General features: G+C 41.5%; 3 protein-coding genes across 10 annotated transcripts in view; 1 reads left to right on the forward strand and 2 right to left on the reverse strand.

The window, feature by feature from the left end:
* The first annotated feature begins 10,576 nt into the window (after positions 1 to 10,576).
* On the forward strand, positions 10,577 to 72,567 carry LOC144692348 (fizzy-related protein homolog). 4 transcript variants are annotated; one of them, XM_078561083.1, is made up of 15 exons: positions 10,577 to 10,734; positions 18,348 to 18,536; positions 34,191 to 34,250; positions 34,742 to 34,864; positions 36,285 to 36,348; positions 45,388 to 45,515; positions 47,651 to 47,733; positions 48,306 to 48,489; positions 53,606 to 53,671; positions 56,654 to 56,756; positions 59,993 to 60,177; positions 60,554 to 60,787; positions 65,046 to 65,150; positions 68,334 to 68,426; positions 71,919 to 72,567. In XM_078561083.1, the coding sequence occupies exons 2-15, from the start codon at positions 18,462 to 18,464 to the stop codon at positions 71,958 to 71,960; spliced, it is 1,545 nt and encodes a 514-aa protein (XP_078417209.1). In that variant the 5' UTR covers positions 10,577 to 10,734; positions 18,348 to 18,461; the 3' UTR covers positions 71,961 to 72,567. The 4 variants fall into 4 exon arrangements, with proteins under 4 accessions (XP_078417209.1, XP_078417213.1, XP_078417211.1 ...); XM_078561085.1 differs by lacking the exon at positions 10,577 to 10,734 and adding an exon at positions 10,897 to 10,985; XM_078561086.1 differs by lacking the exon at positions 10,577 to 10,734 and adding an exon at positions 17,395 to 17,415.
* Positions 72,568 to 75,282: 2,715 nt separating this feature from the next.
* LOC144692349 (AP-1 complex subunit mu-1-like) lies at positions 75,283 to 134,221 on the reverse strand. Of its 3 annotated transcripts, none has more exons than XM_078561088.1 (12): positions 134,075 to 134,221; positions 132,952 to 133,108; positions 132,781 to 132,848; positions 110,371 to 110,501; positions 104,350 to 104,497; positions 95,678 to 95,804; positions 95,314 to 95,456; positions 88,904 to 88,975; positions 86,542 to 86,700; positions 79,807 to 79,932; positions 78,119 to 78,194; positions 75,283 to 76,722 (listed from the first exon to the last, which is right to left on the reverse strand). In XM_078561088.1, the coding sequence occupies exons 1-12, from the start codon at positions 134,114 to 134,116 to the stop codon at positions 76,703 to 76,705; spliced, it is 1,269 nt and encodes a 422-aa protein (XP_078417214.1). In that variant the 5' UTR covers positions 134,117 to 134,221; the 3' UTR covers positions 75,283 to 76,702. The 3 variants fall into 3 exon arrangements, with proteins under 3 accessions (XP_078417214.1, XP_078417216.1, XP_078417215.1); XM_078561090.1 differs by lacking the exon at positions 134,075 to 134,221 and adding an exon at positions 133,770 to 133,900; XM_078561089.1 differs by lacking the exon at positions 134,075 to 134,221 and adding an exon at positions 133,649 to 133,786.
* Positions 134,222 to 141,996: 7,775 nt separating this feature from the next.
* ipo13b (importin 13b) overlaps positions 141,997 to 144,179 on the reverse strand; it is a 151,503-nt gene continuing 149,320 nt past the window's right edge. For all 3 annotated transcript variants that reach the window (XM_078561077.1, XM_078561074.1, XM_078561076.1), the window contains one exon: positions 141,997 to 143,186. In XM_078561077.1, the coding sequence (XP_078417203.1) occupies positions 143,090 to 143,186 (97 nt within the window). In that variant the 3' untranslated portion in view covers positions 141,997 to 143,089. The remainder of the gene's footprint in view (positions 143,187 to 144,179) is intronic.

Raw genomic sequence — 144,179 nt, forward strand, 5'->3', positions numbered from 1 at the left:
GAGCGTTTTTTGAGGATAAAGTGGGCATAGAATTTCTTTAGTGATTTCTGCAGCTCACTATAACTTTTGGAGTTGGATTTACTTCAGACTCCTCAGTAAGCGTGAGACTACTGAGAGGTGTTGACCCTACCCTCCACACTCCAAACTATGCACAGTGAATGAGGGCTGTGCAGAAGTGGATATGGCACTTCCTTTGGGCACATACCGTTATCATGGAGGAGAATGAGGAGCAGCACAGGATGAATATTTAAGGAAGGTGGGCACCGCGAGATACTTCCCACCCTGCAAACAATAAATAGGCAACACAGATCATAAGAGGCCCTTAGTGAGATATGAGACAATTGGAGGGCTCTGTTATGACAATTTACATTTATATAGTATCTTTAACATAGTAAAATATTCCAAGGCACTTAACCTACCACATTAGGACCTACGGCTAAGGTCATCTGCCTGCAATGCTCTCTCTGTGGCAATGAAGGTGATGATTCCACTCGACTTTTAAGATAGTGTTATGTTCCTTCTATCGGGCCACTTTGCTCAGCGAACACGGTTGCACACCTATCTACTAGTGAGTGAGTTGGTAAACAAGACACTGCAGACACAGAGATCAATGTAAGATGAAGTACATGTTGTTTATTAACACAAGTAACAGAGCACTAACACAATGTGTGCTTCTCAAACCAGACCCTATTCTAAACTATTGATTAACATTATAACCCGCGCTACACAGCAATTGGGTAATGCAGTCACGTGGTCAATCTGCTCACATTCTCTTAAAGGTGTATTGCACCTCAGATTACCACATCCCTCCCTTTTACTCAAAAGTACAATTTACAATCTTTACAATATATCAAATATTTACATAAATAAACTATTTACAAATTCAGTCACTCTGGAGGCTTCTTCGAACGAGTCAAACGTCGTAGTTCACTGACTTCGGATGGTTTATTCGAGGCCTCCTTCTCAGGAGTCATCTGTCCACTCAGTAGGATGCCAGTATTTAGCCTTAGATGGAGTTTACCACCCGCTTTGGGCTGCATTCACAAGCAACCCGACTCCAAGAAGAGCCAATCCCGACGAGCCAGGAACAGTAGGAACCTGTAAGTTTGTTTCTTTGACTCTCTCAGGCTCAACTGATCCTACAGGCACTTCCAAACCAAGTGGAGTGCCTTCCACTTGTAGTGTAGACTCCAACTTGGCACATCCTTTCTTGTAAGTCTGTTTCCCTTTTCCTGAGGTGATCTGCGTGTCTCCTAATTATCTGACCTTTGACCGCTATGTGATAGGAAAGGGGTCCCGTCACTGCACTAACTACACCTGATGGCCATTTGAGCCCATCTCCAAAGTTCTTTGCAAAAATTGTGTCTCCAACAGTGAAGTTTCTTTCACAACTGTGGTAATTGTGTCTATTTTTCTGGGCCTCCTGACTTCTCTCTACCCTTCTCCCTAAATTTGGCGTTATAAGACTCAAACATGTCCTGAGACGCCTCTTCATCAATAACTCTGAGGGGCAATACCGGTGGTCGTGTGTGGCATAGTCCTATAGCTGAGTAGGAAATGTGTTAATCTAGTTCAATAGAGTCTCCATCCAGTGCTTTCATTCCGGACTTGAAGTTCTGGACTGCCCGCTCGGCCATAACATTTGATGCAAGGGTGATACGGTGAGGTCTTAACATGTGTTATGTCATTGAGATTTGCAAATCTTTGGAATTCCCCGCTGGTGAATGCCGTTCCATTATCAAACACTATTATCTCTGGTAACCCGTGTATCACAAGACTCTGACGCAATGTCTATATCTCACATCATATACATCCATCCACTTTGAGTGAGCAACTATAATCAAGAGGAACATTGTGCCCAAAAAATGCCCCACATATCCAACGTGGAGGCAGACCCATGGCCTTCCTGGCCATTCCCAAGGATGCAATGGAGCAGAAGGAGGCAATTTCTGTACCTGTTGGCACTGTATGCAGCTCTTGATTAAGTTTTCGATTTCTGTATCCATCCTTGACCACCATAAGTACCTTCGCGCCAACATTTTAATTCCAGAGATGCCGGGGTAAGCACTATGCAATTTGGTCAGTAATGGCTTTCTTCCTCTCGGAGGCACAATGACCCTTGCTCCCCACAGCAAGATAGCTTGTATTGCCTACTAAAATAGGGCTTCAATTCATCAGACTTTGGCTCATTAGACCATCCCTGTAAGACTTGTTCCTTTACGTGAGACAAAACTGGATTGCGGTCTGTCCACTCTCTTATTTGTTTAGCATGTTCTGGTGATGAATCCAGAAAGTTTAATAACAAGACAAGTTCTTGAGGAATTGAGACGTACACATTGCTGTCTTTTAGAGGTAATCGGCTCAGTGCGTCGGCATTTGCAATCTGGCTTCCCGGCTGGTGGATAAAAGTATATTCGTAAGCAGCTAGAATCAGTGCCCTCCTTTGGATGTGTGCAGAGGCAATTGGGGGTATTGCCTTATCTTCCCCGAACAAGCCTAGTAGTGGATTGTGATCAGATACAATGATGAAGTGGCGACCATGGATGTATTGATGGAACTCCTTAACACTAAATACAATGGATAAGCCTTCTTTCTCTGTTTGTGAGCATGTTCGTTCTGCAACACTGAATGTTCTTAAGACGTAACCAATGGGCTGTTGGGAGCCAGCCACCACCCAATGCGAGAGTACTGCCCCTACTCTGTAAGGAGATGCATCGTGGGCCAAAATTAATTCTTTCTTTGGGTCGAAATGTACCAACAGGGCCTATGAATGTAGCAACTGCTTTACTCTCGTAAAATCCTGTTGCTGTGAGGCTTGCCAAGTTCACCTATGATTTTCCTTGAGTAAACTGTGTAATGAAGCCAGTACTGTTGACAAATTTGGGTGAAAACGACCATAATAGTTAATTATTCCCAAGGAGCACTTTGAGTTCTATGGAGTTTTTCGGTCCTGGCGCCTCACAAGTAGTTCCCAACTTGTCTTCCACTGGGTGAAGGCCCTGCGAGTCGACCTTATTCTAAACTACTGATTAACATTGTAGCCCACGCTACACAGCAATTGGGTAATACAGTCACATGGGCAATACAGCTCACATTCTCACATGTATTGCACCTCAGATTACCACAGATAGGGGGCTGTTTCAGACAGCCAGGGGGGATTCATGAAATATTGCCCAGAGTGCAATGCAGCATGTGTTCATCAGGTAGAACTGATGACATTCACAAACAAGCTGGGGATTCCATCACAGCATGTTAGCGTCATTCAGTTTTATGGGGTTGCTGGCATTCCTAAGGTCTGGGTTGCAATAGCTGGGATCAAAGTTCCTCAACAGAAAAGAGCTTCCACTCGCTGAATGTACTGATTGTGTGTGACAACATGCATTGGGTCATACATGTCAGCACAAAATACACTGGAAGTTGTCAAAATGAATTTATGTTAAAAACTTGGCCCTTCCTCACCTCTTTGGGGAAGAAAATCAGGTTAATGGATGGAAAATCTTACTCCCTGTTCCCATGAAAAATGCCCCAACTAGTGTGTTCCAAACATTAGGAGAGGAATGTGACCAAAGGCTTATCTCTACAATAGTAGTTATATGGATCTTAAAGGAGCTGTTTCAGTGTCTAGACAAGTTGGGAAAGGTATGCTCTACTTTATATATCATGGCCAGTTATAGCCCCCCCAGGACTGCTCATTGACATTCGCAAAGGATATCAGAGTTCAGATCAGAGATTTAGACTTGAATGTAGGAAGGTTGATCAGTAAGTTCGTGAATGACACAAAAATTGGCGGGGTGGTAAATAGTGAGGAGGATAGCCTTAGATAACAGGAGGATATAGACGGGCTGGTCAGATGTGCTGATCAGTGGCACATGGAATTTAATCCGGATAAGTGTGAGGTGATGCACTTGGGCAGGACAAACAAGGCATAGGAATATATGGTGAATGGTGGGACCCTTGGAAGTACCGAGGATCAGAGGGACCTTGGCGTGCATGCCAACTGGTCCCTTAAGGTAGCAGGACAGGTAGATCAGATGGTTAAGAAGGCATATGGGATACTTGCCTTTATTAGCTGAGGCATAGAATATAAGAGCAGGGAGGTTATGCTGGAACTGTATAAAACGCTGGTTAGGCCACAGCTAAAGGAAAGTATTGCGTGCAGTCCTGGAATCCACATTATAAGAAGGATGTGATTGCACTAGAGCGAGTGCAGAGGGGATTTACCAGGATGTTGCCTGGGCTGGAGAGTTTTAGTTATGAGGAGAGATTGGATAGACTAGGGTTATTTTCACTGGAGCAGAGGAGATTGAGGGGGGGACATGATTGAGGTGCATAAAATTATGAGGAGCATAGATAGAGCAGACAGGAAGGAACTTTTCCCCTTGGTGGAAGGATAAATAACCAGGGGGCATATATTTAAGGTAAGGGGCAGGAGGTTTAGAGGGGATGTGAGGAAGAATTTTTTCACCCAGAGGGCAGTGGGAATCTGGAACTCACTGCCTGAAAGGGTCGTAGAGGCAGAAACCCTCATAACATTTAAGAAGTATTTGGATGTGCACGTGCGATGCCATGGCATACAAGGCCAGGGGCTGGAAAATGGGATTAGAATAGTTAGGTACTTGTTTGACCAGGGCAGACTCGATTGGCTGAAGGGCCTTCTTCTGTGCTGTAGGCCTCTATGACTCCATGACCAGCTAGTTCCAGCTTTGCAGTACCTCTGCATGATTCTTTACCATTCTATTCTTTTCTCTCTCATTACCCATCTTTCATGAATTGATTCTGCAGATTTGATCTTGATTTTACTCTTTGCCCTCCCCGTGATGCCAATGAATACTAAACAATGCTTTCTTAATATTGCCCCATTTGTCTCATTTGCTATGAGTGGACAAATTAGCTACTGTATTTGTACCACGTGACCGCAGGTCAATCTACTTTGTTTTGGAAACTTTGAGGGAATGAAAGGCATTTTATTAATACAATGTCTTTCTTCCTAAGTGAAGCACATGTTTGGGAATAAATACTGCCATTTTTATTTTTGCTTTCTTCGCCACTATCCTTTTTGCTTCTTGGACACCCTCAGTACCTGCACACTCTGCAATCTCTAAAAGTTACAGCTGGACAGTGAACCCTTTCAAATGCACTCTAGTAAAGGGGCCCCTAACTTGGATCCAAAATGGCTGCCCCATCTCCTGTAAGCACAATTACTTGCATGTACTCAGAAATGCCTTCCTGTATTCTAACAGGATGATACTACCACATTCCTTATATCAACTCTCCCATGCCACTTGACACACACTCCTCAATCTTGTCTTCACCCCAGTTACTAAGTCTTGGTGTACAATGCCAAGAGAGACAGGCCATCAGAGGGTGCAGTGCCAACCCTGAGTAGGGCATGGAGAGGTAATTTTCTCTTGCTATAAGAGATGGTGAGGTTGGAGGCATGGTGCCAGTTCAGGTCAGTAAATGAACACCAGCACAGTCACCCTGATATCCCTGTAGAGAACCACATAGCCACAAACCTCTACCCCTTTCACTATCTCCTTAGTCCCATGGGGGTAATGCTGATCCCCTCTTAGCTTGAATGCTCCTTTCTTGTGGATCCACAGTAGCATCAGGGGACAGAGGAGGTGGAAGAGAAATAAGACGATGAAGAGAACTGAAGACCCAACTACCTCTTTATTAACTGTAATGATGAGATGTATGGGGAGCACGAGATGGAGAAGGAGATGAAGTCTGATTCATGCCTTTCCATGAGTTCATGCTGAATCCTCCTGTCCCAAACATATGAAACTCACCCCCTGTGTTATCTACTTCTTCACTTCCAGTTCAAACATTTTCGTCTGGATGAATTAGATAGCAATAAAGCTGTACTGGATAACTCACAGAGCACAAGGGACCTGGAAGACTCAGTGAGGATGTTCCACTTTTCTGTGGGCAAAGTTGCTCATGATTCTGGAGTTGGACTCCAGAACCCAGAGACACTTGCCTGAATAGTTCAATGCCCATATGCAGATTCTGAGGTCAGGCTCTGAGGATGTGCAACAAACTGACAAACATGATTTTCAAGTTTACAGATCTCATATGTGGCAACTTCTAAAGCTTTTTGTTCATCACAGACATTAATGGAGTCTATGACAGTTTCATTTGAACCAGCACAGACTCCCACCTAAGAAGCAGTGAGGGAACAGTAATTGCCCTGACACAGATTGCAGCTCTGTTGGCAAGAGGGAAGAGAAACACTAAAATAGGGAATAGAAAAGCATGGGTAGCCACCCGGGTGAAGCATGGTGTTAAGTAAGTATAGATTGTCTAGTACAAAAACAAAAATATCTGGAAAAACTCAGCGGGTCTGGCAGCATCTGCGGAGAGGAACACAGTTAACGTTTCGAGTCCGTATGACTGTTCAACAGAACTGAGTAAAAATAGAAAAGAGGTGAAATATAAGCTGGTTTGGTTGGGGGGGGGGGGGGGGGGCGGGGGGGAGGGTAGAGCTAGATAGAGGGCCAGTCATAGGTGGAGATAGCTAAAAGATGTCATAGATTGTTTTGTGTTCACTTTGGACTTTGTTGTGTTAAAATAGAATGTACATTTATCTCATGCTCTGTTATTAGTGAAGCTTACTCATACTGGAAAAGGTGCAGTTATTCTCTGGTGAGTAATTCAATTCAGTGATTATTATTGGCATGGTTGCATAGATACAGAGGAGTTTTGATATATTGTAATATTCTAAGATCGGTACAGGATTATTTCTTTATTTGAAGACTGGTTGGAAAGAGGTATGACACTGGTATCAAAGACACAAAGAGAAGAAAAGTTTCCAGTGATAAGATATGCTTTCATAGAGTCATAGAGGCCTACAGCACAGAAAAAGGCCCTTCGGCCCATCGAGTCTGCCCCAGTCAAACAAGTATCTAACTATTCTAATCCCATTTTCCAGCACTAGGCCTTGTTTGCTATGGCATCGCACATGCACATCCAAATACTTCTTAAATGTTATGAGGGTTTCTGCCTCTACCACCCTTTCAGGCAATGAGTTCCAGATTCCCACCACCCTCTGGGTGAAAAAATTCTTCCTCCCATCCCCTCTAAACCTCCTGCCCCTTACCTTAAATATATGCCCCCTGGTTATTGATCCCTCCATCAAAGGGAAAAGTTCCTTCCTGTCTACCCTATCTATGCTCCTCATAATTTTACGCTACCTCAATAATGTCCCCCCTCAATCTCCTCTCCTCCCAGTCTATCCAATCTCTCCTCTTAACTAAAATTCTCCAGCCCAGGCAACATCCTGGTAAATCTCCTCTGCACTCTCTCTAGTGCAATCACATCCTTCCTATAATGCGGATTCCAGAACCGCACACAATACTTTAGCTGTGGCCTAACCAGCATTTTATACAGTTCCAGGATAACCTCCCTGCTCTTATATTCTATGCCTCAGCTAATAAAGGCAAGTATCCCACATGTCTTCTTAACCATATTATCTACCTGTCCTGCTACCTTAAGAGGCCAGTGGACATGCACACCAATGTCCCTCTGATCCTCGGTACTTCCCAGGGTCCTACCATTCATCGTGTATTCCCGTGCCTTGTTTGTTCTGCCCAAGTGCATCCTCTCACACTTATCCGGATTAAATTCCATTTGCCACTGATCAGCTCATCTGGCCAGCCCGTCTATATCCTCCTGTAATCTAAGGCTATCCTCCTCACTATTTACCACCCCGCCAATTTTCGTGTCATCCGCAAACTTACTAATCGACCCTCCTACATTCAAGTCTAAATCATTTATATATACCACAAACAGCAAGGGACCCAACACCGATCCCTGTGGAACCCCACTGGACACAGGCATCCAGTCACAAAAACATCCCTCAACCGTCACCCTCTGCTTCCTGCCACTCAACCAATTCTGGATCCAATTTGCCAAATTGCCTTGGATTCCATGGGTTCTTGCCTTCAGTCTCCCATGCAGGACCTGATCAAAAGCCTTGCTGAAGTCCAAGTAGACTTCGTCAAATGCATTGCCCTCGACTACACACCTGGTTACCTCTTCGAAAAATTCAATCAAATTGATCAGACATGACCTCCCCTTAACAAAACCATGCTGACTTTCCTGATTAATCCCTGCCTCTCCAAGTGTAGATTAATTCTGTCCCTCAGAATTGCTTCCAATAGTTTCCCCACCACTGAGGTTAGACTGACTGGCCTGTAGTTCCTTGGTTTATCCCTTCCTCCCTTCTTGAATAACAGTACCACACTGGCTGTCCTCCAGTCCTCTGGTACCTCTCCTGTGGCCAGAGGGGTATTGAAAATTATTGCCAGCGCCCCTGCTATCTCCTCCCTTGCCTCACTCAACAGCCTGGGATACATTTCATCTGGGCCTGGAGATGTATCTACTTTTAAGCCTGCCAGACCACTTAGAACCTCCTCCCTTTCTATGCTAATTTCTTTAATTATATCACAGTCCTTCTGCCTGATTTCCATACCCACGCCGTCCCTCTCACTTGTGAACACCAACACAAAGTATTCATTTAGAATCCTACCTACGTCTTCCAACTGCACACACAGATTACCACTTTGGTTCTTAATGGGCCCTACTTTTTCCCTAGTTATCCTCTTACTCTTAATGTACTTGTAAAATAACCTTGGATTTTCCTTTATTTTACCTGCCAATGTTTTTTCATGCCCCTTTTTTGCTCTCCTAATTTCCTTTTTAAGTTCCCCCTTACACATTCTATATTCCTTTAGGGCTTCCGCTGTTTTGAGCCCTCGGTATCTGCCATAAGCCTCCCTTTTTCTCTTTATCCAATCTTGCATATCCCTCGACATCCAGGGTTCCCTAGATTTGTTGGTCCCACCCGTTGTCTTTACTGGAATATGTTGGCCCTGTACTCTCCCTAATTCCTTTTTGAATGAGTCCCACTGCTCTGACACAGATTTACCTTAAGGTAGCTGCTCCCAGTCCACTCTGGCCAAATCATCTCTGATCTTATTAAAATCGGTCTTCCCCTAATTTAGAACTCTGATTTCTGGCCCATCCTTGTCCTTTTCCATAACAACCTTGAATCTAACGGAGTTATGATCACTATCTGCAAAATACTCCCCCACTGATACCTCTACCACTTGCTCGGATTCATTCCCTAAAATTATGTCCAGGATGGCCCCCTCTCTTGTAGGACCTTCTACGTACTGGCTTAAAAAGCTCTCCTGGATGCATTTTAAGAATTCCGCTCCCTCTAAACCTATCACACTATGACTAACCCAGTTAATGTTGGGGAAGTTGAAATCCCCACTATTACTACCCTATTATTTTTATACTTCTCTGAAATTTGCCTACATATCTGCTCTTCTATTTCTCTCTGACTGTTTGGGGGCCTATGGTACACTCCCAGCAATGTAATTGCTCCTTTTTTGTTTTTCAGTTCTACCCATATGGCTTCATTTGAGGGGTCTTCTAAGATGTCATCCCTCCTTACTGCTGTAATTGATTCCTTGATCAATATTGCAATACCCCCTCCTCTTTTACCTCCTTCCCTATCTCACCTGAAGACCCTATATCCTGGAATATTGAGCTGACAATGCTGCCCTTCTCTCAACCATGTCTCTGTGACAGCAATAACATCATACTTCCATGTGTTAATTTGTGCCCTCAACTCATCTGCCTTATTTGTCAGACTCCTTGCATTAAAATAAATGCCATCCAACCTTGCCAAACTCCCTTGTGACTTAACTGGCGTATAATTTCTATGCCTTCCAGACTCATTTGCTCTCTCTTCTAATTTTGGCTGTGTATTTCCCCCTGCTGAACCTCCTCTCAGGATCCCATGGCTATTCCAGTACCTGGACCTCCCCACCACCCTCCTCAAAGGCACCATTCCCTGTTACGTCATTGTCAGATATATATGAACACGCAACCCCACCCCAGGACTGTTGTAATAATGATAATATTGATGCCACTAAGTGACATGGCAATTACTTAGGTCATCACAATCATTAACGGAAATAATTCAGCTGGTGAATTACAATCACTTCTTTTCATTATAAATAACTTTACAAGGATTCATGAAGGGATATTATCTTCAAGAAAATGTTTTAGCAAATCCTTATTCATTTGTTTACATAATGTGTCAAAACACATCACAGTTTGTGTGTGACGATAGCTCTTCTAACTCCTCCCCTCTACGACACGGCTCGAACACAATTTCAGGACAATGGTAATAGCATGACCTGCTAGTGTAGAAACTTTGACTAAGTGCATTCATATTTTCCGACAATTCTATTTGTTGAAAATTCACAAATGCCGAGATTTGGCTGACGTGACAGCATCTCATTTGGATTCTGGAGCCTTTGGCTAGCTGCACTTCTGCTTCCCAATTCCCGAATAACCCCTGCTCGTCATTACCAGCAGGGACATTGAAAACACCCGTTGAAACAAGATGTACATTTAAGACGGTAATCCTTCCTTTAAACAAATACAGATGATTGCAAATACACACACCGTAAAATATTTCTCACTCACAGACTCAATTTATGATGAAATGCAACCCTCCCTTTTATGGCAACCATTCCCATAGTGCTGTGCACTTTCTTGCCACGGAGCCATATTGAGTAGGGATTCTTTATAAACAGGCTGAATGGGAATCAGAGGCTTTTTTCTTGTCATTTTAAATGAGGTTATCGGCGATTGATCAATTTAAGCATTCCGTGTCGAAGGAGCATATTATTTTACCAGGACGATGATAAGGTAACAGCATCTCAATATTAGGAAACTCTGTCATGACAAGTCTGCCGTAATAGTAGTCGGCATCATTGGCAACAAAAGTCGAAAGACGTGATCGAGAGGCATTTTGCTGCTGAATGTTGATATATTTCGTTACAATGTTTCCATTGTGTTCCCGGAGATCCCGCATTGGTCATTTTGAGGCGAAGCGTTCCATTTTCGAGTGTTTGGGATTTTGTTGTGGTGTGAAATTGACACAACTGCCTAGTAACCAGGTTTGTTACTATCAGCCTGGCCTTGCCCCACCATGTAGTCGACAATTACACTTTCTCGTGATTTTTTCTGGCAACTTTAATTAAAACCTCGCAACATGTTTGACTTGTAATCGTTTTATTCTCTGACAAGGTAGACTTGTCTTCCGGATCTGTTTTCGAATCCGTGTGTGCGTGTGTGTTTACAATTTTAAAGATCGTGTTGTATATATTTAATAGTCGTAGCATAACTCCTTTCTCGAGTGTGGAAACTTTTTCGAGGGGCTTGGAGAGGCAAGTCTGAGAGAAGCACAATGTGGGAGCGTCGCTTACCAGAGTTTGATTAGTGGACTTTTGTTCAAGAGTTTGGATTTTTATTTTTTACTCTCTCTCTAGCGTGGACATTAAGATGGTTACAGCTCGAATTTTGGACATTGGCTATTACTTCCTGACCTTTTCAATTCCATTTGTCGCCGGATTTCCAGTCCAGTCTGTCTGCATTGCCGCTGTCATGTTATATTGCGCCACTTTTTTTTATTCTGCGGATTTTTAATTGAATTTTGAAATATTGACAAAGCACATTGTTAAGACCTCCTGCCTAAGATAACTATACCATTCTACGGTATATTTGAATAAAGTAATAATTATTTATTGTTTATATTATATGTAAATTAGTAAATCAAGCTTCATTCGATCAGGATTTGTATATTTATGAGATACCTTAACTTTAAATGTTCTATAAGCTTAAAGAAAACCTCCCTATCGGCCTGTGGTGCCCCAGTTGATATCTTGTACACAGGGAGTCAGAAACAAGTGTAATTCTCATGTGAAGTGGAGCTAGAGGCCAAGGGATAATTTAGTGTGCATCTATCATTCAGTTCCCATTTTAAAGCTGTACAGCTTTAATTCCTTTAATATTCCTATGTTCGTATTTAGAATGGAAACTGCTTATGTAAACTTGTCATGTTGCAGTTACATCTCCCACCAGTAGTGGTGCTGAACTGCCACTACTAATAACAGCATGAAATGTTTAGAGTTTCCATTGTAAATGTAGGCATTAGAATTTTGAATGGAAAGGGTAGATTGGAGGTGCATGCAGATGTAAAATTTTTTATTTGATGTGAGGAAAACCTTAATTTTAACATTTTTCTGCTGTTAAAGTGTACTGTGTGGAGCAGAGATAGTTGATACATTTTGTTAGAGCTCCATTGTCACTACAGATGTTGTCTTTGATTATATTCAGGAAAATAAAATGGAGTGGAGTAGAATGAGAGTCAGGCAAACTAAACTGAGATGAGAACAGAAGAGGGGAAGATGAGAAAGAGAATTGTATACAGTGAAAGAGTAATTGAAATGAAAGTGAGTTACTGTTAGCTGCAACCGGTTGGAGCATACACAGCCATGACACACTTACCTTGTAAACTATTGCTGTAAGCCTATTTGTCTAACAACTAACAGGAATGATTAGAACTGATACTGACAATTCCTTAATGTTTCCTCACCCCCTGATGCTCAGTGTGTTTCTGCAGATTCGATTAATGGGCCCTGCTGTGTTAACTGAATTTGGCTGTGGTGGCAATAGGAGCATTCCATTAGGACTCCATACTCTTGGTTAAGAAGGGCAAAAGCATTGTGGGTTCTTGCTCCTGATTGTTACATTGCTGGCACTGCCTGTGTGAATGGATTGAGTGTTATGCTTCTCAGTTGTCTAGCTTGGCAATATGCATGGATGCTCAAATATTACATGAATAATTGCCACTCGGGTGAGGTATTGAAGGGCTGTAGACACCACGAAATCATAACCGTACTAAGGAGTCAACAGCTTCATGTGTGGAGGAGAGAGGTTTTCTCTGCAATTCTTTCAGCTCCCACTCCTTTTTTAAAAACAAAAAGGCTCTCTCTGAAGTGATTTGCTATTTCTCTGGCTGGGGGACTGCTCCCTGACCATTGCTAGTTCCACTTTAAAACAACCCTCGAAGAAATGCATGAGTGCCCTGGTATGACTGCCTTAGAGTTTCCCTTTTCTGCTTCTGTGAAAATGCCTGGTTGTCGTGCTGATGTGAAAGTGTAGAGTGGTGTCCCTCCATGCTATGCTGAAAGTCCAGTGCACTGGACAGTTGCACTTATCAACCAACCTCAACTCTTGGACTGAATGCAGAATAACTACTTGTGGAAATAAAGCTAAACCTCCAGTGAGACTAGAGATTTAAAAGATATTTTTTCCCCAGAATAATGATATAGAATATATGCCTAGTTACATATTGTTACATCTGTAAACTTTTTCAGAAAGAGCTAAATAAGTATCTGTTTAGAAAAGTGATTGAAGGTTATATGATGGTGAGATATTTTGCTGCACAAAGTGCTTCATGTTGCAGAAATTTGGAGTGTAGTTGATCAAAATTATACATGTGGATTTTAAAGTTAAAATAGCATCCTGGAGTTCCAGATTAACTTTAGGAAACAGAGAGAAATTTCTTGAAGGTTTGTTTGCGATTATTTTGAAATTGAATAGATTTTAGTGTTTTTGATAGGGTGAATTGAGACAATTAAATGGTAAGGGAGGGAACAGGTTATGGCCTGAATGGTCCTTTCTCATGTTCTTTTTTTGTATCTAAATGCTAACTGTGGAAAAAATATAATTTGACAATGGTACGTTATCTTTGTGGCCACACTGACTTGTATTATGAATCCTGTTGTATACAGTAGATCAGGACTGAGAAGCCAGTTGCATAGAAGAAGATAGCTGTACTGCTGCCCTTGTATAGTAAGTAACCAAATAAATTAGAATATTAGAAATTTGTACTTCAGCTCAGGTTTATGATTTTACTGTCTGCAAACTATTCAAAGATACTGGATGTTACATACTTTATTATGGTTATTTGAGGCTTTGCTATGTGACGACGATATCAAACGACACTTTCATTTCAAGTTAAATGCCTGTACTTCACAGAATTAATTCAAGTGATGCCACAAAGCCAAATGTTCAAGGTGAACCAGTGCAATTTGGGGATAAGCATGTTGAAGGGAATTCTTTTTATACAGATTAATACTAGTATTGGAGGTGAAGTTGAATTTTATATTTCTTTATTTCTTTAAATGGAACTAACTATGATTAGAAAGCATCCGCAATGAATGTGTCCACCCCCGTGCGTCCCCCCCCCCCCCCCCCCCCCCCCCCAGTCCCATTCAAATTGATTATTTTATCACAGCAGTCCAGGACATTGGTTCTTGGAATAGTGTGTGCTCTCTTCATTTGAATTAAATATGCTTTTTGTCTTTTTTTTCCGATTCAGCAATTTGAATTTTCTGCAAGATCATGTCCCAGTGAAAGGAATGATCCAGGACAGCCACCTTTACAATGTCAAATATATTCCATAATAAGACTTAATTCCCTTGATTCATTTAACCTTTTTTAATATGTATCTAGCCTCCTGATTTCAACTGCCATTTCCTCAATGCAGGAAAGATGATTAAGAGTGATGTCTCAGTGCCTAACACAAGTTATGTAGTGTTTTCTTTTTGACTTCCTATTCTGTAGTCAAAATAAAGGGCTAAATTCTACAAAATTTCTAGAATTCTTTAACTTAATAACCCACACTGCAGTAATATTGGTAAATCCTGCATAAAGTGAGTTAGAATTCTGTGTATAGAGTAAATTCATTCAAACAACAAGACCACTTAGAAGATTAAATTATTTTGTGATGCAGTAAGAAGTTATTTTATAATGCTAGTCAGCTTAAAATGTAGTAATGAAGAAAATTTTACATAAAATAGTCTGACTGGTGAACTATGCTTTATTATGAAGAGAGCTTTCATTGTATATTTCAGTAAAAAAAAACAGCTGTTAGAATACAGTCTTAAATAGTTCACAAGGCTAACCAGAGTTTGCACGCCCAACTTCAAATGGCATCTTTCATAAACAAATTTTAGTCGATTTTTCTTTTCCACAATTCTTGCTGGGTGTAAGGGAGAGGGAAGAGTTGTCAAGGAAGTTTAGTCTGAGTGATTCTGCTGAGCAATGGTGGGGCAGACAGTGGTAATTCTAGAATATGCTAGAACTATCTGCTCAAACTATCCTGGACTCTTGACTGACTGAGAGTAGTTTTTGCAAGAAGGATAATGATGAAAGGAAAGAGAAGGATGAGAATGAATTTGAAATTGGGCATTGAGCAGTAAATGTTGCTATTATAATTGCAAATTATTTGCAAGAGTGAATTAAAGTAGTACATTCTTGTATGGTACTGACCCAACCACTAGTAACCAGAGATTAAACTGACCAATGATTGTACTGCTGAGTTTTTATACTCAAGTGTGTATGAGGAGAATATAAATGGCAAACTGTAGGAAGTGTAATTTTGGGATGCAGACTTTAAGAAGGATTTTGAAGCAATAAAGTGGATAGAATGCAGATTCAATGTGTGGTGATCCCTTGTTTGAGGAGATACCAATGAAAAGAAAGACTTGAAAAATTGCCATTGTTTTAATTGGAACAAAGCAGAGTAAGTGGTAATTTGATAGAGCTGCTTAATTTTATGAAAGGGAGGGACAGAGTAGATAGAAACTGACTTTCTGGTAATTGAGGGGCCTAGAATGAAGGAAACATATATATATAGCATGAGATGCAAGAGATTTAGGACAGAGAGTAGAAGAAATCTTTTAAGCACGTTGAGGCTGTGCAATGCACTACTGAAGTTTGTGATTGAAGTAGAGATAAGTCTTGGTGCAGAACTCAATGCATAGTGAAAGTAGCTACCACTATTAGTCAACTCAAAATGTGCAATGGAAAACAGTAAGCTAATGCTTAGGTCCAAGATGCTGATTGAGGCCTATATTCTCAGCATCTTGTTGTATGATTGTGAAGCATAGGCAGCTCACAGCGAATCCAGAAAGGAAGCTCAATCATTTTCATCTTCGATGCCTGCTGCACATTCTTAGAATTTCATGAAAGAACAAAATAAATAATCAAACAGCCGATTGAAGGCAAGTCTCCCAGGTACGCTAGCATTTATCAAGCAGAGGTGACTTTTCTGGCTCGGACACTTTTGAAGGATGGAAGGTATGCGCATTCCCAAGGATATTCTGTATGGGGAAGTACCCAGAGCCAGAGACCAGTAGGATACCCAAAGCTCCACCTCAAGGATGCTTGTAAGCATGACATTAAAGCCCTAAACATCAATTTTTCACTTGTGGGAGACAATAGGCAACAATAGAGGGAATTAGCAGCAAGGCTGACATGTGTCATCACGACAATCAGTAGCTACAGCAGCTTGACAACAGGCACCAACATTAAAAACAGCAACCCACAACAACACCTGATAACCACCTTGTATGTGGTACTTGTGGCAGAACCTGCTTCTTACGAATTGGCCCCTTCAGTCATCAGCAAAAGCGCATTATGTGAAGCTATCCCATCGCCAATGGATTTGCTGACATGGGTGAAGGAAAGGGGAATACAGAGATATGGGAACTAGGTAGGCATATAACCTTATGACTGCTGCTTGTATGGAGGATAAACACCAACATAGATTGATTGTGCCAAGTGGCCTGTTTCTATCTTGTAATTTCTATATTGAGGTTGGAAATATACATACACCAAGAGGTGTCCCTTTATTGTAAACTTGGCCTGAGTATCACTTGTTTAGCTTCAGTGGCTTACTTCTGAAGCTAGTATTTCCTGCTGTCTAAAAATAAGTGAGGCATGTTTGTACCTCATTACAGCAAAACTTAAACCAGCAATTTCTTTGACAACTAAATGCCACAATGTCCATTTATGAAAAACTATTGGAATAAAATGCAAATATTGGTCATTACAAGTTATATGCATCTGCCATCGTGCCTTCCTTCACACTGAATCTACCTCTCTGCATAAAACACACCCCCTTTGACCAAGCATCTGTTCATCTGCCTAAGCATCCTGAAATGCTTTATTGCTTTAAAGGTACTATATAAATGCAAGCCATTGTTACTTAATCACTTCTGTGTTACAGCAATTCTATTACAGACGTTCACCAAGTACATTCGAAAGTTTCTCTTTTAACAATGTTGTTTACAGATTGTTGGAACTTTTCTTCTCGTCAGTAAAAGACTGGACCTTTTAGCTTGGAACACAAATTCAGAAGGAGGTGGCTAATGCTGCTCGAAAGTATGAGCTTGGCTCGGTGGTAGCAATCTTACTGCTGAATCAGAAAGATGTGGGCCCAAGTCCCAGTCTGGGATGTGAGCACCTAACCTGGGCTACTTTTGGAGATGCTGTCTTTCAGGCGAGATGTTAAATTGAAACCCACCCTGCTTGGTCAAGCTGATGTAAAAGATCCAATAGCATTATTCAAAGCATTTTTCCCAGTTTCCTGACAAACATTTATTCCTTAATGGCACCGAAGATGTGCCATGTGTAGGACATTGCTACAGGCAAACCAGCAAGTCATTCACTGGTGGTGTCCTGAGGATGTGGAAGGTGCTATATAAATGCATGTTTGTTCTTCCTTTGCATCTATATAGCAATCCCCAGGAAACAGGGGAGGGAAAGAGTGTTTTCTGTCAAAGATTCAGCTCTGTTGGGGACCTTGCTTAATAATGGCTGCCAGATCAGATCCATGATGATCCTGCCAAGATTTTAATTCTTGGACATCAGTCGCACCTATTTGCATTTATAACTGGAGCCAGAACCATAGCTTACCTGTGCTTACCAAGATTAGGACTAATATCTGCAGCAACTGTTTTCATGGTAAGGCCCCTTTAGAAACCCAAACAGCTGCCAGTAGCATCACAATCTCCTAGAATCAGCTACTAAGAATTATTGTACTCCAGCAGGCTGATTTATGAGTGGGCATGGTTTGAGAAGCAGCATGCTTTTACCATCATTGCTGTATTAAATGGCTCCCTTATAGCTGTGCAGCTCCCTATTGAAGCAAATGAGCCCAAGAAAGGCTGGTGAGCAAGAAAAGCATTTTCAGACATTTTAAGGCCAGTGATTGCTAAGCTCTACTGTGTACCACACCACAAGATTTTCCTAGGATGTCAGTCTATTTTGCAATACTGCAACAGTTTTTAATTTAAATCTCCTATTTTCACACACAACCTTGAGACTAGTACCATAGCATTCTGTATCAATCCAAAAAGTGTGTGCAGAGTATCAGTGGTGAATCTTTTATACACTGCTCCATAATCATTTCTTTTTCCCCATCTAGGAAGAGTGAATCAGAGGCTGCACTGTGCATGTCTTCTGCATTTTGGACCATGTTCATTTCAATCATGTTGTAAACTGGATAATGTCAGGATATGGAAAATCATTTAGAATCATGATTGTGTTTCAAAACCATTAAGTATTTATCCAAAAAATGAGTATCTTCATTAGTTTTAATGCATAAATGTGTTTTCTTTTTGCAGGAATGCAAATTAGGAAAGGCTGCAGAGTGACTGGGACTTCATATCCTCTAGTGACTGACAGTATTATTTGCTCTGGTGCTACTGATTCCTTACTCAATTCAGATTGTTACAAGTATGGACCAAGAATATGAGCGGAGGCTTCTTCGACAAACACATTTCCAAAATGTCTCTGAAAATATGCTTTCCCTGGTAAGCGAAAATGGAGAATCAACTTGTTTGGCAGTGAATTATGGCATGTTATAGCTAGCCTCATGAAAGGAAAATTCATATTTCACTGCTGGAGAGATGTGCTTGCAGCTTGAAAGTTAATTTATGCTTCCAACACATGATTAGTAATGTAGAGATTTATATTACTTTTTTCAGTACCCAGGATAATTTCAGCAGTAAGGTTGATATGTATTTGGAATTCTCAGAAATAGCCATACTTTTGATATTTTAATACTATGAGTTGTGCTTTTATAAAATTGCGTTTTGCACTATAAAGCCAGTTTTCTCATTCTTCACGTAAAAAAATGCAATATGCCATGACCTTAATGTAGAATGTACACTTATAGCTTTCCTTTCAATACAGAACTTCATAAAATGTTTTCTCTGATCAAACAATCCCCAAAGACTGAATGGGATTCTTATATGCACCTAAACCATGTAATTAACCAGAGGGTGTGGATGACCTAAATTGCATTCTCCATGGAATTTTAAAAAAATTATTGTAAACTGGTGATTTGGTTGAGGTTATTTAGGATTTTGAAAGAAAATTGATAGGGTAGATAGAAATATACTGTACTTTTTCCACTGGTGGGGGTGGTTTAGGACAGGGGATGTAATTTTAAAATCAGGGGAGAAGTTAGGAAACACTTCTTTCTACAAAAAGCAGTAGATGCTAGCTCAATTAATAATTTCAAACCTGGCACTGATAGATTTTTTAGCTAGCCAGAACTGTTAAGAGATAAATGGCTGGATGGAGTTAGGATACAGATCAGCCATGATCTCATTGAATGGTGGAACAGGTTTGAGGGGTTGAATGGCCTATTCCTGTTCCTACATTTGTAGATCTATACCAGGGTAACAGTAGCAGTGCTGCAGTCACATAAATGTGTCTGCTATAGGAAGCAGAATATCAGCTAGGGCTCCTGTTACTGATTGCTTTCCTACAACTCCTACTGGAGTTACACGTGTGACATTGATATATTGGTGGAGGAGAGAATTGGGTTCAGCTTGAGATCAAACGACTTGCTAATATCTGCTGTATAATCTCACACATGAATATTGGCTGCTTGGACAAGATACCTGAGAATTATTAGTGTCCATGGAACTGTACTCCAGCAGACAGCAAATGACTGCAGAAGAGGAGGAGAGAAAATTTTTGGGATTAGAAGATTAACCGCATTGCTGAAAGAGTAATGTTGGAGGCAGGGGTTTTGCTTCATGGGCTCCTGTCATCAGTTCTGGGGAAAGAAGGAGCTGTTCCATTGAGATAGGCTGCATCTAAACTGGGCTGGAACCAAATTGGGCTGGAACCGATGCCTGCACGAGTTGATTAAATGGGGCAGTAGTCAGGGTTTAAGTTAATGAAGGGCAGGGGTGTGGGAGGTTTCAGCAAAGGGTAAATTGAGAAACAGAGAAATGTCAAGGCTGTCGAGCAGAGTAGCAATACGAATAAAATAGAACAGAAAGGGTCAGGAAGGGACAGGGAGCTTATGGTAATGTTCCATTAGTCACTATGATGACATCAGGAAAAATGGAAAATGTTGAATCTATAAGCACTATATCTGAATGCGCAAGTGATTCCCAATAAAATAGATTAATGAATAGCACAGATAGGAATTAGTGCAATTGATCTAATATATGGTTGCAAAGCGACCTAGGTTGGGATCTAAATATTCCAGGTTACTTGACTTTTGGAAGACTTAGGCAAAAATGGAAAAGATGGGGGCTGAGGGTTAGCCCGATAATAAAGAATGGGATAATGAGAGAAGAGAGAAAAGATCTTGGCTCGGAAAATCAATACGTAGAATCAGTTTGAGTGGAGCCAAGAAACAACATGGGGCAGAAAACAGTGGAAAGAGTAGCTATAGACCCTCGAGCAGTAGTTGTTTAACAGGAGTTTAGGGCAGAGTATAAATAAGGAAATTAGAGGTGCATGTAATAGGAGTACTACAGAAATCATGAGTTTAATCTTTTATGTACTGTGCAAAGTAAGTTTGCGGTAATGCCATGGAGGACAAGTTCATATATACAATATATACAAGATAATTTTCTACATTGGTACATCAAGGAACCAACTCAGGAACAAGCTATTTTAGATCTCACAATGAGAAAAGGTTAATTAATAACAAAGTAAGGGGGTCTCAAGGGAGGAGTGATTTTAATATGAAAAAAATTATATTGAGTTTGAAAGTGATTTAGTTAAATCAGAAACAAACTCTTAATTTTGAATAAAACAAACTAGGTAGGTATGGAGGTGAATTGACCAAGGTAGATTGGGAAACTACATTACATTAAAATATATGATAGATAAGCAATGAAAAACATTTTAAAAATTAAATCATAATTTGCAACAAATATACGTTACCTTAGGAAATAAAAAACCCCAGAGGAAAAGTGTTCCAATCTTGGTTAACAACAGAAGCTAAAGATAACATTAGATTAAAGAAATGGGTTTATAACGTTGCCAAAAAGAGTCGCAAGTATGAGGATTGGGGGGATCTTAGAGTTCAACAAAGGATGATAAAGAAATTAATAAAGAGGAGTTGAGAATAAACTAACAAAAGGCTTGTTGGAGGTAGAGACAAGGAGAAATTATACTGGTGAATAAGGAAATAGCAGAAATAACAAACAAATACTTTTGCAACTTTCTTAATGGTAGAAGATACAAAAAACTTTCCAGTAATAGTCAGGCACCAAGAGTCTTGTGACAAGCAGGAACTTAGTAAACAAATAGTAATGAAGAAATTAATGGGACAAAAGTGGACAAATGCCCTGATTCTGCATCCTTGTTTTAAAAAGGAAGCTACAGAGATAGTGGATGTATTTGATCTTCCCGAATTACCTAGATTCTAGAACATGGATTGAAAGGTAGCAAATGTAACCCCACTATTCAAGGAAGGAAATAGAGACAAAACAGATACTACTACAGTTAGCCTGAAATCCATGGAGGGGAAAATGCTAGAATCTATTATTAGGGATGCTGTAGCCGGGCACTTTTTAAACAAAAATCATAATTTGTTTAGGCAGAGTCACCACCGAATTATCAAAGGGAAATCATGTTTGACAAATCTGTTGAGTTTTTTGAGGTTGTAACCAGCAGGGTAGTTAGAAGGAGGAACTAGCGGATATAGTGCATTTGAATTTTCAAATAGGATTCAGTAAGGTACCGCACAAAACGTTCTTTCACAAAATTAAAGCTCTTGGAATGAAGGTAATATATTAACATGTATTGAGGATTAGTTAACTGACATAAAACAGAGAATGCAAATAAAATATCATGTTTGGGTTGAAAGACTGTGGGGTACAGCAAGAATCAGAGCTTGGTCCTAAGCTATTTACAACCCATATCAATGACATGGATGAAGGGACAGAGTGTTATGCATCAACGTTTTCTGACAATACAAAATTGGGTGGAAAAGTAAGATGTGAGGAGGATGCAACGAGGCTATAAAAGGACAGGTTGAGTGAGTGGGCAAAAACATGGCTGATGGAATATAATGTGGGGAAGTGTGAAGGAAAAATAAAAAGCAGAATGTTTTTTAAAAGCTGCGAAACTGGGAAATGTGTGCATTCAGAAAGATCTGGGTTTTCTACACAAATCTCAGAAAATAAACATGTAGGTACAGCAAGCAATTTGTAGGTCAACTTGGAATGTTGTCCTTTATTACAAGGGGATTGGAGTAGAAGGGCAAAGATGTGTTACTATTTTATAGTGTGTCCAACAGGCCAATGCAATGAGTCTAGTTAGCATGTTGTCCACTTTTGTGTGCTAGTTTGCTTCTCATTATCAGCCTCAACTGCTGACTAACAGCAGTGCAAAAAGGACAGCCAAGTAGTAATCTCGTCCTGTTAGTACACATGCTCTCCAGTGGCAAGGCCTCAGCTGTGCCTCCTCATGACAATCCACGGAAACTAGGACCCTCACACCACAAGCTAAAGCTTCAGAGGAACTCGGAGGAGTTTGGCCCACTGATGTGTGAACACGCCCTGGCACTCATGAACGAAACTCCCCGTTACAGGCCAATAGCTCCACAGCCTTGTGGATACCTGGGGAGAGTTGAAGGCAAAAGGAGTAAACTCTGACAAAAAATCTGGAGTGGAGCCCAAGGGTGGACTGATGTCTAAATGTCATCTTTCCAGCAACCAAGCTGGTGTCAAACGTAGTGCCCTGCATTCCGTTGGACTCAACCGAGGAGGCTGACACGGGAATTCTGATGTTTGGGCAGCTCAGGATCTCCATAAATGTTGCCCAGGCTTACACATGGGAAATGACACTGCAGTTTCACTGCACAGTGTTAGCACATGTGGGAGGTAGCAGCTATACGTAATGCAACTTGAAAAGAATTGCAACTCGATTGGTTGTCTCAGACAGTGGGAGGGACTATCATGTCCCACTGGTCAGCCACCACCCACCTCAAGTTGAGCAGCCCCAACTATTAAGGTGCTGACCCACCACAGCCCATCTGCTTTAATGGGTGCTGGAGTTTGAGTGCCTGCCCAACAAGTGGACAGAATCTATTGCACCAGGCAAACAAATGAAAAGAAAGAAGATGCCAGCTCTTCGATTGGCAATGTCAGGACTTTGTGTGCACATCAGCTGTGGTCGACATGATACTTGATAGGCTGAACATTGACCCAGTTTCCCCACGAGATCAGGGCACTAGCACCAGCTGATCATCACAGGACATGACTCTGAATAACGTTCTCAACACACACAGCTACCACAGCACTGACTGAGGTACTGGTCACTGTCTGGCGTGCACCAGGATGACGATGCAGCCCTTGGAAGTTCTTTCATTCAAAGCAGAAATGCTGTCCTTGTATCAACGTCAGCCATACTGTCTTCTGTGATTTCAAAACCAAACGTTACACGACTTGAACAGGCAGCCTCTGCCATTCCCACACAGAGTGCAGAACAGAGCATACTTCGAGACAACATCTACAATACCGCACTCTCAACACATGGGAAGCAAAAATGGGAATATGCTGACTGGTTCGAGGCTAACATCATTGTGATGGAACCTGTCATTGAAGCCAAGCGGTCCACTCTCATTACTTAAAGAGAGATCCAAGTGAGAAGACTCTGAATGCACTAAGAACTGCTCAAACTGCTAGTGCATCAATGACTACTGGTTACAACTTTGCCAGAGTATCCTGATGTCCTTCAAAACAGAATGCTAGGAGTATTTATGAAAGGACCAAAAAGGCAACAGGTCCATCAGCAAAGAAAACAGCTCCATTGAAAACAAAGGCAGTGGAGGTTGACATTAACTGCAATAAACTGTTAGAGAGATGGGTGGATCACTACCTTGAGTTGTATTCTAGGGAGAAGACTGTCACCATGGAAGTTTGAGAGACCGTAGAAGGCCTGTCTGTCATAGGAGGGTGGGATATTGAATCCAGAGTGGAAGAGCTTAGCAAAGCTATTGACTTACTTGCCATGGGCAAAGCTCCAGGTGCTGGTCGATACCACCTGAACTCATCAAACACCGGAAACTGATGCTACTGAAGCATCTGCACAAACTTCTGTTTCTGCTGGAGTGAGGGGGCAGTGTCCCAAAATATGCATGATGTAAAGATTGTGGCCCTCTACAAGCATAAAGGTGACTGCAGTGATTGTAACAACTATCGAACCATCTTCCTGCTGAGCATTATGGGAAAAGTATTTGGCCGTGTTGCTCTGTCAAACTGCAGATGAACAAATCTCCCAAGAATCCCAGATTGGTTTCAGAACCAGAAGATCCACAATTGACATGATCTTCTGAACTCTCTGAGATCTGCTGAGGGGCCAAACAGGTTTGTGTCCTGGCACTGACACTCTTTGGCATATTCTTCTCTTTGTTACCGTCATATGCTTTCAAGTCATCTATAGAGGCTGTCTACTTGCATATCAGAACTGACAGCTGTTCAGCCTTGCCTGCCTGAGATCCAAGACAAAGATGCGCCAAGTCCTCATTAGAGGACTGACAATGTCACACTAACATTCCATACTGAGGGACATTCAGCAGCAAATGGATAAACTCTCTCATTCCTGTAAAGAGTCTGGTTTGATCATCAACATCAGGGAGACAAATGTCATGGCCCAGGATGTTGCCATACTGCCATCTATCATCATTGACAATGCGACACTGAAGGTGGGTGATATTTTCACATATCTAGACTCCACAATCATTAGCAATCGGTCGCTTGATGCTGAAATCGACACACACATTACAAAAGCTGTAGCTGTTATGGTCCAAGCTGAGAAAGAGAGTGTGGAACAACAGCAACCTGACTGAGAACAGCAAACTGTGAGTCTACCAAACCTGCATCCTCAATGTACACCACTACAGTGGCGAGACCTGGACAAACTATGAACTATGCTAGGCAGGAAAAAAGGCTGAACTGATTTCACCTTTTCTGTCTCGGACGTATCATCGGCATCTCTTGGCAGGACAAGCTCAACAACTTGGGCCCTGGAACATGCCTCTGTGCTGGCTTGGCCATGTTAATCAGATGGATGATGGCCAAATGACCACCTTCAGTCACTGCTTCCTGGTAGAGAGGCCAAGGACCTCTTCGCACATGCTACTTAGTTGACTTTAGGGTTAACCAGGCACTGTGGGCGCACTGCAGCCTTGGTGACTGGAGGTTGAGAGGTTGGCTGTGAGGCACTGACTGAGAAGGGCCTCATTGGAGGGATCTTTGAGGCCTTTAATGTAAATTTATTATCAGTACCTGTCAGGGCACGGGTGATATGGACATCTCTATGGTCCCTTACTCTAACAATGATGTAGTCAAGAAAGTGCCAGTGTTCGGACCGTGGGTGCTGCCATGAGGTCTTGCGCTCGCCTCACGAGCGGAACAGGCTTTTAGTTCTGATAAAGCCTAAACATTTTGTCATGAAGAAGACTCTGTGGAGTTTGCTTTCCCGACTCCATCCTTGCCAATCAGGATGTAAGTTACTCGCTGATTTTCATTGCTGCTAGGAACGATGGGATACCCCAGCCTTCATAGTGGGCTCCTACATTTTGCCGCTTACCAGCAAGAAAATGCAGCAGAAAGCATTTCTGAACCTCTAATTCAGATTAGCTATGATGCAAGAACGAGGGGAGAAAGTTGAGAGAGAGAGAGAGAGATAGCAAAATGCATTAATAACCTTGTCTTTATCAAAATTAAATACTTTAACTTGAAGCCTATGATGCAGTGTGTTTTTAATTTGGAAGCATAATGTTGCAATGTCAGTTCTTTTTTTAAAAAAGAAGCAATGCTTGAAATCATCAATGGCTTTTTTTTTTTGGAGAGTGTGTACAAGTTCGTTTCCAATCAGTACGTTTGAATTATAGATATTTGCTTCACATAAAAAGCTATTAGCTGGGATATAATTGTACTCAGCACTCTATTATTGAAATGATTGTTTTTGCCTTCACTGAATTACTTCCCGTAATGCTGCTTTCATTTCCTGTGCCCTGCCCCGCTTCGTCCCCCTACATCAACATTCACACTGTCAAACCACCTACACCCAATACTGGAACAGACCACATCTGTCGCATGTTTAGCACCACTTCTCCCTGTCTATTTTGATTCGGAGTGTGAAAACTTTTTTCATTTCCGGCATTGGCAGCCTTTAGCAAGTACCTAAAGTCACTGACCCCTTTAACCAATTATAACAACAATAAGAAATCGTGACGGGCAGAATTTCATAAGGGCGTTTAGAAACCATTGAACTGCACGGCATTCCAGTCTCTCTCTCTCACCTACGCGCAGGCCCATTTGCTTAGAATTTTGAGGGCATGTTTACTTTCGTCATAAAAAAAGGTGAAATTCCAGTTTTGTTCTGTAATAAAACTGCACAATATTGATCTGAATTGTAATATGTAGAACTATCTGTAATGCTATGCAAAGCCTATTTCCTTCGAAAGTGCCGGAAAAAGAACAGAAGCTGTATTTCATTTTGGGTGAACTGGCAGAGTGTTTGATAGCTCAGCATTCCTCGTGCTATTACCATAACAACAGTCTCTATGCCCATTAACCACAGAATCAAACTTGAATGCCACAGTAATATCGAGGCTGGTGCTGGAAGTACAAGTGTGTAAACTGAGTTTTCTTTTGTCTCTGTTTCCAAATGTGCAGTCCATTCTACAGTTTTTGTAAACTATCCAGTTTAAAATAAATACAAACTTTTGCTTTGAGCAGCAACATTAACCACCTGTAACCTGCCTCATATATTGATATCTAAATACCACGGGAATGTGAATATCCAACTTCAAATGAGCAATTTCTGTTAGCACTGTCCTTTAAATGAGTTGACGGAAAAGTCCCTGAGCAATAGGGAAGGGTCAAAGAGAGTTTATAAGCTTTACTAGTTACAGTTTTTATCTTTTGTTTTGATACTTGTTTTCTTTTCTGTCAGTCTCCCAAAACTTGGTGTCAATTTGGAGAGTTTTAATTTGCAGTTGGCATTTTACATGTTTTTGTTCACTATTCTCATTACGTTTGGACTTGTGACTTGCTCTGAAATCACATTTTCCCCCACCACTTGTGGGATTTTTGTGAGCATTGTTAACTGTTCCTGTTCTGGATGGAGCAGTGCTGGTGAACAGAACAGTGCTGGCGAGTAGAACGAGGCCGGTTTAGGCTTATACTAATTAGCATATGAATTCCCAATATCTGCTGTGATGTCAGGGGAAAGGACTGAGGAAAGACTGGTACACTGCATGGAGTTCCAACTAAAAGAGCAGAGAAAAAAATAACTTGTGCCCAGGTTAAATTTCAGTGATTCCATGTCTAAGCAGATGACAGTTTTCCATCTGGGATGATGCAGTTGTTATGTATTCTATGAAAACGAAGCAAAGCTTTCGCTGGGCTTGAGTCAAATGGATGCTTTTAACACGCATGGTGACGTTAACCATCCAGATCTTTTTCAAAGGTTGATTGTTCCTTGTTACATAGAGCGACCTGGACTTCCCACAGATCACACTTAAACTTGCTGATCGTAAATCGGTGAACAATCCCATCTACCAAAAACATGCGCTGCTGATCCTGAGGTGTATTCTGAGGTCTGTTCGTTTGAATAATGATTGGACTCCTGTCAAAGATCTAGCCATCATTGACCAGGAATGTATAGTGGGGTGGGAACATGGGCGGGTTTACAATGAAACACACTGTGCTGTGGTTGGGGTCCCCAAAATAATGAGTGAGTGCTGAACTGTTGGAAGTGCCCTCTTTCAGCTGGGATGTTAAACTGTCTGCTCGGCTGTATACAAAAAATCTCCTGGCAGCTCCCCCCTCCCCCCTCCTCAAAAAGGCAAAGATGAAAAGAGAAGATGTAAACAGGATTCACATTATCAGGTATAAATTTGACAAAGTCAGCTTAAAAGATGAAAATATAATTACTATATGTAAACACACAGGAAGATAGTTTCTGTGAAGGGATAGAGGATTTAACTTGTAACTATGTTTGCTGTTTTGGATAATCCCTTAGAACGAAATTAAAATTCAATCCAATTGAACACCAGGTGTAACAAAGGGCAGAAGCGATTCATGACAGCAACAATTCCAGCTTGAGGGAGCGAGCCTGTTGTTCCATAAAAAGTCAGACATTGCATTATCACAGAATCACACAGTGCAGAAGAGTCCCTTCGGCCCATCGAGTCTGCACCGACACTATTTTAGTTAATTCTTTTTTTTCACGTGTAATGTTTCAAGATAGTCTTTTCTCATAACACATTGTCCAAACTTCATTAGCCGCCGAGCAAATTTCTGTCCTGTCACTCACTTCAGTGATTGAATTCTGTTTGAGTCCCTAGCAAATCGAAATTCACTTGACGGCTTAAAAAGAAGCTTTGAACATTGTTTTGGATGCCAATGTTACTTAGTCAACTTAAATTCATGAAAAAATTAGTCAACTGGGAGTTTAAGGTGATCATTAGGGGGGGAAAGTGCAAGAAAGAAGACAAATGAATAAAAACATTGTCACCTGAGTGTGAGATTTATTCTGCGTTTGGAGCTCAGAAGTAAACAGCTTTACTTGGAATGTAAGTTTGCCAGATACTTAAATACAAGCAGCAGAGTTGGATTCCCTGTGGCAGATGTGACAGCTCGATGCCTTTATCATGTATGCAGATCACCAGGTGATAAAAGTCAAGAGGGGGAAGAGAGCCGGCAGGGCGACTACTATCTAACAACCAGCAACAGAGTGCCAACTGAGACAGGACAGGGAGCCTCACTGTAAGAACATCTACTACATCCTGGCTGCGTGCACACATCTCCCCAGATCTCTCATCTGCCCGCTGCTCTCACTGATAGCGATTGCAGGTGATGGAGCTCACATTCCAAAGGAGATACTGGTGGTGGAGTCGGCTTTGCTGAGACCCAAGGTTTTGCTAGCCATCATTGCCTGGAATGTGGTGCGTACACTGCCCTATTATCTGGGCTGCACCGAGAGGTTAAACTACTCCAAGGACAAGGCTGCTCTCTGGTGAGCAAGCGATTTATTTGAGTCAAGACGCCAAAACAAACCATAAAGTGATTTGCGAGCTTGATGCGGCTGGGGCGAAGGGGGTGGGAGAGTATGAGTTGGGGGGGGGAAGGAGGATTCGCGATAAGCAGCCTCAGCTTGCTCCAGGCAACGTGGATGGATGACAGATCTGAGAGATGGGAAACACTCTCCAGTGATGTCCCTGTAATAATGCCGCCTCTTGCAGCTTTTAGATTCACCCTTCTGTGCTTTCTCAGTTATAGTGTGTGGGCTGCTTTCACCAAAGCTCTGCAGTGTTCAGTTGTGCAGGGGGAGTACAATGAGTGCAACAGGGTTCCAGGGAGAAGAATAGTGACACAGTTCCAGCTTTCAGAAGCACCAGATTGCACTGCTGGGCTGTCACTTTTCAACGTAAGTTATGAAACGAGAGGGTGGGGGAGAGAGAGAGAGAGAGAGAGAGAAATGATCTGGACCCCCAGCACATTCATTTTACTGCATAATAACCCTTCTTTGTGATCAGTGTGGCGGCAGGAAAATAGAGCCTGAATATTGCCAAGTCCAATTGGGAGGACAGTAGGGGACAGAGCAAGAGGCAATGGGGATGCCGTTCCATTGCGGTGCTATTCATTCAGAGGAAACCAGGCAGGAAAGCGGTGGTTTTGATGTTTTCTTGAAGCTTTGGCCCTTTTTGTTGTGGACGAGGGTTTGGGCTGGCACTGTTTTCAAGAAGAGCAGAGGAATTTTCCCTGCAGTCCTGCTATCCATCAACCAGTGTCACAAAAAAGCAGGTTATCCGGTAAAGGTCACATGTTATTTGTGGGAGCTTCCTGTGTGCAGCAATGACTGCAACTCAATAGTACTTTATTGGCTGTATTGTCATTGTTCACGACCACTGGATGCCTCAAAGCGTTATTACATTTCCATCTTTCTTTTAAGAACTCCAGCGTAAAGACAGGGAGCGAGATCGAAGAGAGTCACAGGCTAAATTAATCTGGAGACCCCTAGCCGGGAAACTACATGATGACCCCCCTCCCGCCCACACCCCCTAACATACTTCAAGAATTCTATTGCCTACTTAATATGTTGATGCATTTTAAAGGGCAGTAAATAAGTTGAGGTGAGCCTCTGGTATAAATTAACTGTTTTATAAGATTGAGCTTAACCACAGACTTCAATCTCTATCCTGAACGTTTAACCCATTCATAACATCCTATATTACCGACTAACATGGTTTAGGTTACAGTAATCATCGCTGAAACTTTTCAATCTGAGAAATTGGCAACAAATTAAACAACATGAAACGAGCCAAAGAGTCGATACCGAGATGAAACACAGAGTGCAGGATCAGCAATATCAGAAGAATCATCGCCTTCATTTCTCTCTCCACAGGAGCTACTTCACCTGCTGCGTATTTGCAGCATTTATGTTTACTTGTGACATTTAACTGGGACAGATCCGTTCTCAATCTACAGAAATTGGCCCCTTCCAATTAAACGATTTGCTCGAGATGGCGCCATGTCCCATTCCACAACCAGTCGAAAGCTCATGTTTTTCACAACAGAAGTTCTTCGAGGTTTGGCTTGAACTCACAACCTCGGCATTGCACGCGCCTCAACCCTGCCATTAACGTATCATGTGCTAACCGATTGTGCCACAAAAACAAAGCAGTGCTCATTCGTATACATATTGTAAGTTGTATCATCTCGTTAGAGGCACTAAGTTTTTTTTGATTGAGTGGCAAGAACTGAGGTTATATGATAGTGTGCAGAAGTAGTTACATTTCTGTGGGAAAAGCCAGTGAAGGAAGCAATGCCCCGTGGTTTTGGGTTGTGTCTGGGGATGGTGGGGTGGGGGGGTGGCCAAAAATGAAGCTGAACACAGTGCCCCACTAACTATAAACCCACCACTGGGTGGGAACTTATGCTCCCTGGGAACTTATGCTTGGGAGAACTATTTAAGTGTTTGAAGTATGTTAAACCTATGGAATTCAATGATGTGGCCTCAGTTACAAATAATGTGCACTGTACATTATTTCAGGAAGGTCATGGAAAAGTTATAAGTTCGTAAGATAATGTCAAGGATGAGGAGGGTCTGAAGGTGTTGGAAGGGCTTTTTTGATTAGAACCTTGATTGTACTTAGTGGCTATAAGGGATATTGAATTTAATCTACACATCATTAGATCTTCAGCTCCTTGTGTCTATTTATACCACAAGTTTTGGAACTCAGACTAATACATTTCAGTGAACACTGGACCTAGAAGAAAAAGTTGCACAAAATAGAGACTATTTTGACCGCTCTTGTAAACATACTAAAATGGATTAAAAAATGCTAATTAAATATCCATGATAAACTTTATCCTGGAGAATTGCATGGATTACTTGCGTAATTCTCTACGTGGAAAATGTACCATTCTTTCATGGAATGTGGGCATCTCTGGCTAGGCCAGCATTTATTGCCCTTGAGAAGGTGATGGTGAGCTGTCTTCTTGAACCACTGTGGTGCATGTGACATAGTTCCAAAATTTTGACTAGTGACAGTGAAGGAAAGATGATATAGTTCCAAGTCAGGATGGTGTGTGGCTTGGAAGGGAACTTGCAAGTGAAGGCGTTCCTGTGCATCTGCTACCCTTGTCCTTTTAGGTGGTAAAGGTTGCCGGTTTGGCAGGTGCTGTTGAAGGAGCCTTGGTGAATTCCTGCTGTGCATCTTGTAGATGATACATATTGCTGCCACTGTGCGTCAGTAGTGAAGGGAGTGAATGCTTGATATGGCGGATGGGGTGCCAATCAAGCGGGCTGCTTTGTCCTGGATGGTGTCGAGCTTGTATTGTTGGAACTGCACTCATCCGGGCGAGTGGAGAGTATTCCATCACACTCCTGACTTGTGCCTTGTAGATTAAGTTAGGATTTGGGGAGTCAGGAAGTGAGTTACTCGCTGCAGAATTCCCAGTCTCTGACCTGTGCTTGCCGCCACAGTATTTATATGACTAGTCTAGTTCAGTTTTTGGTCAATGGTAACCCCCAGGATGTTGATTGTGGGGGAATTGAGTGGTGGGAATGCCAGTGAATGTCATGGGGCGATGGTTTAATTCTCTCTTGCTGGAGATGGTCATTGTGTGGCACACACGTTACATGCCACTTGTCAGCCCAAACCTGGATGTTGTCCAGGTCTTGCTACATATGGACACGGACTCTTTCAGTATCTGAGGAGTCGCGAATAGTACTGAAGTGTGCACTTCTCAGTGAACATCCCTGCTTCTGATGTTATAATGGAGGGAAGGTCATTGATAAAGCAGCTGAAGATGGTTGGGCCAATGACACTACACTGAGGAACCCCTGCAATGAATCCCTGGGACTGAGATGATTGACCCCCAACAACCACAACCATCTTCCTTTGTGCTAGGTATGACTCCAACCATTGGAGAGTTTTCCACTTGATTCCCATTGGCTCTAATTTTGCTAGGGTTCCTTGATGATGCACTCGGTCAAATGCTGCCTTGATGTCAAGGGCTATCACTCTCACCTCACCTCTGGAGTTCAGCTCTTTTGTCCCTGTTTGGATCAAGGCTGCAATGAGGTTAGGAGCTGAATAGCCGTGGTGGAATCCAAGCTGAGCATCAATGAGCAAGTTATTTCTGAGTAAGTGCTGCTTCATAGCATTGTTGATGGTCCCTTCCATCCCTTTGCTAATGATGAAGAGTAGTTTGATAGGCTACAGTTTGGACATACCTGGGCAATTTTCCACATTGCCAGTGTTGTACCTGTACTGAAACAGCTTGGCTAGGACCGCGGCAAGTTTCGGAGCACAAGTCTTCGATACAATCGCCGGAATGTTGTCAGGGCCAATAGCCTTTGCAGTATAGAGTGCCTTTGGCAGTTTCTTGATATCACGTGGAATGAATCTAATTGGTTGAAAACTGGCATCTATGATGCTGGAGACCTCAGGAGGAAGCCAAGATGGATCAAATGTTTCAGCCTTGTCTTTTGCAATGTTCTGCGCTCCCTCATCATCAAGGATGGGGACATTTGTGGAGCTGCCTCCTCCTGTTAGTTGTGTTTAATTGTCCACCACCATTTATGACTGGATGTGGCAGGACTGCAGGGCTTAGATCTGATCCGTTGGTTGTGGGATCACTTAGCTCTGTCTATCGCTTTCTGCTTCTGCTGTTTGGCATGCAAGTAGTCATGTATTGTAGCTTTACCAGGTTGACACCTCATTTTTAGGTGCTGTTCCTGGCATGCCCTCCTGCACTCTTCATTGAACCAGGGCTGATCGCCTGACTTGATGGCAATGGTAAAGTGGGGGATATGCCATGCCACGAGTTTACAGATTGTGGTTGAATACAATTCTGCTGCTGATGGCCCACAGTGCCTCATGGATGCCCAGTTTTGAGCTGCTAGATCTGTTCAAAATCTATCCCATCTAGGACGGTGGCAGTGCCACACAACACGATAGAGGATATCCTTAATGTGAAGGCAGGACTTCATCTCCACAAGGACTGTACGGTGGTCACACTTACTGATACTGTCATGGGAAGGTAGATTGGTGAGGATGAAGTCAAGTATGTTTTTCCCTCTTGTTGGTTCCCTCATCACTTGCCGCAGACCTAGTCTAGCAGCTATGTCCTTTAGGACTCTGCCAGCTCAGTCAGTAGTGGTTATACCAAGCCATTCTTGGTGATGGACATTGAAGTCCCCCCACCCAAAGTACATCCTGTGCCCTCAATACTACTTCCAGTTGGTGTTCAACATGGATTGCTGATTCATCAGCTTAAGGTGGGGTGGGGGGGCACGATGGGTGGTGATCAGCAGCAGGTTTTCTTGTCTATTTAACCTGTTGCCATGAGACTTCATGGGGTCCAAAGTCAATGTTGAGGATTCCCAGGGCAAGTCCCTCTTGACTGTATACCACTGTGCCATCATCTGTTGGTCTGTCCTGTGGTTGGACAGGACACACCTAGGGTGATGTCTGGGCATTGTCTGTAAGGTATGATTTCAGGAGTATGACTATGTCAGCCTGTTGTTTAACTATGCTGTGGGATAGCTCTCCCAATTTTGGCACAAACACCCAGATGTTAGTAAGGAGCACTTTGTAAGGCCAACATGGTTGGGTGTGCCATTGTCTTTTCTGGTGCCCAGGTCAATGCCAGGCGGTCCATCCAGTTTCATTTACTTTTCAGAGCACATTTAAGAGTCAACTACATTGCTGTGGGTCTGGAGCCACATGTCGGTCAGACCAGGTAAGGATGGCAGATTTTCTTTCCGAAAGGTCATTAGTGAACCAGATGGGTTTTTACAACAATCGACGATGGCTTCATTACTGAGACTAGCTTTTAAATTCCAGATTTTATTAGTTGAATTTAAATTCACTAGCTGCCGTGGTGGGATTTGAACCCATGTCCCCCAGAGCAATAGTTTGGGCCTCTAAGTTACTAGCCTAGTGACATTACCTCTACACCACCACCTCCCCATTATTGTGAGGAAGCTAAGGTTACATCCGAAGGTCTAAGTATTGGAAGAGATTTTATATTTAAAGATTTCGATAAATGTCTTTAAGCTGATTTTTAACACTAACTGGATCCAGTGGTTTTGTTGTCTGTTCCTCTTGTATGTTCAGTATATTATGGTTCACGGATTCTTTAAGTTCTGTCTGTAACACTCAGGATTTGAAGCATTTTGAGATTATTTCCATCTTTTTAAAATAATCTGATGGCATATTTATTTTTAACAGCCTGCCTTGAGCTCACGACCCGTAACCTCAAATTCACCAGCAACCGTTCCTCGCAAGACAGGTGACCGGTTTATCCCAACCAGAGCAAGTTCCAACTGGAGCATCAATTTTCATACTATAAATGTAAGAGAATGATGACACTATTGAAATGTTTTAATAAAAATGTAACAGTGATTGAACAGCATAAATAATCTAACCTAGCAGACCCTATGTCAACTGATGATGAGGGTCACTTGTTTATAAGTATTGACATTTGAAATTATTGGTGATGATTTAAGAGGAGACTGTTGACACACTGGCCTCCGTGAACTGGTTTTAAATCCAGCCTGGACTCATTTCCAGTCCCTATTGGCTGTGACGATTGTTGGTGAAACAAATCTGGCAGTTCAACCTATTTCAAATGGGCACAAAAACTTCCATAATTCAGCACAAAAAATGAGAGTAAAGTAGAAATCTCACCGATCATGAGGTTAACATATTTCTCCATCTTGTCTCCAATGTGCTTTAGTGCAGTTTCCCACTTTGGAGGGTTTGGAAAATGTCACTGCATGTCTTAGTTTTTAAGTAGTGCCGCTTTGTAGAAGCCCAAGTCTCCGATCTGCTGGCTGCAATGTGCATTAGATGTGATTGTGGCAAGTGCCTGTAATTGGCATAAAATGGCAAGCAAATGTATGCTATAGAAATAGAGGAAATGGGAAAAATTCACACCATTGCAGTTAGGGGTTTAAGGTATGCATGCTGAGGGCCCATCAATAGCCTTAGGCAATCCTTTTTTTTGTGTAAAAAAAAAAGTTTTATTTTAGTAAAATTTAATTTTGAGGGAAATTTTAATTAACATTGTAAAACCATTGAGAAGTTCTGATGATTGCCTCATAATTGAAGTGTCATTGCCTCTTTGAAACTTTTCACAAATTGTATTGCAAAAGTTGCTGTAGGGTCTGATTCATTACAATTCATTTATGTTGCTAAATATTTGTGCATAGTGACCAACCACCTTAAGTCTTGTTGATAATTGCAATAACCTACCTATACAACCATTCAAAACACATTTGTAATTTAGCTTCAAGTAATGCTGGAAAATTCTCCTTGGTTCCCTTATACAAGCAAATCTGTAAAAATTATAAGTTGCTCACATTTAATATACATGTTTGGATGTATACTGGCAGATAGCAAGTGTCTGGAAAGGCACCAAGGTGGCACAGTTTTTTGGTGTGCTAATCTGTTGTGTCACAGTCTGTCTGAAGATGGCAAGGAAGGCAGGAGGAGCAAATCAGTCCTGTTACTCATTCCCAAATTGCCAGTGAATGGGTAACAAATATTTGTAATAGGAGCCTTATCTTATTCACTGTTCATTAACTCAGTCGAGCCCTTAAAATGAATCACGCACAACCTTGTAACAAACACCCCAAGCCACCTATTAGTAGTAATGTGTAGGCATTAGCTATATAATGTTAACATTTTGACTAATTTGCATTGTATGGAGAGAGAGAGAGAGAGAGTTTTCACTTGGTAAACACTTTGCTGTATTCTTGGCCTTTATCAGGAAAATGGCAAGTCCCCCAACCAGAATCGAAAAACGAAGGAAGCAAATTCTGATAATGGGAAAGGTACAGTACATGTCTACCTTATCTTTACCGTGAGGAAATTACAGTACATGTCTACCTTGTCTTTGCCGTGAGGAAATTACAGTACATGTCTACCTTGTCTTTACCGTGAGGAAATTACAGTACATGTCTACCTTGTCTTTACCGTGAGGAAATTACAGTACATGTCTACCTTGTCTTTACCGTGAGGAAGTTAAATATTGCATTTTTGAGTTTTTACACTGGATATTTATTTGGGTGCAATGTCATTCCACATGCCACCTCTGACCTAGAGAGCCCTTGCTCCTGGACCCTGGCCAACTGGAATATATTACATGTCATTCTATAACGTCCTCAACCTTGGAAGCTGAAGGACAATCTGTGATTGCTGGAAATGAAGTATTTGTCCAGCTAGCTATTGTTGACAATGCTGGATTGAGTGACCCATGACCCCATTGATCCTGCATTGAGCCGATAATAGCAGATCGAGACGCCTTTTGGTTAACAAGAATACATCATAAATGCATATTAATATCTTCAGCAAAGCATGCTGCAGTGTATATTCTCTGCAACATGCTGAGGGTAGGGGGTTCATGGTGTGTGTGTGGGTAACAGCTAACAATGATTGGGCTAAAGCCAATGTGTGCTGTGACCAGCAAGAATAAAAGCCAATAAACCATCATAGGCATATTTCATTTTCATCACAGTTGTATTTTACTATACCATTAGTAACAGGTTTTTTTTTTGTACTGGGGGCAGGATTTCCCCATGTGCTAGTTATAACAAAATGCTCTTTAGGAATGGGTTATATATGGCGCACAAAGGAGAAATTCTGCCTCGACGGTTACATTTTTCAGAAAGCAGATTGTTTAAATCTTGTCCTATTAATGCAATTTGGTGGTCCAATTGTAGAGAACTTGACCCAATGCCATTGCAAGCTTTGCCTAGTTTTTTACGCTGATGCCAATAACAGTGGCATTTTGCAGTAATCCATGATAATCCATTGGAATTGTGGTGGCAGCTGCTCTGCATAGGAGAAAAATTGTGGAAAAATTAATCGTAAAGCAAATTTGTGTTTTGGTTATTCCTGTGTTCTTGGACAGCTGTAGTCAATCATGTAAGGTGACTGAAAATTCTAGAGTTATAAACAGAGTATAAAAAGAGTTAATTGAACTGTCTGGCAAAGTGTCACCTATTTCAATATGCAGTCACTGTCTTTTGGACACTGTTACTGCCAGAAGGATGAGTTCTTAAGGGAATTTGCACCTTTTACATTCTCAACTTTCACTAATTCTGTTTATCAAATAGTAAGGTTCTTTTCAGAATTTGTATTAGTCCAATATTGAAAGGAATAGAAAAGATTAACTTTTTAGGTTTAAAACCAACCTTGGCTAAACTGCAGAGAGTTGCAGTATGTAATATTGGAAGAAATCCATCTTCATTGTTTTCTATTCAAAAGATATCTGCTTTTGTCCTGTGAGCTAGTTGACACATTGTCGTTGTCAAGACACTGATAAAGAAATGTCTCAAAATTCACACTTCTTGGTTAGAATGTTACAATTCAAAAACAAGCTACTTTCTGTAGCAAGGCCTCCACAGAATAACACATTCTAATTCCTACCCTTCCTACTCATTAACATGTAATATTTGATGCAACTGCTGAATTTTATTTTTTAAACTTCCTACCAACAACGATTTGTGGCAGAACATTCCACATTCTAACTGCCTTCTTTGTAAAGACATTATTCTACCTTCCCTCTGATTATTTTCACATATTTATCTTAATTATTTTCCCAGGGTGCTGTCTATCACAATGCTATTTCTGCTTATGAACAGAAAGGGTTACCATTGTACGAATGTGTGGCTGGTCTATGACCATAGCAACAGGATTGTGCACTTGAATATCAATTGCTCTGGCAGCTCCTATGATTCCTTGATCCTACAGAATGCCAGTTAAGGATCAGAAAGGCTCAGGAATATGCACTGCAGGCATGGTTGTTGACATCTAAGGACAAGACACAAGAAGAAGCATAAATTGGTGCAATTTTCCACCGTGGGAAGCTGAGCTTATGGGAGGCTTGAGCAGAGATTCACTGTCACCTTATTTCTGGCGCTCACTCTGAGTGAGCACGACACCATGTTGGGCATTTCGTATCACAAAATTATCCAACATAAGTATTTGTGGATGTTCAGTCTCACAACTAGAACATCTTTCCCCAGGTTTTCACTTTATGATGGATTTGATACAGTTGCATCAGATTTGATTGGATCTTCAGTAGGTGATTCAGGAGTCCACTCCTCATTTGCCCCTTCGGATATTTCAACAATTATGCAGTGCACCACCTCTTTTATCTTGAGTATGATCTTGAATACGTTCCTCCTTGATGATATCATTGTGTATTTTTGGTATAATTTCTAGGACCTGCTTTATTGCCAAGTTTCAGTGCTGGCAATTTTGTTCGTCTGCAAAATAATGCAATTGTTGGCTCTTATTTCCCCCTCCCATAGGCAAGAAGTAGCACCCTAACTGTAATAAGCTGATATACACATGGCCCTTTGTCCAATGACTACTTCATGTAGTTTCTTTCAATCAGTGGACATTTCCACTGATCCATCTGACTGGGGGTTCAAGACTTGAAGCTGAATATACTAAACTTCATTCTTTGGTAAATTGGAACTCAGTACTTAGAAACAGTGATTTGTTGAGCGCATCTTATCTTGAGAGCATTTTATCACTGTTTTACTTGTGTAGTATGTATACCTCTAGTTACACTAAGTACTAGTCAGTAATTCATCTAGTAGTCCCAGCTGTTTGCTGTGATTATGTTTGTAATGTTCCACTGATTCTGTTTGTTGGTTTGTCCTCTGTTTAAAACAATGAGCAATTTGCTATGAAATGAGCTGAGTCCTATTTATTCTGGGTTGATGTATGACTTTACGTTTTTTTAAATTTCTGTATACCTATATGATTTGAATAAAGTTTTTTTTGGCCAAGATTCCCATCAATATTCTAAGACGCTGTTCAAAGAACAGCAAATACTTGCAGCGTCCTGTCCTTAACCAACAAAACTAAAATACATATTAATGTTCATTCATCTTATTGCTGTGTATAGGATCTTGCTGTACACAAAACGATTGCTATCATAACAGCGCTACATAATTAAATGCATGAGATATCTTAGAATGTTTCTGAAAAAATGCATTAAGAACTATAGTCTGTCCATCCCTCCCTCCCTACAGTTGTAACAAACTTGAATGAGGAGTTTTTTTTGTGTGTGGCAATCCCTCAATCTCTCACAATTTTCCCCCCCCCACCCATAGCCTGCACTGATTTCACTTGTCCTTCACTTTGTGACATCTTGTGCAATGGTTATTTTATTTAAATGTTCAGCCCGTGCTGCTGCATTCTATGTCACTTTCTCTTTCTCTCCTTTAACTTTGGCCAACTGATTTCAGATTTTTCATGCCTTTTCACTACAGGCTACTTCCACTTTCATCTCTTTAGCTTTTTTTTTAAGGCTTTGGGAACTCTGTTTGTACTGCTGTCTGATCTCCGATTTTCCTCACTGAGCAGCCTTTCTTTGGGAAAATTATCTATTGTCCCAGAAATTATTCTGCTCTTTCTTAGTGATTCTCCGAATTCACCAAATTTGTATCTAACATTGTCCATCATACTGATCAGCTGTTTCTCCCCTTATCTGCACAACAGTGAAAACTATGCTTTAATAGCCAGGAGTTTGCTGTCAGTGCAAACCACTGACCTAAGTGGGGTGGGGGGATTGCTTCCCACAGAGATATAGTGGCCTCTGGAGCATGGATTTTCTCTATTCTGACATGATTTTAAATTTGATGGCAACTATAGGGGATCAGTGGCATCCAGTCGATCAGCCAGTCAGACTGAAGAATTCTCAGACTGCAAAGTAGCAAGTAAAAAGCAGGGAATATAATTCACTTTTTTATCATTGTACAGAGAGTGAAATAAAGATTGGGACTTGCAAAAATGGTCAAGTTCAAATATAAGCTTGCAAGAAATAAAATTCATTTAAAAGAAAACATTCTTCTGGGGGGCATTAACACTCCACACCAAATTTCTCAAGGCCTAAGAGATTATTTCATAATAAATGCATCTTGCTACGCCATTTAAAACTCAGTTATACCTGTTTGAAGAAGGCTTGACACAAGGCTTTCCAAACTGGTCGAGACGAGATCCTGGGGTCGCAAGCTCTGAGGCAGCAATGGCTGCCATGGAGCTCGGACTAAATGCTAACTAAGGCCCCTTTAAATCTTGGCTTTTTTTTTCTATTGGTGGGCGTGGCCTAATGGATAGATTGTTGAGGCTTGCTTGCTGCAAAAGAAAACCCAATGAAAACCTTTTTTTAAAAAAAAAATCCTGCAATTTAAACACTTCCCACTACGCTCATCCTCACTCCCTCCACCCTCAGCAGCTGAAGGCTAACCCACATCCACCGCTCAACAACTCTCGTTACCCCCCTCCCCCCATTCATTGTGAGGTCACGCAAAGCCTGCTGCATTAAAATGGGTTCACACTGGGAAAAATTTTGGGAAGCATAGGCTTAACGTTTTTTTTACAATGAACATATTGCTTAAAGTTGAAGCTCATGTCAGTTCATAGATTCTGTATTGATTCCAACTGTGAAGACTGCAACAGATCACCCTGTGGAGAGGCAGGGCATCACTGATAGCAACTTCCAGATTCCTGGGTTTAACTATGCATGTGCAAATGCGAGATGTTGCTGGCAGTTTTATACAGTATGGCACGAGTGCTATCAGTTTCACCATCCAAAGTATCTGGGCCAACGTGTTACAAAAACCAGCCAGCCTGGATGAGACTAATCTAGATTCCTGAGGGAAGTAAGGGTGGAAATTCTGGAGGTCCTGACTACAATCTTTCAATTCTCAGTAGGTGTGGCAGTGGGGCCAGAGGACTGAGGATTCCAAATGTTACACCTTGTTTAAAATAGGGGAGTGGGATGAACAAATCAATTACTGTCCAATTAGCCAAACGGTGGTGTGGGAGAAACTTCTAGAGACATTAACCCAGGCAAAATTCATTGACACTTGGAAAAAGGTGGGTTAATAACTGAAAGCCAGCAGGAATTTGTTAAAGGCAAATTGTGTTTGATTAACTTGCTTAAGTTCTTTCATGAAGTAATAGAAATTGTTGATGCTGTGAATATAAACTTTCAAAAGATGTTTAATAAAATACCACAAAATGGATTTTGTACCAAAATATAATTTGTGGAATTAAAGGAGTAGTGGTGAATAGTTGTTTTTCGGTCTAGAGGGAAATGTGCAGTGAATTCCCCAGGTGTTGCTCTTTTTGATATATTAATCAATTGAATGGGTTTACAGACATAATTTCAAAGTTTGCAGATGATGCCTAACTCAGAATTGTAGTAAGCATTGACAAGGATAGTAACAGACCTCAGGGCATAGAATAGGTGGTGGCGTAGTGGCATTGTCACTGGACTAGTAATCCAGAAAACCAGGTTAATGCTCTGGGGACCCAAGTTCGAATGATGAAATTTGAATTAAAAAAATCTGGAATTAAACATCTAATGATGACCATGAAACCATTGTTGACTGTTGTAAAGTCACCTGGTTCACTAATGTCCTTTAGGGAATGAAATCTGCTGTCTTTACCTGGTCTGGCCTACATGTGACTCCAGACCCACAACAATGTGGCTGACTCTTAAATGCCCTCCGAAGTGGCCTAGCAAGCCACTCAGTTTTCAAGGGTGAGTAGGGATGGACAATAAATGCTGTCCTAGCCAGTGACACCCACATCCCATGAACAAATTTTTTTTAAAAGACTGATGGAGTCTTTAATGAAATTTAACATGGAGAAGTGTAATAAGTCTATTTTGGTAGGAGGAGTGAGGAAAAGCAATGTAAACCAGTTGGTGATTGGAGGGGGTGTATGTATACAAACCTTTGAAGGTGGTGGGACAAGTTAAGAAGCTGTTCAAAAATATGAGGATTTTTGGCTTTTTAAACAGAAGAATGGAGTATAAAAACAAAGGTTATGCCAAACCTTTGTAAAACACTAGTTAAGCCCTAGCTGGAGTGTTGTGGCCAATTCTGGGCATCACCCTCTAGGAAGGATAGCAAGACTTTGCAGAGGGTGCAAAGGGGATTTACTTGAATGGTACCAAAGATGAAAGACTTCATTTCTGTTGAGTGATTAGAGTAACTGTGGTTGTACTCCTTTGGGCAAAGGAGGTGGTTAAGGGGAGATTTGATAGCGGCATTCACAATATTTCAGGATTTTAATGAAGTAAATGAGAAATAGTTTACAGTGGCAGAAGGGTTGATAAACCAAAGGACACATATTCAAAGTGATTGGCAAAAGTTGTGCAGAAACATTTTCTTACATAGCAAATTGTTATGATCTGAAATGTACTGCCTGAGACAGTGGTGGAAGCAGATTCAGTAATAACTTTCAAGTAGGAATTGAATAATACTTGAAAAGAACAATTTGCAGGGCTATGAGGAACAAGCAGGGCAGTGGGATTAATTGGATAACTCTGAGAACTGTTACTAGCATGAGTGGCCGAATAGCCTCAATCTATGCTATATCATTCTGTGATTATATTACTCAAATTACTTATGACTACATTAGTTCTTCTCCTTCTTCAAAATTGATATTATTCTAAACATGGTGATTCTTCCCGAATAACACAGAAAAGTGAAAGATTTGGTCTTTTGACCTTTCGTATCTGCTCCTGCAGATGCCACAAACAATGAAAACAATTTTCAGTACCTTTTTATTTAACAGTTTTCTGCAAGACTTCAGTGGCCTAGAGTTTGCAACTCCCTTGATCTATATTCTTACTGGATGAGGTTTCCTTTTTTCCTCTCTATAATCATTCGCTCTTGATAGTCTCCCCCTGCCTTTATCTGCCAGAAAATCATGTAAAAGTTCTTTTTGAATTTGTTTCAAACTTCTTTGCAATTCAAGACTGAGTGAAAAGGAATAACATTACTGAGCTTTCTGCACTGAAATCTGTCTTCAGTCTTCTCTGGCTACAGAGGTCTGTTTTAATCCATTTAGCTAATTGGTACGATATTAAATATTAACATTAGGATGTGCTTCTAACTTATACACTCAAAATGAGATTGAACATTAACAGTTAAGTTTACATACAATATTATTATGCAAATGACCCCTTGATATAAATACATATTCAAATTTGAAAATGACAATTTGCCAATATACCTCAATTGTACCTCAATACCTGCTTTTCCAAGCATTTTTCTTTTGTACACTTTTATTATATTGAGAATTGGTTGAATTGGTTGAGAATTGGCTCCAGCTCCAAGGCTGGAGCTCTCCTGTCTCTGAATTTCTATTAAAAAAAATTAGTGAGGCATTGGGTGTCACATGCCAGAATTGTTTGACCATTTTGCTGCTGAAAGGATTTGGAAATTAATAACATTTGAGCGTGTGTTTTAAATCAAAGTGAATTCACACTGTTTTAAAATTCTTGTTGCCATTAAAGACTTTATTTGTTAATGAAACAATTAAGGGAAATGTGTATTAAAACTTGATAGACTGGTTTTTGGAACTTTGGTGCCCAGGGACGGTAAGAACCTTGGTCTGGCTCAGCTTAAACATGATGTTAGCCAGCACCAGAAGGCTGACCAGGAATAGTTGAATTTGATATCGGAAATACTATGGCCTACCTTTTATATTTCTTTTTCATGAGGATGGATCTGGAGTCAGTTGTCTTAAGATGAGCTTTGACTAGGAGTGTTTTGGATTATAACTATTGTCCTTTATAACTGTTGCTCTGTGTGTTCACTTGCTGTCTGTAAGATAAATTAACTGATCATATCTGACCTTGTCAGTATGATTGCACCCTGAGTTATGCTATTATATGGTTTGAATATTGGGCAGTACGGGTTCACTTTAAATGTAAGACACTTGGAATGAGTAGAATCACTGAACTTAAAAGGTATCTAAGACAGATTGAGAATTTGCAACAGTGGGTTTGCCTAACATTTTTTTAATTCATTCATGGGATGTGGGCTTTGCTCCAATTATTGCCCATTCCTAGTTGCCCATGAGAAGGCAGTGGTGAGCTGCCTTCTTGAACCACTGCAGTCCATGTGGTGTAGGTACACCCACAGTGCTGTTAGGAAAGGAGTTCTAGGATTTTGACCCAGCGACTGAGAAGGAACGGCGATATATTTCCAAGTGCTTGGAGGGGAACTTCCAGGTGGTGGTGTTCCCATCTATCTGCTGCCCTCGTCCTTCTAGATGGTGGTGGTTGTGGGTTTGGAAGGTGCTGTCTAAGGAGCCTTCATTAAGAAGCAGTGTGTGTACAGAAAGTGTTATGGCTAGAATCCGGAACAGCAGAGTGCTAGATTGAGGCTTTCTAAATTGATGCTAAAACCTCATTTATTTTTCTGTTTCTCTGAGGTTGCTGAGCCAACAAAACATAAATCACTTTGTGATTTATTAGGCAGGCTGTTATAATTAGTGGAAACATCTGTGCAACTATATTGCTCCCTGTACAATGGCATTCCTGAAAATCTCCCTCAAAAGTATTGTGATTACAGCAGATATGCTAACCTTTACAGTATCCTCCCCCTCTTACTGGCTATTCAACCGTTTAAAGGACTGAATGACCTGACAATGATTCAAAGAGCAAGATGACTTTGAAAGCAATGCTTTTCGATGACTGCTTACTATCCACAAATCATTGAGGGAGTTTACCAGATTTGCCAACATTCCTGGAATCTCTATTTAATAAATATTTCTAATCCAGGCTGGAGATTTCGTTTTATTCTTGTTACCAGGAAGAAAGATTTTTGAATTCGAGCTGTATTGTGAGCCTGTGTCCAGCAAGATGTGAAGTACAGAGCTTCTTTCAGTTGTAGCATTTGGCTATTGGACGAGAGATTCCCCGTTACATTCAGAAATAGATTTCAAATGGTGAATGAGTTAAAATAATCTGGAATGAATGTGTTGCTAATCGTCATGTTAGGAATGTGATAGTGTGTTATAATAATGGAGCTTGTCCTGTCCAATGACAGATGGTGTAGCATATGCTGCCTTGCTGAAAAATGAGCTACTGGGAGCAGGCATTGAAAAAGTGAGTGATCCTCAGACTGAAGATCGGAGATTCCAGATGCCAATGCAGGAGCGACGGAATCTATTCAGAGTAAGTACCCACAAACTGTTCAATATGTAGTTATTTATGGACTGGCTGGATTGATTCCTTTGTCTGCAGTCAAACACTCCTGTCCCCAGCTGTTCTCATCTTATGTGCATGATGCAAAATATTTTTAAGTTTAACCGTGGTAAAACAAGAGTAGAATTGGGAGGACTGCCACTGCTTCCTTGGGAGTCAACATGCAGTTCAGTTCTTTGCCCCTTCCTCCATCCATTCTGTTACATACAGGAAATATTCTGGGAATATTTCCCAGAGTACAGATGTGGTGGCCAAGAGGCATACACAATTATACTACCTCAAGAAATTAAAATCCTTTCGAGCAGATCACACAATCATGAAGCTCTTCTACATGGCTGTAGTTGAGTGCTATCCATTTTTAATGCCTCGTCTAGCACTATTGACTTAGGAAAGTAGACTCTTTAGGGTGCAGACATTTTTGAACCAGGCAGGAAGGGTATTTGATGAGCAGATCTTTCTTGACAAAAATCTGCTCTTGAAGAATTTTGACAAAAGTAAAGAGTGTCATGAACAATGAGAATCAACCCCTGTTTCAGTATTCCTCCTGGTTGCATTCAGGGAAAAGGCACCAATCCCTCAGATGCAGGACAAATCAGTACCTGAACTCATTTGTGCCCTTCTCAATAATATACTTTACCAGAAATTTGATGTATGGATGAGGATATGATCTAGGGGTGGGACTTGCTAACTGATTATTTAATGCATTGGAATTGTTTTTAATGCATATTTTGATTGAAGTTAAATCTCTGTGATAGGGTAATTTTCTTTCCTATTGTTATTTTTCATTTATCTGTAATGTTTTAACGAAAAAGCAATGTACCCAAAGTGAATTTCTGTATGGACAATAAAGGGAAATTGAATTGAAGAAAGTGACGAGTTTTTTTGCTTGCTTTTTATTCTAAAACTTTGTTCTATTTGATAGCCCTTCAGTTACAATAACATTTAGTTGCAACCACTGCTAATAAATATATTCTGCTGCATGTTTCTTCTTTCTTTGCTCCTGAGACATAAGATTGAGAATTCAAGCCTCATTCCAGGACTTGAACACAATCCAGGCCAGTGTGTTGGTGCAGGATCCAGGGAGTTCCCCATTGCAGAAGGTGTTGTCCTTCAGATAAGATGTTCTAGAAGTTCAGGTGGATGTTAAGAATCCATTGCACTCTTTGGGGAAAATTCCTGCCTCTTCAATGTCCCTCAATCATTGATATCAATAATCGACTAATTGGTCATACATCTCATTGCCTAACACAAAATGGCAGTATCATTTGTTATGTAAAACTGTACTTGATAGTAATTTATTGCATGTCGGCTACCATGGGTTGTTTCTGTGATCACATGAAGTCGTATACAAATGTCAGTTCTTTCGTCCTTTTGATTTTTTTTTCCCTATGGTTATTTAATCTCAAAAGGGAGGAAAATAAATTGAGATTTCATCATAGTAAAAATTGTATATGGACCATTGAGAGTACTGAGCCTGGTGGGCTGTATCGTACATTCTTGAGTTCTTGTATTTGTGTTTTGGATTTGAAAAGCTTTTTTGAGGTTGCTGTTTGGTCATTGGGTATACACAATTTAATCCCTTTTTTTTAATAAACTGTTGATTTGCATCAGGCTGCCAAAGGGTAGTATGACCAAAGACAGTGGTCAGGTATTTTTAATTTTGTATTGATAGCCGATTAACAAGGTGCCTCATTAACATGGTACAGAACTAAAAACAACTGGATTAAATTCAGCAAAAAATTGCATTTTTAAAAATGTATTCGTTCATGGGATGTGGGTGTTGCTGGCTAGGGTGGCATTTATTGGTCATCCCCAATTTCCCTTGACAAAGTGGTGGTGAGCTGCCCTCTTGAACCACTACATGTGTTGTAGGTACACCCATTGTGTTGTAAGGAAGGACAATTAGGGATGGGCAGTAAATGCTGGCCAAGCTAACGACACCCACATCCAGTGAATGAATAAATTTTTAAATACTACTACAATAAACCTATCTTGTAAGCTTTTTCATTTGTCAGCACTTTACTTCTCTTCATTGAGTCGTGTTGATTATGACAGAATGCAGCTTTAACACATTTTTTTTAGCTTGTGTGCTGTCTTGTTTACAGTATGCCTTGAGCACAAAGAGGTCAACTACTGAAAGTGGGAATGAGATTTCTCCATATTCATTGTCCCCCGTCAGCAATAAAAGGTAATTAGTCTCGCTAGGTTAAATGCCATTATTGATGATGTATTATTATTATGCATAATTTTGGTGCTCAAATGGAATTTGCACTTGCACTCATATAACACCAAGTTTTCCTTTTAAAATATTTATTAAAGGTAGAATAAGATATAGGGCTATAAATTTTAGATAGCTCAAACAATGAGGCAGCATTAGTCTTCTGGGCTATTAATGTCCATAATTCTACAATGTTTCTAAGAAATTCAAGCAGATACGAGTGGCTGGAGCCCAGAAGTGGAAGGAGAAGGACTGGGGTTGCTGACCAGAAGCAGGATCAAAGAGCCAGGTTTTGAGGAGCCATTTGAAAGTAATAAGTTGGACTTCTCCTTGGGTTTGCTACTAAGGCAACAAACTTTCCAACACGTTACAAAATGTGTTGAGGCTGAGGTGCCTATTTAAAATTGCATGTTACGTTTCTGAATTAACAGACAGGTCTAAATTAGGCAGAACTTCCTTATTTGTCACACCCAGATTGTGTAGAGTTAACACTGTAACCTCTTCAACTAACTATTAATCCAACTTTCTTCCCATTTGAACAGTCAGAAGTTGTTACGGTCGCCACGGAAACCAACAAGAAAGATTTCAAAGATTCCGTTTAAAGTCCTGGATGCTCCAGAATTGCAGGATGATTTTTACCTCAATCTAGTGGATTGGTCAGCAGCAAATGTTCTAAGCGTTGGTCTTGGTGCTTGTGTTTACTTGTGGAGTGCATGTACCAGTCAGGTAAGGTACTGCCGATTAGCATGATAACCCCAACAAAAATCGCTACATTTTCTGTCACGCATTTAACATGCTAACTTATTTTCTTTTTCATTTTGTTATGCTATTCAATGTATTTAGAATCCAATCACTGAGTAAAGCTAGACCTGTCACACAGGGTGTTAACAAAGTTTTTATTTACTTGAGGGTGGAAGATTTTTTTTTAAATTTGCTTTGGTTGTTATAAATTTGATGCTTTTCTATGCTGTATTATGAGTGTTAGGTTTGCACTTAAGATTTTGTGGTGAGGCAGGATGTTAGGCATCAGCTCCAATGCATTTGGTTTATATAACTAGAGAATCTACTACTTGTTGTTTGTCAGAACCCCAACTACGACTTCATAATATAAATCAACATGAATTTTTATTTCTTTAACACTCCACCATGTATATATTACGCTCTTGCTGAGAATTTCAGCTGGACTCACTCCCACACTTGCTGCGGAAGTTTCATTGATTCACCTGCCAGAAGATGTAGAATTGCATTGGCTATCCAGCCAAGTACAGACGGCTTTGATTTTATTTTACAAGGGTAAAGGGATGCAATATCTATTTTAAAATCTGTTAACCTCTCCTTCATTGCTAAGTGAATAACTGATGCAATACTGAGCTATGTAGATGAAAAAGTTCCAAGGTTCAGTCTCCTGTCTCTGCTGCATTCGTGATTCTTAGTTGGGACAGCGGTGGGATGGGCATGAGTCGGGGAAAGCTAGCCAGAGCTGTCACACTGATATAGCAGGGATTAAGGGTATTTGTCAACATTGGGTGAGGACAGGATTTGGCCTAGCCGATATGAGCTTGCCGGCTCTCATGGGTTAAATTCACATGTGAGGAATGGCAGGTATTGGGAGATATATAGGAATAGTCAAAACCTGTACTGGTGTTTTATAAGTTTGAAGCGAATTTTGCCTCCTTCAGGAAAAAAAAAAGTCCCAGTCTTTTGATGGGCCTGAGTTGTTCGAATGTCGGCATTATACCAAGCAGTAGGAATGTTCCAGTTTCTGCTTGGTTTCACCATGTATTGAGGTTCCAAACTTAGCTGGACAGTTTGAGAGAAGCAATACAGAAAATGATGCTGTCTCTGTTTTTGGAGTTTGGCATTTGGGATTATTAGCACATGTTCCAGAACCAGGACCGGATAAGATACATCCAAGGGTAGTGAGGCAAGTGGAAGTGGAAATTGCAGAGGCACTAGTGATAATCTTCCAGTCTTCCTTAGACTTGGGAGGTGCCGGAGGACTGGAGAATTGCAAATGTTGTACCGTTGTTCAAAAAGGGATGCAAGGATAAAACTGGCAACTACAGACCAGTCAATCTGACCTCAGTGGTAGGGAAACTTCTGGAAACTACAGTACAGGATAAAATCAATAATCACTTAGACAAGTGCAGGATAATTAAGGAAAGCCAGCATGGGTGCATCAGGGGTTCATCATGTTTAACTAACTTGCTGGATTTTTTGAGGAGGTAACAGAGAAGGTTGATAAGGGAAAGCTGTTGATGTGGTGTGAATGGATTTTCAAAAGGCAATTGATACAGTGCCACACAACAGACTTGTGAGCAAAATTCTAGCTCATGGAACAAAAGGGAAAGTAGGCACTTGGATAAGAACTTGGCTGAGTGACAGGAAACAAGAGTAGTGATAAATGGCTGTTTTTCAGGTTGGAGGAAGGTTTGTAGTGGAGTTCCTCAGGGGTCAGTGTTGGGAGCCTTGCTCTTCCTGATATATATTAATGACCTAGACTGTGGTGTGCAGGGCATGATTTCAAAATTTGCATATGATATGAAGATTGGAAATGTCAACTGTGATGGGGATAGACTTGAACTTCAAAAGGTCATAGACATGTTGGTGAATTGGGCAGACAATTGGCAGGTGGAGTTCAATGCAGAGAAGTGTGAGGTGATTTGTTTTGGCAAGAAGGATATGATGAGACAGTATAAAATAAAGGGAGAGCCTCTAAAGGAATTGCAGGAACAGGGGGACCTCTGTGTATATGTACATAGGTCATTGAAGATAGCAGGGCATGCGGAGCGAGCAATTAATAAAGCATATAGTTTCTTAGGTTTTATTAATAGGGGCATTGACTACAAGAGTAAGGAGGTCATGTTGAACTTGTATAAGACACCAGTTAGGCCTCATCTGCAGTACTGTGTCCAGTTCTGAGTGCCATACTTGAGGAAGGATGTGAAGGCATTGGAGAGAGTACAGAGGAGATTCACAAGAATGATTCCTGGGATGAGGATGGATTGGAGAGGTTGGGACTGTTTTCTTTGGAGAAAAGAAGGCTGAGAGGAGAAGAGAAAAAGATTAGCGAAGACAAACGTAGGTCCCTTACAGTCAGAAATGGGGAAAATTATAATGGGGAACAAAGAAATGGCAGAAGAATTGAACACACATTTTGGTTCTGCCTTCACAAAAGAGGACACACACAATTTCTCAGAAATGTTAGAAAACCAAGGGTCTAGTGAGAGGGAGGAATTGAAGAAAATCAGTATTAGTAAAAAAAAATGGTGATAGAGAAATTAATGGGGTTAAAGACTAAAAAAAATCCCTAGGGCCTGATAATTTAAATCCCAGAGTACTAAAGGAAGTGGCCCTGGAAATATTGAATGCATTGATGGTCATCTTCCAAAATTCTATAGACTCTGGAGCAGTTCCTACAGATTGGAGAGTGGCAAATGTAACCCCACTCTTTAAAAAAGGAGGGAGAGAAAAAACAGAGAATTACAGACCAGTTAGCATCAGTAATGAGGAAAATGCTAGAGTCTGTTATAAAAGGCGTGGTAACAGAACACTTGAAAAGCATTAATGGAATTAGACAAAGTCAGCATGGATTTATGAAAGGGAAATCATGCTCAACTAATCTGCTGGATTTTTTGAGGATGTAACAAGTAGAATAGATAAGGGAGAACCAGTGAATGTGGTGTATTTGGATTTCAAGAAGGCTTTTGATAAGGTCCCACATAAGAGGCTAGTGGGCAAAATTAAAGCACATGAGATTGGGGGTAATATACTGGCATGGATTGAGAATCGTTTGACAGACCGGAAACAGAGAGTGGGAATAAAAGGGTCTTTTTCTGGGTTGAAGGCAATGACTAGTGATGTACCGCAGGGATCAGTGCTTGGACCCCAGCTATTGACGATATATATAAATGACTTGCATGAGGAGACCAAATGCAATATTTTGTGTCGTTGCTGACGACACAAAACTGGGCGGATTTGTGAGTTGTGTGGAGGATGCAAGGAGGCTTCAGGGCGATTTAGACAAGTTGTGTGTGTGTGTGTGTGTGTGTGTGTGTGTGGGTAAACACATGGCAGATGCAGTATAACATGGATAAATGTGAAGTTATACGCTTCAGTGTGAAAAACAGAAAGGCAGGGTATTATTTAAATAGCGATATATTGGGAAATGCAGATGTACAAAGGGATCTGGGTGTCCTTGTACACCAGTCAATGAAAGTAAACAGGCAGGAGCAGTAAGTAATTAGGAAGGCAAATGGTATGTTGGCCTTCATTGCGAGAGGATTTGAGTTCAGAAGTAGGGATGTCTTATTGCAGTTAGACAGGGCCTTGGTGAGACCACACCTGGAGTGTTGCATGTAGTTTTGGTCTCCCTACCTAAGAAAGGATATACTTGCCATAAAGGGAGTGCAGCGATGGTTCACTAGGCTGATACCAGGGATGGCAGGACTGTCATATGAGGAGAGATTTGTTCAACTGGGTTTGTATTCACTAGAGTTTAGAAGAATGAGAGGGGATCTGATTGAAACATATAAAACTCTAACAGGGCTAGACAGACTGGATGCAGGGAGGATGCTTCCCCTGATTGGGGAGTCTACAGCCAGGGGCCAGAGTGTCAGGATACCAGGCAGGCCATTTAGGACTGAGATGAGGAAACATTTCTTCACTCAGGAGGTCATCAACCTATGGAATTCTCTACCACAGAAGGCTGTGGAGGCCAGGTCACTGAGTATATGCAAGAAAGAAATTGATAAATTTTTGGATATTAGGGGCATCAAGGGGTATGGAGAGAAAGCAGGAATCCTCTTGAGATAGAGGATTAGCCACGATCATATTGAATGGCGGAGCAAGCTTGAAGGGCCGAATGGCCTACTCCTGCTCCTAGTTTCTATGTCAATTCAAAAATTGGCAGAAGGAGTAAATGTCATGAGGAAAAAATTTTTCACCCAGAGAGTGGTTGGAGTCTGGACCAAACGTCCTGAAGGGTGGTGGAGGCAGGTTCAATCGAGGTATTCAAAAGGGAATTGGATTGTTACTTGAAAAGAGCGAATGTGCAAGGTTACGGGGATAAGGCAGGGGAGTGGAACTAGGTGGAATGCTCTTTCAGGGAGCCAGTGCAGACTTGATGGGCTCCTTCTGCACTGTAATGATACTATGATGTTACAGCAAGAGCATGGGAAAGTTGGAATGAGCATAAGGCATTCAACAGTCTAGTCTTTTGCTCAGAAATGATCCAACTTCATAAGTCCAGAAGCAACACAAATTTAGCATTGCTTATGTTTTTTTAATCTAGGTTTATTTTTAATGCCTTTCTTTGGATTGATGTCTGTGTTCCATGATTTAATTTTCCAGGCAACTGCTGCTTCAATCTCTGAAACCATTTCCAAAGTTTGAACTATGGGACTAGATCCTAGAGTTGTCCTATTTCATTATCAATCTTTTTTGATTATTTCTGAATAATAAAATACCATGTTGCTGGTAAAACAATGAATTGCAGTTATGATAGTGACCTGATAGCAGCCTTGTGAACGAACCTTGCATTCGGACTGAATACATCCTTCACTACAGCGGATTAGGCGGGCTGCCATCTAACAAAGGAGCCTGGTCATTGGGGACAAATACAAATACAATACAAAGATACTTGAACGAGGGGGATCCCAAATATTCCACATGCCTGAGAAGCTAGTGTCCCTTCATTTGCCGCTGTATCTTGATATGTGTTGCTTTATACCATGTGCATTGAAATTGGGGGAGGGAAAATGTGGATTTGTTCATAGACTGAGCCTATTCTTTTCATAAAATGGAAGCAAATTTTGCAGTGTTTTGTGATTTTGTTTCCTAGGTAACGAGGCTGTGTGACCTCTCCATAGATGGTGACTCTGTTACGTCTGTTTGTTGGAATGAAAGGGTGAGTGTACTCTGATGCCATGGTCATTTTCTGATGAATTTAATTCCTACTTCTCTCACTAATCAAAAATTCAGCGAAATTGGTGAGATTTGATTGTGCAACAACAACACAGACAACATCAACATTTATTTTCTTTATTCTTTCTTGGGATGTGGGCATCACTGGCAAGGCATTTATTGCCCATCCCTAATTGCCATTGAACTTGAGTGTCTTGCTGGGCCATTTCAGAGGGCCGTTAAGAGTCAACCACATTGCTGTGGTTCTGGGGTTGCACGTAGGCCAGACCGGGTAAGGATGGTAGATTTCCTTCCCTAAAGAGCATTAGTTGATGGTTTTGTGGTCACCATTACTTGAGACGCTTGACATTCCAGACTTTTCATTAATTGAGTTTAAACTCCACCAGCTGTCCTGATGGGATTTGAACCCATGTCCCCATTAGCCTGGACCTCTGGATTACTACTCCAGTGACATTGCCACTATGCCACCATCTCCCCCATAAAGACTCCTTTAAATTAATAAAATATCCCAAGGCACTTCGCATTATAAAATATATGACACCAAGACACATAAGGAGATATTAGATCAGGTGATGAAAAGCTAGGTCAAAGAAGTAGATTTTAAGGACTGTGTTAAAGGAGAAATGCGAGGTAGTGAAGTGGAGAGGTTTAGGGAGGGAATCCCAGAGCTTGGGGCCTAGACAACTGAAGATGCGGCCACTAGTTCTGGAGTGGTGAAAGTCAAGGATGTACAAGAGGCCAGAATTAAAGGAGCGAAGATATCCCGGAGGTTTGTGAGGCTGCAGGAGATTACAGAAATAGGGAGTGGTGAGGCCATGGGGGGATTTGAACACAAAGATGGAATATTTAAAAATCAAGATGTTCCTTGACTGGGAGTCGATATAGGTCAGCGAGCACAGGAGGTGATAGGTGAACGGGAATTAGTGCGAGTTAAGACAGAGGTGCTAGAGTTTTGGATGCCCTGAAGTTTGCAGGGGCGGTGGGGTGGAGTAGAATTTGGGTGACCAGCCAGGAGTGTGTTGGAATAGTCATGTCTAGAGGTAACAAAGGCATGAATGAGAGTTTCAGCAGCAGATGAGCTGAGACAGGGCCAAAGCTAGGCAATGTTACAAAGCTGGTTACATAGGTGATCTTATTGATGATGCAGGTATGAGGTCAGAAACTCATCTCCGAGTCAAATTTGACACTAGTTTGCGGTCAGACTGGTTTGATCTCACTCAGACTGTTGCCAGTGAGAGGGATAGAGTCGGTAGCTCAGGAACTGAGTTTGGAACGGGGGACTGAAAATAATGGTTTCAGTCTTCCCGATACTTAATTAGAGTTATGTCAAATTCGTTCAAATATTACTCTCAAATATTTATTAATCACTTTTTTTTCTCAAAGGCTGTTACTAATGTTATTTATTTCCTTTTGAATATTGTTAAATTCAGTATTTTGCACATTAGCTTGAATGAATGGACTGTAACATGGGGAATCTACAGTCTGTGCCAAGTGCTAGTTGTTAACTAAATCATTTTAACTGCTGACTCTGGGTAAACTGATTAGATGAACAGAAAATGGTTTGAGATTTTCAGTTTAAATGGTCTGACATTCATTTGCATGAAGCCTACTATGCAGGAATTGAGTTTAAAAAACCCTCCACAAATTCTAGGAACTTGAAATCTTAAAGAGAAAATAATGGGCACAATTTTCTGCCTGCCAGGCGGGCGGGGAGAAGATCCCCGCCGGAGAAGCAGCCCTACTGCCATTTTACGTGGGTGGGCCAATTAAGGCCCGCCCAGCGTGACGTCTGCCGAGAAGCGCTATGTGCTTCCTGTGCGGGCGGAGGAGGATTCCCCAACTGTCAGAGTGCGCTCTTCCGCACATGCGCACGAAAGAGCGCACATCCCCTTGAGGCTAAGTGCTGCTTCAGGGAGATCGCTGCCCAGTTTCAAAAACGTTAAAAATAGAAAAAAAAATCCTTAACATGTCCCCCTCACATGAGATGGGACCTGTTCATTAATTACACTAAAACTTTATTAAACTTTTTAAATCCCTACATGAAACCTCATCCCGCCGGTGGATGAGGTTTCATGTTTTTTCTATTTGCCGCCGGGGCTCCTGTCCTGCCCGCCAACCTTAAGGTTCGACAGGCAGGTCCTTTAATTGTTTCAATGATCCTGTCAATGGCCTCAATTGGCCATTGACAGGTCAGCGGGCCCACAGCTGATTTTGCTGCACCCCCACCTTCCTGAAAATTTAAATGGGGCGGGATGATGTCGGGGGTTCCGCCTGATGTCATTTTACACGTCATCGATGGCAAAATTCAGCCCAATGGAAAAGTACAACATCAGCATAAGAAAGCAATAGACGGTTAATGTTTTCATGGAACAGTTCACTATCAGTACCTGCCTACCTACAGTTAGATAACTTAAGTAAAAGGGTGATGAGGAATACCATGGCTATGACTTCCAAGTAATATAGGCTATCTACAGGTCATGGATGAGCCAGAGCTCTGCACAATGAAGGAATACTCAATATAGGAACCTAGGGTAAGAAGTAGGCGGTACAGCCTGTCGAGCCTGCTCTGCCATTCAATACAATCATGGCTGATCATCCACTTCGATGCCTTTTTCCCCCACACTATCCCCATATCCCAGATACATGCTTCCTTGTTTTCTCCCTCCCCCTGAGTTCCTGATCTTCTGTGGGGAGACACTGTTTGGAAGCTAGGATAGAGGGAAATTCGGAAACAAGTTTTATCCCTGCCTATTGCTTTGAGCATCTTACGTGGGCAAATGCACTATAGGTGAAGTATGTGAGCAGGACATCAATCTACATGCCTCTGTGAAGTGCCTTGGGATGTTTTATCATGTTAGAGGCACTATATAAATACAATATATAAATATGTTGTTGTTCCACCTGCAAGTGATTCCATGATCACAGCCTCAATAACTTAGTGTAAACATTCTTTTCATATACTCAGGGAAATTTTGTAGCAGTGGGTACCCACAAGGGATACGTGCAGATCTGGGATGCGGCAGCTGGGAAGAAGCTGATCTCTCTCGATGGACATTCCGCAAGAGTTGGTAAGTAGTTTAAAAAAAAATCCAACATTGATTTTGAGAATCTGACTTCGGTTGGCGTTGACGGAGGAGATTTTTGAAAAAGTGCAGGCGAACAGATCTATTCTTTTTAAAGTAAGATCAGAACAATAAGAAAAATATTATAAACTGCTGGTTTATTCCTAACATTAAGTGAAAATCACTCAAGTTTCATAACGGTTTTGAAGGTTTGTGACGTAAACATATCTCGATTGGATTTTGAGATGTTTGTGTGTATAGTCTGGTTCATCAGATTTACTAGATGTTAACTTTGGAGCTCAGCCATTTGAAGGGATGTCGGGAAGCTACTGTTCATGAAGGGTAGTGGAAATCAGGAACCCTTTCCTCCGAAAGCTCTCGAGGATGGGCCAATTGAAAATTTCAAAACTGAAATGGATAAATTTTTGTTAGATAAGAATATTAAGGGTTACAGAACCTAAGTGGGTAAGATAGTGTTAAGATACAGATCAACCATGGTTTAGTTGAAGAGCAAAATTAATTCTGCTACCACTGTTTCTAAACAACTAATATAGGTGTAAAACTCAGTGTAGGCAACAGTGCACAGTGGAATGGTTAGTATCTTGTGTATTATAAAACCTTGGAAGAAAGATGAACAGCCAATATGTGGGGAGGCAATGGCATAGTGGTATTGTCACTGAACTAGTAATTCGGAGACCCAGGGTACAAAGAACAAAGAAAAGTACAGCACAGGAACAGGCCCTTCAGCCCTCCAAGCCTGCGCCAATCATATTGCCCGTCAACTAAAACATTTTGCACTTCCGGGGTCCGTATCCCTCTATTCCCATCCTATTCATGTATTTGTCAAGCTGCCTCTTAAACATCACTATCGTACCTGCTTCCACCACCTCCTCTGGCAGCAAATTCCAGACACTCACTACCCTCTGCGTAAAAAAACTTGCCCCGCACATCTCCTCTATAGTTTTCTCCTCTCACCTTAAATCTATGTCCCCTAGTAATTGACTCTTCCACCCTGGGAAAAAGCTTCTGACTATCTATTCTGTCCATGCCACTCATAATTTTGTAAACTTCTATCAAGTCGCCTCTCAATCTGTCGCTGTAGTGAGAACAATCCGAGTTTCTCCAACCTCTCCTCATAGCTAATAACCTCTAGACCAGGCAGCATCCTGGTAAACCTCCTCTGCACCCTCTCCAACGCCTCCATATCCTTCTGGTAATGTGGCGACCAGAATTGCACACAATATTCCAAGTGTGGCCTAACCAAGGTTCTATACAGCTGCAGCATGACTTCCCAGCTTTTATACTCAATACCCCTGCCAATGAAGGCAAGCATGCCATATGCCTTCCTGACTACCTTATCCACCTGCGTTGCCACTTTCAGTGACCTGTGGACCTGTACACCCAGATCCCTCTGCCCGTCAATGCACTTAAGTGTTCTGCCATTTACTGTATAATTCCTGCCTGTATTAGACCTTCCAAAATGCATTACCTCGCATTTGTCCGGATTAAACTCCATCTGCCATTTCTCCGCCCAAGTCTCCAACCGATCTATATCCCATTGTATCCTTTGACAATCCTCTTCACTATCTGCAACTCCTCCAACCTTAGTGTCATCTGCAAACTTACTAATTAGCCCAGTTACATTTTCCTCCAAATCATTTATGTATACTACAAACAGCAAAGGTCCCATCACTGATCCCTGCGGAACTCCACTAGTCACAGGTCTCCATTCAGAAAAGCACCCTTCTACTGCTACCCTCTGTCTTCTATGACCAAGCCAATTCTGTATTCATCTTGCCAGCTCACCTCTGATCCCGTGCGACTTTACCTTCTGTACCAGTCTGCCATGAGGGACCTTGTCAAAGGCCTTACTGAAATCCATGTATATAACATCCACTGCCCTTCCATCGTCGATCATCTTTGTCACTTCCTCGAAAAATTTGATCAAGTTAGTGAGACACGACCTCCCCTTCACAAAACCATGCTGCCTCTCACTAATACGCCCATTTGCTTCCAAATGGTAGTAAATCCTGTCACGAGGAATCTTCTCCAATAATTTCCCTACCACTGACGTAAGGCTCACCGGCCTGTAATTTCCTGGATTATCCCTGCTACCCTTCTTAAATGCTCTGGAGACCCAGGAATTTGAATTCAATAAAAATCTGGAATTAAAATTCTAATGATGACTATGAAATCATTGTCGATTGTTGTTAAAAACCCATCTGGTTCACTCCTTACCTGGTCTGGCCTACATGTGACTCCAGACCCACAGCAATGTGGTTGACCCTTAAATGCCCTCTGAACAAGGGCAATTAGGAATGGGCAATAAATGCCGGCCTTGCCAGCGATGCCCACATCTCATGAATTATTTTTTTTAAATGTAGCAGCACGTTTGTGCACCATTTTCTAAATGATGAATTAATAAAGGATGGCCCTACTGACTCCATTGAATGTATAGCGGAGTTCCTTATTTGCAGTCTCAGAATTATAGGAATATTTAGGTGGCTCTGAAAAGTGATTTCACAAATAATATGCAAAATCAACTTACCCCCAACTTGCTTCATGCTAGGGACATCCTGTGCCAAGGATACCCTAACAATGGAGGGTCTAGGACCAAACTGCTCTGAAATGAACTGTTTGCAGCTTTGGATGCATCAAACTTCTTTCATTTTGGCATAAGTGATTGGCCTAGGACAAAAGCCAATGGTGGGGCAGCCAAATGAAGCAAAATATTTTCCAGTCCTACATATTCAGGATCTTGCAGTAGAATCCTACAAGATTTAGACCTTCCAGTAGAACAGGACTATTTGCTCAGGTGGACTTTGATTATTGATGCACCCTTTGTGTCCTACTGAAACTATTTTCAACAGCACAGGGTTAATATCAATGATGAAGGTAGAAATCGTGTTTCCACAATGTTATCAGCAATTAATGTAAATGTAATATAAACAGGAATTTTAAAAAAATGTTAGCTGTGTTACCCAGGTGTACTGTTGTGTTGACATATTTAACCATTATTAAACCTGCCTGCCACAAACTTTAGACATTCAGATGTTAGTTTATTTAAACTAGTTGATAGTGGATTAATTACAAGGTGGTGACTTTGAGTAAATAAGGCCATTGTTGCTTAAATATTTCACAACTGTTATGAAAGAACAATGTGAAGGGACTAAAGCAGTTACTAATATAAAAACTAAGCTTTTTCTAAAAAAAATGTAGTTTGACTCTTGCTTGGTGTACAGGTGCTTTGGCCTGGAATGCTGATCAGCTGTCGTCAGGAAGTCGGGACCGTCTCATTCTACAGAGGGATGTGCGAACACCCCCACTTCAGATGGAGCGGAGATTGCAGGGCCACAGGCAGGAAGTCTGTGGTTTAAAGTGGTCTCCTGATCACCAGCACCTAGCTTCTGGGGGCAACGATAACAAGGTACCTTACATTTGTTCCGGCGGTGTCCAAAATGTGTAGTCCAAGCCCATTCATTTATTTACTGGCCATGACACAAGTGCAGCAAGAATTTGCATGCTCATACTCCCAGGAATTAAAAAAAAAAGCATTGCAAATACTGGAAATCTGAAATAGCCTAGAAATATATGCCTACATTCCTGCCATTATCACGCTTGATGTAGCTGCTTAGACACGAGTAAAAGTTGGGGGAGGTGGAATTTTTTCAGGTTTTTAAATTCACTTTGGAACTAGGTCAAACTATTTTTATGGTGATTTAAAGGAGCCTTTGTGATGTCACAGTCATTGCTGAATATTTATTTTCCATTCATTTCACAGCTGGATTGTATTTTTCTTTCAGCTATTTGTATGGAACAATTCCAGTTTGAGCCCAGTCCAGCAATACACAGAACATTTAGCAGCGGTGAAGGCCATTGCCTGGTCCCCTCATCAGCACGGACTTCTGGCATCCGGAGGAGGCACTGCCGATCGCTGCATTCGTTTCTGGAACACACTGACCTGCCAGCCCCTGCAGTGCGTCGACACAGGCTCCCAAGTCTGCAATCTTGCCTGGTCTAAGCATGCAAATGAACTGGTGAGCCTTTAACATAACACCGTGTGAAAAGGGGAATCTTCTTTTTGCTGAATGTTAATAATCAAGAAATGAATGTACATGTTTGCCCATTCCCAGTTCGAAATAGGCTGGATAAAGGAAAATGATTACCCAAGGACTAGCTGTCTTTTGCAAAGTTCACTAACCACAGGTTAACTGTTATCTGAAAAGACTTCTGAATCTTTTAAATAGAGATTTGGTTACACAGCTGGGAGTTTTGAGGCACATTTATGTTAACTTATTTTTAATACTTGTCTAATGAGGGCAGCTTCTGTGTGCCCTTTACACTGGTAGCAGCACAATGGAGATCTGATTAGATCTGATGATTATGAACTTTAACCAAGCACCCAACTATTATTGGCAGAGTTTAGAACATGTAACAGCTTGTCTTTGGATAAAAACATAGAAACATAGAAAATAGGAGCAGGAGTAGATCATTCGGCCCTTTGAGCCTGCCCTGCCATTCAATATGATCATGGCTGATCCTCCGTCTCAATGCCGTACTCCTGCACTCTCCCCATATCCCTCGACGCCTTTAGAATCCAGAAATCTTTTTCTTCCTTAAGTATATTCAGTGACTTGCCCTCCACAGCCTTCTGTGGTAGAGAACTCCATCGGTACACCACCCTCTGAGTGAAGATGTTTCTCCTCATCTTAGCCCTAAATGGCCTACCCCATATCCTAAGATTGTGACCCCTTGTTCTAGACCGCCCCCAGCCTGAGGAAATATCATCCCTGCATCCAGTCTGTTCATCCCTGTCAGAATTTTGTGTTTCAATCAGCTCTCATTCTTCTAAACTCCAGTGAATACAGGCCACTCTCTCTTCATATGACAATTCTGCCATCCCAGGAATTAGTCTGGTGAACTTTTGCTATACTTTTCTCTATTGCAAGTATATCTTTTCTTAGGTAAGGAAACCAAAACTGTACACAATACTCCAGGTGTGGTCTCACCAAGGCCCTGTACAGCTGCAGTAAGACATCCTTGCTCTTATACTCCAGTCCTCTCGCAATGGAGGCCAACATACCATTTGCCACCTTAACTGCTTGCTGCACCTGCATGCTTGCTTTCAGTGATTGATGTTCAAGGACACCCAGGTCCCTTTGTACATCAACATTTCCCAATCTATCACCATTTAAATAATACTCTGCCATTCTGTTTTTCCTACCAAAGTGGATAACTTCACACTTATCTATGTTACACTGCATCTGCCATGTATTTGCCCACTCACTCAATCTGTCTAAATCACCTTGAAGCCTATTAACACCCTCCTCGTCACTCACATTCCTACCAAGTTTCATGGCATCAGCAAACTTGGAAATATTACAAAACAAAAACAAAAATACCTGGAAAAACTCAGCAGGTCTGGCAGCATCTGTGGAGGGGAGCACAGTTAACGTTTCGCGTCCGCCTGACTCTTCAACTGAACTAAGGAAAAATAGAAAAGGGGTGAAATATAAGCTGGTTTGGTGGGGGGGTGGGACAAGAGCAGCTGGATAGAGGGCCAGTGATAGATGGAGATAACCAAAAGATGTCACAGACAAAAGGACAAAGAGTTGTTGAAGGTGGTGATATTATCTAAAGGAATGTGCTAATTAAGGCTAGAAAGCAGGACGAGCAAGGTACAGATAGCCCTAGTGGGGGTGGGGTGAAGGAATCGAAAATGGTAGAGATAAAACAATAGATGGAAATACATTTAAAAATAATGGAAATAGGTGGGAAAAGAAAAATCTATATAAATTATTGGAAAAAACAAAAAGGAGGGGGAAAATCGGAAAGGGGGTGGGGATGGAGGAGAGAGTACCCCCTTTCTGATTTTCCCCCTCCTTTTTGTTTTTTCCAATAATTTATACAGATTTTTCTTTTCCCACCTATTTCTATTATTTTTAAATGTAGTTCCATCCATTGTTTTATCTCTACCTTTTAGCCTTTTTCGATTCCTTCACCCCACCCCACCCCCACTAGGGCTATCTGTACCTTGCTCGTCCTGCTTTCTACCCTTAATTAGCACATTCCTTTAGATAATATCACCACCTTCAACACCTCTTTGTCCTTCTGTCTGTGACATCTTTTGGTTATCTCCACCTATCACTGGCCCTCTATCCAGCTCTTCTTGTGTCTCCCCCCCCCCCCCCCCCCCACCCCCGCTTAAACCAGCTTATATTTCACCCCTTTTCTATTTTTCCTTAGTTCTGTTGAAGAGTCATACGGACTCGGAACGTTAACTGTGCTCCTCTCCACAGATGCTGCCAGACCTGCTGAGTTTTTCCGGGTATTTTTGTTTTTGTTTTGGATTTCCAGCATCCGCAGTTTTTTGCTTTTATCTTGGAAATATTACATTTGGTTCCCTCATCCAAATCATTGACACTTATAATAGGGAATTTAGAATTTATAATAGAGAACAAGGAAATGGCAGAGCAATTAAATAACTACTCTAGTTCTGTCCTCACGGAGGAAGACACAAATAACTTCCCAGAAATGCTATCAGTATCTCAGAATTGGATTTTTAAAAAATTATTTTTCTCCTTTTACCCTCCCTTCCTCCCTATTTAAACAAAAAGTATGAAACGGGACAATGGCTAAGGTTCCACTGTTTGAAACAAAGTGAATCTATGTGGCAAAAGCAGCACTGCAGAACCATGCAGTTTGTAATGCATAGGACTGGCTCCCCACATTTATATGGTTGACCTAGCAGCAGGTTCACAGAAACATCTATTTGAGGGTGTTTACACAGGGAGAGCAATACACCTTCTGACAGGTACATTATTGAATAAGCACTTTCAGGCTGCCTGCTAATTGGTTGATCTGATGTTACATTCACAGTTCATTGAGTTACTATATTTCCTAGCTGGAAGTGTGGACATTTTCTTGCTGCTGATCCTTTCTGGCCCAATTTATATATGGTCTGATTTTTTGGGATTAGACTTGATCATTAAATTCTACAGCTGAATTCAAAACTTGGGATTAAACCCAGCAAAATGAAAAATGTTAAGATACTGTTGGACTGGTATGGTGCATACACAAACTTGCTCTGCTTGACATTAGAAGCTCTCCATCTACTTGAAATGGGGTGCATCTTCGGTCATTTATGTAGCATATATACAGATGAGCAAAGTTTTCTGAGGGACTAGACACCGAAAATGAAGATAATGAGGTGCATTAACTTCAGCTTTTTTTGTATTTTATTTTTCCAATGACACCTGGCCAGCCTCCCAAACTCCAACTATGCCACCTGCATTGTGTCTTGCACTATTATGTTCGTGCTTGTCCATCATGATAGCCCCTGCATCTCCATTTTGTATGTCTCCCAGTCCCTGATTTCATTGAATTCAAAATTCCCATCTTTGTTTATGAACCCCTCCATGGCTTCACCCCACACTACCTCTGCACTCTTCTACCCTTGTCACAGTTCATGCCCTTTAGCCCTCCAAGTCTACTCTGTATATCTCCTCTTGTTCCCACTCCACTGTTGGTCCCAAAGCCTTATAAAATTCAACTGTACTCAATAAAACTCCCTCTCCAGACTCCTACAACTTGTTTCTCTTCTTTCTTTTGAAAGCCTCCTCCAAGCTGTATTTTCACCCATTCTTTTGGTCATTTCTACCGCTTCCGCTCTCAAGCACATTGGAACATTTACTGGATTAATGATTTTGTAAATGAATGTTACTGCTGGACTTGCGAAGACTGTTGTGTTTGTCACAAAGTATTTTATTCCTTGCAAAATCATTTTGCTGATTACTGACTTGTATTCTGCTTGATGAAAAAATCTGGTGTGTGTGTACGTGGCATTAAAGGAAATATACTAGAACTGAAGTTTCCACTTTGCAACAGTGTTATTGGTTAGGGAAGTTTATGATTCATGGTGATATTCATAGCAGGGAAACGATGTTGATCTAGGATAGAATATTGGAACTGAAGTGCATGACTTTGCTGCGGGAGCCTGTGCCTGAAATATGTTAAATGACAACACTGTGGGCGGGGTCTCCTGGCTCCGCTGAAAGTCAATGGGCTTTTGGCTGGGCTCGTGCATCCCCCCACCGGCAGGTCCCAGAAAATCCCAGCCATTGTGTTATTTACCAATAAAAACCTCAAGGTATTGAGCCAAGTTCCAGCTGAGTTTGTTGGGCTTGAACCCGTTGAGTTTCATGTGACAAAGCAAGTCCAATTCTGAATGAAGCCTAATACAACTTCATTAAAGTTTATATTTTGTTGTGACTTTTTTTTTGCTTTGTTTTACAGGTTAGCACACACGGTTATTCCCAGAATCAGATTTTAGTGTGGAAATACCCATCCTTAACACAGGTTGCCAAATTGACGGGGCATTCGTATAGAGTGCTCTACCTGGTAAGAAATTTGATTTTGTGGTTGGTTGTAAGGTTGGCACTGGAATGCATACCTTTCTTCAATATGTCAGGACATGGTAGCATTGTGACAGTATTACAGGACTAGTAAGCAAGAAGCCTGGACTAATGCTCTGGAGACATAAATTCAAATCCCACGAGGGCAGCTAGAGGGACTTAAATTCAATAAATCTGGAAAAAAAAATGGTACCAGATTATCATTTTAAAAGGAAAAAAAACAATCTGGTTCACTAATCCCCTTTTTAGGAGAGGGGAAATCTGTCCTTCTTACCTGGTCTGGCCTACATCTGACCCAAGATATGATTGACTCTTACCTGCCCTCTGAAATGGCTGAGCATGCCATTCAATTGTAGGTGGCTCACCACCACCTGCTGAAGGGCAATTAGGGATAAGCAGTAATTACTGGCCTTGCCAGCAATATTTACATCCCAAGAATGAATTAAAAACATAATTCTTTAGTCATTATTTGTTACTTTGCAAAAAAGTAATATTTTAAATTCAGTGTTTATATTTATTAAGAATGACAATTCAGAAAATTTCAGGAAAATGCAGTATTTTGTGATTGAATGCTGTAACTTCCTATTTTTATCCTATTGAGGAACATCAAAGAATGATAATGCCTGGATCTGCATTATTTGCCTGAGGTTATAGTGGTTATTTGCAATTGAAAAACCTTAAAAGGCATCTTTGGGTATTGTCTTCGAAATTTTACAGATTATGGTTGAATAATGTTTATTCAACAGTAAAATTTATTCAGCAGTAAAAGGGGAGGAACGTTAAATAGTAATTTTGTTGTTCTTTCTGCCTGTCATTCCTCTATTCTCAAAAGTTTGTGTGTGCATCTGTATTCTATATCTACAAAGATCAACTGGTCTCGATTCTCAGTTTATGAACCCAAATGTCTTCAGATTTTGACTGGAAACCTTTTGCACATTTGTGCATGTACCTGTTCATGTTGGCATGTCAGGTGGAAACTGGAACATCTTTTGCGGGCAAAAAAAAATTCAACTTGATTTACTTATGGTTTTACTGAAATGTTATTTGCACACTAGTAAAATGTGCAATAATAGACAGTAAAGTTGCAACTAGGGGTGGATAATAAATGCTGGCCCAGCCAGCGAAGCCCACATCCCATGAATGATTTTTTTAAAAAGTACATCTATTTTCCGTGGCCCTTTGAAAATGTACTAATGCAAGTAGAAAAGTAAATACAATAGGCTATGATTAGGAAGGCCTGGAAAAACTCAGCAAGTCTGGCAGCATCGGCGGAGAAGAAATCAGTCAACGTTTCGAGCCCTCATGGCTCTTCGGCAGAACTGAAGCATAGTTTCAACAAGGGAGAAATATATTTCTCCCTTGTTGAAACTATGCTTCAGTTCTGCCGAAGAGCCATGAGGGCTCGAAACGTTGACTGATTTCTTCTCCGCCGATGCTGCCAGACTTGCTGAGTTTTTCCAGGTAATTCTGTTTTTATTTTGTTTTGGATTTCCAGCATCCGCAGTAGCTTTTAGCTTTTTGTTTTTATGATTAGGAAGGATTTAACTTCACATTGGACTTTTCAGAGTCACATTTTCACACATTTGTGTTTTATCTTTGTATTTTTACTGAAGCTGGTCTCTCTCCAAAACTCATTTTGGAAATTCTAAGCTGTGTTACATGCTGAGTTTCAGGGCAGAGCCCTTAATGTGGCTTTCTGCATATCAGCCAGCAGGGGGCTCTCACAATCAATGAGCAATAGGACTCTGGAGCAGACAATGAGACTGTAACTGATTTGGACATAAACTGTGTTAATACTTATGTTAATTTATTTTATTTTTTAAGTTTGCCATCCATACTGCCTCAAACTGCAAACAGGTGTTCATTTTTCTTTTGAAATGAAAATAAAAATACATTCTCTTTGATGGCAAATTGAAAAAAATGAGATAACCTGATGTCAGTTAATCTACCTTTATAACTATCCTAGACAAATCAGTTTTATTTCTAAGTATAGGGTAAATAAATGTTGCTTGAATTGGAAAAGCACTGGAAGCCGTGTAACCCAGGGTTCAGTGCTGGGTCCACTTTTGTTCTCCATTAGAACTTATGGGTGATTAAAAGTCTATTCATGATTAATCTCGCAATGAAAAACTTTAATTTTCATTATTTCTTGGTTTTTATTGCATATCTAATTGATACAATTACTACATTTGTCTCCATACAAGTTTTGTTTTATTACAGATGCCATCATTATCATCTAGAAAGAGTTGATTTTAGTGCTTTTCATATCCACCAGACGTCACAAAGCGCTTTACAGCCAATGTAGTACTTTTGAAATGTGACGTTGGAAACACGCAGTTAATTTGCTCACAGCAAACTCCCACAAACAGCAATGTGATGATGACCAAATAATTTGCTTTTGATTAAGGGATAAATATTGGCCAGGACACTGGGGTAACCCCACTGCTGAGAGACCCGAGGTTCAGCCATCATTCCCTGAACAGGCAGTGGAAAAGGATAAAGCCATTCTTTGGTTTTAAAATAAGGACATATACAAGAATAAAGTCGGGATGAGAAGTTTGTACTAAACTATTTCCACGGGATCAGAGGAGGCCAAGAGGAGAATAAAGAGGCTTTTAAATTTTTTTAAGATTCTAATAGAATTAATATTTGAGGAGTCAAATGTTTGATGGGTCACCACTTTAAAATTATCAAGACGATAGGAAGAAATTCTTTCTGCAGAGATCTTAGAGAGAATGAAATATTTAATCAGAGCTGTGGGGAAGAACATGTGAGCAGGCATTGTTTTACTTTGCTCTGGAAAAGAGCTGGTCAAATGAGCCCCAAACATACTGTAAACTAAAATTACCACTCGATTTTTGATTTTAATAAGCATCAAGTAGATTGAGATCCAATACACAATGGCCCTGAAATTCTGAAGGGGATCTATTGGTCTTCTGTCCTTTTACTTTTGGGGTTCAGATGGTCTCCTGACAGAGTTATAGTGGTGAACTGTGAGAACCCGAAGGGAATTTCAGCCCCCATATGTTTTGAAATAGTCACTAGTTTCTCTCCTGATATCTGTTAGCAATGGTAATACTGCATTGAGCTCAAGATGTGTATACGTCTCTTCCACACACAATCCTGTCCTTTAATAGGTTGAGATTTTTTTTTATTTCATTCTCTTTAGGCCATATCACCTGATGGAGAGGCAATTGTCACAGGAGCAGGAGATGAAACTTTGCGATTTTGGAATGTTTTCAGTAAAACCCGCTCCACTAAGGTACTAAGTTCTTTAACGCTATTTGCTAACAGAGTTGTTTTGTAAACATTATGGTCAATTACATAAGAACTAGGAGCAGGAGTAGGCAATTCAGCCCCTTGAGCCTACCCCACCATTCATTATGATCATGGCTGATCTCATTTCGGCCTCAACTCCAATTTCCCGCCCTCTCCCCATAACACTTCAACCCATTACTAATTAAAAATCTGTCTATCTCCTCCTTAAATTTATTCAGCGTCCTGGCATCCACTGCACTCTGAGGTAGTGAATTCCACAGATTCACGACCCTTTGAGAAAAGTAATTCCTCCTCATCTCTGATTTAAATCTACCACCCCTTAGCCTAAAACTATGGCCTCTCGTTCTAGAATGCCCCAGAAGAGGAAACATCTGCTCCACTTTGGAAACGTCTGCTTTGTCTATCCCCTTTAGCATCTTATATACCTCAATTAGATCTCCTCCCATCCTTCTATACTCTAACGAGTATAGGCCTAAACTGCTCAATCTCTCCTCATAAGACAAGCCCCGCATCTCTGGAATCAATTTAATGAACCGCCTCCAATCCAGCTACATCCTTCCTCAAGTAAGGGGGCCAAAACTGTGCACAGTACTCCAGGTGCAGTCTCACCAATGCCTTGTACAGTTGCAACAACACTTCCCTATTTTTATACTCTATTCCTTTCGCAATAAATGCCAAAATTCCATTTGCCTTCCTTATTACCTGCTGTACCTGAATACTAGCTTTCATGCATGAGGACACCCAGATCCCTCTGCACTGAAGCATTCTGAAGTTTCTCTCCATTTAAATAATGAGTCGCCTTTTTATTCTTCCGACCAAAATGGATAACCTCACACTTATCCACGTTAAACTCCATCTGCCAAATTTCTTATTTCTTCTTCATTGCAACTTACTTTCCCACCTATTTTGGTGTCATCTGCAAATTTAGCTATAGTACCTTCTATCCCTGAATCCAAGTCATTAATATAGATTGTAAATAGTTGGGACCCAAGGACCGAACTCTGTGGCACCCCACTAGTTGCAGCTTGCCATCCAGAAAAAGACCCATTTATCCCGACTCTCTGCTTTCTGTTGGTTAGCCAATCCTCTATCCAAGCTAATATATTACCTCTAACTCCGTGTGATCTTATCCTATGTATTAATCTTTTGTGCGGTACCTTATCAAAGGCCTTCTGGAAGTCCAGATATACTACATCTACAGGATCCCCATTATCCACTTTGCTTGTCACATCTTCAAAGAATTCTAACAAATTAGTCAAACATGATTTTACTCTTCATAAAACCATGCTGACTCTGTTGGATTGCATTTTGACTTTCCAAATGCCCCATTACTACCTTAACAATGGATTCCAACAATTTCCCAATGACAGACATTAAACTAACTGGTCTATAGTTTCCTACTTTCTGCCTCCCCCTTTTTGAATAAGGGTGTTATATTAGCATTTTTCCAATCCACTGGAACCTTTCCAGAATCCAGGGAATTTTGGAATATTATAGCCAATGCATCCACTATCTCTGCTGCCACTTCCTTTAAGACCCTGGGATGTAGGCCATCAGGTCCTGGGGACTTGTCACCCTTTAATCCCAATAGTTTGCTCAGTACTTTTTCTCTAGTGTCATTATGAGATAGTTTTGTGTGTGCAGTATGTGTATAATTTCCTCAAAAGTAATTTTTAAATTTTTGCACATGTAACAGTAAAATCAATCTGCTGAGAGTTACAAGCATATTCATTTCTGTAGTTGGATTTGGCAGAAGTGCCACAGACAGCACTGGCAGGAGTCTCGCTAGGCTTCTGGTGATATCAAAATACAGCAGTTCAATTGGCAGAAGCAAGATTAAGCCCAGGAAACATGGGGCTAAATCTTCTGGTTTTCAGATTGTCAGAGAAATGTGTAGCAGCTTAGAGTTGGGGGAATTTGAGTGTAATGGCAATCTGACCACTATTGTCCACTGTCTGGGAGATCTGGGCCATTATGTTTTTAAAGAAAAATTCTTAATCCTCAAAAAACCCAATGTCACATTGGCAAAGTTCCATATGAGGAATGAGCTGCTCCTTATAAACCTGCCCTTTGCACTAGTGATATCCCAGCCGAACAAGAAGTAGTAGAGATAGACTTGTATTATATAATGACTTTCAAGTTCTCACTATATCCTACGTTGTTTCACAGTCAGTGAAGCAAGTATTGAAGTGTAGTCATTTATCAGGAAAACATGCCAACAAATTTGTGTACAGCAAGGTCCCACTACCAGCAATGAAATAAATGACTAGATAATCTGTGTGAATGATGTTCATTGAGTAAATTTTGCCCAGCACACCAGGAGAACTGCCTTGCTTTTTGAATAGTTCCATGGGACCTCTGACATCCACCTGAAAGGACAGTCAGAACTTTGGTTCAGCATCTCATGTGAAAGACAAAGTGACACTCATAAGAACAGAGCATTATAGTAGGCCATTCAGCCCATTGAGTTTGTTTCACCATTCAGTTAAATTGTGGCTGATCTGTGCCTCAGCTTGAAACACAGCTGTCTAGCGTCGAGATCTGGCTGGATCATGTCAAGCACTATTGAGGCTTTTCTTGTCTGAGAAAGTTGATCATTATTCCAGGACTATCCTGGAAATTAAAGATAAGCTTTGGCTTCTTTTATCCAGTAGCAACTGTCTTTTTATACCCCTGCCCCCTCTTACACCTTGCACAATTGCCTACAAGTATGAGGAACTCATGGATTGTGTCACTAAGATTGAGGCCATCAATTCAGCTGGTTCTGTCACATTTCTCCCTTCCCCATCAAACCACTCCATCCCAACTAGCCTTGAATCTGTCTGTCTCTAGCTTCTCTCCTATTTCCTGTCGTACCCTCTCCATGAAATTCAACTCCCGCTTTCTTGACTTCAGTCCCAACTTCCCTTCCTCACCATCCCCTGACCTTCCTGTCCTTACAAACTGATGGAATCCCCTCGAGGCCTGCCCGCTTCCTATCTTCATAGCTTTCTACAACCCTTTAGGAACTTTGCATTCCTCCAACTCTGGACTCTTGTGCATCCTTTAGCCCTACTGTTGGCAGCCATAAACACTAAAATCCCCTCCCTTAACCTCCACCTCACTTTTCCTCCATTAATGCTTGGTCAAAAAGGAGAGTTCTAAGTTATCCCTGCTGATTATCTTCTTTGTTCAACACCAATTTTTGTCTCCATTACACTTCCATGAAGCACCCTGGGACATTTTTTGACCTAAATGCACCATATAGATGTTCATTTTTGGTACTGCGAAGAGCAAAACAGTAAAAACAATTATGAAAAAAACAACTTTTACTGTTTGATTTCCTGAAAACTGCTTATTTGAACAACTTTACAATTAACACATTCATAAATTAACATTTCAATATGTCATAAATCTAACATGGTCATGTGTGTAATTTATATATTTGCAGGGGCCCCTGATCCCATAGTTAAATTGTTTAATTTCTCATTTTTAGGAATCCAAATCTGTCCTTAATCTTTTTACAAGGATACGGTAAAACTGTCAGGAAGAACAAGCACTCCTTAAAAACGGATTCCCTCAACACAAACAGCAGTAAAGTTCATCAGAGCTAACATAACCTCTTCACTGTTTTTGTTCAAGTGGTCAACGCACTTTCATTTGCTAAGTTTTGAGGCTGATTGGACAGGAGACTGATGGGTCATTATTAACTCGTCTCGACATCAAGGTGGATGAAAAAAATGCGAAAGGAGTGTGGAGTTAAGGGAGAAAGAGTTCACTTTATATGTATCTATTGTACAATGTGTACAGAAACTATTTATTGGACCGAGGATGACCTTTTGATGCTGTCTTAATGCTTGCATGGAAACGGGAGTGTGGGAATGGATCCAGAATCCCTTCTCATCTTTTATATGGAAAAAAACATGAAAAATATTTACATATAGTGTGTCTTGGAGATCTGAAAAGGAAGGTACATTTTTTTTTTAATTAATCACCCCCATTCTATGGAATCATTTAACAGTATCTGCTTCCAGGGCTGAAGAATTTAATTTTCTGTAATTTACATTTCATTTATGAAACTTGTTCATTTGGAGTAAAGTCATTACAAATGGGATCCATAATTAAAATTAATATTTAACATGAAAGTTTAACTTTGTTAATTCATGAAATACCCACTGATTCTTTGCTGAGTAGAATCAGTTTGTATCTGAATTTATTTGAAACTGAATCACTGTGTGGCCTCACTCATATACTCAGCAATTCACCACTCTGCCTGCACAAACCAAGCATCACTCTGATTGTCCTGTGTTACTGGAGAAGTTCATTAAAATCCTCATCATATGGGACAGAACTTCTATTAATGCTTAGGTAGTTACAGTTAACTTGCTGTATAAAAACTCCTGCTTTAGCCCACATACACATTCTGGTTGATCCATACTGAATTCATCTAGCTATAACTTGACACATACAAATTTTGTCCTTTTCCCTTTTTATTGGACAAGTTGAGTAACCAAATATTCCTGGTTTTTTTTCATTAAAAAAACTGGTGTAGCTCCATTGTAGTTAGCACTAGGTACACAAGGAAACAGGTCCACTTAAAATAAATGCACTATTAATGGGGCTTCCAACCTTTGAGAAGTACCAGCTAACATACTATTGGATAGTAAAAAATGTATAGTTGGTACTTGCTTCAGTTAACACTAATAAAATTCTACAGCAGCTAACTGGAAATGTTATGCCAATTAATGTCATTTAGACTGCAATCAGCTCTGAGTATGGGTAAAGTGCAGACACCATGCAGGAAAACAGTCGCAAAGTTGAAGTCACATTTGATCCCAAGATGATCCTTTGACCTTGTATTCATGCCATCGCTTAAGGTTGCCTAACTTTGGCTGCTGAAACCCTCATTCGTGCCTTTGTTATCTCTAGATTTGACTGCTCAAACACACTGCTAGCTAGTTTACCCCAGTCTACTATCCGTAAATTTGAGGTCACCCAAAACTTCTACCCATGTCTCTCTCTCCCCCCCACCCCCCATTATCACTACATTGGCTCCTGCAACACCTTGAAGTTAAAATTTTCATCCTTGTTTTCAAATCACTCAATGGCCTTGCTCCTCCCTATCTCTCTCTAATCTCCTCCAGCCCCGTAAACCTCAGATTTCAGGGTTCCTCTAATTCTGGCTTTGTGCATTCCCAATTATTTCACTACCTAGGTGCCAAGCTTTGGAATTCCCTCTCTCAAACTCTCCACCTCTGCTCCTTAAGACACTCCTTAAAACCAACTTCTTTGTCCAAGCTTTTCATCATCTGGCCCAATATTTCCTCATGTGGGTCAATGTCTTACTGTGTTTTGTAATGGTCTTGTGAAGCACCTTGGGACATTTCATTACATTAAAAGGTGCTATATAAATCTCCCTTGCTGTGGCATATCTGGAGCTTCTGAACTTTGCTGTTACAGTAAACATACAATATATAGCCTGATATTAGAAGAAAGCTGATGGGCCCCACACTTTCCAGTGGAGAAATATGACAACAGCCTACAAGCACCTCTGGATGCTAGAGAGATCATCCAATGCAGGAGGAGGAGACCTATGCTGTCGTTCCTGCCGGACATCAATTAACCTTAAAAAGCAATAAGTTCCTATAAGTTCAAGAGGGAGGTGATCAGACTGTCTTACTGTCTGTTACCTGGGGTGCAGTGAAATATCTTTCTGTAAGTACAGTACTTTGTCCCTGGTCATAGTTAAAGTAATCACTACTTAACCTTTCCTCTTCAGGATCAAACCAGGGGTACAATATCATCTGCAACACATTCAGTGCATTATGCATTGTTGTATTCACCAATTAATGGATACCTTGTTCAGTGGAGTCAAACTTACATCAAGTTTTCCTGGGGAAGTCCAGTGCCAAGTGCTAGGCTTTTTCTGAATTGCAGCAGGATTCCCCAGCAACATGAATCCATAGGATACATCTAGCCCTCCTAATGGCAGGAATGACCTCTCTTGAAGCAGAAGGGCTACTAATTTGTTAATAGCCAACAGTCTCTTTGGTGATGGAGGCCACTAACTGCTGCTTTTGCTGATAGTGCCTCACTCAGTACCATACAAACACGGCAAGAGTTTTCATAAAAGCCATGCTTCCAGCAGGACTTCCAGCATCATGACAGGACAGGAAATGCCCCTCAGCATCAGAGGATCAAAGCTGTGCAGATTTTTGTGGTTTACTGTATGTTGTGCAATACAGCCATTGAACTGCAGCCAGTGAGGGACTGTTTGAGGAGATAGCTTAGGAGGAAGCCCCAGAACAGCTGGCAAACAAACTCAGATCTTGATTCCAAATACCTTTTATGTCAAGAAACCAAAAACACTCTCCACTCCTTACATCTTCCTCTTCACTTAAAATCAATCATTAATTAAAGTACCCCCTACTTCTCTCCCAGAATCATCACTGAAGTTTCCTGACCCCATCAAACGTAACTGTTCACAAACATGTTAGTATAAAAATGGCTTTGGGTTTTGTGGAGTTAACAGTACTACTTTGAAGCAGAGTACAAAGAGGAGACATTGCACCTGCCTACAGTGCTGGTTTCCATTGACAGCATCTCCTCCTCCTGCCAAGAGCTTTGCCCACACTTTAAGGCATCGTAGCCATGGCAGGGAAATAAAACTGTCATCCTGGGCTGCACTTATTGCACCTAGACCTTAACGACATCCTCCTCAAACAGGGGCCCTACTTCTTGCTGCACCCCTCCCAATGCTGTCTGCTATGCACCCAAGGTAGAAAAAAGCACCTGCCAAATCAGGAAAGCACAGACTGATGAAAGAATTAGAAATACAATAAAATGCCAGGCAACCATTTACCAAAGCAGCCAACACACCACCTTGTAGTGTTTGTGTATGTTTAATGACATCATCTTACTGCAAGTAACATCCACCTGAATGATGTGGCTAGTAACCTAATAGAATTAAATATTGTACAGATGAGAATACAGTCTGATTTTAGAACTACAGATAGAGTACCTCAAAGCTGGCTACCCAGAACCCAGCAGTGTTCAAAAACCGGACATTTTTCCTGTGAACCCTGACCCCACCCTGCCCAGGTAGGAAAGAAATCACATGGCTAGTCCACCATTGACCAGAAACTGAACTAGCCATATAAATACTGTGGCTATAAGAGGTCAGAAGCAATGAATCCTGTGACGAGTAACACACCTTCTGACTCCCCAAAGCATGTCCACCATCTGCAAGGCACAAGTCAGGAGTGTGATGGAATACTCCCCACTTGCCTGGATGAGCGCAGCGCCAACAACACTCAAGGAGCTTGACTGGCACCATCCAGGACAAAGCAGTCTGCTTGATTGGCACCACATCCACAAACATTCACTCCCTCCACCATCAACGCACAGTAGCAGCAGAGTGTACCATGTACAAGATGCACTGCAGGAATTCACCAAGGCTCCTTAGACAGCACCTGCCAAACCCATGACCATCTAGAAGGACAAGGGCAACAGATAGATGGAAACACCACCACATAGAAGTTTCCCTCCAAGTCGCTCACCATCCTGACTTGGAAATATATCGCCGTTCCTTCATTGTCGCTGGGTCAAAATCCTGGAAGTCCCTAACAGCACTGTGGATGCACCTACACCACATGGACTGCAGCGGTTCAAAAAGGCAGCTCACCACCACCTTCTCAAGGGCAACTAGGGACGGGCAATAAATGCTGGCCCAGCCAATGAAGCCCACATCCCATGAATGAATTTTTAAAAGTGTCCCTTATTCGTTGAATTAAGGGATTCAGATTTTTTTTTCAAAAATCTGCAGGTTCCAAAATCCAGCATAGAATCGGTCCCAAGATGTAGCCGAATTTGAGGTGCTCTACCCGTAGTTCTAAAATCAGACAGTATTCTCATCGAGATTCCTGGATTTGAGGTACTCTACCTATAATTGCATTAATAGCTCATTCTAATTTTTATCCACAACACTCATTCTAAACAAAAATACATGACATAAAATGGGATTCAAGTTAACAATGACTTTTTAAAATAAATGACTATCCTTACTCTTTGAATCTTCAGTCCAAAATTTTTTTTAAAATGTTCTGGTTTCAATTGTGAATTTACTGCACACTTGAGTCCTGGGTGAATCACATACTGAGGTTTCCTTCATTTCACACAGATAACAGCTGATTTAATTTTTCATTGCATTCTTGCGAAAGATGTTCATAGTTAAAATCCTTTCAATCTTCTGCATTAAGTGGAATTTAGCAATGGCACATTTTAAATCCGTATTTGGAAATCTAAGGAGAAAGAAGAAATTATACTGTCCCATTCACACCCTCAGGACATCACAATGTGCTTCACACCCAGTTAATTACTTTTGAAGTACAGTCATAGTTATGTAAGCAAGCGTAATAACCAATTTGTATACAGCATGGTTCCACAAACAACAATGACATAGCTGACCAATTGATCTGTTTTGCTGGCATTGAGTGAAAGATAAGGAGTGCTTTGAAATCTTTCATGTTCATTTGAACAGGCAGATGCTACACAGTTTTAAGATCTCATCCTCACCTCATGAGGAAAACTTTATTTATTCTTTCATGGGATGTGGGCATCACTGGCTGGGTCAGCATTTGTTATCCACCCCTAATTGCCTTCAAGAAGTGGTTGTGAGCTGCCTCCTTGAACTGCTACAGTCACGCACGCTGTCAGGAAGGGATTTCCAGGATTTCCACTATGACCCACTGATAATGAAGGAATGATGATATAGTTCCAAAGCAGGGTGGTGCGTGGCTTGGAGGGGAACTTCCAGATGGTGGTGTTCCCATGCATCTGCTGCCTTTGTCCTTCTAGGTGGTAGAGGTCGCAGGTTTGGAAGGTGCTGTCGAAGGAGCCTTGGTGAGTTGCTGCAGTGCATCTTGTAGATGGTACATACTAGTGCCGATGTGTGTCAGTGGTGGAGGGACTGAATATAAAAGGTGGTGGATGGGGTGCTAATCTAGCGGGTTACTTTGTCCTGAATGGTGTCAAGCTTCTTGAGTGTTGTTGGAGCTGGACTCATTCAGACAAGTGGTGAGTATTCAATCACACTCCTGACTTGCGCCTTGAAGATGGTGGACCAGCTATAAGGAGTGGGGAGGTGAGTTACTCGCCACAGAATTTCTAGCTTCTGACTTGCTTTTGTGGCTACAGTATTTATGTGGCTAGTCCAGTTCAGTTTCTGGTCAATGGTAATGCCCAAGCTGTTGATTGTGGGGGTTCAGGGATGGTAATGCCATTGAATGTCAAGGGAAAATGATTAGTTTTTCACTTGTTGGAAATAGTCATTGCCTGGCACTTATTTTATCTCTTTTGTAGTCTAGTACATGCTGCATCTCTTCTGACTGAGGATGGGTTGGGCACCTATTTACAGCTTTCTGAAAAGAGGAATAAAAACTATAGGGTCCTTGCATAGCCACCTATCTACTTGATCGATGACAGTGTAAAAGTCAGGATTATTCCTTGCTTCTGATTTACCTTCCTGTGGGCATACGTGATCTTTATGGTGTCCTCTAAGTGATACAGTTTAAAACAAAAATTCACCACTTCCACTAAATTTATATCCATCATTGCAGGTTATTCAGCACTGTGCTCCAACCTTGCCACAAAACATTCTCAGATGATCATGTTTGCAAGTATATAATAAATTATTACCTCCACTTTTTGTTAGGCATCTAACCCAGGATGTTGCCTGATAGGTGGACTTTTCAATTATTCGTACGTATTTGATCTATAAAAGATGAAACTGTGTTATTTGGGCATTTGTTTGATATAATATCTAATATTTGACAAACATGAAAAATCTCAGTGTTAGACAGCAGTTATAAAGAAAAAATCATGCGCTTGTGGAAACAGTTTCCTATCAAATAAATCCAATATAGAACATAGTCACATAGAACCACACCTCCTATTTTACCAGTAGAAGTGTTTTGATTTCTTACACCAATCATTGTTATGACCTGAGTGAGATTGCTAATTCCTGGAAACACTCATTCTGCTGGGGGGAGACTCACAAAGCTTATTCAATTGGGATGTAGATAGAAGAGAGTTAAAGAGAAGGCGAGCGAGAGAGAACAAAAATAAGGAAAAGAGCAAAAGACGAAAAGAAAAAAGCACTTGGGAGAGAGACAAAGAATATTTCCATCCCCTAAATCTGGACTGGATTCCAACCCAGATTCCAAAGCTGAATAAAGAATGGACTCAATACTGGGCTTGGATTCATCTTTGGCTCCCTACTTTGACTTTAAATAGGACACAGGTGGTCTGAATTTTAAGCTAAACCTCAAACTCTACAAATTTGGAGTCATCTTTTTGAAGACAGAATTTGGTTCATGAGAGGTCTGAAGTAATTTGGCTTCACACCAAGTGCCAGGGACCCTACAGTATATTGCACTGGAATAAGACAATGGCTTTTGCATAACTATGGTCCAACTAAACACACAAAAATGTAACAGAAAGGCAGATGTGCTCTGTAAAGTAAGCTTTCTATTTCATGTCTGGTATATAAAGCTATGTTCATCCACCACCAAAATAGTATTTGCTTCCACCATTCCCTATTCTCTTTAATTGCATAAAACCTCATCCACACTTTCATTACCTCAAAGATCAACTTTTCATTGGCTCCCTCATTTCCACCCTGGAAATTTGTCAGCTAATCCACTATTCTGGGGCTGCCTTCTAAGTCCTATACTACTCAAAACCTCACTTGCCCATTACCCTCATCCTCACACAGCTCCACTGGCTCCTAATACTCTAGCATGTCAATTTTAAGATCCCCATCATCATCTTTAAATTCTGCCACACCTCATTTGCCTAAATTACTGAGGTGATATACATAAATGCAAGTTTCTGTGATTGTTGTAAAACCTAGAAAAGCATGAGGGTGTGGAGACTACTTAGCCCATCAAGATTTCAGCTTCCAATGATCTAAGTTGTGCTGTCATGGACATCATTCAACAAAACTGTGGAAAGGTTCTGCAACATTTTGCCTCTTTCTCAGTTCCTCCCTCAATCTCCAGCCCCAAGATAAATTGAGTAGGACTCTGAAACACATATTAATGTTAGTTACAATCGTACATTACACATCCTCGTTTGGTATGCTTCCTTGTTTTAGCATTTCCATGGTCCCAAAGCCTAGAATGCGTCACTTTGCAAACAACATTTGACCATTTCTATTGGTACTTTCACCAATACCATTTGAACTCAGATACTCATACAGCTCATTTTATAAAGACATTAAATGAGCATTAACTAAATCCATGTCATCACTCCCAGTACTCTGAGGGGGAAAAGAACTGTAAAAATCTCAGACTTGTCTGTGGTTAGGTAAGAACAAACTGTACCTGCAATCCTGATACTGCCAGGCATTGGAGTTTGAACTTCACTCTGATTGGAGGTTTTGCTTCAGGTTCCTCCGCCTCCACGCTTGGCAGTCCCAGATGTGCCTTCATTGTAAATTCTTTCCCTCCCTTAAGAAATTATGCAATGATAATACATTATTCATTGCTAAAAATTGTAGAAAATGTTTTAATTAAAGAGAAAATCCAGAATCTAAAGGACTTGATTTTGAATTGCACAGCACAACTGTGGAGCAATTAAAATCGGGGATGTATGAGATACCAGAATTGGAAGAGCAGCGAGATCTTGATGGCCTGTAGGGCTGGAGGAGGCTACAGAGATAGGGAAGGGAAAAGTCATGCAGGGATTTGAAAACAAGGATCAGGATTTTAAAATTGAGGTGTTGTTGGACCAGGAGCCAGTGTAGGTCAGCAAGCACAAGGGCGATTGGTGAACAAGACTTCATGTAAGTTAAGATATGAGCAGCCCTCAGGTGAGGTGGTGACTTGGTGGTATTGTCACTGGACCAGTATTCCAGAGACCCAGGGTAATGCTCTAGGGACCCGGGTTTGAATCTCACCATGGCAGTTGGTGAAATTTGAATTCAACAACAATCTGGAATTAAAAGTCAAATGATGACCATGAAACCATTGCAAGTTGTTGTAAAAAAACCCATCTGGTTTACTAATGTCCTCTAGGGAAGGAAATCTGCTGTCCTCACCTGGCCTGGCCTACATGACTCCAGACCCACAGCAATGTGAGTGACTCTTAAATGCCCCAAGGGCAATTAGGAATGAGCAATAAATACTGGCCTAGCCAGTGAGGCCCACATCCCATAAATGAATTAAAAAAGCAGAGTGGGAGTAAGAGAGTGGTTCTAGAGGAAACAAAAGGCACAGGTAAGGCTGCGAGCAGCAGATGAATTGAGCCGTAGTTCGAGTAGGCAGTCTTAGCAATATGGTCGGGAGCTCATCTTGGGGTCAAACACAACACCAAGGTTGTGATAGGTCCAGCTCAGCTTCAGACAGTTGCCAACAAGAGAATGGAAATGGCAGTTGGGGAAGGAGTTTGCACTGGGGACCAAAGACAATGGCTTCAGCCTTCCTAAAATTTAATATTAACTCTTAGTTTAAAATCTAGTTTTAATAATGGAATTTACATGGTCTGGGGAGAGTGTCCTGCAGTCAGCATCACGGTGAAGCGGTCTGGGAAGAGTGTCCTGCAGTCAATTCTTGTTTAAAATAACAACAGTGACATCACAAGGCAGTGCGAGAGAGCGGCGGAGAGGGCAGAACCAATGCGAGTGCGAGGAAGCTTCAAAAAGTGACATCAGCACAAAGGTGAGAGCTGATTGGTGAGTAGTGGGTAAGTTTTTTTATCCAGTTTAAAATAGATTAAGCCAAGGAAAGGTAAGGGTTCTAGTTTTTATTTAAAGTACATGAATAATTTAACTTTTTTTTTTAAACTGTATTTAACTTAAAGTAAGGGTTTTTTTTTCAGTGAGAGCTCAGTCCTGTGTTATGTACCACCTGCAACATGTGGGAAGTCCTAGATGCTCCTTGCGCTCTGATCAACCACGTGTGCAGGAAGTGACACCAGCTGCAGCTACTTGAGCTCCAAGTTTTGGAGCTTGAGCGGTGGCTGGAGGCACTGAGGTGCATCCACGAGGCTGAGAGTTTCGTGGATAGCGCGTTTTTAGACGTGGTCACCCCATGGTTTACGGAAGTGAAGACAGAGAGGGAATGGGTGACCATCAGTCAGAAGAAAGGTGTCAGGCAGGTAGTCAGGTAATCCCCAGGGTGCATCTCACTTGAGAACCGTTATTCTGTGCTGGAAAACGGTGAGAGTGACGGTTCCTCTGGGGAGTGCAGCCACGCTCACGGCACTGTGAATGGCTCAGCTGCACAGGTGGGAAGGAAAAAGGGGGGTGAAGAGCAATAGTGGTAGGAGACTTGATGGTAAGGGGAGCAGACAGGCATTTCTGCGGCCGTAGACGTGACTCCAGGATGGTATGTTGCCTCCCTGGTGCCTGAGTCAAGGATGTCATTGAACAGCTGCAGGGCATTCTAAGGGGGGGAAGACAAACAGACAGAGATCGTGGTATATATTGGTACCAACGACATAGGTAGAAAGAGGGATGAGGTCCTACAAGCAGAATTTAGGGAGCTAGGAAACATTAAAAAACAGGACCTCAAAAGGTAGTAATCTCTGGATTACTTCTGGTGCCACAAGTTAATGAGTATAGAAATAGGAGGTTAGTCCAGATGAATGCATGGCTGGAGAGATGGTGCAGGAGGGAGGACTTTAGATTTCTGGGACATTGGGACCGTTTCTGGGGGTGGTGGGACCTGTACAAGACAGACGGGTTGCACCTGAACCAGAATGGGACCAACATCCTGACAGGGAGGTTTGCTAGTGCTGTTGGGGAGGGTTTAAACTAGCTTGGCAGGGGGATGGGATCCTGAGAGGTTGTTCAGCAGGGGGAGATGCACAGCCAAAATTAGAAGAGAGAGCAAGTGAGTCTGGAAGGCATAGAAACTATAGGCCAGTTAAGGCACAAGGGAGTTTGGCAAGGTTGGATGGTATTTATTTTAATGCAAGGAGTCTGATGAATAAGGCAAATCAGTTGAGGGCACAAATTAACACATGGAAGTATGATGTCATTGCTGTCACAGAGACATGGTTGAGAGAGGGGCTGGATTTGCAGCTCAGTATTCCAGGATATAGGGTCTTCAGGCGAGACAGGAAGGAGGTAAAAGAGGAGGGGGTATCGCAATGTTCATCAAGGAATCAGTTACAGCAGTAAGGAGGGATGACATCTTAGAAGGGTTCTCAAATGAAGCCATATGGGTAGAACTGAAAAACAAAAAAGGAGCAATCACATTGCTGGGAGTGTACTATAGGCCCCCAAACAGTCAGAGAGAAATTGAAGAGCAGATATGTAGGCAAATTTCAGAGAAATGTAAAACTAATAGGGTAGTAATAGTGGGGGATTTCCACTTCCCCAACATTAACTGGGTTAGTCACAGTGCAATAGGGTTAGAGGGAGTGGAATTCTTAAAATGATCCAGGAGAGATTTTTAAGCCAGTATGTAGAAGGTCCTACAAAAGAGGGGGCGGTCCTGGACTTAATTTTAGGGAATGAAGCTGGGCAAGTAGTAGAGGTAATAGTGGGGGAGCATTTTGCAGATAGTGATCATAACTCCGTAGATTCAAGGTTGTTATGGAAAATGACAAGGATGGGCCAGAAATCAGAGTTCTAAATTGGGGGAAGACCGATTTTAATAAGATCAGAGATGATTTGGCCATAGTAGACTGGGAGCAGCTACTTTTAGGTAAATCTGCGTCAGAGCAGTGGGACTCATTCAAAAAGGAAATAGGGGGAGTACAGGGCCAACATATTAAAGTAAAGACAAAGGGTGGGACCAACAAATCCAGGCGACCCTGGATGTCGAAGGATACACAGGATTGGATAAAGAGAAAAAGGGAGGCTTATGGCAGATACCGAGGGCTCAAAACAGCAGAAGCCCTAGAGGAGTATAGAATGTGTGGGGGGGAAACTTAAAAAGGAAATTAGGAGAGCAAAAAGGGGTCATGAAAAAACATTGGCAGGTAACATAAAGGAAAATCCAAAGTTATTTTACAATTACATTAAGAGAAAGAGGATAACTAGGAAAAGAGTAGGGCCCATTAAGGACCATAGTGGTAATTTGTGGTAATTTTAGGTAGAGTTCTAAATGAATACTTTGTGTCAGTGTTCACAAGTGAGAGGGATGATGTTGGTATGGAAATCAGGCAGAAGGACTATGATATAATTAAATAAATTAGCATAGAAAGGGAGGTGGTTCTAAGTGGTCTGGCAGGCTTAAAAGTAGATAAATCTCCGGGTCCAGATGAAATGTATCCCAAGCTGTTGAGTGAGGCAAGGGAAGAGATATCAGGGGTGCTGGCAATAATTTTCAATACCTTTCTGGCCACAGGAGAAGTGCCAGAGGACTGGAGGACAGCCAAAATGGTACCGTTATTCAAGAAGGGATAGACCAGGGAACTACAGACCAGTCAGTCTAACCTCAGTGGTGGGGAAACTATTGGAAGCAATTCTGAGGGACAGAATTAATCTACACTTGGAGGGGCAGGGATTAATCAAGGACAGTCAGCATGGTTTTGTTAAGGGCAGGTCATGTCTGACCAATTTGATTGAACTTTTCGAAGAGGTGATCAGGCGTATAGATGAAGGCAATGCATTTGATGTAGTCTACTTGGACTTCAGCAAGGCTTTTGATAAGGTCCTACATGAGAGACTGGTGACGAAGGTAAGAGCCCATGGGATCCAAGCAATTTGGCAAATTGGATCCAGAATTGGCTGAGTGACAGGAAGCAGAGGGTGATGTCGAGGGGTGTTTTTGTGACTGGATGCCTGTGTCCAGTGGGGTTCCACAGGGATCGCTGTTGGGTCCCTTGCTGTTTGTGGTAATATAAACGATTTAGATTTGAATGTAGGAGGGTTGATCAGTAAGTTCGCAGATGACACGAAAATTGGTGGGGTGGTAAATAGTGAGGAGGATAGCCTTAGATTACAGGGGGATATAGACGGGCTGGTCAGATGGGCTGATCAGTGGCAAATGGAATCTAATCCAGATAACTGTGAGGTGATGCACTTGGGCAGGACAAACAGGGCACGGGAATTCACGATGAATGGTAGGACCCTGGAAAGCACTAAGGATCAGAGGGACCTTGGTGTGCATGTCCACTGGTCCTTTAAGGTAGCGAAACAGGTAGATAAGGTGGTTAAGAAGGCATATGGGAAAAACTTATATTCTATGCTTCGGCTAGTAAAGGTAAGAGCAAGGAGGTTATGCTGGGACTGTATAACATGCTGGTTAGGCCACAGCTAGAGTATTGCGTGCAGTTCTGGAATCCACGTTATAGGAAGGATGTGATTGCACTAGAGAGAGTGCAGAGGAGATTTACCAGGATGTTGCCTGGGCTGGAGAATTTTAGTTATGAGGAGAGATTGGATAGACTGGGGTTATTTTCCCTGGAGCAGAGGAGATTGAGGGGGGACATGATTGAGGTGTATAAAATTATGAGGGTCATAGATAGAGTAGACAGGAAGGAACTTTTCCCCTTGGTGGAGGGATCAATAACCAGGGGGCATAGATTTAAGGTAAGGGGCAGGAGGTTTAGAGGGGATGTGAGGAAGAATGTTTTCACCCAGAGAGTGTTGGGAATCTGGAACTCACTGCCTGAAAGGGTGGTAGAGGCAGATACCCTCATAACATTTAAGAAGTATTTGGATGTGCACTTGCAATGCCATGGCACACAAGGCTATGGGCCTAGTACTGGAAAATGGGATTAGAATAGTTAGGTACTTGTTTGACTGGGGCAGACTCGATGGGCCGAAGGACCTTTTTCTGTGCTGTATACCTCTATGACTCTATGGTGGTGCAGGTAAATGGAATACAACACTTGACTCTGAGGAGTGGTAAGGATGCTAATTCATCCCTCCCCCATCTAGCCCTACAGGGTTTCCAATTTCAAACGTGATGCTGTGGGTTTCACCATCGGTTGCAGAAAAAGAGGAAATTATTCTCAGGTTGATTTTATGAACTATTAAAACCCAGCTCAGAGTGCCAGCATTGGTGGAGATCTGACCTATTATGTACTTGATACAGGGCACTGTGAAAAAAATAGATGGACTATATGCCCTAATAAATAGTACTGGGAATACATGTTGGATGAATAAACACTAAACAAATTATTGTTTCATGTAAATAGTAAAACACATTTAACAGGGAATTACTTTTACCACTTATTAACATACACTATTGACTATTATCAAGACAGTCAGGAATTTTTAATTAAATGCACACAGAAGAGCATTGGCCCTAATTCAGGTCATCAGCTATAATTGTTAACAAAAATGTTACAATAAGACAATAGGACTTTTTGACTGAATCAGCAAGAACTATAAATGAAACCAAGGATTTGTGGTGAATAAGTACTTTGGTCACAGTTTGTTCCGGCTTGTACATTTCTCACAGGTCAGTAGGGATCAACAGTGAAGTGACAGTATAAAGTTTTTCTAGATGCATAACTCCAGCCTGGCAACATAGCAAGGATCACAGTCAGTGCCACAGAAGAGGCAGCACAACTGAAAGTTATTTGAAAGCTTTTGCAGTAATTAAGACTTTAATTCAATATTAGTTGACTTGCAAATATCAACATATCCTAATTTAAAATTAGATTTATACTACTAAAAAAAATGTAGGATTAAGGACAGTGGGTTAGGACAGTGCTTGGGAGTTGTAGGGTAAAAATTTATGTCTGTCATTACTCTCATGGTAAGGAAACAACTTCAGTTCTACCATCAGGGAAAGTCACAAAACAGAGACCAGGTGCTCCCCAAAATGAAAAAAAAATCGAAGGAAGATTCAGCTCAGGCTATTCTTGCTAATCTCACATCTGCCACTGATGAAGCGGTTGGGCAATTTTACATGAAATTCTCCACAAATAATCCGAATGCACTGTTGCACCAGGAGTTAATGTCTGAAATGAACCAGACTCAATAATTTTGGGTATCCTCAATGCTTGAATACTTCCTGAATTGAGAGATAAAAACACAAATATATTTGTTTAAACATTCTCACTACTAATGACACCCACCTGTAGCCAGTTATCCAATTGTTACCCAATAAACATACATAACTGATAGGTAAAACATTGTACATTGAACTTACTTTAATAGAATTTATAGACCAGATGATAACACTGTCCTCAGGTACCCATTCTACACAGCCTTTAGCTGTGCTGAATTTTGGAGATGAGGCATCGCTGGGGACAGGGAAGATGATGGCAACGTCTGTAGCAGTCAGGCGCTCTTTAAACTGTCCTTTAACCTGTAAAATAATAGACACAGTCAACTAGAGAGGATCTTTATTTGTATTAAAATTGTTAGTTTAGATGTGGACCTGCTTCGATGGCTCAGTGGGTAATGCACTGCCTTGTGTGGCATTGACCCTCACAAACCAAGAAGGTTCCCACTTGAATCGCTGGTCTGTACTGAGTTGATTACTCAGCTTCGTGCATGCTAAAACCTCATTATAAACCTCAATTTTAAGATTGTAATGTTTTGGCACTGTATTTTTAAGTTTAGGGTAAATTAAGGGGGTCATGTGACCTGTTCTTCAGTCTGCCTGACAGTAAGCCTGGGTGGTTTGATTGTTAGAGGTCAAAGGAAGGCTTAGCTTGTTTTACTGGGAAGAAGGTGCAAGGTATTTATGCTTAGAAACAATGGCAGCAGCCTGTTTGTTAACAGTGGGGACTGTGAGTCTCCAAAGTCCCAGAAAGTTGTTCTAAGTATCAGGCTGTAAACAGTTAAGCTGTAAACTGTCCATTTACTTCTAAGATGAAAGAGAGCTGGGGTCAAGAATAACTAATCAGAATTTCTACCTGGACGCAAGACTAATGTGTTTCACTTTGTCGTGAGGAAGAGGGCAGAGGAGGCCATTTTTAATGTTCAGGTTACAGGTTTGTTCTAGCATATCACTGAGCATCATAGACATTTTTTTGAGTGTGCCTGGATCTGGGAGAGAGGAAGCAACTAGAGGCCAAAAAACCACGGTTTACCATGCAGGAATGCGGGTGGAAGCTCCTGCTTAGATTGAAAAGACCAAATTTGTTGGAAGTTAAACAAGGCTGGAAGAGTCACCTAGCTTGGGCAAGAGGAGAGTTTCAGGGCAAAGGAACCCTGTGAAAGAACAGTTTATGATATATTGTTGTATTTTCTGTAAATATCTATGAAAAGCTAGGAACTAATTAGCCAGGAACTAATTGTTGTGTGTAAGTGTTTCAGGGGCCACATCTCACAGCTGCACCAGAGACTGATACGATTTGTAACAGAACGAGTTCAACCCGGTCCTTCTTTTGTACAAGGCAGCATAGCAAGTTAAACGTAAAGAGTTCTGACCTTTCCAAGCTTAAAATGTGATTATTACCAACATCTGGGAACCAAAAGCCAACATAGCAGTTTTAAGATTGCAAGTTACCAGGCTGAGAAAGAAAAGAACAGGAATAAATTCTCAGGAGCTAAGAATCACTTTGGATTTATTCTGGGAAAATTGAATGTCTACATAAAGGACAGTGTAAAGTATACCAGTGAATTGTGTTTTTGCAGCTGGGCTAAAACTAAGAAGGGGGGTTATTCCATTCTGTGGTTTAAGGTATAAATTGCCTATAAAGATAGTGTTTAGTCAATGGTGCTCTTACTCTGTTGTTACAATAAACATCTTAAGACGTGAAATCTTGACATGCCATCCTTTCAGCTGCCAACTAGAAGTTTGAATTTCTTTTTAAAAGTTATTGGTCTCTGTGGGGATTGTAACAAATGTTACAATTCATGTCAGTTTCCTGGGCTAGGGAAGGGATATGTTAGTGAGATTCTTGCCTCTGACTGCTATCCAATTATTCCTGATGGAAGAAGCAGAGGCTGAAGCGTAAATCAGATTTGCAGGTATTGCCTTGATGCAGATATGTACCATCTAGGTTTAGAGATGAATAGTGATCTCTAAAATGATGTGTTGGAGACACCCATGGAACATAGTTCAACAGGAATGGCAAATGGCACTTAAATGGTCAAAGAAGCTAGGGAGGAGACATATACAGTGGGAATTTAAATGGCTCTTCATTACAGGAAATAATACAGCTGAATGATTTTGGCTATTGGTAAGCAGCTGATTGAAACTAACTTGCAGGGTGCAGTAACTGTAAGGAAACCTAACTATATGTTGAGCTACATAGTGAAAGATAAAATACAGATTCTATCCCCTTCATATTGTTCTGTTCTTTGAATGAGATTGGCAGACAACTGGAAATAGCTCACGTCAACTCACTTAGCCAGGGAATAAAGCAGACAAGGTTAAAGGAGAGAAGAATAGGGAACGGATTTTTAAAAAAATTAACAGAAGAATACTTGATGATTAGATTTTTCTATACAAACAGGCTCTCTTGTGTTGTGCTTTATACACTGCAAAAAAGACTAACTAAAACATCTGATTTATTCTATAAACAGAACATTCCTTGCCTTCCTATTCCATTCCTTACCCTTGCTGTGATCTCCATTCTGCTGTGTGTGTATCTCTGCACATTTGCTTCAACCAATAGAAACGCTCTGACCTGAACAGACATGTGCATAACATGATCATTTCATACTGTTATAACTCAATTAAATAAATCTTTGCAATTTATTTTTTTTAAATTATGAACACTAAGAACCACAATTCTTGTTATGTGCGCAAAGCTTTTATTCATTCTGGTGTAACTTTGAAACAAAATAAATGCTCTCATAATGACCTGCGTAATTACTAAGACTAAGGCCCAGATTTTTACTACAAGGCAGATGGCTCGAATCGGGAAATTTCCCAACTCGCCGGACCCACCTCAGTAGAAAGGCTCCTGAATGTCACAATTTTTGCTCCTGGGCAAGGTGGATTTGGGATGGAGTTGGACCCACCAATCCCGGAAGCAGACAGTAGGCTGCCAGAGGAGTGGCCAAGTGCAATGGCAGGCTGGTTAGGCCGCCCACCTCAGTTCTCTGGGACTTCGTCCCAGTTATATTAAAGGCTGTTAGACCCTCTCGCCCTCACCCCTCACCTCCCCCCACCAACACCAACTCATGCCCCCACTCACCTCCCCATGGCCCTTCATACCCTCCATGCCCGTTCACCCAGTATACATTATGTATATAACCAATGAGCCATATACTAACAATGACATGTGTAGAATTGCTCAGAAGAAACACACCCATTCACAAATCTTTCATCCAGTTCTACTGAAAGAGTTCTTATCTGTCCTCCTTGTGCATGCTTGCATAATAGCCCAGACTCATAAAAGAATTATCTCAGTAGGGGGTTCTGCTTTGACAACTGGAGAGAACTGTAGACTTTGCTTGATTGACATCTTTTAAGTGGTTATAATAAGTTGTCCTTTCTGTGGTCTTTTTTGTCAATGCCATAATGTTTATTTGCACAAGATTAAGAGATATGAAATGCATCCTCCTCACAACTCACACTTGCACCTAGTTTTGTGTCATTGGCAGACTTGGAATTAATACATTTAATCGCCACTTCCAAATCATTGATATAGATTGTGAACAGCTGGGGCCCAATCACTGATCCTTGCGATAGCCACTAGTCACAGCCTGCTAACCCAAAAATGACTCATTTATTCCTACTCTTTGTTTTCTGTCCGTTAACCAACTTTCAATCCATGCCAGTATATTACCCTCAATCCCATGTGCCCTAATTTGTTAACTAACCTCTTGTATGGGACCTTATCAAAAGCTTTCTGAAAATCTACATATACCTTTATCTATTCTGCTAGTTACATCCTCAAAAAACTCCAACAGGTTTGTTAAACATGATTTCCCTTTCATAAATTCATGCTGACTCTGCCTAATCCTACCATTATTTTCTAAGTGTCCTGTTATCATATCCTTTATTATAAATTCTAGCATTTCCCTACTACTGATGTCAGGCTAACAGGTTTGTAGTTCCCCATTTTCTCTCTCCCTCCTTCCTTACATAGTGGGGTTCCATTTGTCACCTTCCAATCTCCAGGAACCATTCCAGAATCTATAGAATTTTGAAAGATGGCCACCAATGCATCTACTATCTCTACAGCCGTTTCTTTCAGAACTCTGAGATGTAGATCATCAGGTCCAGGAGATTTATCTACTTTCAGTGCCATTAACTTCTCTAGTACTTTTTAAAAACTAATATTAATATCTTGCAGTTCATTTACACTAGTCCCTTGATTCTCCTTTATTTCTGGAAGGTTTTTTACTATTTTCCTCCATGAAGACACACAAATTATTTGTTTAGTTTCTCTGCCATTTCCTTATTCCCTGTTCTCCTGACTCCTCTTGTAATGGACCCACATTTGTTTTTGCCAATGTCTTCCTTTTTACATACCTATAGAAGCTTTACAGTCCATTTTTATGCTCCTTGCTATTTTACCTTTCTTAATTTTTTCTTGGTCCTCCTTTGCAGAATTCTAAAATGCTCCCAAATCTCAGCCTTGCCATTTTTTTTGGCAACTTTATACACCTCTTCCTTTGATCTAACGCAATCCTTGATTTCTTTTGTTAGCTACAATTGGAACACTTTCCTTGCTGGGTTTTTGTGCATTAAAGGGGTTTTTTTTTTGTTGGAAACTATACATTAGTTCTATAAATATTAGCCATTTCCTGTCTACTGTCATATCTTTTAACATAGTTTCCCAATCTACCATAGCCAATTTGCCCCTCATACCTTCATAGTTTCCTTTGTTTCGATTTAAGACCCTAGTCTCTGATTGAACTACATCACTTTCAAACTTAATGTAAAATTCTGTTGTATTATGGTCACTCTTTCCTAAAACCTCTTTTACAACAACACTATTAATCACCCCTTTCTCAGAGCACAATACTGGATCTAAAATAGCCCATTCCCTAGTTGGTTCCTCAATGTACTGCTCTAGAAAACCATCTTGCATACACGCCAAGAATTCATCCTCCACAACATCAGTACCAATTAAGTTTACCCAGTCTATATTGGAAATCCCCATGATTACTGTACTACCCTTGTTAAACATGCCTCTGATTTTCCGATTTAAACTGTGATTTACATTGCCACTGCTGTTTGGTGGCCTATAAACAACTCCCACCAATTTTTTCTGCCCCTTTCTGTTTCTTAGTTCTACCCAAACTGATTCTATATCTTGATCTTTAGAACTAATGCCCTCTTTAATTAACAGAGCTACCCCACCACCTTTTCCCATCTTACTGTCCTTCCTGAATTTCGCATGCCCTTGGAGATTCAAGTCCCAGCTTTGGTTTCCTTATAGCCAGGTCTCTGAAATGGCTATCAAGTCGTACATACAAATTTCTATTTGAGCTGACAATTCATCTGTTTTATTGTGAATGCTGCAGGCATTTTTACTGTTTTTGTAAACTCTAGTCCTATCTGCTGGCACACTCAAGTTTGTAATCACTGTCCCTTCATACCATACTCTGATTATCATTACCTTTATTGCTACCTGGATCTATTGCCTTATCACTTCCCTTTAATTTACTCAATATTCCCCTCCATGATCTCTTTCCCCCTTTAGATAGTTTAAAGCCCTATTTCCCTAGTTATATAATTCTCTAGAACACTGGCCCAGCATGGTTCAAGTGTAGACTGTCCCAACAGTATAGCTCCCACTTTCTCCAGTACTGATGCCAGTGCCCCATGAATCAAAACTCATTTCTCTCGCACACACTCTTTGAGCCTCACATTCATCTCTCTAACCTTACTTGTCCAATGCCAATTTGCACATGGCTCAGATAATAATTCAGAGATCATTACCTTTGAGGTTCTGCTTTTAAATTTAGTTCCCAGCTCCTCACACTCTCTGTGCAGAACCTCTATCCTAGTCTTAACTATACCATTGATACCTACATGCATCCTCTCCAGCCCTGAGCAGATATCCCAAATCTGGCACTGGGTAGGCAACACAGCCATCTGGACTCATGCTCTTGGCTGCAGGGAACAATAGCTATCACCCTGATTAGACTGTCTCCTATCATTACCACATTCCTCTTCCCTCCCCCCATTTGAATGGCATCGTTCACCATGGTCAGTCTGCTCATCTACCTTGCAGTCTTTCTCCCCATCCACACAGATAGCAAGCACCACATACCTATTGGACAAAGTCAGGGGATCAGGCTCCTCCATCACACTATGCTGGTTCCCCTTACCTGCCTAACTCATAGTCGCATCCTCCTGTCCCTGACCATCAACCAGCTCTTAAGGCTCTGCCTAACCTAAGTGGAGTGACTGCCTCCTGGAACAAAGTGCCGAGGTAACTCTCCTCCCTGATGTCCCGTAATGACCACAACTCAGACTCTAGCTCAGCTTGGAGCTGAAGTTGCCTAAGCTACAGACACTTTCTACAGATATGGTTGTCCGGGATTGCAGTGCATTCCAAAGATGCCCACATGCTGCAGTCAGGGCACACCACCAGCCTTACCATTCCTTTCCAACCTTATTTATTTAATTAGTCAATTAGTTGTTAATTTACACAGATAAAGTAATAGAAAAAGTTGCACTCACCTAGCTTGGAGACAAGGAAGGAAACACACCAACCATTGGAGACTGGAAAAAAAGTAGAGCAGCTCTTTCTCCCTCTGCCCCTAATTCCCACCTGAGCCAAATTTCCAACTCCTCACTTAACCTATGTCTCACTCAGGCATAGTCTGGTTTCCGTGCGCCCCTGTGTGCAGGTTTAAAACTCTCTGCTATATAGTGCGAAATCATCCAGATATGCACTAAATGCAGTAGCGGGCAGGAAAAAGGACATTTTACCTACTGGCCGCAATGGCGAGTTTTCGCGCTGCATCGTCCCAATCCCGGCTCATTAATCATGCATTCCCGGGAAATACGGCGTTTTGCTGGCAGGCGGCCTCAGATTCACCCCCAACACAATCACCTCACCACTTCCTCACCAGGCACCATATTTAAAGTGCAGCTGCACGCACACCTCTGCGCTTCCAGCCCAGGGCTGCTGCACAGAAGACATGGTCCCGAAAGGCAAGAAGACTGCAGCCCTCAGATTTAGTGATGTATCCCTGGGACACCTTCTGGACATGGTTGGAGCCCGCCACAATGTCCAGCCTGCCAACTGCACATCGCTTATGTTCAGTTGTGAAACACGTCGGAGTGCAATCACACTGACCTGCCCGGATGATCCAGCATGGGGAGATGATTCCTAGAGCTGGGCTTATAATTATATGCAAATTTATTACAATGAAGCTCCCGATGTGCGGCAGCAGGAAATGTGGCTCGCCATTGACGGGTGGAGCGGACGACTGCAAACTGCTTTCACCAGTCATGAAACCGAATTTTGGCCATCCTGCCAAACTGTCTGCTCATGCCCGCCATGACGCTCAACACCAGCAGGCACGGAAAATTCCGCCCATAGAGCCTCTGATGGCTCACTAGATAGCTCAGCTTTCTGCTACAGTATTTAACATCTACTGAGGGCAACTGCTTTCAGCTGATTGAGGGATATTGTATTTTTTTAATCATTCATGGGATGTGGGGGTCGCTGGCTAGGCCAGCATTTATTGCCCATCCCAAATTGCCCTAGAGAATGTGGTGATGAGCTGCCTTCTTGAACCGCTGCAGTCCATATTGTGTAGTTACACCCACAGCGCTGTTAGGGAGGGAGTTCCAGGATTTTGACTCAGCGACAGTGAAGGAACGGTGATATATTTCCAAGTCAGGATGGTGAGTGGCTTGGAAGGGAACTTCCAGGTGGTAGTGTTCCTATGTGCCTGCTGCCCTTGTCCTTCTAGATGGTAGTGGTTGTGGGTTTGGAAGGTGCTGTCTAAGGAGCCTTGGTCAGTTTCGGCAGTGCATATTGTAGATGGTACACACTGCTGCCACTGTGCGTTGGTGGTGGAGGGAGTAAATGTTTGTGGATAGCATGCCAATCAAGCGGGTTGCTTTGTCCTGGATGGTGTCAAACTTCTTGAGTGTTGTTGTAGCTGCACTCATCCAGGCAAGTGGAGAGTATTCCATCACACTCCTGACTTCTGCCTTGTAAATGGATGACAGGCTTTGGGGAGTCAGGAGTTGAGTTACTCGCTGCAGGATTCCTAGCCTCCGACCTCCTCTTGTAGACACAGTATTTATATGGCTAGTCCAGTTCAGTTTCTGGTCAATGGTAACCCCCAGGATGTTGATAGTGGGGGATTCAGCGATGGTAATGCTATTGAATATCAAGAGGGAGATGATTAGATTCTCTCTTGTTGGAGATGGTCATTGCCTGGCACTTGTGTAACGCAAATGTTACTTGCCACTTGTCAACCCAAGCCTGGATATTGTCCAGGTCTTGCTGTATTTGGACATGGACTGCTTCAGTACCTGAGGAGTCATGAATGGTGCTGCACATCGTGCAATCATCAGCAAACATCCCCACTTCTGACCTTATGATGAAAGGAAGGTCGTTGATGAAGCAGCTGAAGATGGTTGGGCCTAGGACACTACCCTGAAGCGGTAACTGCCATTTCAGGCAGCTCCCTGTTTAACTAGGCTATTCAACTAGCAATGTAGGAAAGTTAGAACCTAACTCTTAATCTAAATTTAAAGTTAAGAAAAATTTACCAGGAATTCTTAACTTCTCACTCAATCTACATCTCACTCCGGTGTAGTCTGGAGTCCGTGCATCCCCTTCTGCCGAAGAATGGCCCGGAGGCAGGACCATGTTCGCAAACCATGTCAGGTGTATTGTATACTTGTTTTGTTAAAATAAAGATGATTTAGCGATGAGACCAATATGCAGTAATATGATACACAATGAGTTCACACAAGAGCTCCTTCGCATGCCCAGTTCCTCTTCCTGATGTGTCTCCTTGGGAACATACTTCATCACATATTAATGCTTTATTATAATACAGGATAACCTTAATAAAATTACTCATATCTTACTCGATTGGTGATTCGATATGACATTAGTTCAAAGTCCTTGTCTGGTGGGATGAAGGAGATGACACGTTCATTTTCAAAGCGAGATAGGCGGACGCATGAATGGAATTTTACGTCTTCAAAGTCCACTACATTAACATTTTCTCCTTTGGAGCAAAAAAGTTAATATTAATGGGGATTGACACTCTTAACTCGTTTCACCTATGAATGAAATTTGTAAATCAGTTTAAAACTTTATTTTAAATAAAACAAATTTATATGACAAGATTTTCAACTTAAATAGGGCCAATGAGAAACTAGGCTGCTATTTAGGATGTTCACGGATTTTAACTGACCATTTTCCTTCATTCCAAAATTGTGTACTTACTTTGGTTCTGGTTGAAAAGAGCATTGTCATTAAAACACAAACTGACTTCAGGCATCCCACTCAAGCAGCAGTTCATTAGAATCTGTCCCAGAATTTCACCATGAACCACAGTGCCACGAGCATTTACCTGCAAAAATTCACACCTTTAGAGTCCTGTAGCTATTTGGAATTTTCATAAATATTACTATTTAATTTATAGCTCTAATGTTGCATTATTTTTTCAGTCATGCAGGATGGGACAGTTTCCATAGCTCCGACTATGCTACTATAGGATATCTCAGGAAGCCTAATAACCTTTACAAGTTCATTATGTAGAATTCCATGTAAGTTATAACACAGAAATAGGCCATTTGGAATTATGTATCGAGCCTCCTATCTGCAAGTACCATCTGCAAATTTGAATACCATTCTCCCAAGCTCTAAATCCAACTCATAGATACACACAGTAAACAACAATGGACCCAGAGCATAACTCTGGGGGACAACAGTCTGAGAAACTGCTCCTATCTCCTACTTTCTATTTCCTCCCTCTAGTCAGTTTTCAAAACAACGTGAAACCCTCCCCCTAACTATTTACTTCAGTCTTCTTAATATTATCCTGTGTGGTACCTTGTCTACAGATTTCCTCTTCCATTTCCATCCCACAATTAGTAGGCTTGTAATATAATTCCACTAACATAATGATGAAAGCAAAATACTGCAGATGCTAGAAATCTGAAATAAAAACAGAACGTGCTAGAAAAACTCAACAAGTCTGGCAGCATCTGTGGAGAGAGAATCAGAGTTAACGTTTCGAGTCTGTATGACTTCTTCAGAGGTAACACTAACATAATCATTTTTAGGCTTTGATCTCTAACCATATCAACTCGATCTGAACCTTTTTTTGTGTACAGTCTGTGTATTTCATTCTTCACCAATATTGCTTTTTCTCCTCCTTTCTTAGCTATTCTGTCCCTCCTAAAATATTATAATGAGATATGTTTAATTTACACCCCTGCTCAGTTTGCAGTCAAGCTTTGGTTAGTACTACTACGTCATCAAGTGATACAAGTGCTTCTAATTCCCCCAGTTTATTTCTTTTATTGCAATTCATGCATTTCATTTTGTATTTATAGCAAGTCCTTTGATTTTGATGTTTTTTTGGCCAAGCTAACACCTTGTTCCTTTAACTTAATTATCTGATGTAATTTTTCTCTTCACTCCATTCTGCATGCTATTCCTTTCACTGAATTCTTTTTTAGTTTCTAGTTGACCTTCTCTGCTTGCTCTTTCAGATGCTTTGATTTTTCCCTGCTTCCCTCTTGCCTAGTTTAAATGACTCCTCATTTCCTGTTTTATCCATTTGCCAGTCCATTAGCTCCCTTCCTGTGCAGATCGAGCCCATTCTTGAGGAATAGCTTCCATCTTCCCCAGAAATGGTGCCAATGTCCCCCTAAATGGAAAACACTACCTTACAGCACCCCTTTAGCCATGTGTTGAGCTCCTTAATTTCTCCATCATTCCATATTCTAACACATGGCTGGATAATAACTCAGAGATGATCACCCTTGAGGTCCAATTTCTCCCTTGGAGAGCCAGCACGGACACAATGGACTGAATGGTCCTCTTCTGTACTGTTATGATTCTATTTTATTCTCCTAAACAATTTTACTAGGACTTCAGGTTTTACCTTTCTTTATAATGCTTCCACATAGACCAAAATATCTTAAATGTTCTCCCTTCCTTTCTTGTTTTCTCCAACTGTGTGTATATATCACCACACCTTCTTCTATAACTGTCAGAGAAACTCTTTCTCCAGAAATCTTTCTCTTTCCCTGATGTGTTGAATTGTCTCCAACGATGAGCTCTTGAGTTCAACTAATCTCAGACAAACACTTCTTTAGGAAACGTTTTCAACCAAGTTAGCAATTTTTTTATTTATTTGAAGCTCCTACATTCTGCAGGAACCGCAAATCACTGTCCCTTCCAGGGCTGCCATTCTTGTTAGAAATGGTTTTTGGATGAATGAAATCTTAAACTGGAGTAATCAGCCAGAGTACTGGTGGCCAGCTAATGTAGCTTTTCTATATAAAAGGGAGATGGAACAAATTTGAGGAAGGATAGATCATTTAGCTTAACATCAGTGGTAGGAAAGAGAAATGAATCCTTTCTCAAGGATGTAACAGAAAAACATCTAGAAACTGAAAATATTATAGTGTAGTCAGCATGCACTAAGGCAAAGTCATGTTTGGTTAATCTTACTGATTTCTTTGAAGAAGTAATAGAAAGGATAGAATAGGGAAATGTAGTAGATGTAATGTATTTGGATTTCCAAGAAGCCTTCAGTAAGGGAAACACATTACTAAGATTAAAACATGTAGAATCAGGGGGCAAGTGGAATAATGATAGCAAGCTGACTACAAAACGGAGGAGTTAAATGTGGATCCTCAGATTGGCAAAAGGTGGGAAGTGTTGTTCTGCAACAATCAGCGCCGAGATCACTGTTGTCCACTATTTATTTAAACAATCTGGAGTTGGTAATTGTAAGTATAATTTCAAAATTTGTTCGTGAAGTCAAATTGAAGGGTATAGTTAATGCAAAGGAAGAGTACAACAAAATATATCAAGACATTAATAAATTGCAGAATAGGCATATAATTGGCAAATGAGCTTTAATATGGATATGTTCTGAAGTAGTACATTTTGGCCAGAAGAATAGGAGGCTGAATATCCTTTGGAAGATAAAAATTTAAATGGAGTAGAGGAACAGAGGGAATACAGGTAAACAAATCACTAAAAGCAGTGGCACAGATTAATAAAGTCACAACATATTCTGAAGATTAGTGGTAGGAGGCCATAAGATTGAGAAAATTTTAGAAACCAGCAGAGTGAGTAAAAGAAATTAGGAGGGAGAAAATAGTTTGTGAATAAACCAGTAAGAAATATAAAGAAAACGGACAATAAGAGCTTCTACAAGTATATAAAAAGGAAGAGCATAGCTAAAATAGATGTTGATCCCTTAGAGGGTGAGACTGGGGAACTAATAATAGGAAATGGCAGACATGGAACAAGTATTTTGTATCTGTCTTCACGGTAGAAAACACAAAAAGCATCCCAATATTATTAGAAAATTTGGGGGAAAAAGGAAGGGAGGAACTTAAAACAATCACTCGCTGCAAGAGGATAAAAGAGCGAGCCCGAGAGGGAGCAGCGTGAGAAGATAAAAGAGTGAATGCGAGAGAGAGCAATGCAAGCCCGAGAGGGAGCAGTGTGAGAGGATGAAAGAGCAAGTATGAGAGAGAGCAGCGTGTGACCGAGAGGATAAAAGAACAAGTACAAGAGAGCAGCGTGTGACCGAGAGGATAAAAGAACAAGCACGAGGGGGAGCAGCGTGTGACTGAGAGGGAGCGGTGCGAGCGCAAGAGGATAAAAGAATGAGTGCGAGAGGGAGCAGCACGAGACGATAAGAGTGAGAGGGAGCAGTGCTAGAGGATACAAGAATGAGCGCGAGAGGGAGCAGCGTGAGCCCGAGAAGATGAAAGAGCGAGCGTGAGAGGGATCAACGCGAGAGAATAAAAGAGAGAGTGCGAGAGTGAGCAGTGCGTGACCGAGAGGGAGCAGCGCGAGAGAATAAAAGAGCAAGTGCGAGAGTGAGCAGTGCGTGACCGAGAGGGAGCAGCATGAGCCCGAGAGGGAGCAGCAATGGGGGTGGCAAAGGCGCAGAGTCTACTCTGGGTGAGGGACTTCAATGTCCCAAGGACCACGACTGACCGAGATGGATCACCCACTCAGCATTTCTGGTTGAAGATGGAGGGTAGTCTCAATGTGAAGACAGAACTTCGTCTCCACAAGGACTGTGCAGTAGTCACTCCGACCAGTTTCTGCGGCAGGCAGGTTGGTGAGGATGAGGTCAAGAATGTGTTTCCCTCTTGTTTATTCCCTCACCACTTGCCGCAGACCCAGTCTAGCAGCTATGTCCTTAGACTCGACCAGCTCAAATATCCCCATCCTCAATGATCGGGGAGCCCAGCACATCAGTGCAAAAGATAAGGCTTAACCATTTGCTACAATCGTCAGCCAGAAGTGCTGAGTGGATGGTCCATCTTGGCCTCCTCCAGAGGTTCCCAGCATCACAGATGCCAGTCTTCAGCCAATTCGATTCATTCCACTTAAGAAACGGCTGAAGGCACTGGATATTGCAAAGGCTTTGGGCCCTGACAATATTCCGGCAATAGTACTGAAGACTTGTGCTCCAGAACTTGCTGCGCCCCTAGTCAAGCAGTTCCAGTACATCTACAACACTGGCATCTACCCAGCAATGTGGAAAATTGCCCAGGTATGTCCCGTACACAAAAAGCAGGACAAATCCAATCCGGACAATCACCGCCCCATCAATCTATCACAGAATCGTTACGGTGTAGAAGGAGGCCATTCGACCCATTGTGTCTTCACCAGCTCTCTGAGCATTTTAACTTAGTGCCAATCTCCTGCCTTTTCCCCATAACACTGCACATTGGATGATATTTAAATAGAAACAATGCCCTCTTGAATGCCTCAATTGAACCTGCCTCCACCATACTTCCAGGCAGTGCATTCCAAACTCTATCTACTCGCTTTGTGAAAAAGCTTTTTCTCATCTTTCATTTGCTTCTTTTGCAAAACACTTTAAAACTGTGCCCTCTGGTTCTCAATCCGTTTACCATCGGGAACAGTTTCTCCCTTTCTACTCTGTCCAGATCCGTCATGATTTTGAAAACTTCTATCAAGTCTCCTCTTTGCCTTCTCCTCTCCAAGGAAAACAGTCCCAACTTCTCCAATCTTTCCTCATAACTGAAGTGTCTCATCCCTGGAACTATTCTCGTAAACCTCTTCTGTACTCTCCCCAATGCGTTCACATCCTTCCTATAGTGTGACGCCCATAATTGTACACAATACTCCAGCTGAGGTCTAACCAGTGTCTGGTATAAGTTCATCATAATCTCCTTGCTCTTGTATTCTATGCCCCTGTTAATGAAGCGTAGAATACTGTATGCTTTAGAAATAACGCTCCCTACCTGTCCTGCCACCTTTAATGACTTATGTCTTTATACACCCAGATCTCTCTGCTCCTGCACACCCTTTAGAATAGTATCCATTATTTTATACTGTCTCTCCATGTTCTTTGTACCAAAATGTATCACCTCACACTTCTCCGTATTGAACTTCATTTGCCACCTGTCTGCCCACTCCAATGTGTCAATGTTCTTTTGGAGTTCTACACTGTCCTCCTCACAGTTTACAATTCTCCTAAGTTTGGTGTCGTCCACAAACTTTGAAATTGTCCCGTGCACACCAAGATCTAGATCATTTATATATATCAGGAAAAGCAAGGATCCCAATACTGGCCCCCTGGGGAACTCCACTACAAACCTTCTTCCAGCCAAAAAAAAATACCCATTAACCATTACTCTCTGTTTTCTATCCCTCAGCCAATTATATATCCACATTGCTACTGTCCCTTCTATTCCGCGACCTATAACTTTTCTCACAAATCCGTTGTGTGGCACTGTATCAAGCCCCTTTTGGAAGTCCATTTAATGGCCTTGCCCTCTTCAAAAAACTGCAGCAAGTTAGCTAGACATGATTTTTCTTTAACAAATCTAAACTGACTGTTCTGAAACAATCCACATTTTTCCATGTGACTACTAATTCTATCCTGAATAATTGTTTCTAGAAGTTTCCCCACCACCGAAGTTAAACTGACTGGTCTATAATTGCAGGGCAGATCTTTACAGCCATTTTTGAACAAGGGCATAATGTTTGCAATTCTCCAGTCTTCCGGCACCTCCACTGAATCCTGGGAACATTGAAAGATTGTGCAATTTCCACTCTCACTTCCTTCAATATTCTTGGATGCATGTCATCTGGTACAGGTGCCTTATCAACTTTAAGTACAGACAACTTATGCAATACTTCCTCCTTATCAATTTTAAGTCCTTCTAGTTACTGAGTTTTCTCCTCTGTCACCATGGCCTGGGCAGCATGTGCCTCGTAGGGAAAGACAGATGCAAAGTATTGATTTAACACCTCAGCCATGCCTCTTGCCTCTATGTGTGAATCCCCTTTTTGGTCCCTAATCGGCCCTACTCCTCCTTTTATCACCGTTTTACTACTCATGTGCCAATATAATACTTTGGGATTTCTTTTTATGTTAGCTGCCAGTCTTTTTCATAATCCCTCTTTGCTTCAAGTATTTGCTTTTTCATATCTCTTCTGAACCTTCTGTATTCAGCTTGGTTCTCAGTTGTATTTGCTACTTGACACCTGTCGTAAGCACACTTTTTCTTCTTTAACTTAATTTCTAAGTCCTTCGTCATCCAGGGAGCTCTGGATTTGTTTGTCCTACCCTTCCCCTTTGAGGGAACATACCTTGACTGTACCAAACCATCTCTCCTTTGAAGGTAGCCCATTGTTCAGCTACTGTTTCTCCCACCAACCTTTGGTTCCAGACCATCCCGTCCAGCTCCGTTCTTGTCTCATTGAAGCCCACTCTCTGCCAGTTGATTATTCTTACTCTGGATTGACCAATGTCATTTTCCACCGTCATCCTAAACCTTATGATACAATGATCACTGTCCCTTAAATGTTCCCCCACTGTCACGTGATCTACTTGGCCTACCCTCGATTGTCAATAAAGTGATGGAAGGGACCATCAACAGTGCTATCAAGCGGCACTTGCTCAGCAATAACCTGCTCACTGGCACTCAGTTTGAGTGTTCTGCCAGGGCCACTCAACTCCTGATCTCATTATTCCCTTGGTTCAAACATGGACAAAAGAGCTGAACTCCAGCAGTGAGGTGAGAGTGACTGCCCTTGACATCAATGTAGCATTTGACTGAGTGTGGCATCAAGGAGCCCTAGCAAAACTGGAGTCAATGGGAATCAGGGGAAAACTCTCCGCTCGGTGGAGTCATACCTAGCACAAAGGGAGATGGTTGTTGGAGGTCAGTCATCTCAGCTCCAGGACATCAGTGCAGGAGTTTCTCAGGGTTGTGTCCTCGGCCCAATCACCTTCAGCTGCTTCATCAATGACCTTCCTTCCATCATAAGGTCAGAAGTGGGGATGTTCCCTGATGATGCACAATGTTCATCACCATTCACTACACCTCAGATACTGAAGCAGTCCATGTCCAAATGCAGAAAGACCTGGACAACATCCAGGCTTGGGCTGAGAAGTGGCAAGCAACATTCGCGCCACACATGTGCCAGGCAATGACCATCTCCAACTAGACAGAATCTAACCATCGCCCCATGACATTCAATGGCATTACCATTGCTGAATCCCCCACTATCAACATTCTGGGGGTTACCATTGACCAGAAACAGAACTGGACTAGCCCATATTAATACTGTGGCTACAAGAGCAGGTCAGAGGCTAGGAATCCTGCGGCGAATAACTCACCTCCTGACTGACCACTATCTACAAGGCACAAATCAGGAGTGTGATGAAATACTCCCCACTTGCCTGGATGAGTGCAGCTCCCACAACACTCAAGGAGCTTGACACCATCTAGGGCAAAGCAGACAGCTCGATTAGCACCACATCCACAAACATTCACTCCCTCCACCACCGATGCACCATGGCAGCAGTGTGCACCATCTGCAAGATCTGCATTCTGCAAGATGCTCTGCAGAAACTCACCAAGGCTCCTTAGACAGCACCTTCTAAACCCACAACCTCTACCATCTAGAAGGTCAAGGGTGGCACATAGATGGGAACACCACCACCTAGAAGTTCCCCTCCTAGCCACACACTATCCTGACTCGGAAATATATTTCCTTCCATGTCGCTGGGTCAGAATCCTGGAACTACCTTCCTAACAGCACTGTGGGTATACCTACACCACATGGACTGCAGCGGTTCAAGAAGGCAGCTCGCCACTACCGTCTCAAAGGCAATTAGGGATGGGGAATAAATGCTGGCTTAGCCAGCAACGCCCACATCCTGTAAATGAATTTTAAAAAGAGAGGTTGTGGTACAGATTGGCACCAACGACATGGAGAGGACAGGAGGTCATAAGGTCAGATTTTCAGGAGCTAGGAGGGAACCTCCCAGTGCCATGTGCTAGCCAGAGTAGAAATAGGAAGATAGAGAGGATTTATGTGTAGCTTGGAGCATGGTGCAGGAGGGAGGGCTTCAGATTCTTGGGACATTGGGACCAGATCTTGGGGAGCAGGCACCTATTTAAAAGGGACAGGTTGCACCTCAACAGGACTGGGGCCAATGTTCTCACAGGGAGGTTCACTAGTATGGTTGCGGAGGGTTTAAACTAAATTGTTACAGGGTGGGCTTCAGCATATAGATGTAGAAAAGGGGAATAAGGTACATAAAGTGAGATTGTTGGAGAGTACTAGAGAAGGAAGTAGTACCATATTAGATAGGAGTGGAATAAATAGGATTGAGAAATGCAAAGACAGAATTGCAATGTATGTATGTAAATGCACACACACACACACACCAACCTCATTCACCATTTACATACAATGTACGTATGTTAAATGGTGAATGAGGTTGGTGAGCTACAAGCACAAAGAGCAGTGTTTATGTTATGTTCTTATCCAAATACTAGTTTTTAACAATGTGATGCTGGTACATACAGTTCAACTGATCCAAGTGTTTACCCAAGGTTACCTTCTAAAAAGCATGAACTAACCAGGAAGTTAATAGACTCAATGATGTCCATGAAAAGTTCATTCTTCCGATACTTGATTCCTTCAGATCTCCAGGACACAGCATTGGTGACAGCAGCTGGTGGTCTAGGTGCTCCCTGCTTTAATTTGAAGCCTTCCTGTGTGATGTATCTGTGTCAAATCATGTAAAAGGATGAAAAGACAATGTTTTATAAATTTTCCAAAAAAAAACCACTACAATAACACTTGCTTTTATAGTGCCATTAATTTAAAAATGCCTCAAAACTCTTTACAGAAGGCAGGGGGAGGAGAAAGAGGAATAAATAAGTGAAAAGTTGCTGAGTCATGGATGGTTAGGTGAAAATTCGATAGAAAAGATGGGTTTTGACAAGGCTTTTACATGAGTGAGGAGAGACAAAGGAGCTTAGAAAGTTTCACAGATTAAGATCAAGGCTGCTGAAGGCTCTGTAATGCACAAGAGGTCATAGTTGGGGGTCTGAGGGGTGCAGGTAACATAAGGCAAGGGGACTGTGTGAAAAGGTGAGTGGGCCAATACTACAGAGTGATGAAGATAATGTCATCAAACAAAATTTGTTTATTTTTTCTCGAAACTGAGAGCCTGGTTTAGTCCACCTGGTTTCACTTCTTTATTCCAATCTGACTGAAAAAGGTACTTCTTGCAAGCTTTTCTGCAGAATAGATCTTTAGATTTAAGGTTGTTAATATCAGTTTGTGAACTATGACAAGCCTCCATAAGAAGACACATTGTCGTCTTTGGTTATGAATCATAGCATGGGAGCCATTAGCTAACTGATCCTGCCGATTGTAGAGTGTGTAGGAGTTCTAAGATGGCTGACTTTACATTGGAAACATGCAGTCAACCAAAAAGCAGGCTCAAAGTCCCAAGATGCACAGAAATCAAAATCTACAGTGCAGAAGGAGGCCATTCAGCCTATCGAGTCTGCACTAGCTCTCTGAAAGTGTGTTCTACCTAGTCCCACTCCACATTTTTTATTTTCAGAAAGCAATCCAATTCCTCCTTGAATAACTTGATTGAACTTGCCTGCACCGCCATCTCAAGAAGTTCATTCCTGACTCCAACCGCCCTCTGAGTGAAAACATTTTTCCTCACATCATATTTATTCCTTTTGCTAATTATTTTGAATCTGTGCCCTCTAGTTCTTATTGCTCTCTTGAATGGGAACAGTTTCTCACTATTTACCCTGTCCATACCCCTTAGGATCTTGAATACCTCCATCAAGTCTCCTCTCAGCCTTCTTTTCTCCAAGGAAAACAGACCAAACCTCTCCAATCTGTCCTCATGTCTGAAGTCAAGATCTTGGGGGATAGCAGTGTGTATACAAATCAGTGCTATATTGATTCAGTGTTCCTTTGTTTTTGAATGATGATATCCATTTTTTAAATTAATTGCGAGGCAATTGACATGCAGAAATGCAGGATGGAAATGCATGTCTCAGACATGCTCAGTTACTTAGCACGGCATGAAGTGGTTAATGTGGCTTGGGAAAGTGAGAAAAACTTTTAATCAAGACAACTAAGACATGCTCCACAGAGAAGCCAACTAATTACAAAAGGGACATGGAATTTGAATTTACAAAATTCAGGGTTGGTTTCCTTTGGTCTAACAATGAGATTGGGACAACTGAGTGCAAGAAAGAAACAATACATAGCAAAAGTTATCTACATGGTGTATAATGGTAAAAGGAGAGCCAGAGAATCTTTCAAATCTATGATTTCTTGACAGTATAGTACATAGTAGCTGTAGGTGTCATGTATTCTGATTTTCTTTGTCAGTGTCGTGATAAAATAAGAGAAGCAAAGAGAGAGGCTGAGAAAAGACTGGCAGCTAACATAAAAGTGATTCAAAAATCCTCTATAAATAGTAAATGGGTGGTAAAGGAAGAGAGGGGTCAATTAGGGACCAAAAAGGGGATTTACGCATGTGGGCAGGGGGCATAGCTGAGGCATTAAATCTGTCTTTACCAAGGCAGATGCTGCTGAACAGGCCATGGTAAAAGAGGAGGGAGTTCAGACACTTGAAGAGTTTAAAATTGATAAGGAGGAAGTATTGGATAGGCTGCCTGTACTTAAGTTGACAAAGCACCAGGGCCGACTGAGATGCACCAAGGATATTGATGAAAGTGAGTGTGGAATTTGCAGAGGCACTGTCCATAATTTTCCAGTCTTCCTTAGACTCAGGAGTGGTGCCAGAGGACTGGAGAATGACAAATATTGCACCCTTATTCAAAAAAGGGTACAAAGATAAGCCCAGCAACAACAGGCCAGTCAGTTTAACCTCATTATTGAAGAAATTTCTATGACTCTTTTTTAACAATAATTCAGGATAAAATTAATAGTCACATGGGCATGGATTTGTTAAGGGAAAATTATGCTTAACTAACTTACTTGAGTTTTTTGAGGATGTATCAGGGAGGGTTCAACGGTATTTGATAAAGTGCCACATAACAGGCATGAGCAAAGTTGGAGCTTATGGAATAAAAGGGACAGTAGCAACATGGATACAAAATTGGTTGAGTGACAGGAAACAGAGAGTAATGTTAATGGCTGTTTTCGGACTAGAGAAAGGTTTATAGAGGAGTTCCCCAGAGGTCAGTGTTAGGACCCTTGCTTTTCCCATGACTTAAACCTCGGTGTACAGAGAACAATTTCAAAATTTGTGAATGATACAAAATTTGGAAGTATTGTGAACCGCGAGGAGACAGTGTAGAACTTCAAAAGAACATAGACACGTAGGTGAAATGGGCGGACAAATAGCAAATGAAATTTAATGCAGAGAAGTGAAAAGTGATTCATTTTGGTAGAAAGAACATGAAGAAGCAATATAAAATAAAGGGTATAATTTTGAAGGGGATGCAGGAGCAAAGGGACCCAGGTATAAATGTGCACAAGTTATTGAAGGTGGCAGGACAGGTTGAGAGAGTAGTTAATAACACTTACGGCATTCCAGGCTTTATTAAGAGGGGCATAAAGTACAAGTGCAAGGTGGTTATATTAACCTTGTATAAAACAGTGGTTCGGCCCATTAGGCTTTACCTCATTGGCACGTTTGTGCAATTAAAAGGCTGAAATTATCAAATTGTACTGTACATAAGTTTAGTGATGCAAAGTCTTAATCTGTAAGTATTGGGATGATTCATGAATTTTGGGGTATGTTGCTAAGAAAGTCTTCAACTTAGCCAAATACTGTGATGTAACTTTAATAAAGCACATGTGTGTCCTTTGGGAGTGAACTGAAGCTATAGCTAGGACACATTTCGGTTCCAGTGAGTCTAGTTTAGCAGGAAAAAAAAGAGAAAAGGGGAGAGAGTAAAGGAGAGAGAGACAGACAGACAGACACGGTGAGGAAAAAAAAGAGAAAGGGGAGAGAGAGAGAGAAAAGGAAAGAGGAGGAGAGAAAGGAGAGAGAGAGAAAGGAGAGTGAGAAAGAACTAAGAGAGAGAGAGGAGAAGGAAAAGCAGAGAGAAAGTGAAAAAGAATGAGAGAAAGAGAGAAAAGGAGAGCGAGAGAGAGAAAGAGAAAAGGAGAGCGAGAGAGAGAGGGAGAAAAGGAGAGAGAGAGAGAGAGAGGAAAGGAGAGAAAGAGAGAGAGAAAAAGAGAAAGAGAGAGCACAAAGGAGAGAGCGGGTACAAAGGAGAGAGCGGGTACAAAGGAGAGAGAGAGCAAAAGAGAGACAGAGAAGGGCGGGAGAGAGAGGGAAGGGAGAGAGGGAGTTCATCATGTAAGCTTGATGCTGAAATAGGGCGCATCAAAGACATCCTGCAAAATAATAGCCACTCTGGTCAGATCATTTCACATTATATATCATGCAAACTCATAAACCGGCCTAAGGCCATCACTTTTGGCCCTGAAACAGAGATGAGGTGAATTTTTTTCTCTCAGAGGGTCTTGAGTCTTTAGAACTCTCTTCCTGAAAAGACAGTAGAAGCAGGGTCTTTAAATATTTTTAAGGCAGAGGTGGATAGATTCTTGGTAAGCAAGGTTATTTGGGTTAGGCGGGTTGCAGATTTGAGGTTACTATCAGATCAGCCATGATCCTTTTAAATGGCAGAGCAGGCTTGAGGGGCCAAATGGCCTACTGCTCCTTGTTCATATGTTCATACATAGGAGAGAGAGAGAAAGAGAAAGCGAGTGACAGAGAGAAAAGGAGAGAGAGAGAGAGGAGGAAAGAGAGAAAGAACACAGTCAGCAGGCAGCTGTGAAGTGTGTAGCTTCAGCAGTTAAGGTAGACTGGAAGTGTGGCTTGGAAAAGAATCCATTCGAGTTGAAGTCTTAAAGCAACAACGGGATTTGTTTGTACGCTATAGTTAGGTTGGCTAAGCTAAGATCTCAAAGGGTGTCTTGAGTCAAGAGACCAAGTTTAAGGAACCAAGAAGGGAAGACCCCAGAAGTCCACGGATCCACAGGAAAGACAGACTGATATGCATTGAAGTTGTATATTGGGCCTTTCCTCGACTAATTAAATGTTAGGTATCAATCTTTATTGTCCAATAAACCTTGTTAGTTTGCATTCTAAGTTAGTGATTGCCTTTTTTGCCAATATGGTCATTCCTTGACAAGAGTTTTCTTACTCTAGGGTTTAGTATATGGTCAAATTCTTACAAGTTTTAACTGGAGTATTGCATCCAGTTCTGGATGCACTTTAGGAAGTGTGTGAAGGCATTAGGGAGAGTGCAGAAAACATTTGTGAGATTGGTTCCAGGGATGTGGAGCTTCAGTTACATAGATTGGAGAAGTTGGGATTTTTTTTCCTTGGCAGAGAGAAGGTTGACAGGGTATTCGATAGAGGTATTCAAAATAATGAGGGACCTGGACAGAGAAGATAGCGAGAATCTGTTCCCATTGATGGGAGGATGGAGAACTAACTGGAGGGCACAGATTGAAGTAGTTGGCAAAAGAAGCAATAGCAACATGAGGAAAAGCTTTTTCATGCAGCAAGTGGTTAGGATTTGGAATGTACAGCTGGAGAGTGTGTTAGAAGTGGGTTCAATTGAGGCATTCAAGAATGAATTGAATTATTATCTGAAAAGGAAGAATGTGACAAGCTATTGGAAGAATGAAGGGGATGGCACTAGATGATTTGCTCCTTCAGAGAGCCACAGGCACAGACAGAACAGGTCAAATGTGCTCCATCTTTGCATTGTAACCATTCTGTTATTCTCTTACCTGCTGAGTTTCCTGAGGCTCAGGAAATCCAGCCATTTATGATTAAAAATAGAATGACTTAAAATGAAGGCACACAGCCTCATTATACTTAAATGACTAATCTGCTTCCAGGGAGCAGACTGGTTGCCTGCCCCTCACCCTCAACGTCTGCCCCTCGCCCTGCCTCTGTTAAGTCCAGAAGTGGGCAGGTTCGGTTCCTGTTCTAGATTTTTTGCAATTTAAGTTCTGACATGACCCCAAACCACCTATTTTTGGCAGTAAAGATTCAGCATACATTGGATTTCAACTGGATAAGGCACCTGGGTTGATAAAACTGGACAATGTGGCCTGTAATTAGGGAGGAGAAAATCAGATTCTTGTTGCTAATAGTTGTGTAGTAACTTCCACTAAAAGTGTGCTTGTATGGATGATAGTTGTAGACAGGAGATGGGTCAGTTTTGTTGCTGCACCAATGAGAGAAACCTAGCTGACACTCATCATGTAAGCTCACTCTAGAACCTTGCCAAAAAGCAATGTTTCATAAGAGCGTGTGGCACCAATGCAATAGTACTCTAACATAGACTTAAAGTATGAGTGGGGGGAGGAGGAATATTACCAAAATGAAGGAAGATTTGGAGGAGAAACCAGAAAGGAAGGATCTAACTGAGCCTAGTTTTGTTCAGTCTACTTAAATTAACAGAATTATAATTAACTTCCTTAAGATGACCATTTAGATGACAAAGGAAAACAATTCAAATCCTCTTAGAAAGATAGGAATTAACATGGATTTGCCTTGAATGAGTTTTTTTTTCTGCTTTCTATTCTTTATGCAAAGTAATGGCTATGCTGAATATACCTACTCCTGCAGGATGGCTGTTTCAGTGATCTGGGGATATCCGAAGTCCATAATTTCATCAAGGAGCTCGTACATTAGAATAAAATTGTCCTGTATACTCTCTTGTTCAAGATCTCCAAAGTACTCAATGAAGATCTAAATTATAAAAGAAAAATACATCTTTAGGAGCTGTATTATAGATGGAGGCAGCAACTTTGCACCATGGATCTCATTTGATTTAATATCAATATCATAGTTATTGAATGGTTGTTGCAGTTTTAAAATTTCCAACGTTTACTATATAATCAAATAGCATCAAAAATACTTCTCTTCAAATCTTTAATGACACAGGGAACAGATTTGGGAAAACTAGACCGCCCCGAGATGGTTGGTAAGACACAACTTATTTCATAAAATTCTTGATGGAGAATTAACTTTTAACAAAAGAAAAGGCTGGGTTCCACTTCTTTTGCAAAACTTCTGATTACAAAGCAACAGGGTGCAGCCAGTGTTAACCTCTAGCATACTTTTTAAAATTCTTTCATGGGATGTGGGCATCCCTGGTTAGGCCATTATCCTGCATCATTAAGTTATGAAAAAGTTATTCAATCCATCAATGCTCAGCCAAAAGCATGCATGTTCTTCTCTGTACATGATTGTCCCCATACTGAGTTCTTAATCCGAGTTGTAGGGGGCACTGAGCAACTCCCAGGTAGAAAAATCAAAGAGTCTGTCACCCTGGACAACTTGCACACCACTCCTGAAACTGTTAGAGAATAGATCACCAGCTTGTCCTCAATAGTGCGATGCAGAGAAATATGAGAAAAAGGGGCGTTTATAAACAATCAACCAACACATAGTTGTAGTTAATTTGAAGAGTCCCATTCTTCTTCACTGGACAAATGGTTCAAGGGAAGGGTTTTAATGTTTTGACCAGTTGAGATGAATCCTTTCAGAACTAAATAATTTGGTAATATTACACAAAACAATGTAGAGGATTGTTCAGATTTACAATTGACCACGAACCTTCAGGGATAGAGGTGGAGAGGAGCGGACATGAGAGAGCAACATAGAATGTGGAGCAGATAAATACAGCCCAAGGTGTGCAACCTACACCACTTACCTTCAGGGAAAGAGGCGGAGAGGAGTGGACCTGCAGAAGGAACAACAACCGGGGAGAAGATAAATACAGCCTAAGGAACGTGGTCTACACCACTTACCTACAGGGAGACGAGACAGAAAGCAGGATACTATAGGCCAGTTAGCCTAACATCTGTCATAGGGAAAATGTTAGAAGCCATTACTAAAGATGTCATAGCAAGGCACTTAGAAAAATTCAAGGCAATCAGGCAGTCAACATGGTTTTGTAAAAGGGAAATCATGTTTAACCAATTTATTGGAGTTCTTTGAAGGAGTCGCATGTGCTGTGGATAAAGGGAAACTGGTGGATGTACTGTACTTAGATTTCCAGAAGGCATTTGATAAGGTGCCACATCAAAGGTTATTGCAGAAAATAAAAGCTCATGGTGTAGGGGGGGTAACATATTGGCATGGATAGAAGATTTGCTAGCTAACAGGAAAGAGAGTTGGCATAAATGGATCTCATTCTGGTTGGCAGGATGTGACAAGTGGTGTGTCACAGGGATTAGTGCTAGGGCCTGAATTTTTAAAATTTATATAAACGACTTGGATGAAGGGACTGAGCCCACAACCAACGGATCAGATCTAAGCACTGCAGTCCTGCCACATCCAGTCGTGAATGGTGGTGGACAATTAAACAACTCACTGGAGGAGGCGGCTCCACAAATATCCCCATCCTCAATGATGGTGGAGCCCAGCACAGCAAAAGATAAGGCTGAAGCATTTGCTACAATCTTCAGCCAGAAGTCTCAAGTGGATGATCCATCTTGGCCTCCTCCGGAGGTCCCCAGCATTTCAGATGCCAGTCTTCAGCCAATTCAATTCACTCCACGTGATATCAAGAAATGGCTGAAGGCACTAGATAGTGCAAAGGTTATGGGCCCTGACAATATTACGCCAATAATACTAAAGACTTGGGCTCCAGAACTTGCCTCGTCCCTAGCCAAGCTGTTCCAGTACAGCTACAACACTGGCAACTACCCAGCAATGTGGAAAATTGCCCAGATAGACAAAAAGCAGGACAAGTCCAACCCGGGTAATTAGTCTACTCTCGATCATCAGTAAAGTAATGGAAGGGGTCATCAACAGTGCTATCAAGTGGCACTTGCTTAACAATAACCTGCTCACTGATGCCCAGTTTGGGTTCCGCCAGGGCCACTCAGTTCCTGACTTCATTACAGCCTTGGTTCAAACATGGACAGAAGAGCTGAACTCTCAAGGCGAGGTGAGAGTGACATCAAGCTCAAGTAGCATCAAGGAGCCATAGCAAAACTGGAGTCAATGGGAATCAGGGGGTAAACTCTCCACTGGTTAGAGTCATACATAGCACAAAGGAAGATGGTTGTGGTTGTTGGAGGTCAGGTCATCTCAGCTCCAGGACATCACTGCAGGATTTCCTCAGGGTCTAAAGCCCAACCATCTTCAGCAGGTTTATCAGTGACCTTCCTTCCAAATTAAGATCAGAAGTGGGGATGTTCGCTGATGAGTACACAATGTTCAGCAGCATTCATGACTCCTCAGATACTGAGGCAGTCCATGTCCAAATGCAGCAAGACCTGGACAATATCCAGGCTTGGGCTGACAAGTGGCAAGTAACATTCGCGCCACACAAGTGCCACGCAATGACCATCTCCAACAAGACAGAATCTAGCCATTGCCTCTTAACGTTCAATGGCATTACCCTCACTGAATCTCCCACTATCAACATCCTGGGTCACTGACCAGAAACTGAACTGGACTAGCCATATAAATACTGTGGCTACAAGAGCAGATCAGGGGCTAGGAATTCTGTAATAGGTAACTCACCTCCTGACTCTCCAAAGCTTGTCTACCATCTACAAGGCACAAGTCAGGGATGTGATGGAATACTCCCCACTTGCCTGGATGAATGCACTTCCCGCAACACTCAAGAAGCTCGACACCGATCAGGGCAAAGCAGCCCACTTGTTTGGCACCCCACCCACAAATATTCACTCCCTCCACCACTGACACACAGCGGCAGCTGTGTGTACCATCTACAATATGCACTCCAGGAATTCACCAAGGCTCCTTAGACAGCACCTGCCAAACCCACGACCAGCACTATCTCGAAGGACAAGGGCAGCAGATAGATGGGAACACCACCATCTGGAAGTTCCACTCCAAGTCACTCACCATCCTGACTTGGAAATATATCGCTGTTCCTTCACTGTCGCTGGGTCAGGATCCTGGAACTCCCTCCCTAAAAGCATTGTGGGTATACCAACACCACATGGACTGCAGGGGTTCAAAAAGGCAGTTCACCACCACTTTCTCAAGGGCAACTAGGGATGGGCAATAAATACTAGCCCAGCCAATGAAGCACACATCCGTGAATGAATTAAAAATCCGAAGGAATGGTGGCTAAATTTGCTGACAACACAAAGATTGGTAGGAAAGTAAATTGTGAAGATGATGTAAGAAGGCTACAAAGTGACATAGATAGGTTAAATGAGTGGGCAAAGATATGGCAAATGGAGTATAATGTGGGCAAACGCGAAATTGCTCATTTTGGCAGGAAGAATAAAAAAGCTTATTATCTAAATGGGAGAGATTGCAGAGCTCTGAGATTCAGAGGGATCTAGGAGTCCTAGTGCATGAATCACAAAAGATTATTATGCAGGTACAGCAGATAATTAGGAAAGCTAATAGAATGTTACATTTATTGTGAGGGGAATTGATTACAAAAGTGGGAAGGTTATGCTTCAGTTATACAGGGCATTGGTGAGACCACATCTCGTGTATTGTGTACAGTACTGGTCTCCTTATTTAAAGAAAGGTGTAAATGCGTTAGAAGCAGTTCAGAGAAGGTTTACTAGACTAATACCAGGAATGAGCCGGACAGGTTAGGCTTGTATCCACTGGAATTCAGAAGAGTAAGAAGCAACTTAATTGAAACTTTTATGGTCCTGAGGGGACTTGTCAGGGTGGATGGGGAGAGGATGTTTCCTCTTGTGGGAGAATCTAGAACTAGGGGTCACTGTTTAAAAATTTAAGACAGAGATTAAGAGAATTTTTTTCTCTCAGAAGACTGAGTCTTTGGAATTCTCTTCTTCCAAAGGCGATGGAAGCAGAGTCTTTGAATATTTTTAAGGCAGAGCTAGACAGATTTTTGATTAACAAGGGGGTGAAAGGTTATCGGGGTAGGCAGGAATGTGGGGTTGAGCTTACATTCAGATTAGTCATGATCTTATTGAATGGCAGAGCAAGCTCAAGGGACCAAGTGGCCTACTCCTGCTCCTAATTCGTATGTTCATTTGTATGAGGGAGGAACACAGACCGGGGAGCAGATAAATACAGCTCGTGGAGCGCGGCCTATGCCACTTACCTTCAGGGAGAGAGGCGGAGAGGACCAGGAATGGGCAGAACACAGACTGGGGAGAGAGTCAGGGAGGATTGGACCGGGAGGAACACAAACTGGGGAGAGAGACAAGAGAGGAGCTGACTGGGAGGAACACAGACTGGGAGAAGTTCAGGCACACTCCGAGTTTGAAAAAAAATGTGAATAGTGACATCACAGGAAGGCCGCAAGTTGATTAATTTGTGAGTAACTGCTCTTAGGGTGTGTGTGTATTGTGTGGGAAATTAGAAAAACATACGTTTTTAAATAATCCTTAAGTAGCTACCTTATATTTACTTAAGGGACACTATTAGAAGGGAAGTAGGAAACTGGTGAATCTATTGTTCCATATTTTTAAGTGATAGCGTTTATTGCAATTACTAAGAATTAGTACAGGTAAGTGGTGGTGAGGAGAGGCATTAATTTTTTTAAATTAAGAAAGTAATTAAACAGCTGAATGAAAACACAATAAGGATGGCAGGGCAGGTGATGTGCTGCAGCTACAGTATGTGGGAGCTTATGGACACCAATATAATCCAAGGCAAATACGCCTACAGTAAGCCCCTGTGTCTTGAGGGGCTTTGGCTCAGAGTCAACGAGCTGGAGGCCAAGCTATGGATACTATGATGCATCAGAGAGGGGGAAAGTTACCCAGGCATTTTGTTCCAGAGACAGTCACACCCCTCAGGCTAGGGCTGTCTGATTCGGTCCATGGTCAGAGACAAGAGGGTGCGACTGCGAGTGAGGTAGGTATGGGGATCAAGAAGGTAGAAGTGGAGGAGACTCAGCCCTTACAATTGTCCAACAGTTGGAGGCTCTTGCAGCTTGTATGGATGAGAGCAGGGGACGCAGGGTGGATGAGTGAACTGAAAATGGCACCATGGTACAAGAAGCCATTCAAGTGGGGGGAGTAAATAGGAATGTGGTGGTAGTAGGAGATAGTATAGTCAGGGGGATTGACACAGTCCTCTGCAGCCAAGAGTGAGAGTCCAGAAGGCTGCAGTGTCTGTCCAGTGCAAGAGTTTGTGACATCTGCTTGGGGCTAGAGAAGAACTTTCAGTGGGAGGGGGAAGAGCCAGTTGTCATGATCCACATGGTACCAACGACATAGATAGGATGAGGAAAGAGGTTCTTAGGGAGTATGAGCAGCTAGGGGCTAAATTAAAAAGCAAACCCTCAAACGTAATAATCTCTGGATTACTACCTGAGCCATGAGCATATTGGTGTAAGGCAAAAAAGATTGGAGAAACGAATGCGTGGCTCAAAGATTGGTGTGGGAGAAATGGGTTTCAATTCATGGGGTATTGGCACAAGTATTGGGGAAAGTGAGAGCTGTATCGTTATGACAGTCTTCCTTGAAGTGTGCTGGGACCAGTGTTCCAGTAACGGTGATAGAGACGGCTTTAAGGCTTTAAAGTAAACAGTGGGGACCACCCCTAATTGCCCTTGAGAAGCTACCTTCTTGAACCGCTGTAGTCCATTAGGTGTAGATATACCTATAGTGCTGTCAGAGAGTGTGTTCCAGGATTTTGACCCAGAAGTGAAGGAACGGCAATATTTCCAAGTCAATATGGTGAGTGGCTTGGAGAGGAACTTCCAGGTGGTGGTGTTTCCATCTATATGCTGCCCTTGTCCTTCCAGATGATAGCAGTCGTGAGTTTGGAAGATGTTGTCTAAGGAGCCTTGGTGAGTTCCTGCAGTGCATCTTGTCAATGGTACACACTGCTGCTGCCGTGCGTCGGTGGTGGAGGGAGTGAATGTTTGTGGATATAGTGCCAATCCTGGATGGTGTCAAGCTTCTTGAGTGTTGTTGGAGCTACACTCATTCAGGCAAGTGGGTGGTATTCCATCACACTCCTGATTTGTGCCTTGTAGATGGTGGACAGGCTTTGGGGTAAGTTACACGCCACAGGATTCCTAGCCTCTCACCTGCTCTTGTAGCCACAGTATTTATATGGCTAGTCCAGTTCAGTTTCTGGTCAATGGTAACATCCAGGATGTTAATAGTGGGGGATCCAGTGATGGTAATGCGATTGAATGTTAAGAGGTGATGGGTAGATTCTCTCTTGTTGGAGATAGTTATGAATGTTACCTGCCACTTGTCAGCCCAAGCATGGATATTGTCCAGGTCCTGTTGCATTTGGACATGAACTGCTTCAGTATCCAAGCAATCATAAATAGTGCTGAACATTATGCAATCATCAGCGAACATCCCCACTTCTGACCTTATAATGGAAGGAAGGTCACTGGTGAACCTGCTGAAGATGGTTGGGGCTGGGACACTACCCTGAGGAAATCCTGCACTTATGCCCTGGAACAGAGATGACTGACCTCCAACAACCACAACCATTTTCCTTTCTGCTTGGTATGACACCAACCAGCAGAGAATTTTCTCCCGATTCCCATTGACTCCAGTTTTGCTAGGGCTCCTTGATGCCACATTCAGTCAAATGCGGCCTTGATGTCAAGGGCAGTCACTGTCACCTTTCCTTAGGAGTTCAGCTCTTTTGTCCATGTTTGAACCAAGGCTGTAATGAAGTCAGGAGCTGGATTGCTCTTGTGGAACCCAAACTGAGCATCAGTGAGCAGGTTATTGCTACGCAAGTGCCACTTGATAGTACTGTTGATGACACTTTCGATCACATTACTGACGATCAAAGGTAGACTGAAGGGGCGATAATTGGCCTGGTTGGATTTGTCCTGCTTTGTGTGTACAGGACACACCTGGGCAATTTTCCACACAGCCGGGTAGATGCCAGTGTTGTAGCTGTACTGGAACAGCTTGGCTAGGGGCGTGGTACATTCTGAACCACAAGTCTTCAGCACTGAATGTTGTCAGGGCCCACAGCCTTTGTAGTACCCAGTGCCTTCAGCCATTTCTTGATATAACATGGAGCGAATTGAACTAGCTGAAGAATGACATCCATTTTGCTGGAGACCTCTGAAGGAGGCGGAGGTGGGTCATCCGCTCGGCACTTCTGGCTGAAGGTTGTCATGAATGCTTCAGACTCATCTTTCGCACTGATGTGCTGGGCTCCACCATCATTGAGGATGGGGATATTTATGGAGCCTCCTCCTCCAGTGAGGTGTTTAAATGTCCACCACCTTTCACAGTTGGATGTGGCAAGACTGCAGAGCTTAGATCTGATCCATTGGTTGTGGAATTGCTTAGCTGTGTCTATCGTTTGCTGCTTATGCTGTTTGGCACACAAGTAGTCCTGTGTTGTAGCTTCACCAGATTGACAGCTCATTTTTAGGTATGCCTGGTGCTGTTCCTGGAATGCCCTCCTGCACTCTTCATTGAACCAGGGTTGATCACCTGGCTTGGTGGTAATGGTAGAGCAGGGGATGTGTTGGTCCATGAGGTTACAAATTGTGATCAAGTTCAATTCTGCTGCTGCTGACGGCCCACAGCGCCTCATGGTTGCCCAGTTTAAGTTGCTAGATCTGTTTGAAATCTATCCCATTTAGCATGGTGGTAGTGCCACACAACAGAATGAAGGATATCCTCAATGTTGAAGAAGGGACTTCGTCTCCATAACTACTACATGGTGGTCACTCGTACCAATACTGTCATGGTTAGATGCATCTGTGGCAAGCAGGTTGGTGAGGATGAGGGAAAGTATGTTTTTCCCTCTTGTTGGTTCTCTCACCACCTGCCACAGACCCAGTCTAACAGCTGTCCTTTAGTACTCAGCCAGCTCAGTCTGTAGTGACTCTTGGTGACAGTAAATGAGGAAATGCAGCAGTTCATTGTAAGCTGTGCCACATGTTGAAGCTTTTCACCGTGAATTATTGAATGGTTTAATTATTCTAAGTTACTACATCAACTATTTGTAATTACATAGCATCTTTAACTATAATAAAACATCACAAGGAACTACACATTAAGGAATAGAACTGAGCAACATTGGAGGGGAATTGGAAGAATTGGCCAGAATTGTTATTTCAGAAATAGGTTTCAAAAAGGATTTTGAAGATAGGGAATTATATACCTGCTGAATGGGTAAATTGGTATCACCAAGCCACTCTTGGTGATAGACATTGATGTCCCCTACCCAGAGTTCATTTCGTGCCCTTGTCATCCTCAGTGCTTCCCCCAAATGGTATTCAACATGGAGGAGCACTGATTCATCAGTTAAGGTGGCGGAGGGGGGGCTTAGTACGTGGTAATCAGCAGGAGGCTTCCTTGCCCATGTTTGACCTGATGCCATGAGACTTCGTGGGGTCCGGAGTCGATGAGGACTCCCAGGGCAATACCCTCCCTACTGCATACCACTGTGCTGCCACCTCTGCTGGGTCTGTCCTGCCACGGGGACAGTTCATATGCATGGATGGTGATGGTGGTGTCTGGGACATACTCACGGAATCATAGCTGACAACGTCAGGCTGTTGCTCGACTAGACTATGTGACCGTTCTCACATCTTTGGCACAAGCCCTCAGATGTTAGTAAGGAGGACTTTGCAGGGTTGACAGGGCTGGGTTTGCTGTTGTCATTTCCGGTGCCCAGTTCAATGACGGGTGATGCATCCAGTTTCGTTCCTTATTGACTTTCTAGTGGTTTGATACAACTTAGTGCCTTGCTAGGCCATTTCAGAGTCATCCACATTGCTGTATCACATGTAGCACAGACCATCTTCAAAATCCTTTTTGAAACCTATTTCTGAAATAACAATTCTGGCCAATTCTTCCAATTCCCCTCCAATGTTGCTCAGTTCTATTCCTTAATGTGTAGTTCCTTGTGATGTTTTATTATAGTTAAAGATGCTATGTAATTACAAATAGTTGATGTAGTAACTTAGAATAATTAAACCATTCAATAATTCACGGTGAAAAGCTTCAACATGTGGCACAGCTTACAATGAACTGCTGCATTTCCTCATTTACTAAAATTTCACACGAAAAGTTTTAATGTTCACATTTCTCTGCCCTTGTTATTGTAGTTTCCCTGAGTGCATCAGATCTCAATGTATGTTGAAACAACTGTAGTAACCGTATCAAAAACAGAATTACCTGGAAAAACTCAGCAGGTCTGGCAGCATCGGTGGAGAAGAGTCGACTTTTCGAGTCCACATGACCCTTCAACAGAACTGAGTATAGTTAGGAGAGGGGTGAAATATAAAGCAATGAAGGTGAACAAGGCAGAAGAGACAGGCGGAAATCCAGTCGGAGAACAGAGCAATACTTCTTCAAGGAAGGCATTTCTTGAAGAGAAGTGGCAGTCAATTAAACACAGAGATAAAAACAAAAAACTACTGCGGATGCTGGAAATCCAAAACAAAAACAGAATTACCTGGAAAAACTCAGCAGGTCTGGCAGCATTGGTGGAGAAGAAAAGAGTCGACGTTTCGAGTCCACATGACCCTTCAACAGAACTGAGTATAGTTAGGAGAGGGGTGAAATATAAAGCAATGAAGGTGAACAAGTTATCTCTGTGTTTAATTGACTGCCACTTCTCTTCAAGAAATGCCTTCCTTGAAGAAGTATTGCTCTGTTCTCCGACTGGATTTCCGCCTGTCTCTTCTGCCTTGTTCACCTTCATTGCTTTATATTTCACCCCTCTCCTAACTATACTCAGTTCTGTTGAAGGGTCATGTGGACTCGAAACGTCGACTCTTTTCTTCTCCACTGATGCTGCCAGACCTGCTGAGTTTTTCCAGGTAATTCTGTTTTTATAGTAACCGTATCTTCATCAGGAAAAAGGAAAACATGAAAAATGTTTCCCACAACATGGTCATGGCGAGCTCTTAAGATTCTGTTGTATTATGAGAAATCTTTTTCCTTGAAGTCAAGAAATATTAAATCTATAACTGTTAGCCTCCGCTGATGGGATTCAACAAATTTTCATTAGAAATATTTTGATCTGATACTGTAATTAAAATTGAAAGTTTGGCTTTTGAGAAAAGTTCATCCTGAAATAGACATCAGATATCACTTAGAAGGAACAGCCTTTTGTTCTTTGATTACCTAAACAATATACAACAATCGTTCCTGCCTTATGAATAAATTCCCAATAAAGCTGTTTCCAGGTATACTGTAATATTTGAGATAGTAATGTTATGGCAATAAATTTCAAACTTTTTTTGTGTGATGCAAATAATGACACACCTCTGGAAGCAGCGTCAGCTATCCAAAAGAAAATCACATTCATTGCAGGATTTTAAAAAATAGTATACCGCAACAGAAATAATATAAGACCATAAGACAAAGGAGCAGAAGTAGGCCATTTGGCCCATCGAGTCTGCTCCACCATTCAATGAGATCATGACTGATCTGATAATCCTCAACTCCACTTTCCTGCCTTTTCCCCATAACCCTTGATCCCCTTACTGATTAAAAGTCTATCTCAGTCTTGAATATACTTAACAACCCAGCCTCTACAGCCCTCTGCGGTAAAGAATTCCACAGATTCACTATCCTCAGAAAAGAAATTCCTCCTCATCTGTTTTAAATGGGTAACCCCTTACTCTGAGATTATGCCTTCTGGTCCTAGACTCTCCCACAAGGGGAAACATTATCTAAGCAGTTACCCTGTCAAGCCCCCTAAGAATTTTATATGTTTCAACAAGATCGCCTCTCATTCTTCTAAACTCCAATGAGTACAGGCCAAACCTACTCAACCTCTCCAAATAAGAAAATCCCTCTATACCAGGGATCAATCTAATGAACCTTCTCTGGACTGCCTCCAATGCCAGTATATCTTCCCTTAGATAAGGGGACCAAAGCTGTTCACAGTATTCTAGGTGTGGTCTAACTAGTACCTTGTATAGTTTTAGTATGACTTCCCTATTTTTATACTCCATTCCCTTTGAAATAAAGGCCAACATTCCATTTGCCTTAACTATTACTTGCTGAACTTGTATGCTAGCTTTTTGTGATTCATGCACGAGGACCCCCAAATACCTCCGTGCTGCAGGTTTCTTCAGTTTTTCTCTATTTAAGTAATATTCAGCTCCTCTATTCTTCCTGACAAAGTATATAACCTCACATTTTCCCACATTATATTCCATCTGCCACATTTTTGCCCACTCACTCAACCAGTCTATATCTCTCTGTAGACTCTATGTCATCCTCACCGCTTACCTTCCCATCTATTTTTGTGTCATCCGTAAACTTGGTGATAGTACATTCACTTCCCTCATCCAAGTCATTAATATATATTGTAAATTATTGTGGCCCCAGCACTGACCCCTGTGGCAATTTGTTCTGATGAATTAAAAGATTGTGCCACCCATATCCCAACTCTCTGTCTTCTAGTTAGCCAGTCCTCTATCCATGGTAATATACTACCCCCAACACCATGGGCTCTAATCTTAAGTAGCATTATGTGTGGTACCTTATCCTTTTGGAAATCCAAATATATTACATCTACTGGTTCCCCTTTATCTATGCTGCTTGTTACCTCCTCAAAGAATTCTAATAAATTTGTCAGGCTTGATTTCCCCTTCATGAAGCTATGCTGACTCTGCTTGATTATGTTATGCATTTCTAAATGCTCTGCTATTACATCCTTTATAATAGACTCTAACATTTTCCCAATGACAGATGTTAAGCTAACTGGCCTATAGTTACCTGTTTTTGTCTCCCTCCCTTTTTGAATAAGAGTGTTACAATATATTAGTAAGTAAACAAATACAGAAATTTAAATTTGGATCTGCAGAAATTTGGGCACCAAGCGGTATCTTCTTGCAGAGCTCCTCTAGAACCTAAGGACCATAGTTTGAAACCTGTGCTTTATGCCTGTACAATCATAATAAGATGCAAAGCCATCATTGTTAAACACAGAAGTGGAGTAAACCAAATCAAAAACATGTTACCTGAAAATATGTTCTAATCTTTTAATTCATCAGAACAAATTGCTGAAGAAATAGAATTAATTTATTTTATATTGCATCTTTCACACCCTCAGGATGTCCAAAGAGACTTTATAACCAATGGGTTACTGTTGATCTTCAGTTATTTAGACAAGCACAAGCGATCCCTCTGGATACAAGCATTTAAGAGTAATTAGATTATTAAATCCTTCACACTAATTAGTTGATTTTCACAATTTCTTTTATGAATTAAAAATTTTAATCCAACTTTGTATCAAATTTGCATGGAAATTTAACAGAACAATCTCCAAAATACAGGGTAATTAGTAAATTGTAAAGAGAAATGGAGTTGTTTAATGCAACACAGTTAATCACTGTACCAAGTCCAAAGTTCTCATCGATGTGTAGATAAGGGGGCACGAAAGCAAGGCAGTGTAACCAGAGATAGGAATCTTTTGCTTCTGGGATTCTCTCATAATAGCATTGATTAAATCCATTGACACTTTCTATACAGTATGTGTGGTTTGATTACTGAGGCTGTTTTGGTAGCACATGTCCCATAAACAACAGTCAACTGCATGTCACTGAATTGTAAAAACGTTTGCAATACAATCACCAGTGAAATGTTGAGTGTTGTATAAAACTTACATGTTCCAGTCAGCAGAGTATTTGGGATAACATAAATTACTCAGTGGCTTATTCATGGAAAACCACACTTTGCATTAAACATTCTATAATATTAGCTCAATTTCAAAATGTTATACTTGAAAAAAATTAAGAAATAGGGGATATGGGTGACTTGGTCAAGACTTGGACCAGAAAAGTAGAGCAAAATGAAAAATTCATACAGTATGTTAATCACGGAAAAGGTACAGGCACACTATAAATAAGATTGTGAAATCAATGCCTGGTGCAGCAGAAAAATAAAAAGATCAATAAGGAACTGGGTTACATTAATAGAGTACACAAGGAAATTATTCCACATTTCAGAAATTGAAGTTATAAGGTAAAGTTAAAGAAATTGAGAGTCGTTTTCTTTAAGAAAAGGAAGTTGTGACCTAACTCAAGTAGTCCAACTGTTGAAGCAAAAATTGTTCTCATTATATAGCATAAGATTTTTTTTAAATTTAAAAGCCACTGTCCTGGATCTTACAGTCAGCAGCGAAGCAACAGTACTTATTGCTGAACTCAAAGGAAGCTGCCCACAAAGATCTAGTGATCTATGGTGTGAGCTTCATCTTTCCCAATTTTAATTTGGGACTGGTGCCAAGACAAGAGGATCTCCCAGCTACAGTGATGTTATCAAGATATTAAGAAGCCAATCACATTGAAGAGTTCTCACAGGCAGCAAACCAGGTAGTAAAATGTGCTGATTATCCTTCACTTTTTATGAATTTTATAGAAAGCAATTTAAAAATTGGGACATAGATATTAGAAACTGAAGTATCATAAACAAACTTTTAAAATAATTATATTTTTTAAAAATGACGGAATTGGGAAAAAAATTACTATCACAAGTATAAAATTAGTTTTTCAGGACCAGAGAGTTCTTCAAGAGTAGTTATGACTACACTATTAAAAATACAGTTACATCTCATTAACAAGGTGTAGCTTTTTGGTGGTTTTAGAAGTGACATTACAGAATGAAAGGAAAAATTCTTGTTCAGTGATTTCTAGAAGGTTTCCATCTGCAAGGAATTCAATAGCATAACCTATGGAGGAGCAGGGATTCACTGACAGCAACTTCTGGAATTTATGGTCATCACATTCCATTTAAAACAGAAGTAAACATTAAATTAAATAGCAATTTAAAAGATGAAGTTTGTTGGTTTGGTATATTAGACACAGGTCCATCAAATTGCCTCGTGATGTCATAATGAGGTTACTGTGACATCATAAACAGTGAGTAGTCAATAAATACAGTTTACATTTCATTGAAAATCACCATCTGCAGTAAAAGCACTTACTCTTATGTTCTTTTCCTGAATTATGCATGGTTTTGCTTTAAAATGGATATTATCTTGAAATTGTATTAAGTAATTACACTGATCTAAGCAAAACAGATGAACTGATAGCGCAAATAGAAATAAAGATGTATGATCTGATAGCCATTACAGAGACATGGCTGCAGGATGACATAGATTGGGACCTGAATATGGAAGAGTATATGACATTTAGGAAGGACAAGAAGCTAGGAGAAGGTGGAGGGGTGGTTCTGTTAATTAATGATGGTATTATCACAATAGAGAGAGTGATAACCCAAATTCAGGATGTAGAAGTGGTTTGGGTAGAGATGAGAAATTATAAAGCAAAAACTCACTTGCAGGAGTGGTGTACAGGCTTCCCTAACAGTACCTACATGGTAGGACAGAATATGAAGGAAGCAGTAATGGGAGCTTGTCAGGGAGGCATAGCGATAATCGTGGGGAATTTTTATCTATCTGATTTTTCCAATCTATATGTAGATTAAAAGGTAGCCTAGATCAGGAATTTATAAAATGTTTTTGGGATAGTTTCTTAGAACTGCACATTCTGGAGCCAAAGACACCACAGACTATACTAGACCTGGTATTGTGCAACAAGATATGCTTAATTTATGACCTCATAGTGAAGGCGCTTCTCAGTAGCAGTGATCATAATATGATTGAATTTTACATTCAGTTTGAGGGAGAGAAGAGAGGGTCCAAGGCTAGTATTTTAAACTTAAGTAAGAGCAATTATGAGAGCCTGAAAGCAGAGCTAGCTAAAGTGAACTGGCAAATTAGGTTAAGAGATAAGTCAATAGAGATGCCATGGCAGACATTTAAGGGGATATTTCAGAATGCACAAAATAGATACATTCCAACGAGAAAGAAAAATTCCAAGGGGAGCACCCAACATCTGTGGTTAACGAAAAAAGTTAAGAATAGTACAAACTTAAAGAAAAAACATATAGGGCAGAATTTTCCTGTTGGCGTGCGGGGGTGGGCCCCGTACGTCCACATGTAAAATGACGCGTGGTGATGTCGGGCAAGCGTCCCGATGTCACTGCGCACCAATGCGATATTTTGCTGGGCAGGCGCACAATGATGTCCGATGCACACCCGCCATTAATTAACGGGCCACTTAAGGCCCTTGACTCACCAATCAACACAGATTTTTCAGCGCCCGTGCAATCTTCGGGTCAGTGTATAGGCACAATAGGCAGGTGGGTAGAACACATTTGTATATACTTCAGTCACGGGTGGTACAAGAGGGCTCACTGGGGCCATGTGTGTGCACAGTCAAGTATTTATTTTTCAAAGTTATTGAAACTTGCCTGTGTGATCTGCAGTACTTCAAAATGCATACCAGCTGTTTTGTCTGGACTCTCAACCTTCAGGTCAGCACTCTGCAGTGAGTAATCTTTTCTGGGTCTGCAGGTTTCTGGAAACCTCCCTTAGCCTGGGAATGGGTGCTGAACTGTCCACTGGAGGCAGCTCTGCTGAGGAGGAAGGGAGGGCTAGAAGGGGGAGGAAGCCAGGAGTGCACATTCAGCCTCTAGGGGAGCCACATTTGGGAGGACAGGCACAGGCATAGGCACAAGGGGCGCAGGGCCAAGAGGTGGACCAAGTCGGAAGGGGCCGCAGAAGATGCCACTATCCTGCTGCTAGGTTATACAGGCAGCGAAGCAGCTACCTCAATATGTCTGAGGTGCAGTGCCGAAGGAGGCTCCATCTCTGCTAACTGTGTGGGTAGACACCCCCATGTCAGTGGCTCTGAAGGTCACAGCTGCCCTTAACTTCTATGCCTCTGGCTACTTCCAGGAGTCGGTGGGTGCGCTTTGTTGTGTCTCCCTATCAGCCGTCCACACTTGTGTCAAGAAGGTTACAGACACTCTGCCGTTCAGACGTGCATTGACCTTCATCTGTTGGGACCAGGCAAGCCAGACATAGCGAGCCAGAGGCTTCGCAGCCATTGCTGGCTTCCCCTGCGTCCAGGGTGCAATAGACTGTACACATGTGGCCATCAAGGCACCGGCAGGTGAGCCCGGTGCCTTCGTCAACAGGAAGGGCTTCCACTCCATGAACGTGCAGATAGTGTGTGATCACAGGATGCTGATTCTACAAGTCTGTGCAAGTTACCCAGGTAGCTCCCACGACACCTACATCCTCAGATGCTCCCAGGTGCCGGGGCTCTTCAGTGCTCCAGCCCGGCTGGATGGATGGCTGCTGGGAGACAAGGGCTAACTCCTCAGAAGGTGGCTCATGACGCCTCTCCACCATCCAAGAACAGAAGCCGAGCAGCGGTACAATAGGAGCCACGCCTCCACAAGGGCTGTGGTGGAGAGAGCCGTCGGTCTTCTCAAGATGTGCTTCCGATGCCTGGACCGCTCAGGAGCACTCCAATGCCCCCCAGATCGTGTGTCGGTGATAGTGGTTGCATGCTGCGCTCTCCACAATCTTGCACTGGAAAGGGGGGACGCTGTGGACGATGAAGATGTAGACGCAGTGGCTGTGGCTGCACACGATGAGTCCAGCAGTGAGTCCGAGGATGAGCATGCAGAGAAAGATGCTGAGGGGGTAGGCGCTGACCCGGGCATACTACAGGGAGGCAGGGACACCTGGGAGGCTTTAATCCAATGAACCTTCAGCTAGCACCCCACAGATGGACCTCCAGGACAAGCCTGGGCTGTAGGCTCCATACTCAACACCTAAGTGCAAATTCTGCCAGGTTAGGAACAGTAAGGGCCTTGTTAATAAAGCTGAATATCCAACAAAGCACTCATTACAGTTTTGGAAACCATATACATGCAGAAGAAAAGAGGCACCCTCAGCCATGGTGACATATCTTAATTTAATATGTCAAGCAAACAAACTTATGCAAAAAAAGACAATAGTGTTACAAATCAGAGCAAATCATAAGGACCTCATCTCGGGCCAACACAAAAACACCAGTGATAAACCCGTGGTGTGCCTAAGATGCCTTATGTTTTCATTTCCGGGTGCTGCTTCTTGGTGCTGCCCCATCGCTCAGAGTGCCATCTGAGACAGCCTGCTGACTCTACTGTCCTGTTGGCCTTGAAGACCTTGGCGGTCGTCCTCTGGCCCATGGAGCCTGTGCTGGACCCGCCTGGGAGGGAGATGCCAGTTCCACAGCTAGCATCTCCCCAGTCGTCGCAGCCTCACCAGATGCTACAGTCACTGAGAGGGGCAGAGGAGCTGCCGCCCTCTTCCGGAGCGCCCTGAGAGGTGCCCGCAGAGATGAGAGGCAGCAGCTGCGCTGACATGAGGTCGCTTCGGAACTCTCTGCTCACCATGGATGGATGGGCACAGAGCTGGGAAACTTGATGCCCAGGCCATTTCCCACAGTGACAATGATTCAATGCCAATGTAAGGGCTTGCTGGTCAGAGCACATCCCCAGGAAGCCCTGATTGGTCTCCTGGAGGAGCCTCTCCATGAGAGTCGCCGCTCTCTCCATGGAGGACGCATGGCACTTGGACATGTAGCTCATTGCTTCAGTGATCGTCCGCGTAGACTCCTCCACCACGGAGACCAAGCCAAGCATAGCCTCATGTGTCTCCCCCAGATGCTCCCACGCACCCGACTGCATTTCCTGCCCCTGCTGCGTCGCAGACAACTCCAGAGGCACATCATCTGGCACCGACTGAGCATGTGCCTGGTCCCCTGGGCACTCTGTCTCTGCCAGCTCCTCAAGTGAAGTGCCCTCACCACTGTGCCCCGGGACACTAGCCGATGTTCAAATTCCCACCGAGGTGCTAGTATCTGCGCTGGTGCCTGCCTGGCAGAGATGGTGCAACACTGGTGAGACTTCAGGCCCCTCAGGTGTGAGAGGGGGCCTCTACTGCTCCTCCTCCTGGCCCTGCTCCGATGATGCTGAAAGGAAGAACAAGGACAGTAGATCAGCTAACGTGGAGACAATGTCAATGTGTATCCCTGTCCCCCGGATCATTATGCTCTCAGCCTTCCATAAGCAATGGTCAAGCCATGTTGCAAAATTAAATCCGTTAACATCCAGCACTGCTATGACTGTTGGGAGAACAATGCTGACCTCACTGTTGGGCATAAATACCTGGTTGTGGCACCCCAGCCTCAACAACACCAATGGACCTGGGCGCATGGTGCCTCTCCAAATCCAGGGCCTCCTGCTCAAACCGGCTAAGAATGGTGATCTGTGTCTGGCCGCCGCCAGTCCTCGCATGCTCTGCCATGTTATGAACATTCTTCTCCTGAAAATGAGAGACGAGCATTGATTAATTCAAATTGCACATGGACTTGCTTCGCGCACGGCCCAACCCAACCAGAGTGGGACATAGCAGTGCTCCAGTGTCTCCTCACCCCGCTGATGCCAAGCACTCACACAAAGATGCTAGGCCTGTTCGCCACCCCTCACTTGGACACATGCTGCCTACATCACATTAGGCACCACAAGGTATATCCTTCCATAGCAAGGAAGCGCAAGCATGTGGAGCGCAGAGGGCAGCAGATGGCTCGTTGCCAGGCCACCTTGAAGTTCCCCTCCCAGCATCTCATCATCCTGACTAGGACATATCCTGGGGTTCTAACACAGCACCTAGGTACAGCTCCTCCAGGTTGCCCCCCAAACCAGTCATGTGGGACTCAGTGTAACACATACTGCGGGGGAAAAACACATCTCTTCACCACCCTCTCAGGCTGAACTCAGCACGGGCAGTATCTGCTGGCCCACCCAGCAAAGGACACATGCCGACAATGATCCAATGCAGTCACGACACTCAGACTTGGGGGGGAGGGGGTGGGGGGCGGCAGCAGGTGGGTTAAGCCAACCTGCTGGGCCAAGTGGCCAACATTGTCCACACCCTGCCAGAGCGCAACAAGTCGTTGAAGCGCTTGCGACGCTGGATCCAGGTGCGCTGCACCACGTCGCGAGAGCCCACCGCCTCCACCACCTCCACCACCTCCTCCCAGGCTAGTTTAGTCACGTGGGGGGGCCTTCTCCTCCCGTCCTGGGGAACCAGCACCTCCCGCCGTGCTGCCACCTCCTCGAGGAGGGCAGCAAGGCAGTCATCTGAAAAACAAGGGGCACACTGACCGCCCACCCGGCCCTATCCTCCGGCCTGGCTTGTCCTGAAGGGCTACCTTCCAGACTTGCATGAACTTCATTGCCCCTCTGCACAGCCCTGGTGAGTAGCCTTTCCAAGGCTGCCAGGCCTTCCTTTATGCAGACCGCCAGATCGCCATTGGACCCGGCGGCCTGAGCACGCCCGCCGCCACCCGCCCATTCCCGTTATGCATGGCAGTCGTGAAGCACACTGGGCGGGCCTTAATTGGCCCACCCGCATAAAATGACAGCAAGAACCCGATCGTGAGCGGGTCCGTGCCTGCTCCCACTCCGCCCCCCCCCCCCCCCCCCCCACACCCCCACCACCGCCAACCAGAAAATTCAACCCATAATTGTGCAAGATTGAGTGGCAAGTCAGGAGATTGGACAGAATATAAAAAAACAGCAAAAAATGACTAAAATATTAATAAGGAGGGAAAAATTAGAGTATGAAAGAAAGCTAGCTAGAAAATTAAAGGCTAATAATAGGAGTTTCTTTAGATATTTAAAAAAGAGTTAACAAGGTGAGCACTGGTCCTTTAGAAAATGAGTTTGGGGAACTAATACTGGAAACTAAGGAGGTAGTAGATGAATTGAACAGTAATTTGCATTGGTCTTCATTATAGAGGATACAAATAACATCCCAGAAATAGCTATAAATCTGGAAATGGAAGGGAGGTAGGAACTTGGTGAAATTACAATTGCCAAGGAAACGGTAATGAGCAAATTGTTGGAACTGTGGACTGACAAGGCCCCAGGTCCTGGTGGACTTCATGCTAGGGTCTTAAAAGATTGGCTGGTGAGATGGTTGACATGTTGGTTTTAGTTTTCCAAAATTCCCTAGATTCAGGGAAGGTTCCATTAGATTGCAAAATAGTGAATGTAATTTTTTTATTCGAAAAGGGAGGGAGACAGAAAGCAGGAAACTACAGGCCAGTTAGCTTAACATCTGTCACAGGGAAAATGTTAGAAGCTATTATTAAAAACGTTATAGCCGGGCACTTAGATAAATTCAAGGCAATCAGGCAGAGTCAATATGGTTGTGTGAGAGGGAAATCATGTTTAACCAATTTATTGGAGTTCTTTAAAGAAGTAATGTGTGCTGTGGATAAAGGGGAACCAGTGGATGTACTGTACTAAGACTTCCAGAAGGCATTTGATAAGGTGCTACATCAAAGGTTATTGCAGAAAATGAAAGCTCACAGTGTAAGGGTAACATATTGGCAAGGATAACTAACAGGAAACAGAGAGTAGGCAAAAATGGATCATTTTCTGGTAGGCAAGATGGTGTGCCATAATGATCTGTGCTGGAGCCTCAATATTTTACAATTTATATAAATGACTTGGATGAAGGGGACAAAGCTATCATTGCTAAATTTGCTGATGACACAAAGATAGGTAGGAAAATAAGTTGTAAAGAGGACATAAGGAGGCTACAAATGGATATTAGTAGGTTTCAGTGAGTGGGCAAAGATCTGCTAAATGGAGTATAATGTGGTAAAATGTGAATTTGTCCATTTTGGCAGGAAGAATCAAAAAGAAGCACGTTATCTAAATGGTGAGAGATTGCAGAGCTCATGGGATTCAGAGGGATCTGCGTGTCCTAGTATATGAATTGCAAAAAGTTAGTACGCAGGTAAGAAAGTAATTAGGAAAGCTAATAGAATGTTATCATTTATTGCAAAGCCAATTGAATATAAAAGTAGAGAGCTTATGCTTCAGTTATAAAGGTCATTGGTGAGACCACATCTGGAGTAATGTATAGTACCGGCCTCCTTATTTAAGGAAGGATGCAAATGCACTGGAAGCAGTTCAGAGAAGGTTTACTAGAGTAATACCTGGAATGGGAGGGTTTTCTTATGAGGAAAAATTGGACAGGCTCGGCTTGTATCTGCTGGAGTTTAAGAGTAGAGTAAGAGGCGATTTGATTGAAACATAAGATCCTGAGGGGTCTTGACAAGATGGATGTGGAAAGGATGATTTTTAAAAATCATTTATAGGGTGTGGACATCACTGGCTAGGCCAGCATTTATTGGCCATCCCTAACTGCCCTTGAGAAGATGGTGTGAACTGCTTTCTTGAACCGTTGCAGTCCATGTGGCTTAGGTACACCCACAGTGCTGTTAGGGAGGGGTTCCAGTATTTTGAACCAGCAACAGTGAAGGAACGGTAGTATATTTCCAAGTCAGGAGGGTGGGTGGCTTGGAAGGAACTTGCAAGTGGTGGTGTTCTCATGTGCCTGTTGCCCTTGTCCTTCTAGATAGCGGTCATCCATTTAAGGCAGAGAGGTTTTAATGTTTTCTCTTGTGAGAGAGTCTAGAACTAGGGGGTCACTGTTTTAAAAAAAGGGTTGCCCATTTAGGGCAGAGATGAGGGGATTTTTTTCTCTGAGGGTCATGAGTCTTTGGAACTCTCTTCCTCAAAAGGTGGTGGAAACAGAGTCTTTGAATATTTTTAAAGCAGAGCTAGATAGATTCTTGATAAGCAAGTGGGTGAAAGGTTATCAGGGGTAGATGGGAATGTGGAGTTGAGGTTACATTCAGATCAGCCATGATCTTATTGAATGGCGGAGCAGGCTTGAGGTGCCGAGTGGCCTACTCCTGCTCCTAATTCGTATGTTTGTATGATGCAAAATTGACAATTATATTTTCAGGATAATTCATTTAAACTATTGTTGTTAAATTATGATAGAAATATCTTGTCACTAGAAGTTGAAGTTGGTCGCTATTTAAGAATAACATTTTTAATATTTATTCCAGTTTAGCTACAAGAAATGTGTCAAGCTTCTGATGTGATACTGGTTAATGCTTCAACAAAATACTGAGATCTCAAATGCCTCATTTAATGTAACTGATGCTGAACTTTCCTCCTTTCCATTTTTATCAAACTGACAGTATTGCTAAATCAGGTAGCTTACAGAAAACGATTAAACTCGTGACATATTCACATTAAATGTAATGTGCTTTATAATTAAAGGTTACCATCACAGGACTATATTTTTGTTGCAAAGCTTGAAATTTACATCTAAAGTTCTTAAAACAGTTTATGGTATTTTTGCCTACCTGTTTTACTTTGAAAAGGAATGAGAAGGATAATGAAATGTTGATGTTTCTCTTTGTTGTACATACCACTGGATTTCTTGTTAAGGTTTTATGACTTCCATATATATGTCATAAAGTACAATATTATGGAAACAGGTGATACAGCTTAAAAATATATATATTCAAGGATACTGTAGACATTTTTGTATTTAATCCACAAAAAGTAGACTTTGTCTTTCTCTAAAACTGGGTTTAAGGATCCATCCTCTTCCTTGCTTCGAAGTAAAGGCATAAAATTCTCAATCATCGACATTTCAACATTCCCTCGGTAATTGCGCGAAATGAGAACCTGTATAGCATTATTACAAAATTTACAATTGACAAAAATATTATGTCACTTCAAAAATATGCAGAATACTGTTAAATATATTGTACTGATAGTCGCATAATTCTAAACCTGATGAAAGGACGTCCTCTGCACATGTATTTAGAAATTAGCATAATGTAAAAGGTGCAAAGATAGATATTTTGCTCCAAATTTTGTTATTCCAGTTGATGATTTAACAAGTCAAATTAAAAGTTAATTGAATTACATAATAAGGTTGCTTGTATTTATATGGCACCTTACATTTAAGCATTTTCACAATAATTAAAGCACCATGACCTTCTGTAGGTGAACAACATATTGTAAGCATGTAGTTCAAGTCTGGCCCTAATGGTGTAGCACTCATGTGCTGCATATTAGGATCAGGTTTGTAGCTGCAATTCTGCACCCATCAAATTTCAGATCTTAGCTGTGTTTTAATGAGAAAGTAGCAAGGAAAGGTCAGGCATTTCCATACAGGGAAGAAGGAAAGACAGAACCAATTACTTCAGGCGACTTGCTCACCTCCAGGTTAAAACTGGTGGCAAGTTGCTTGTCTGGTCTCTTTTATACAGCAAATAGCTGCTATTAGATGACATTAAACATTCCACAGAGAAATAAAGCCACAATGGTTTTGTCAACACACTTCAGAGATTTCAGCATTTCATATTCCATTAGTTGTGCAACCAGGAGTTGCACAACATTAGTATTCACAATACCTGCTTTACACAAGCCAAATCTTCAAAACAGCTAAAACAAATCCATCACGGCATAAACAAATTGCTTTTTTGGGGCATTGTTAATAATACTTCATAAATGTCTACTTTATTGCATCACTATAATGATACAGACTGAGATAACTCATCCATTATTAGGAGAAAATAATAAAATATACTCAAAGTTAAAAGTACTTTTCAACTATTTAGCAATATAAGCATGGCACAAACCTACCTGTCCTTTGTTATCCAGAAAGTAAATGGCAGAAAATGCCATGTCTGCAGAGATAAAATTATATTTAAGGAGGTTTACGGGCTTTTCGTCGCTTAGTACAAATATATGCTCTGAAAGGAAACACCAAGTATGAAGTTTCAAAATCAATAGGCCACTGACTGGAGCGGGATAGGGCAAAAATAAAAGCAAACACAGATAGAACAGATAGAAACAAGCAGGTTGTTACTTTGGCCTATTGATCAACCAGAAGGCGCAAGGCTTGAAAAACTTTAGTGATGTTTGATACAATAACATATCAATTTAATAGCTGACATTCTTAATTGCTTGATAACTAAGGCATCATCACTAATTTTGTGGTTTGATTCAACTGGCAAATCAGTTTAAAATGAACAGCGTTCAATTTGATTTCAAGCAGGAAGTTCATTGCCCTACATTTATGTATAAGGCTGTGGACATAAAAACTGAGAACTCAGTCCAAGCAACGCCATCGTTCATGAATTTAAAGAGAGACCCGCATAATTGGGAACAGAAACCATTAGGAGTCAACCACCATTTCCATTACAATTACATTGTGTTTTCCATGTGTTTCTTTAATCTTTTAATGAAAGGGAAAATGTTTGATAACCATTTTATTGCAGCTAAAGTCCTTTAGCTACTCACAAAAATCTCAGATTTTTTTAGTTCAAATCCCTCCTCCTAGAAATGGAAATGGGGTGTATTTAGGCATAGTTTAAATCTGATTTGTACCCTATACATAGGTGACATCCCTCTTGCTAATTTTAGCAAAAGCATGTGAATACAAAGAAAAGTCTTCTATGCATCTCATTTTGTATGACTTTTCATTAAAACTGATTTTCACCCTGTGTTTAATATAGGCTTTAACTACACTGCTAGGAACTAGAGGTAGTTTTAAGTAAGTTATTATGTGTATGTGGGTGTATTAGGAATAAGCAATAGCTTTAGCTTTACGTTTTAGCTTTAAGTTTAATTTATATTTTTTTCATTTGTGTGTAGTAAGGGGAAACCTGGGTTTTCGTTTCACTTTAGAATGTTGCCTGCAAATCTGTGGATTTGTTTGTATGCCTGCATTTTAATGAGGTCTTACAACCCATGAAGTGGTTTGGGGAAGTTAAAACAAAATAGGAATATCTGTGCTGTTGGCCTAGCATCAAGGGGGCCCACAACAGAAAAACAGAAAGCAGTTTGAGTTCAGTTTGTGATTATGCTCTAAGGTGAAGGGAACAGGTTAAGTCTCCCTTTGGCTGGATATGCTAACAGATTGCTGAGGAAAATAAGTATTAGAATCTTAGATGAGTTGCTCTATAGTTAAAGTAACAGTGAATATTGAGTAAGCTCTAGATCTCAAGGGAGATACCCAACTGTCAACAGTCTACTGGGAGAGGGACTGCAGGGAGCTGGTCTGAAAGAAAAAGGAGAAAGGTCCTAAAAAGATCTTTAAGTCAAAGGACAAGGACAGGAATCCAGAGCAAGACACTGTTCAGTGAAGTTAAAGTAAGGAGCAGAAGAAAAGGCTCCGTATTAAAGAGAGAAAGCTATAGGGAGCAGAATCAAGGTAAAGTGGTTTTGCGAAAAGCCAGAAGCTCAGAGGAGAATGCCAAAGGTTAGTGACTCCTTACTACCGGCGTCTGAAGCAGTGGTGTTCTGTTGGCATGGCTGAGTATCTGAGAGAGTGCGTAGAAGACGAAGCTTGAACGCATGTGGCAATCCAGTGGAGAGGAACATCGAAGGGAGAGATTAAAACCCTGAAGGTGGATCCTTGTTGAAGACGTCCAAGAGGAAGCATTGTTTGGGGAAGATTCTAAGGCGAGTTCTTTGAGAGTGAAGATTGGAAACCCTTGTGTGAAAGACAATTTCCATGAGACCACTTGGTTCAGTGTGATGAGCATCTGGGGGAGTTGATGAGAGGGCCATAGCATCTGCTTTGGGCGGAGGGTCGGCGGGGTGGCATCTGTCTCTTGGTTTCAGAGTGTGGTGTGTCTAATTACACGTCGCCTATTGATTTACATGGACTGTATACTTACTGTGAACATTAGAGTATAAGATAGATTTTGTAACTTGTGTTATCCTTACGAATCTATATATATCTGCAAAGATATGGTTGTGGGTGAAGGAGTAGCGTAATATAGATTTTCTTATTTAAGCTAGTTTCTCCACATTTCTAAACAAAACTAAAAGTTAGGATTTATCAAGCCAGGTTCCACCCTGGGATCTGTCTTGTCCAGTAGTAACATCAGCTGGGATCATAACACACCCTCTTGCCCAAATTAAATGCAGTCTGTAACTACATGGAAAGAAAGTTAGTGTTATGAATCTATACACTGCTGAGCAATCTTTTATATTGCCTGTTATTTATATTTTATTTCAATTTTTATGACTATTATTTTCTCTGCAATTTTAGCAAGAGCCTGGGAAATTTGCAAATTAGAAAAAGACCTTGGTGTAGAAATTTGCTTGGACAGTAGCACAAAACATGTGACAAGAAACTGACAGCACACGTTACACTCTGCTCGATTTTCATCCTAGAAAATTAGGTAAAAGTGTAAACCAGGTTGTCAATTCACAACTATCAATTGTCCAAAACTAATTTCTACCCCACCATCTATTTTCACATATACAACAAATGGAGGGACACAAAAGGAGCGCTTAATCTGTTGAGATAGCAATAAGACAGAAAAAGCTAGTGAAAAATTGTTTTTCAGTGTTGAAAGGAGGTGACACCACAACAATTAGTAGGCAAATTAGTTAGTAAATAGTACAGAAAAAGGGAAATCTGCATGAAACTCATGTGGAACCATTGGTGGAACAAAAATTATAGGTTCCAAACAGTGAAAAACAAATTTAGTACAAATTTAGTACTAGTAGAACAAAGAGCAGTCAGAATGTGGAATGGACTTTTTCTTAATTATATAAATTATTTCATGGGATGTGGGCATCACTGGCAAGGCCAGCATTTATTGCCATCCCCGAGTTGCCACATCTGAATAGCTTGCTCGGCCATTTCAGAAGGCAGTTAAGAGTCAACCACGTTGATGTGGGTCTGGATTCACATATAGGTCAGACTGGGTAAAGGTGACAGATTTCCTTCCCTAAAGGGATTAGTGAACCAGATGGGTTTTTACAACAATTGACGATGGTTTAATGGTCACTATTACTAAGGCTAGCTTTCAATTCCAGATTTATTAATTAATTGCATCCCAATTCCACCAGTGGGATTTGAATCCATGTCCCCAGAACATTAGCCTGGGCATCTGGAATACTAGTCTAGTGACATTACCACCACATCACCATCTCCCCATCTTTTAGGTAATGTGGTAGAGGCAAAAGCTCTAGAATTAATAGCTAGATGCTGTGACTTGGGTGGGGGTGGGGGGCGGAATATAGCTAATTTCTGGATGGGTAGAGGCATGCCAGCTCTTGCAAATCCATTGCAAGAGACACAATTTTTGAGCCTAGCCTGCAATCTCATTCTGGGACTTTTAAATCTGGTGATATTTTCAAAGTAGAGCCAAAATAAATGATTGGCAACTTGACCCTGGAGCTGGAAGCCCTTGGTGGTCTTGGATGAAGTTTTGAACTGTGAGGAGGAGGAGCTAGTGACCGTGATTGGCAGTTGCTGTGAACACCAGTTACATTATCCAGATGGAATGTTCTGGCGCTACCTTTTCCAGTTACAATTTGCAGCAAAATTACAACAGCCCAATCCACCTTCCTTGTAGCCACCACATGTTCCTGGGCATGCAAAGGAAAATGCTGCTTCACACATCAGCCTCCACTATCGCTGCCACTTCTTTCTATAGACCCACGGAAGGAGTCCCAGGACTATATCCAAACATTGTACACAGAGGTTTATATGCCCATCCCCAGAGACTCTAATTTCACACCCGCATTGCTGGTGAGTGGATTTATGTATCTTAGTAAATCTCAGCCATTACTTTAATATTTGTGATCATAGTTGGTCTAATTGGTGCATCACTGACACTTCTGCTGAAAGTGGTAATTAAAGATTTTAAATATTTTTCCACTGAAATCAGAAATCCTATTCCAGTAGATTTAAATAAATAATTAATATTATAATTTAGATGAGGGGGCCAGTGATTACCAATTCATTTGAAAAGGAGTTCATCAACCAAAAACATTTGAGAACCACTGTATTGGAAAGTGCTGGAAAAACTCAGCAGGTCTGGCAGCATCTATACAGAGAGAAACAGTGTTAACATTTGGAATCCAACATGACTCTTCTTCAGAACTTCAGTCCTCAGTCCTCAATCTGGTGTCCGTAGAGACTTTCCAGGGAATCCATGAAATAATCTCTTTTAACAGGCAAGAGAAAAACACAAGGTGGAGAAAAGGGAAACAAAAGACAAGCCAGCTGCCTTGTATAAATTAACAAGCTAATCATACCAATTTTAGAACGTTTTTTGTTAGATCAATCAAAATAGAATGTCTCCCAGAAACTTACCTTATTTACCAACTCCAAAATCTAGATAATAGGCTGGTAGCATGACCCTCTTATAAGACAGAAAGCGCAACTGAGAATAGGCAGTATTTTTTAAAAAGGTTTTTCTGTAAAGCATTTTCAGATGCAGTAATATGGGGGAGAATTTTCCCCTTGTCGGGGGCATTGTGCGGGGGCGGGCGTGGACCCGATCGGCGCCCCCGATCAGGTCTGCGCCACCATTTTATGTGGGCGGGCCAATTAAGGCCCACCCAGCGTGACGTGCGCCTGGAGCGCTCCCTGTGCAGGTTCGGGGGGGGGGTGGGGTTCCCCTGAGTCGGGGCCTGAGTCGCGCATACGCACGAAAGAGCGCAGAAATCTCCTTGAGGCACAGAGCTGCCTCAGGGAGATTAAAATTTTTGGAACTTAAACTAATAAAGAAAATAAAAAATTTTAAGACATGTTCCCTCGCGTGACAGTGTCACATGAGCTGGGACACGGCAATGAACTTTAATGTAAAACTTTATTTAATTTATAAACCCTTCATGAACATCCATCCTGTCCATGGATGAGATTCCATGAAAAATGCAAAGGCTGCCTGGGCTCTTCGCCTGCCCGCCATCCTTAAGGTTGGACGGGCAGCTCAGTTAATTAGTTTAATTGATATTTAAATGGCCTTAATAGGCCTTTGACAGTTTGGCGGGCGCGCAGCTGACATCACCATGCATCATTTTACGCCTCTGCGAGCGAGCCCCGCCCCCACTCACTGAGCCAAAGATTCAGGCCATATTTTTTGTAAAGAATGCTGATCTGTTTAAGACATTAAATATGCCACAAATTAGGTTTATAAACCAACTGTCAATCTGTATTGCTTTGTTTGGGGGAAAAAAACAGCTCATGATTTTTATACTAAATCTTTTGATTTTTAAGAGTTTGTCTTCTCCTTTGAGACGGTGGGTGGGGTTGGCATTAATGTGTGTAAGCCCAATTGTCTTACCCATCGGTATCAATTTTGTGATCTTTCTGAAGTTTCAGAGGTTTCCCACTTGTTACATGTTTGCAAGACTATCCCTCCCCCAATGCCCTTCTGCTGTGAGCCTCTAAAGAAACTACCCTAGATTTTAACCTCTTCTAAAAGGTGAGGATCCTTCTCTCCCTTTAGGAATCCATTTTCTCTTATAGAACGCCACACTTAATATAGCCACTTGCTTATGATAACAACTCCAAATCTTCAGGTACTCAGCTGAGCACACATTTTAAATCTTGCCTCACTTAAAAGTTAAAATGTTTAGTACTAATCAACATTACCAAACTGCAATTCCTGATTCATAGAATAGGGAAGAGAAACAGGATTCTAGTGATCAAATTGGAACCCAGTAACGAACAGGCAGATGGTGGACAAATGGGTGCAACTATTGAAGTATCAAAATCTGCCAGCTAATCCTGATTTGCAGCCCAAATGTTCTCATTAAATTGTGCATGAGGGATGTGTATTAATTAATAGGGGTGATCCTGCAATCTGACCCTTCCAGGAAGGAGAGCATGTAAGGCAGTCTAGGGTGTCCACAATGTGATCATGCATATTAGAGGTGATTCCATAATTTGAGTGGGAGCCACAGATTGTGGAATCACTAAATGTGTAACGATATTCAGGACATTTTGAAATGTTTAAGTAATTGCCACCCATCTTACCTCCTAGCCTTCAAATATACAGACATCATAATGATATTTAGATATTTTTCTCCCAGTAAACATAATTTGAGATATATCAGGATGAATATGGCATATCTAGATAATGTCCTAATCACATGATAGCTAGGATAAATGGACTGAACACCAGAGCACAGCTCCAGAATAAATCCATTGCGGTTTCATGTCATTACAGTACAAGACTACAAACAACAATCTGTATTTTAATATAATCCCTAAGAATCAATACATAAACATTGCTTTCACGCTTTCAAATTTGCATATTTGCATAGACTTACCTGCTCCCAAATACAGATTCACATGGTTCGACCAACTACTGCATTTGTTCAAGGAACACAATAATAAGACACCATTTAGCTGTTCTCATGTAGAATGGCTGTGGACCCAAATGTATCAGCATATTCCTACTTTCGTGGAAGATCAAATGGTTAATGAGCACTGAAATGAGCATTGCAATTAAACTCAACTAGCTCTCCCTTTCCAGTGGGTCAGATGTTTAACACATAACTGTAGGTAGTATTTTGGGTCATACCATGTCTTCAGTTAATTGATACATGAGAGATAGGAAATCACCATCACAATCTAAGTGAGATGCTATAATTGCCATGAAGGTAAAGATGGCAGAAAAAGGCACCTATAGTGGGCAACTAGAGAGTCATGTGTAATCTAGAAGAGCAAATTTTGACATTCTATTTATGCAAATAATCTTAACTTTGGAAAAGAACATGGCAGCTTCAAACAACTTGCTGCAAAGCAAATTTTGACAAGGTTTGAAATAATGGTGGCTGATTTCAGTTCTATATACTTCTATTCTCTGAAGAGAACTTATTTCTGCCTAATTAAGCTACGATTTCATATTCACTGGCTATGTTCAGATGTTCTCAACTAAAGTTATTTGGGGTTTTTAGCAACGAATGGAAATAAGTCTTAATCTATATCGGCTGGATTGAATTTCAAACCATGTAGCGAGGATGGAAGGTCTGCTCAGATCTAGAGCGACACTCAGTCGGGGAAGACCTTCATTGCTGGTTTCTGGATTAAAACCAAAAAAAATTGGATAAAAGTAACAAGTGTTCTAACATATTGATAGTATTTGTAGAAATGTACTTCATTATCAGACCCTTAATGTATTGTAAAATGTATCAATAATCTGTCAGAATAACACACCATCTGTATTCAGATGAGATGTTAAAAGGAGTCTCCCCCTTCAGGGGGATGTAGGAGATCTTATGGAGCTGTGTGAAAAAGAACAAGGAAAGGTTTCTGCTTGTGTCCTGGGCAACATTTATCCCTCAATCAACACAGCCAAACTCTCATTGCAGTATGTGGGATCATGCTGTGTGCAAAGCAGGTGCTGCATTTCTTTACATTATATCTAGTGACTACACACTGAAAAACACTTTACTGTCAAATGCCTTTGGGACATACTGGGGTCATGAAAGGTGTTTAGTATGAATGAAAGTTCCTTCTTTCTTAATGGTCCTTGAAGACTGATCTTATAAACAGATGCTATCCTAATGCAGCTTCAAGTCAGAGCACGTAGTCTTAGAATTATGATTATTCCAGACAATGGCATCTGTCTGTAGATTCTCTATTACACAGGTTTCCCTTTACAATTCAAGTGGTGAAACTCTTATGGGCCAGATGCATATTTCTCAGTTCTCACCAATCTGCAGTAATAATGTGTGTAAAAAAAGATTTTGGGGTGGTGGTGGGGAAGTGGGGTGGGGGGGGCGGGGGGAGAAAATCACACATATACAAGTGAAGCTTTATTTCACAATAGAAAACCAATAGGCTACAGTCATTTCTTATTGAGATTTTACTAGTGGGCTTTCCATTTTACTTCCGAGACCAGAATATATCTCATGGCTGTGGAACTTCCAGAAAATTCTAGAAGCACAAGTAAACAAGTTACAAGATAACAAGGACAGCTTGGAGTTACATTAAGGTGGTACTGGTTTTTGTACAGAAAGTAGCACACAGCATATATTACAAAAAATTTAAAAGTTATGAAATGAAATAGGACTGTAACAAAGCTTACAGAGCCTCAAAGCTTTGGAGGAGTTCTGACTGCTTTTCTTCAATTCATTGCTTTAACCATTCCAGAAGTACGATCAGTGAGGACCTTTACTTAGACCAAGGCTTACTTTATCGGTAGTCAGAATGGATGACTCAAAGCTCTGGTATTTTTCAGTTTCTTTTAAATAAACATGCAAAGTTTTGAAACTCTCAAATTGCAATTGTTACGATCCAAAGATTTTTTAAATTCCCAGACTGTTGCAACATTCTCCACTTTTTACATTATAACAGGAGCCCACATCACCACGTCATTAAATTAAAAACAAAAAGAAAACTAAAATACTAGATTTGCTTAAAATGGTTTCAGACGTTGTAGCAGCATCACCAGTAATATTCCACAGCTGATTCATCTGGGATTACTCCCTCCACAAGATATTGTTGTGTTTACAAAGTGCCAAAATCACAGGACTCCAGCAGCAAGTTATATTGCTTCCATAAAGCTTTAATTACGACACAGAACATGTACACAAATTACTTGCAAGTCAGGACAGCTTATGCCAGAACATTCCTGGCACATTTCCTCTTTTAAATGACCAAATCCTATGATAGGAAGTCCTTTATCTTTTTAAAAAACAAAGCCTCTTAATATGGTTGCACACAAGTGCATGTTTTTTTTCTTGAATCCTGTAGTGCAGACAGAAGCCCATTTGTTGCTTAAAAAAGATCCTTCACGCTAGAATGCATTTTTACAGAAGGAAACGGTGCAAATGTGTTGAGGATGTAGGAAGCATGCTATTAAAGGAGTGACACTTCAATGTAATTACACAGCTTCAATACTCGGCTGCATATTCTGTGCCATGAAGACCCCTGCACAATAACGTGAACTCCTTAACAATGTCCTTTACTCGCCTTTTATTCACTCTGTCTCTGTAAAACAGCAAAAGTTAAACTTAATTTTTTCATTTGACAGTATTAAAATGAAAGCACAGGTCCAATGATATCTTAAATTCCTCATGACTGATTGCTGTCACACTTTTACTTCCCATGTCATGAATTTTCACGCACCCTGACACTGAACATTTCAGGCATTGCTAGTCATGCTTAAAAAATTAAGCCTTTACTTATAAAAGGCATATATGTCACACCTCTTGACTAAATACTAACATTCAATCCAATTATACGAGGTGGTGATACTAGCTTTCATTATTGTCTATTCGGCTTATTTGAGCTTAGCTCAGCCATTTTGCATAGTGTCCATTTAGAGTGCTTAAAAATGAAGCATTTGGAGCCTTTGTCCTTTCTTCTGTTCACATTTTACAGTTTGATGCTTTAAATGAGATCTGAAGTTTTTTTATTCTCCATGCTGTCAAGAAATTTGAAAAATGGCAGGATACCTTTTAGCCTCTTGTTCCCTGCAGTGTGCAAAATGGTCAGGGCAAGACGTTCAGCCTTAAACTTTTAATTATTTTTCCTGCGCAAATTTTACATTTTAGTCCTAGTTATTCATTGAATTTATTCATGGCTGAATTAGATAGATTTTTGATAGACAAGGGAATCAAGGGTTATGTGGGGTGCAGAAAGAAAAGTAGAGTTGAGATGACAATCTGATCAACCATAATCTAATCGAGTGGCAGAGCAGATTTTAAAAGGCCAAATGGCCTCTTTCTGCTCTTAAGTCCTATGTATTCACATTTTGTTCTCTGCATGCATACTAAATAAAATCATTAATTGGGTCAACTCCAATTCAGCCAATTAGTGTGTGAATTATTTAGTTAGTTAAGAAACAGCATTGTTTCAAATCTTTCAATTTTGCTTATTTGCTCTTATAATGCTGGTTGTGCCTTCAGTATATACAGAATTTTCTGTTTCTTTCATGCTGCCAGGAAAATCTTCATCTCACCAGAAGCAATGGATCAGGAC

The sequence above is a fragment of the Cetorhinus maximus genome, chromosome 17, assembly GCF_964194155.1.
Source record: "Cetorhinus maximus chromosome 17, sCetMax3.hap1.1, whole genome shotgun sequence".
NCBI classification, from domain to species: Eukaryota; Metazoa; Chordata; class Chondrichthyes; order Lamniformes; family Cetorhinidae; genus Cetorhinus; species Cetorhinus maximus.

What these genes read in the sequence shown, in the direction of transcription:
- LOC144692348 (XM_078561083.1), top strand. Translation starts at nt 18,462, where the DNA reads ATGGACCAAGAATATGAGCGGAGGCTTCTTCGACAAACACATTTCCAA. An exon ending in CTGAAAATATGCTTTCCCTG is followed by an intron (nt 18,537 to 34,190) that starts GTAAGCGAAAAT and finishes TTTACTTTTCAG; the next exon opens with AGCACATTTAAGAGTCAACT. An exon ending in TGGACATTCCGCAAGAGTTG is followed by an intron (nt 56,757 to 59,992) that starts GTAAGTAGTTTA and finishes CTTGGTGTACAG; the next exon opens with GTGCTTTGGCCTGGAATGCT.
- LOC144692349 (XM_078561088.1), bottom strand. Translation starts at nt 134,116, where the DNA reads ATGGCATTTTCTGCCATTTACTTTCTGGATAACAAAGGACAG. An exon ending in TTCTGGATAACAAAGGACAG is followed by an intron (nt 133,109 to 134,074) that starts GTAGGTTTGTGC and finishes AATGCTATACAG; the next exon opens with GTTCTCATTTCGCGCAATTA. An exon ending in ATGCCTAACAAAAAGTGGAG is followed by an intron (nt 76,723 to 78,118) that starts GTAATAATTTAT and finishes CTTTCTCCTTAG; the next exon opens with ATTTCCAAATACGGATTTAA.